The sequence below is a fragment of the Dipodomys merriami genome, unplaced genomic scaffold (assembly GCF_024711535.1).
Source record: "Dipodomys merriami isolate MVZ:Mamm:240054 unplaced genomic scaffold, mDipMer1.0.p SCAF_78, whole genome shotgun sequence".
In the NCBI taxonomy this organism is placed as follows: Eukaryota; Metazoa; Chordata; class Mammalia; order Rodentia; family Heteromyidae; genus Dipodomys; species Dipodomys merriami.
Window position 1 is genome coordinate 128356 of NW_027206379.1, and position 138330 is coordinate 266685.

Sequence of the window (138330 nt, forward strand, 5' to 3'; positions counted from 1 at the left end):
TGTCTTGCTAATTAAGAAAAGCAGGTCAGGAGCCCGGCACAAGACCTGACATACATCAGCCCTCTGCAAACGTGAACTGTCACAGAACACTCTTCCTCTGGCCTGGGACATGGCATTCCTAGCAGTCCAGCCATCTGGAGCTGGCTCTGATGCCAGCTTCCATCAAGACTTCCTGAACCCCAAGTCAAGGTTTCCCCAGAATCAGCCTCTTTGTGCCCCCCTCCCCAGCTATCACCCAGGAGTGAGAGTGACCACGGCTCCACGGTTGCCAGCGCAGGTGGGGCCATGCGGCATGTGCTCAGTTGGGTTTGTTGGGTCACCCAGGGCACATGCGCTGCTACCTCAGGCTTGTCCCCTCAACCTCCCAAGTCACTTTTACCTCAAAGCCAAACACCAGCTGCACAGAGGCCCCCCGGGTCAGGATGCTATGATAGGCATGGCTGACGAAGAGGAAGTCCAGGATACCCAGGAGGAACATAAGGGCTGTGGGGAACCCCGAGTTGGGGGAGTGGAGTCAGCCAAGGCCTGACAGCCACTTCCTGCCCTACAACAGCCAACCTCAAATCCACCATGGCCCTGGCGCCACCATCGAGTCAGGTGGGCACACTCCACTAGATTCAGCCCTCTGGGAACTCTAGTTTTACCCAGGGTAGGACATCAGGGCAGCCCCAGGAGGCATAGAAGTGAGGGTCCAGAGAGCTGAGTGGAACAAGTAAGAGACTATGCAAATTAACCCCTAAATTATCTTTCCTGTACAGCTGTGGGCTGAGGGGCAGCGCGGGCCCTGGGGTAAAGGCCTGTACACTGCTGACATTCCATGGCTTCTCTCCTCCCTCCAGCTATGACCCCCGCCCTCCAAGAGCCTCACTCACAGACGATGCGGCAGTGAAAGAGCCAGGAGATATTGGGGCTTCGTTCCATCTGAGGCAGAGGGGGGGGGTATTAGGAAGACAAGGCTCACCTTGCCTCCCCAACCCAGCCACAGGGATCCCAAGCCTGCCACTCCCAACTCACAAAGTCCACCCGGTCCTCTGCCAGCCAGTGGAAACATTTGAGAAAGAGGAGGAGAGTGAACAGTGCGACAAAGCGGGGACTGAAGTCATCCCGAAAGACAGTGAAGGCCAGACAAGTCTCCGTGACGGCATACCAGGAACGCTCCAAAAGGTGCTGGGGGTTGGACAGGGGATAATGATGAAGAATCGAGACATTGTTTGCTCAGTCCCCAGCCCCTCGCCTTTGCTGCCAGCCACTGACACCTTACCTCCATCTCTGCTGCCCTCAGCTGCCCAAAGAACACTTTGCCCATCACCTTGCCCAACAGGAAGACAAGGACAAAGGCCTGTATATACAGGACCTAGGAGTGGAGAAAGGCTATGGTTTGAGGTCACTTTCTGTTTTCTGCTCCCCAAATCCTCATCAGTTCATTCAAAAGTTAGACAGCTAGTGGCTACTACTCCACCTACTTACCGGATATGTAGCCCCACCTCTGCCCCAGGCAGACTCCTCCTTCCCTCCCAGGGCGATCCTCCCTCCCAGAGCCCTGAACTCACTGCCATGCTGGGGCTGGACTTGGTCAAGTATACCACAGTGGGGTAGAACTGGTGTTTGAGGTAGTAGGCATGTGCCACCACGGCTCCGGTCAGTGCCAGGCTGGCCGCCATCATCACTGCGGTGCGGAACATTGCCCTGGCCCGGAGACCTGCATTGGGTGGGAAAGATGTAGAAGAAAATGTATGTAATGATCGCAAACCGAATACAGTGCCTGGCACAGCGTCAATAGGAGAAAAGGAGATTGAATCTTGCAATCATCGGATCCGGGACACCATATGCCAAGAAACTGAGGCTCAGAGGGGTCAAGGGATCTCATTGCTACAAGGCCTGGAACCTGGATCAGTCCTGTTTTAAATCTAGGACTCTTTTCACGCTGCCCTGCCAAGATGATCCTCTAGGGAGGCGAAAACAAAAAGCAATTGGGGGGGGGGCGCGGGTGGACTGCCACCGCTGACCACCGAGTAAAAGAGCTGGGGCGAGAGGCAAAAGCAAAAATGCGCTGTAGAGGCGGGAACGCTTGGCCTGGGCCGGGAGAAGCCGAGGCGCAAAGGGGCGCAGCTTCATCTGTGACAGCTGTGCGGGGGGGTGGGGGGGGTCGGCGCGGACGCGCGCCCCTCGGGAGCGGGTGGGGGTACGTCAGCCTGGAACCCTGACGTCCCCCCCCAAGCCCCGAGGCAGTGTCAACTTGGGGCACCGTAGAAACGGCCAATCGACGGGGTGCAGTGGCGGGGCTGAAGGACCCGGGCGGTCCTCGCAACCGCGCACCTGTGAGCGCCCGGAGTTGCGAGAGTCGCAGGCGGGGCTGGGCCTCCGGGAGGGCGGCCGCGCTGGCGCTGGCGATCTGCGGCCATCTGACAGGCCGAGCGCAGGCGGGGGACGAAGGGGGTGACCCGATCCCGGTGACCTCAAAGGGAAGGTCTTGGTCCCGACCCCAACCCCAACCAGGGCCGGACTTGGACTCACTCACCAGGAGCCCAGCGCGGCGAGCCCGCTCAATCCCCGCGACTGCGGCAGCCGCTCCGGTTAACAACACTCCCCACCCCCTGCGAACCGGAAGCTAGGGGGTAAGACACCTCACTTCCGGCGGCGCGGGGCGCGGCGTGGGCCGTACCAAGTGCAGCCGTCTTCTGTTGCTGGCCCAGCGCGCCCTAGGTGGGGCCGGGAACAGCCGCCTTCGTGCCGCTTTAGGGGTCCGTGTCCACCGAGAGGGGCTGAGCAAGAGATGCGACCAGAGACTGGGGCGGCAGAGGACGGCGAGGGAGCGCCGGCGGCCCCGTCGGAGTGCCCCACAGTTGGTACGGTCCCCGCCGCGAGTGGCCGCAGCCCAGCCGCACTCCAGCGCCGGGAAGGTGGAGTGTCCTGGGGGCCGTGCCACTCGGAGGGGAGCGCGTGCACGGGACAGACTTCACTGAGGGCTAGAAGGAAATAAGTTTCAGAGTCTCGCTTCAGAGATGGTCACAGTAGTATGATAAACGCGGTGCTCTCTGGGAGACACTGGAAGCAAAACCCAGAAATGTGTCTCCTTCGTGCTTCCTTCACCCCGCCCCGTTGTGTGGGAGTGAGGCCCGTGGCTGCCACGGATTGGCTGCAATAAAGTTACGCGGACCAATAAGAAAAAGAAAGTAAATTTTCTGGCCAATAGAAAGGGAAAAGCAGGTGAGTGGTTGCTAGGGGCGGTACGCTACGTTGCTTAGGACCAGGTCCTGTCCCAGCTGTGAAAGCGCCAGCCGTGGGCTGGTGATCCCTAGCTGGCCTCCGGGAACATTGGCCCAGCCCTGAGAGGGAGGGGCAGGCAGAAGTGCCAGGACTGGGAAGAGGGCAAAGCTTTAATTCCTCCTAATCATGTTTTGTTTAAAATGGATTGATTTTTCAGTGGCTACAGGCCCACATTCCATTCTGCTTACTATTTTGCTGTGGCGCCTTGTTTATTTCTTGGCCACAATCCCGGCAGCAGTGGTCCCGGGATTACAGGCTATTTCATTGTGTGTGTGTGTGTGTGTGTGTGTGTGTGTGTGTGTGTGTGTGTGTGTGTGTTTGCCATTCCCAGGGCTTTACAGGCTATTTCATTTTGTGTGTGTGTGTGTGTGTGTGTGTGTGTGTTTGCCATTCCCAGGGCTTGAACTCAGGACCTGCACACTGTCCCAGAGCTTCTTTTTTTTTTTTTTTTTTTTTGTCGGTCGTGGGGCTTGAACTCTGGGCCTGGGCGCTGTCCCTCAGCTCTTCAGCTCAAGGCGAAAGCTCCACCACTTGAGCTACAGCGCCACTTCCGGTTTTCTGGTGGTTTATTGGAGATAGGAGTCTCACGGTCTCACCTGCCCGGGCTGGCTTTGAACCGCGATCCTCAGATCTCAGCCTCCTGAGTAGCTAGGATTACAGGAGTGAGCCACCAGCGCCCGGCGCCAGAGCTTCTTTTGCTCAAGGCTAGCTCTCTACTACTTGAGCCACAGCACCACGCACTTCTGGCTTTTTCTGTTTATGTGGTATCCAGGAAATCGAACCGAGGGCTTCATGCATGCTAGGCAAACACTCTACCACTAAACCACAATCTCAGCCCGACTATTTTATTCTGAATCTGGGTTGCCATTGTAAGGTCCATTCCTGGATGGCAAGCAGACCCCGCAGTACCTGTGTTACCTAGGCAACTGGGGCACCTGGAAGAGGTCACATACGAATCCACTGAGGTCACATCTGGATCTGATGTGGCCACACCTTTCTCCCACCTGGTCCCACCTCCTCTTACCTGGTCCCACTTCCCTTTACCTGGACACATCTTTCCCTGCCCCTACCCTAGATAAAGCCTAACCCAGGGCCAGACCCCCTTTTTGCCAGCTGCGTGGAGTCTCAACCTGGCCTGGTCCCAGCAGGTCTACTGAATAAACCTACCCCTTACCTGAATACCACATGCATGGTGCTGTTATTACTCAGCTACCTCTTTTTAAAAACCAAACAGCCACCAGATCAGTCCTTCTACAGTGTGGAGTTTCAGGATGCATCCACGTGCCTTGCATTTTTCTTCATCTTATTGAAATAAGGATTCTGGATTTAATAAATGCCATCTTGGCATCTTGATAGAAGTTAATAGTAAATAGGGATTTTCTGAGAACTCTAGGGGTGATAGAGGACACTCTGGATTGCAAATATGTCATGAGTTGTAGGACTCCAGAAAGCTCGTGTTTCCTCTAGATAGTTGGGGCCCTGGCTTTCCCTTATTGTTCCCCTGCATAGTTTGTTCTGCCTGTGTATAAGACTTTTGTTAGAATTAAGTATCCCATTTAGTTGCTTTGCTTATGTATAACCCCTTTATAGGAATAAATATCTTCATCTAGCTCACTTTGTTTTATGTAAAAGGCTTTTGTTAAGGCTGTTAAGGCTTGGTCTCCACCCCAACATGTGGTTTTTGTCTTTAAAAGTTATGTGCTAGACTGGGAAATGTGGTTTGGTGGTAGCATGCTTGCCTAGCATGCATAAAACTATGGGTTCACTTCCTCAGTACCACATAAACAGAAAAAGCCAAAAGTGGTACCGTGGCTCAAGTGGTAAAGTGCTAGTCTTGAGCAAAAGAAGCTCAGGGACAGACAGTGCTCAAGCCCTAGGACTGAAGCCATAGGACTGGCAAAAAAAAAAAAAAAAAAAGTTATGTGCTGGTAGGAAGGGACGGGGGGGAAGGGAATGTGAGAGAAAAATGAGGGAGAGGGTAATAAGTTCAACAAGAAATGTACTCACGGGGCTGGGAAGGTGGCTCAGTGGTAGAGCGCTTGCCTTGCATGCCTGAGGCCCTGGGTTCGATTCCTCAGCACCACATAAGCAAACAGAAAAAAGCCGGAAGTGGCGCTGTGGCTCAAGTGGTAGAGCACTAGCCTTGAGCTGAAGAGCTGAGGGACAGTGCCCAGGCCCAGAGTTCAGGCCCCACGACTGGACCCCCCCCCAAAAAAAAAAAAAAAAGAAATTACTGACTACCTTACTTACGTAAATGTAACCCCTCTGTATATCACCTTGACAGCAAAAAAAAAAAAAAGATTGTCGGTCATGGGGCTTGAACTCTGGGCTGGGCGCTGTCCCTGTGCTCTTCAGCTCAAGGCAAGCGCACTACCACTTGAGCCACAGCGCCACTTCTAGTTTTCTAGTGGTTTATTGGTGATAATAGTCTCATGGAGCTGGGAAGGTGGCTCAGTGGTAGAGCGCTTGCCTTACATGCCTGAGGCCCTGGGTTCGATTCCCCAGCACCACATATGCAAAAAGAAAAAAGCCGGAAGTGGCGCTGTGGCTCCAGTGTTAGAGCGCTAGCCTTGAGCTGAAGAGCTGAGGGACAGTGCCCAGGCCCAGAGTTCAGGCCCCACAACTGGACCCAAAAAAAAAAAAAAAAAAAAAAAAAAAAGAGTCTCATGGATTTTTCTGCCTGGGCTGGCTTTGAACCATGATCCCCATATCTCAGCCTCCTGAGTAGCTAGGATTATAGGCATGAGTCACTGGTGCCCGACCAAAAAAAAAAAAAAAATGTTTTCATTAAAAAAAAAAAAAAAAGGTTATGTGCTAGCTCTGTTCTGGGCTGCAGGTCTTTGAGACAGGAGTCTATCTGGCAGTCTTTGGTCTTTAATAAACACTACTCCGAGCAAGACACCTGTGGTTGTTTACACCTGTAATCCTAGCTACTAAGGAGGCTGAGATCTGAGGCTCAAGATTCAAAGTCAGCCCAGGTAGGAAAGTCCTTGAGATTTTTTTTTTTTTTTTGGGGGGGTGGTCCAGTCACGGGGCCTGAACTCTGGGCCTGGGCACTGTCTCTCAGCTCTTCAGCTCAAGGCTAACGCTCTACCACTTGAGCCACAGAGCCACTTCCAGCTTTTTTCTTTTTGCTTATGAGATGCTGAGGAATGGAACCCAGGGCCTCATGCATGCAAGACAAGCGCTCCACCACTGAGCCACCTTCCCAGCCCTGCTTGAGACTTTATCTCCAATAAACCAGTCAGAAAACTGGAAGTGGCACTGTGGCTCAAGTGGTGAGCGCTCTCCTTGAGCTGAAGAGCTTAGGGATGGCATCCAGGCCCAGAGTTCAAGCCCCACAACAGACCAAAAACAAACAAACAAACAAACAAAAAAACCTCCAGATTCAATTTCTCAAAATGTGGCTTCACTGATTTCTTGCTGTACATTATTTAACCACCAGTCACCAAAACTGTCCCCTAGGTGGTGCTCTTTCCTTTCCTTTCTTTCTTTCTTTTTTTTTTTTTTTTTTTTTTTTTTTTTTTTTTTTTTTGATCATCCTCTACCTGAACTTTGGGAGCTGTCTCTCAGCTCTTCAGCTCAAGGCTAGCGCTCTACCATTTGAGCCACAGCGCCACAAACCCAGGGCCTCATGCATGCAAGGCAAGCACTCTACCACTGAGCCACCTTTGCAGCCCTTTCCTTTCTAAGGCTGGGGCTGGAACTTAACAGGGCCTAGGATGCCATCACTAGCTGCCTCAAAATCCTGCAGGCCAGGCTCCAGGAGCTTACATCTGTAATCCTAGCTACTCAGGAAGCTGATCTGAGGATCCCAGTTTGAAGCCAACTAGGGCCGGAGAATCCTTGGGACTTTTTTTTTTTTTTTTTTTTTGCCAGTTCTGGGGCTTGCACTCAGAGCCTAGGCACTGTCCCTGAGCTTCTGTTGCTCAAGGCTAGCACTCTACCATTTTAAGCCACAGTACCACTTCTGGCTTTTTCTGTTTATGTGGTACTGAGGAACTGAACCCAGGGCCTCATGCATAGTAGGCAAGCACTCTACCACTAAGCCACATTCTCAGCCCCTCCTTGAGACCCTTTTATTCAATTAACCACCAAAAAGCCAGAAGTGGAGCTGTGAAACAAGTGGTAGAGCATCAACTTTGAGTGAAAAAGTTCAGGGACAGCATCCAGGTCTGAGTTTGTTATATGGGAATTTGATCAGTGAGATATAGAGAAACATCACACTTGGAGAGGTCAAATCAGAAGTCTTTATTCCAAAGCTGGTGACTGTGGACGGACCTGTGCCGCAAAGAAATTCATAGCCTCAATTGCAGTTAATGCAAAGCTTATAAAGGGATAAACCTCATGAGCGGTATGAGGAACTAAACCTAGCAAGAGCATGTTTGCAGGAGCAAAGCAAGCTAGGGGAAACAATTGGGCAATCAAGGGCAAGAATTCCCTGGAACAAGACTTTCTGGAGCTTAACAACCCATAACACCTGCAACTCAAGGAATGATCTGTATCACCTTTTGAGTTCTTGGAATGGCATATAGCACATCTGTAGTTCTTGGAACAGCGTGAGAAGTCTCCATCTATTAATATGCCAAGATGACAGTAGGACAAGATGGTGTTACTTAGTATCCATATTTCAAATTGAAGCTCAGGACCTGCACTAAATAAATGAAAAGGGTCCCTGGACTCCCAGGCGACATTCCAGCTCTAGAAACCTGGGCATCACGCTCACTGTATCCCCTCTATGTTCCTCCACAGCCAAACTGGTTTGAAGCAAGCCTGAACAGGAAAGTCTGCGAGACACTTATTTCCAATGAATACAAAAAGCCAGAAGTGGAACTGTAGCTCACATGGTAGAGCACCAGCCTTGAGTGAGAAAGCCAAGAAAATATTCCAAAGTAGATTATGAGGATGGTTGCAAACGTGGTAAATTTATTAAAACTCTGTATTGTATGCTTGAATTGGGAAATATGCATTAAATACGCCTCAATAAAGTCATATTATTTTAAGAATGTAAAAGATGCTGGGCACCGGTAGCTCACACCTGTAATCCTAGCTACTCAGGAGGCTGAGATCTGAGGATCATGGTTCAAAGCCAGCCCAGGCAGGTTATCTCCAATTAACCACCAAGTGGCAGAGCACTCACTGTGAGCTGAAGAGCTGAGAGACAGTGCCCAGGTCCAGAATTCAAGCCCCATGACTGACCAAAAAAAAAAAGAATGTAGCTGTGCGCCTAGCTACTCAGGAGGCTGAGATCTGAGGATCATGGTTCAAAGCCAGCCCGAGCAGGAAAGTCTTTGAGACTCTGTCTCCAATAAGCCACCAGAAACCTCGAAGTGGGGCTGTGGCTCAAGTGGTAGGGCACTTGCCTTGAGTTGAAGAGCTGAGGGACAACGCCCAGGCCCAGAGTTCAAGCCCCATGACTGACAAAAAAAAAAAAAAAAAAAAAGATTCCATAAACAACGACACATCGGCTGGGAAGGTGGCTCAGAGGTAGAGTGCTTGCCTTGCATGCATGAGGCCCTGGGTTCGATTCCTCAGCACCACATAAGCAGAGAAAGCCAGAAGTGGGGCTGAGGCTCAAATGGTAGAGCACTAGTCTTGAGCTGAAAAGCTGAGGGACAGCGCCCAGGCCCAGAGTTCAGGCCCCTCGACCGACCAAAACAAAAAACCAAAAAAACCATAAACAACGACACACACAAAAAAGGATTGGAAAGATCTAGATCACACACTCCAGATCATGCACTTTATTTTGGGGTCCAACTCAGTTACCCTTATTTCCCTGAACTTCACTCGCCTCTTCGGGCTAGTCTCTTCCTACCCAAAAGGCAGTCACATGCTTTCCCTCTATTGTTTGCCACCCTCAGTGGACAGCCAAAGACATTTCTAGCATCAGCCATGAACTCTCCCTCCTCTTGATGCCTATGGCATTTGACCCATTAGCAACCCAGCCCTGAATTACCATATAGTATAATCACTTCCGTCACTGTGACTGCCATTAGGGTATGGTTCAGGACAGTACACATACTTGCCATTTATGCTGTATGTAAATACTTGGGATGTTAGTGAGACCCAGGGCTATTGAGATTGGACTGTGTGCCTGGCACAGAATTCATCCTCATGATAATCTTATATGCCTATATTTGAACAGCTAATAGGGGAAAACAAGGAAAGGATTTCTTTGTGCCAGTACTGGAGCATTAGCTCTTGCCAGGCTTTTTTTTTTTTTTTTTTTGGGGGGGGGGGTCCGGTCGTGGGGCCTGAACTCTGGGCCTGGGCGCTGTCCCTCAACTCTTCAGCTCAAGGCTAGCCAAGGCTAGCACTCTACCACTTGAGCCACAGTGCCACTTCCGGCTTTTTTCTTTTTGCTTATGTGGTGCCGAGGAATGGAATCCAGGGCCTCAGGCATGCAAGGCAAGCGCTCTACCACTGAGCCAACTTCCCAGCCCCTTGCCAGGCTTTTTTGCTCAAGGTTGAGCTCTACCATTTGAGCCATCCCTCCTCTTCCAAGTTTACTTTTTTTTTTCCAGGTGGATTGTCGGGCTTGAACTCAAGGCCTGGGCACTGTCCCTGAGTTTTTTCACTCAAGGCTAATGCTCTACCACTTTGAGCCACAGCACCACTTTCAGTTTTCTGGTGGTTAATTGGAGATAAGAGCTTCATAAACTTTCCTACCTAGGCTGGCTTCAAACTGCAATCTTCAGATCTCAACCTCCTGAATAGTTAGGATTGTAGTAGAAGCTTAAGCCACTGGCAACCAGCTAAGAGTACATTTCCTTTTGGACAATGTCGCCTCTTCCTGGTTCTCTCCTGAGTTTTCCCTCCCTTCCCCACCCACAAGTTGTAGAGCTCATTTCAACATAGTGTCCAGCTGCACTTGTTCACCTTTTGTCCTTCCATTTCTGTGTCCCACCCTGGAGGTGGTTTTTTTATGCAACAGAAGAAATCATACATGAATTGCCTTTGCTAAAGAAAGACACAACCAGAGGTCAGGTTTCCAGCTGGTAATTTAGGGACTCAGGTTTCTTTGATCTTAGGGCTTTGCCATCCTCTAGGGAACTGGAGGTTTGATGGAGATCCGCATTCAGTTGGAAGACAGGAAATAGAGAATGAACTGGGGTGTGGCTCAAGTGTTAAAGCACCTGCTTAGCAAGGCTGGGTTCTTGAGTTCAAGCTCCAGTACTGAAAACAAAAATAGAAGATAGGAAATAAGGAAGGAATGTGGGAGTGAGGGAAGCAGGGAAGGAAGGGAAAGAGGGAGGGAGGGAGGGAAGGAGGGAGAGAAGGAAGGTATATAGAATAAGACAGGGCCAAGTCTGGTAATGAACAAGAAAATGTAATAAAAATGAAACAACAGCCAGGTGCTGGTGGACTGTTCTAAGAATGAGGTTTGAAGCTAGTCTGAGCAGGAAAGTCTGGGAGACTCATTTCCAATTTAAAAAGCTAGAAATGGAGGTGTAGCTCAAATGGTAGAGTACTAGTCTTGAAAGAAAAGCTCGGGGATAGTGCCCAGGCCGAGGTCAAGGCCTGTGATAGGTGCACACACACAAAGCAATATGAATTAGTTGGTTTTCTGTCATCGTGACAAAATACTTAAAAGGTGAGACTTATTTTAGCTCATGGTTTGGGAGGTTTCAGTGCATGGTTGCTGGCCCTGTCACCTTGGGCTTGTGGCAAGGAAGAACACAGAGGTGGGGAGCACATGAAGAAGCAACGCTGCTCAGAAGGTGGCCAGGAAGCAAGGAGAGAGAGGGAGGGGCCAGGGTCTTTATATCCCTTGAAGGACACCCCCCCCTCCCCAGTAGCCTAACTTCCTTCCACTGGGTTCCACCCCTTAAAAGTCCCATACTTCCTCATAGCACCATCAGCTGGCCACCAGACCTTCTACACATGACCTTAGGAGAATATTTAAAAGCCAAATTGTAGCAGAAAGTTACACTTAAAACCAAACCCAAGCTAGGCACCAGTGGCTCATGCCTGTAATCCTGTAATCCTAGCTACTAAGGAGGCTGAGATCTGAGGATCTCAGTTCAAAGCCAGCCCGGGCAGGAAACTCCATGAGACTCTTATCTCCAATAAACCACTAGAAAACCGGAGTAGTGCTGTGGCTCAAGGGGTAGAGCGCTTGCCTTGAGCTGAAGAGCATAAGGACAGTGCCCAGGCCCAGAGTTCAAACCCCACGACCAACAAAACAAAAACAAGGGGCTGGGAAGGTGGCTCAGTGGTAGAGCGCTTGCCTTGCATGCCTGAGGCCCTGGGTTCGATTCCTCAGCACCACATAAGCAAAAAGAAAAAGCTGGAAGTGGAGCTGTGGCTCAAGTGGTAGAGTGCTAGCCTTGAGCTGAAGAGCTGAGGGACAGAGCCCAGGCCCAGAGTTCAAGGCCCATGACTGGATCCAAAAAAAAACCCCACAAAACAAAAACAAAAACCCAAACCCAAAAGCAGAGTACCCATGGCTCACACTTGTAATCCTAGCTACTCAAGAGGCTGAGATGTGAGGATCGCGGTTCAAAGCCAGTCCAGGCAGGAAAGTCCATGAGATTCTTTTTTTTTTTTTTTTTTTTTGTCAGTCGTGGGGCTTGAACTCTGGGCCTGGGCGCTGTCCCTCAGCTCTTCAGCTCAAGGCTAGCACTCTACCACTTGAGCCACAGCGCCACTTCTGGTTTTCTGAGTAGTTTATTGGAGATGAGTCTCACGGTCTTTCCTGCCCGGGCTGGCTTTGAACCTCGATCCTCAGATCTCAGCTTCCTGAGTAGCTAGGATTACAGGCGTGAGCCACCAGCGCCCGGCTGTCCATGAGATTCTTATCTCCAGAAAACCTGAAATGGCACTGTGACTCAAATGGTAGAGTGCTAGCCTTAAGTTGAAGAGCTCAGCTGGGAGCTGGTGGCTCACGCCTGTAATCCTAGCTACTCAGGAGGCTGAGATCTGAGGATCGAGGTTCAAAGCGGGAAGGAGAGACTGTGAGACTCCTATCTCCAATAAACCACCAGAAAACCGGGAGTGGCGCTGTAGCTCAAGTGGTAGAGCACTCGCCTTGAGCTGAAGAGCTGAGGGACAGGGCCCAGGCCCAGAGTTCAAGCCCCACGACCGACAAAAAAAAAAATCTGAGGACACATCAAGGTAAAGATCAACATGTTTATTAGTAAAGCAAAGCCAAGGAAAGAGATAATACATTACTCAGACATGGGTGCAGGCATACTTGATTGTTAGGAAATCGTACCTCATGGGTATGTATGTATGGCATACATGGTGGTTTAGCTCCAATTCACTTTGGTTAGGATGAGAGTGTCCCTTGGTTTGGATACTTGGTACATCCACCATTTTTGCTGTGACACTGTCTTATCAGTTGGGCCCAGAGACTTCAGAGTTGATCCTCTCACTACCTTTGGGTCATTGTGATGTAACTGCTTGAACATCCCTTTAAGCAATGTTTATTTTGCAAACATTTGTGTGTGTGTGTGTGTGTGTGTGTGTGTGTGTGTGTGTCTGTGTGTGTGCCCAGAGGAGTCATTTCCCAACCGTCCCCTGCAACCAGGATAAATGTCTATAAGATATCCTTGCTCCGTTTCCCAAATTATTTAGACAGCAGAGAAGGTCAAAATGAAAGAGCTCTTTCCCCCGCCCCCCCCCCCCCACCTGTTGAGTGACTGTTGCAGCTTTTCAGGGATTGGAAAGCTAAAGGCAAAAATAAATAATAAATGTAATCGCCTCAGTGCTTTTACAGTGTTAATCTCTTGAATTTTTGACTACTGTTTCTGGTGCCTCCTTTTCCTGATCTATCTGTTTCAGGTGTGAGGGCCCGGATGCCCACCTGACTGGGGGTTTCCTAATCTGGAGAGTACTGGAGACAGCAGGCTTAGGGGCAGTATGTTGAGTTTGTGTGTGTGTGTGTATATATGTATGCCAGTCCTAGAACTTGAACTCAAGGCCTGGGCACTGTCCCTGACCTTTCTCACTCAAGGCTAGCACTCTACCACTGGAGCCACTTGGCTTTTTACTAGTTTATCGGAGATAAGGTTCTCATGGACTTTCCTGCCCGGGCTAGCTTTGAACTGCAGTCCTCAATTCTTTGCCTCGTGAGTAGCCAGGATGACATTTATGGGCCACAGACACCAGGCATCTTACAAGATTTTGTTTTCCGAATGTAAAACTGTATATTTTAGAGAATACACTGTAGCCGCTCTAGCTTCTGATTTCTTAGGAATCAGTGCAGTTGTTATTTGCTTGGTTGTTTGTTTGAATTAACTATGCAAAATCTATTTTCCTTGTAGCAAGTAGTTTAGAATAGGTATGCTTAGTTTTTTTATTCCTTTATTTATTATTATATTATTTACATATTTATTATATATATAATTATACTATTTATTATTATTTTTTATATTTTTAGCTTGTCTTTCTGGCTAGTTTTTAAGCTCATACCTGTAATCCCAGTCTCTCCAGAGGTGGAAATCTGAAGGATATTGCTTCAAGTCCAGTTTGGGAAAAAAACCATTATGAAACTTCACTTATCCTGATCAGTAAAAGTTGGGTGGGGTGGTATAAGCCTGTCACCCCAGCTGTGTGCAAAGCATAGATAGGATTAAAGTTCAAGCTTGTCCAGCCATGAATACAAAGACTTTATCTGAAAAATAACTTTGAAGCCAGTGCCAGTGGCTCACATCTGAAATCCTAGTTACTGTGGAGGCTGAGATCTGAGAATCATAGTTCAAAGCCAGCTTGGGCAGAAAATTCTCTGTGAGAAGCCAATTAAACACTCAAAAACCAGAAGTAGAGCTGTGGCTTACGGTGGTAAAGTGCTAGTTTTGAGCAAAAAGAACTCAGAACAGCTCCCAGGCCCTGAGTTCAAGCCCTACAACTGACAAAAAAAAAAAAAAAAAAGAAAGGAAAAAAGGAAGGAAGGAAGCAAGCAAGGAAGGAAGGAAGGAAAAAAGGAAGGAAGGGAGGGAGGGAGGAAGGGAGGAAGAGAGAGAGGTCCGGGAATATGGCTTAGTGGTAGAGTGCTTGCCTAGCAAGCATGAAGCCTGGGGTTTGATTCTTCAGTACCACATACACAGAAAAAGCTGGAAGTGGTGCTGTGGCTCAAGTGGTGGAATGCTAGCAGCCTTGAGCACAGAAAGGCTCAGGGACAGTGCTCAGGCCCTGAGTTCAAGCCCCAGGACTGGGAAAGAAAGAAAGAAAGAAAGAGAGAAAGAGAGAAAGAGAGAAAGAAAGAAAGAAAGAAAGAAAGAAAGAAAGAAAGAAAGAAAGAAAGAAAGAAAGAAAAGAAAGAAAAGAAAACCTTGAGTTAGCATAAGTCAGTTATTGTTTGGTTTGTGCTTAAGTCTCATCAGCCAGTAGACCTTCCTCTCTCTTACTGGGCTAGTGTGTGGCTGCAATTGTGCTGAGGAGTTCAGCAGAGCCAATCAGTTTACAGTTTCCCTCGCTGCCTACTCCTGAGAGAGCGCAGTCTCACCCTGGCTAGAGTCTCCAGCTGCCAGAGATGTCTGGATTTTCTTTTGAAGCAGGACTTCTGAGGAGCTGGCTCTGGGTCCCAGCAACCTATTGTCTATTGGAGGTCCAGGCGGGTGGGGGGCACTACTTCCTGGGTCAATGGGTCTGTGTGGGCCTTGAGGAAGGTTTCAAACCTGCCGTAGGTCCTGTTCATCGCTCCTGCAAGGGTGCAGCCCAGCGCCTGCGCACAGCTTCATCTTGGAGTGGGCTGTGATCCCATGCTTGTCCTGACATCTTCTCTGGCTCTCTGTTAAATTTCTTGCAGTTCTGCCTTTTAAAATTTAATTAAGGGGCTGGGAAGGTGGCTCAGTGGTAGAGCACTTGCCTTGCATGCTCAAGGTCCTGGGTTCGATTCCTCAGCACCACATAAGAAAAAAGCCGGAAGTGGCGCTGTGGCTCAAGTGGTAGAGTGCTAGCCTTGAGCTGAAGAGCTGAGGGACAGCGCCCAGGCCCAGAGTTCAGGCCCCACGACCGGACCCCCCAAAAAAATAAATAAATAAAATAAAATAAAATTTAATTAAGGGGCTGAGAAGGTGGCTCAATGGTAGAGTGCTTGCCTACCATGCATAAGGCTCTGGCTTCAACTCCTAGCACCACATAAGAAAAAAGCCAGAAGTGGTGTTGTGGCTTAAGTGGTAGAGTGCTAGCCTTGAGCTGAAAGAGCTGATGGACAGTGCCCAGGCCCAGAGTTCAGGCCCCATGACTGGACCCCCAAAAAAAATTTCTTGCAGTTCTGCCTTTTAAAATTTAATTAAGGGGACTGGGAAGTTGGCTCAGTGGTAGAGCGTTTGCCTTGCATGCCTGAGGCCCTAGGTTCGATTCCTCAGCATCACATAAGCAAAAAGAAAAAAGCTGGAAGTGGCGCTGTGGCTCAAGTGGTAGAGTGCTAGCCTTGAGCTGAAGAGCTGAGGGATAGCGCTCAGGCACAGAGTTCAGGCCCCACGACGGGAACCAAAATAAATAAATAAATAAAATTTAATTAAGGTGGGGCTGGGAAGGTGGCTCAGTGGTAAAGCGCTTGCCTTGCATGCCTGAGGCCCTGGGTTCGATTCCTCAGCACCACATAAGCAAAAAGAAAAAAAGCCAGAAGTGGTGCTGTGGCTCAAGTGGTAGAGTGCTAGCCTTGAGCTGAAGAGCTGAGGGACAGCGCCCAGGCCCAGAGTTCAGGCCCCACTACTGGACCCCCCCAAAAAATTTTTAATTAAGGTGCTGAGAAGGTGGCTCAATGGTAGAGCACTTGCCTAGCATGCATGAGGCTCTGGGTTCAACTCCTCAGCATCACATAAGCAGAAAAAGCTGTAAGTGGCGCTGTGGTTCAAATGGTAGAGCGCTAGCCTTGAGCTGAAGAGCTGAGGAACAGCGCCCAGGCCCAGAGTTCAGGCCCCACACACACACACAAAAAGGTAATTAATTCAAGGTCATTAGTCATTAAAAAATGCAAATTGAAGCCACTATGACTATTACAATGACTAAGAGGAAAAAAAAAAAAAAAACACCTGATAATACCCAAAGAACCACTCTGCAAAGCAGTTTGACAGGTTCTGAACACACAGACCAACGACCCAGCCCCTCCTATGGATCCACTAGGTATTTACCCAGAGAAAAACTTTCCCGGCATGAATGTTCATAGCAGCCTTGTTTGAAATGATCTCAAACTGGACACAACCTATCTCATCCCATAAAATATTATTTGTGCTGGTGGTGGGCCTCCATTCGCCCTTTTGCTCAAGGCTGGTGGTGCTCTACAATTTGAACTATACCCTAAGTCTGGCATTTTGCTGGTTAACTGGAGATGAGTATCTTACAGACTTTTCTGCCTAGACTAGCTTCAAACCTCCATCTTCAGATCTGAGCCTCTTCAGTGGCCAAGATTAAAGGCGTGAGCCACCAGCGCAAGGCTCCATGGACTAATATTTGGTGAACAGGAACTGGCTGCAGGAAATGGGAACGTGGATTTTTTTTTGCCAGTTCTGGGACTTGAACTTAGGGCCTGGGCACTATCCCTGACCTTCTTTTGCTCGAAGCTAGCATTCTACCACTTGAGCCACAGCATCACTTCCAGCTTTTTCTGTTTATGTGGTGCTGAGGAATTGAACCCAGGGCTTCATGCTTGTGAGGCAAGCGCTCTACCACTAAGCCACCTTCCAGTCCTGGTATTTGTTTTTATTTTCTGATTTTTTTCTTTTTAGGGGGATAAGGGGAGGTGTAGAAAGGGAGAGAGGAAGGGTAAACAAAACAATCATGCCATTCAACATATACTAACGTGGAAAATGAACTATAACTAAGAGCAGGGATAGGAGGGGAAAAGCAGGGGAAAGTGAAGAAAGGGGTGACATTGTCCAAAAAAAAAAAAGTACTCATTACCTGGCTTATGAAATGGCAATTCTCAGGGCTAGGAAGGTGGCTCAGTGGTAGAGTGTGTGCCTTGCATGCATGAGGCCCTGGGTTCAATTCCTCAGCACCACATAAGCAGTGGCTCAAGTGGTAGAGCGCTAGCCTTGAGCTGAAGAGCTGAGGGGTAGCGCCCAGGCCCAGCGTTCAGGCCCCACGACCGACAAAAAAAGAAAAAAGAAAAAAAAAGAAATTGTAATTCTCCTGTACAGCACCTTAATAATAACTAAATTAGGCTGGCACCAGTGGCTCAAGCCTGTAATCGTAGTTACACAGGAGGCTGAGATCTGAGGATCGTGGTTCAAAGCCAGCCCAGGCAGGAACATCCATGAGACTCTTATCTCCAGTAAACCACCAGAAAAGCGGAAGTAGCGCTGTGGCTCAAGTGGTAGGGCACTTGCCTTGAGCTGAAGAGCTGAGGGACAGCACCCAGGCCCAGCGTTCAACCCCAGGACCGACAAAAAGAAAAAGAAAAAAAGAATACTATTTCCTGCTTTTTATGTGTACTATAGTTGCCTAAGATGCTACACCAGGGGAATTGGACATTTTATTACTTTGGACATTTATTACCTTACATTGGACCTTCATTACTTTACATTTTATTACATTGGACATTTATTACTTTATTACAATTACTTTAATTGTAATAATACTATTTCCTGCTTTTAATTGTACTATAGTTGTGTAAGATGCTACACAAGGGGAATTGGACATTTTTTTTTTTTGTCAGTCGTGGGGCTTGAACTCTGGGCCTGGGCGCTGTCCCTCAGCTCTTCAGCTCAAGGCGAGCACTCTACCACTTGAGCTACAGCGCCACTTCCGGTTTTCTGGTGATTTATTGGAGATAGGAGTCTCACGGTCTCTCCTGCCCGGGCTGGCTTTGAACCGCGATCCTCAGATCTCAGCCTCCTGAGTAGCTAGGATTACAGGCGTGAGCCACCAGTGCCCGGCTTGGAATTGGACATTTTATTTATTTTTTGCCAGTCCTGGGGCTTGAACAAGGCCAAGGTGCTGTCCCTGAACTTCTTTTGCTCAAGGCTAATACTCTACCACTTGGATCCACAGCTCTACTTCTGGCTTTTTGGAGGTTAGTTGGAGGTAAGTGTTTCAAGGACTTTCCTGCCCAGGTGGGCTTCAAACCACAATTTTCAGACCTCAGCCTCCTGAGTAGCTAGGATTACAGGTGTGAGCTACCACACTCTGTCTCTTCCACTGAGATGGCATCTCCTAGAATTTTCTTCCCCAGTTGCTCTGATACCATGATCCTCCCAATTCAGTCTCCTAAGTAGTTAGTATTATAAGCATAAGCCACCAGCACCTAGCACCCAGCACCCAGCAAGAACTGCCACCATCTTTATCAAGCAACTGTGCATCTACGACAATACTTCTTTCAGGTGGCAGCCATGGCCAGTGAGTACCCCTGCATGCCTCTATTCTAAACCAGGCCTGTTCCTACACTCAGGTTTCTTACTGTGGTTAGGAGAGTCTCAAAGATACAACCTTCTCTACCTTAACCCATTTCCCGTTGCTATAAACCACAGACGGGGTAATTCACACAGAACACAGGTTGTTTGGCTTCCAGTTCTAGAGGCTGGGAGGTCCAAAGCACAGCACCAGCCTCTGAAGAGATGCTTCATTTTCATCATAACAGGACAGAGGGCAGTTCACACTTAGTCACTTCCTCTTTTTTTGTTGTTGTTGTTGGTCTTGGTGCCTGAACTCTGGGCCTGGGTGCTGTCCCTTAGCTCTTCAGCTCAAGGCTAGTGCTCTACTACTTGAGCCACAGCGCCACTTCTGGCTTTTTCTGCTTATGTGGTGCTGAGGAATTGAACCCAGGGCTTCATGCATGCAAGGCAAGCGCTCTACCACTGAGCCACCTTCCACCCCAGTCACTTCCTCTTATAAACACCATCAGAGTGCCCACCTCACAGCTCATCAACAGGAATTCAGGGATTATGTTTCTAACATGGGAAATTTTGGGGAGCCAGGCATCTGTGGCTTACATCTGCCTGTAATCCTATCGACTCAGGAGGCTGAGAGCTGAGGATTGAGGTTTAAAGACAACCCTGGCAGGAAAGTCTGCGAGACTCTTATTAACTAAAGAGCTCAGGCACAGTGTTCAGGCCCTGAGTTCAAGCCCCACGTTCCATCCTCCCCCCCCCCACACACACACAAAAAGTCTCACAGACTTTCCAGCCTGGGCTGGCTTTAAAGATTTTAATTTTTATCATTTATTTATTTGGGTCGGGTAGTGGGGCCTGAACTCTGGGCCTGGGCACGGTCCCTCAGCTCTTCAGCTCAAGGCTAGCGCTCTATCACTTGAGCCATAGCACCACTTCTGTCTTTTTCTGCTTATGTGGTGTTGAGGAATCGAACCCAGGGCCTCATGCATGCAAGGCAAGCACTCTACCACTGAGCCACCTTCCCAGCCCTGGCTTTAAATATTTTTTAAATGCTGCCGAGTGCCAGTGGCTCATGCCTGTAATCCTAGCTACTCTGGAGGCTAAGATCTGAGGATCACAGTTCAAAGCCAGCCCATGCAGGAGATCTCGGCCTCGGGAGTAGCTTGGATTACAGGCGGGAGCCACCAGTGCTCTCAGAAATCAGATCGCTTCCCACCTCAAACAGAAGGAAATCTAAGGCTCTGGGCACTGCCACTCTCTTAAAACCTAGCACTAGCACGCAGGGTCTGCCCCCCCAAACCTCACCTCTGTGTCCTCAACACCCGCACTAGGCCAGGCTCCCTTAGACCTTCCTCGGCACCAGCTCTTCCTCCCATTGCCCGCGCCCGGCCAGTGCCCCGCGCGGAGAGGAGGTGATCGGTGCCGCACGGGGGAGGGGGAGCGGGGAGCCTAGAGCCCCAGGAAGGCCATGCTGATCCCGCCTAGAACCCCAGGAAGGCCATGCTGATCCCAGGCAGGGCTGGGGCCTCCCACGTGGGTGACGAGCCCAGGGCTGGGGAATCGGATCCCCGCTTCCAGGCTCTCCAACCTCTGCCGGGCAGACTCCGGTGGGCCTGTCGTCCTTCCCGCGGCCTCCGCCGCCCTCACCTGGGTTCGGGGCGGGGCGGGGGGGCGGCTCAGGAACGGGGAGCGGACGGTGTTCCCGGTTCCCGAAGGCCAGAGGAGGATGACGGGGAGACGAGGGCCGGCCAGGGCAGCGACTGCCTCAAGGTCACGCGGCCCAGGCGGCAGGGCGGGGTCCCGCAGCCCGGGAAGGGGCGGTGGTTCCCGGGCCTCCCGGCAGGGGTCGGCTCCCGGCCCGGCCCCTCCCGCCAGCAGCTGCGGCCGCCCGGGGAAATCTCGGCGCCGCGCCGGGAGCGGTGCGAACAGCTGCGGCCCCGGGAGCCCCGCGCGGGGTGCGGCCGCCCGCCCTGCAACTCGAGCTGCCCCCCTCCCCGGTTAAAAATACCCCCTGGCCGGCCCCCGTCCCAGCCCTGGCCTCCCCCGGCCCCCGCCCCGGCCCCGCGCCCCGCCCCGCGGCGCCCGTGTCCCGGCCGAGCCCTCGCCGTCCCGGCCCCCGCCCCCGCCCCGGCCCTGGCCGGCCCCCGGCCCCGCGCCCCGCCCCGCCCCGCCCCGCCCCGCGGCGCCCGTGTCCCGGCCGAGCCCTCGCCGCCCCGGCGCGCGCCCGCCCCTCCCCGGGGACCCCGCGCGTTGCTGGCCCCACGCCCGCGGAGGGAGGGACGGGGAGACACCGCGAGTCAGAGACAGTCCAAGACGGCGCCCGCGATAAGGCCGGCGGGGAAGCGGGGAGGCGGCGGGAGGAGGGGCGCAGGGCGCGGGCGGGGCGGGGCGGCCGGAGCCCTCTTCCTGCTTGGGCCCTGCCCGGAGCAGCCACCCGGGAAGCCGGCCTCGGGGACCGCAGCTCCCCCCGCCCGTCCCCTCCCCTAGGTAAGGACTTTTTTGGGGGTGAGGGGGCCCGTGAGGCTCCGACCCCACCACTGCCCAGCCTCCCGGACCGAGGGGCATCTGCCCCCTTCCTCGGGGTCCCTCGCGTGCGCGGGTCGGGAGCCCGCAGAGCCCGGGGCGCCCACCCGCACCTGCGCTGGCCGCCGCCGGCCACTCACCACGGTCCCCCCGCCCCTCCCCCGACACGAGGCCGGAGCCCAGCGCCGGTCTCCCCGCCGGGCCCGGCCGGGCCCTGCCTGCCCGAGTCCTAGCCCGAGCTAGGGGCTTGGCTAGTTTGGGGGTGGGGTCACAGGCAGGCGAACGGGACGAAAGAGACCTTCCTTGGGGTCCCCCCGCACATCTGCCCAGCGTCCTGTGTTTGGGCAGAGCCCCGCCCGCCCCCTCTCCCCCTGCCCTGGGATCGACCCCCCAGCCCGGACCCTGGCAGTGGGCAGGGACCGCGTCCCAGGGACCTGCTGGCTGCGAGTCCCGGGAAGGCCCCGGCTCCCAGCACGCTCGCCTGTCCCCCAGGATGGCCGAGGAGATCATCACGCCCGTGTACTGCACAGGGGTGTCTGCCCAAGTGCAGAAGCAGCGGGCCAAGGAGCTGGGCCTGGGCCGCCATGAGAACGCCATCAAGTACCTGGGCCAGGATTATGAGCAGCTGCGAGCAAGATGTCTGCAGAGCGGGGCTCTGTTCCGAGATGAGGCCTTCCCCCCAGTGCCCCAGAGCCTGGGCTTCAAGGAACTGGGTCCTAACTCCTCCAAGACCTATGGCATCAAGTGGAAGCGTCCCATGGTGAGCGGGGCACCCCCTCCCCCGCCCCAGAGGCGGGCCTCAGCTGACCCTCAATGATGGGATCCCAGTCCCTTGGTGGCCAAGTGGGGTCTGGGGTGGCTAGGCGCCCATTTCTAGAAAGGACTGGGCTAGGGAAGGTCTCTGGGTCTTGTAGGAGCTGCTGTCAAACCCCCAGTTTATAGTGGATGGAGCCACTCGCACGGACATCTGCCAGGGCGCGCTGGGTAGGACCCCCTCCCCTCCCCGCGGGGCTCTGGGTGTATGTTCCACAGTAGTTCCCCATTCTCCGTTTCTTGGGCACTGCCCCAACCCCTCCCTTCTGCAAGCCTAGGCAGGCTTCGGCCATCAGCGCTGGTGCTGGTTTGCCCAGATTCCTGGGTCTTTTCTGCCAGCGGAGGGGAGCTGGGGAAGGGGGTACCCCACCCCAGGGAGACCCGGGTTCTCCCCAGCAAGATGACTCGCCTGAACAAGGCCTCCTTCCCTGAGCCCTGGCCAGATCCATAGAGCAGTCCTGACCCGGGCCCCTCCTGTCTCAGGGGACTGCTGGCTCCTGGCCGCCATCGCCTCCCTCACGCTGAACGACACCCTCTTGCACCGAGTGGTCCCCCACGGCCAGAGCTTCCAAGATGGCTACGCGGGCATCTTCCATTTCCAGGTGAAGGGCCTGCACCCCCCCCCCGCCCCTGGGGAAGAGGGGGAGCAGAACTCTGAAGTTACAGTGGCCAAAGGCCACACCCTGTGGGGACAGCCCTACCCCCCCCATCCCCAGGTATTTGACCTCAGTGCCACCTCTGGGCTGTCATGTGTGAATGGCTAGGCAGGTCTTTCAGCTGGCTGTTTTCCTGGATGGTAACCTCATCTAGGAGAAGGAGCTTGAAAGAGTAAAAAACCCCCAAACGTCTGTGTTATTCTGAAGGCCAAATCCCCTTTCTACCGAGGCCTCAGTTTCCCCATTGGGGAAAGCAGTGTTCTGCAGGGAAAGGGGAGGCTGGGGGCAAACCTGTAGCTTATTCTTTCCATTTGCCCCCCTCCCTCCCATTCCAACTGCTGCCTTTGGCAACCTCGGACACAGAGACTCCAGGTTCTGTCTGAGCCAGCGTTTCTTGACTTTGGTGACAGCCCATTTTTTTGGTCACACTAATGCATTCTCGATGAGCTGGTGTTGAGAGAGACGCAGCGCAGCAGCTTCGGTGGAGGCTCTCCCGCCGTGGGAGTCCCCGCCACGCCCACAGGGATCTCCTTCATGCTCCCCCACCCCACGCGGGGGAACTGACCTGACTGTAACCGCGCTGCCCAGCCCCGGGGCGGAGCCCCCAGCTACCCCGCTTTGGTCCGCAGGGGCGGGGCTACGCTGCTCCTCTCCCCGCCCTCTTCTCTCATTCCTCCAATCCAATCCTCTCCGGCCTCTGATTGGCGACTGGAGCTCCTTGGGCCCTCCTTCATTCCCCATTGTCTGAGACAATACTTGGAACGGAGAAGCTTGGGGCCTGAACCCCCTCCTACTTCCCCACCCCCTGGGAAACCTGCCCCTGGCCTGGCTGAAACAAATCCCGCAATTGCCAGAATCGGACCCGCCCATCTAGGGGTGGGGTTGCCACATTTTCGTTCCACATTTAGTAACTCCCACTGACCCCCCACATCCAGGGGGGTTGGTTTGGGGGTGAGCCCAGGCCCCGGGGCTTTCCATCTTCTTACTGATGGAGGCAATTAGGTCTGTTTCCCTGGTGAGCTCAAGGTTGGCTTTCCGTCTGTGACCTTGTTTGACTTTCCATGAGGAAAGCGCTGCTTCCTTTAATGGGTAGGGAAACTGAGGCTCGGGGGAAAACCGGCCCAGGGCTGTGTATCACGCAGTCTCCCCTCTCTGTATCTGAAGGGTTAGGGATATCCACCAGGCCTATGCAGCTACCAACACACACTGATGCCCAATAGAAAAATATCCTAAGCCGGGCGCTGGTGGCTCATGCCTGTAATCCTAGCTACTCAGGAGGCTGAGATCTGAGGATCGCGGTTCAAAGCCAGCCCGGGCAGGAGAGACCATGAGACTCCTATCTCCAATAAACCACCAGAAAACCGGAAGTGGCGCTGTAGCTCAAGTGGTAGAGCGCTCGCCTTGAGCTGAAGAGCTGAGGGACAGCGCCCAGGCCCAGAGTTCAAGCCCCAGGACGGACAAAAAAAAAAAGAAAAAAAAAAAAGAAAAATATCCTAGTATTATCATATAACCTACTCACATCCTCCTTATCCTGTATACTTTAGTTTATTGTTTATTATTTTTGTGCCAGTACTAGGGCTTGAAGGCAGAGCCTACTGCTTTTGCTTAGCTTTTTCACCTAAGGCTACTACTTGAGCCACAGCTCCTCCACTTTTGGCTTTTTGCTGATCAGTTGGAGATAAGAGTCTCACAGCCCGGCACCAGTGGCTCATACCTGTAATCCTAGCTACTCAGCAGGCTGAGATCTGAGGATCACAGTTCAAAGCCAGCCTGGGCAGAAAAGACATCAACACTCTTATCTCCAGTACACCACCAGAAAACTGGAAGTGGTGCTGTGGTTCAAGTGGTAGAGTGCTAGCCTTGAGCTGAAGAGCTGAGGGACAGCGCCCAGGCCCAGAGTTCAAGCCCCATGACGGACAAAAAAAACCCAAGTCTCCCAGACTTTCCTGTCCAGGGTGGCTTCCAACCTTGATCTCAGCCTCCTGAGCAGCTAGGTTGATAGTTTTGGGCTACCAGTGCCCAGATGCAGTACACTTTAATGCATCACTAGTTGGCTCTATCATACTTACTGCACATTGAGTACAGATGCCATTTTCTTTTCAAATGTTTGAACCCCTTTAGGGGTCAGAAGCAGGAGCTCAGAGCCTGCGGATACCGAGGGCTGACTGTGTGATGTCTACTTTGAGTATAAGTGATCTAGAATGATACAGGGCTGAGTGGTCACCGCACCCCTCTCCCGCAGCTGTGGCAATTCGGGGAGTGGGTCGACGTGGTCGTGGATGACCTGCTGCCCACCAAGGATGGGAAGCTGGTGTTCGTGCACTCTGCCCAAGGCAACGAGTTCTGGAGTGCCCTGCTTGAGAAGGCCTACGCCAAGTGAGTAGGGCCTGGGGGACAGCTCCCCCTCCCCTCCCCTCCCTACTGAGGGCAGGGGCCCCTGGCTCTCTTACCCAGTCCTGCTTGATGCCACAGCCCTGACCCGGAGCTGCCCACAGGGTGAACGGCAGCTACGAGGCCCTGTCGGGCGGCAGCACCTCGGAGGGCTTTGAGGACTTCACAGGCGGGGTCACCGAGTGGTACGAGCTGCGGAAGGCGCCCAGCGACCTCTACCAGATCATCCTCAAGGCGCTTGAGCGAGGCTCCCTCTTGGGGTGCTCCATCGACGTGAGTGTTCGCACCCTGGCCCTGCCCCAGTGTTCCTGGGTTCCCAAGCCTCGCCCTCACCCTTCATCTCAGCACCATCTTTGGATGTGGATGTGTCTCCAGCCTTGTCCTTCTCTTCCACCCATTGTCCCATTGCCTTCCATGCCCAGTGACATTCCTATTCCCCTTATTATTATTTTTATTTGGGGGGAGTCAGTCGTGGGGCTTGAACTCTGGGCCTGGGCCACTGTCCCTGAGCTCTTCAGCTCAAGACGAGCGCTCTACCACTTGAGCCACAGCACCACTTCCAGTTTTCCAGTGGTTTATTGGAGATTAGAGTCTCATGAACTTTCCTGCCCGGGCTGACTTTGAACTGCGATCCTCAGATCTCAGCCTGCTGAATAGCTAGGATTACAGGCGTGAGGCACCTGCGCCCAGCTGTTCCCCTTCTTTCCTCCTCCTTTCCCCACACCTCAGGCCTCAGCTTGATCCTGGCCTTAGGTTCCTGACCATCCACTGAGCTCCCTTCTCCTCTCCTTCCCCTGCCTCCCTTATCCATCCTGCTTTCTCTCGCCCTCTCCTAGCTCCTTCTCCATATTCCAGGCCCACCCTTGTCTGTCCCTCTGTTTCTACCATCTCCAGGCCTCCATAGGCACCCCCAAACCACTGAGATCCTTGGCCCTTGCCCTCCCTCCTTCCCCCTTCCCTATTGGTCCGCGCTGACCCTGGGGAAGTGCGTAGCTGTAGGTGTGTGTGTGCATATATATGCACCCTCCTCACTAGTAGTAGTGTTGGTGGGGTGTCTGGGCTTCCCCCCCCCACCAGTGATAGCATTGGTAGCCCCACTTGCAGGATTGTGTCCACAAGTGGGAATGGAGACATGGGATTAGGTCTTGTCTGTCATTTCCAACAGCTGCTGGATGAGCAGGGGGTGGGGGATGGGAGAAGGGCTTTTCCAGGCCTTTCCTTCAGGCAGAGTGAGGAGCCCAGCCCCCTCCCCCCTTCCCCAGTCCTCCCCCACCACAGTGCACATGTGTGTCTGCAGATCTCCAGTGTCCTGGACATGGAAGCCGTCACATTTAAGAAGCTGGTGAAGGGCCATGCGTATTCAGTGACTGGGGCCAAACAGGTACTGCCCTGGGTGGGGCCTGCTCCGCTCCCGGGGGGGCGGTTCCTACCTCCTGGCCTGGCCTGGCCTCGCTGGCATCCCACAGGGCTATGGGAGGTGTCTGTGACCGGGTCCCCACACCTTATCTGTCCCCGGGGACACCCATCCTGATGCTTATCCATCCACGCTAACCCTGATTGACTGGTGTTCCAGAGCACAGCTGCCTCCCAGGGCCTCTGGGTCGCGCTGGCGGGGAAGCTTCTGACAGCACGCATGTCAGAAGCTAGCGTGGTTGGGTGCTTTGGGGACAGGTGAACTACCAGGGCCAGATGGTGAGCCTGATGCGGATACGGAACCCCTGGGGCGAGGTGGAGTGGACGGGAGCCTGGAGTGATGGGTGAGGGACGCGCTGGGCACTGTCTGGGAGGGGGGCTGAGGAGCCCGTCGGTGCACCTGGGAGGACTCAGGATGAACCAGGGGAGCATACTAGGTTTGGGGGGCACCACCCTGGTGGAGCACAGGTTGTGGGGGTCTGTAGCAGCCTGTGGGTCCCTCCGGTATCTCACCTGGACAGGGAAAGCCTAGGTCTGGGATCTGGGAGTGGGCTTGAAGGAGCCTCCTGATCTGGGCTGAGGGAAGTCGAGGCAGAGTGGATGGGTCCCAGGCAGCTCAGTGCCGTCCAGCCCTGGCAGTGCCCTGCTCCCACAGCTCCTCAGAGTGGAATAACGTGGACCCCTATGAACGGGAACGACTGAGGATCAAGATGGAAGATGGGGAGTTCTGGTGAGCAGCCCTTTCCTCCATGTGGCTCCTCCTCCTCCTCCTCTTCCTCCTCTTCCTCCTCCTTCTCCTCCTTTCTTCCTGTTGCTTCTTCCTGTTGTACTGGGGTTTGAACCTAGGGACTGGTCCATTCAAGCCTTTCAGTCTCTTCCTTCCTCCCTCCCTCCCTTCTTCCCTTTTTCTCTCCCTCCTTCCCTCCCTCCCTCCTTGTCTTGGGGCTTGAACTCAGGGTCTGAGTAATATTCCCAAAGTTTTTTGTTCAAGGCTAATGCTCTACCACCTGAGCCACAGCTCTACTTCTGGCTTTTTTAGTGGTTCATTGGAGATAAGAGTCTCACAGGGCTGGGAAGGTGGCTCAGTGGTAGAGCGCTTGCCTTGCATGCTTAAGGCCCTGGGTTCGATTCCTCAGCACCACATAAGAAAAAAGAAAAAAGCCGGAAGTGGCGCTGTGGCTCAAGTGGTAGAGCGCTAACCTTGAGCTGAAGAGCTGAGGGACAGCGCCCAGGCCCAGAGTTCAGGCCCCACGACCGGACCCCCCCTCCCAAAAAAAAAAAAAAAAAAAAAAAAGCAAAAAAGAGTCTCACAGACTTTCCTGCCCAGGATGGCTTTGAACTGTGATCCTCAGATCTCAGTCTCCTGAGTAGTTAGGATTATAAGTGTGAGCCCACTGTGGCGTCTGGCTTTGGAGATCAGTTTTTTTTTCTTTAAATTTTGATTTTAGAGTTAATCTCACTAACTTACTTGTTTTTAAAAAGTGATGTTTATGGGGCTGGGAAGGTGGCTCAGTGGTAGCGCGCTTGCCTTGCATGCATGAGGCCCTGGGTTAGATTCCTCAGCACCACATAAGCAGAAAGAAAAAAGCTGGAAGTGGCACTGGGGCTCAAGTGGTAGAGTGCTAGCCTTGAGCTGAAGAGCTGAGGGACAGCGCCCAGGCCCAGAGTTCAGGCCCACGACCGAACCCCTCCCCCCCCAAAAAAAGTGATGTTTATTAGCATGCACTGGCTATATGCTGGAGACTTTCATTGTGACTTTCCCATACATGTATATAATCTCTTCCAACCAGCCACTCCCCACCTCCCTGTCCTCCTTCCTCCTCTTCTGAATACAGTTTCAAGAAGTTTTGTTGTTCTATGTTTATACTTGCTGATAACCTGTTTAAATAATATCCTTCCTTTTTCACCCTAGTTTGCCCAACTAGCACCTCCCTCCACCCCCAAAAAAAGAGCCTCTCTTCACCAACTTTCTATTGATAATGGCTTTCATTGATCTGAACTTGAACTCATGACCCTCCTGCCTCTGCATCCCAAATAGCTGGGATTACAGATGTCTATCACCAGACCTAGACCTTCTTTTTTTTCTTTTTCTTTTTTGGTCAGTGCTGGGGTTTGAACTGAGGGCCTGGGCACTGTCCCTGACCTTCTTTTGCTCAAGGCTAGCACTCTAGCACTTGAGCCACAGCGCCACTTCCGGCTTTTTCTGTGTATGTGGTACTGAGGAATGGAACCCAGGGCTTCATGCATGCTAGGCAAGCACTCTACCACTGAGCCACCTTCCCAGCCCCTTCTTAGTGCTATTCTACCTCTCTCCTGCCTGCCCCAGACCCATTCCATGGCTGGGAACCGGGGTCCAGCTGTGTGCTTTGACCCTCCCCTTCCCCCCCCCAGGATGTCTTTCCGAGATTTCATGCGAGAGTTCACCCGCTTGGAGATCTGCAACCTGACGCCAGACGCACTCAAGAGCCGGACGATCAGGAACTGGAACACCACGCTGTATGAGGGTACCTGGCGTCGGGGGAGCACCGCAGGTGGCTGCCGGAACTACCCAGGTGACCGGAGCCCCTGGGCTCAGGACTACACCCGGGGCGTGAGGAGAGGGGGGGGGTGGTCAGGACCCTGGCCACCTCGCTGCTTCCTCTCCTGTGCGATGCGAACTACACTGGCTGGTGACTTTACTTTGTGTGTGTGTCAGTACTGGGACTTGAACTCAGAGCCTTGAGCTCTCAGCTTGGCTTATTTGCTCTAGGCTGGTGTTCTATCACTTGAGCCATATTTCTACTTGTGGAGTTGTTGAGGTTTTTTTGTTGTTGTTGTTTTGTTTTTTGGTTTGATTTTGGCTCCTCCAGAGTTAACTGGGATTACAGGTGTAAAGCGCCAGCACCTGGCTCATAGCTGAAGTCTCAGATTCACTTTGGGGAGTAAATGTGCAGTGTTCGTGTCAGTGCTGAACTGTCATTCTGCGGCCTGAGCCCAGGTGGTAATCAGGGAGTGATCTTGCTGTCTTCTAACCCCTGGTAACTCCACATTCCCTGAACTCTTCCCTCTGGTCGCCGCACTTCCTCCCTGTCCTTCTCTTCCCTTTCCCTGGGCCTCTGAGTGCCTAGGAGCCACTGTCCACAGCTGGCCTCTCCATTCCCTACAACAACCTTTCCCTCTAATTAGTTCCGCCCCGCCCCGCCCCGCCCCGCCCCATCCAGTGGCCTCCCAACCACTGCACACCTGGCCTCCTCACCTCATCGTGGAATCTGCCCCTGCCAGCCTCTGGCCCTCTCCTCTGCCCTCTACTTCCAGCTGTTTCAGCTCCCCTCAATCCAGGCATTGGCCTCCTGGAACTGTCTCGTGTGTGTGTGTGTGTGTGTGTGTGTCTGTGTGTGTGTCTGTGTGTCTGTGTGTGTCTGTGTGTCTGTGTGTGTATGTGTCTGTGTCTGTGTCTGTGTGTGTGTCTGTGTGTGTGTGTGTCTGTGTGTGTGTGTGTGTGTCTGTGTCTGTGTGTGTGTCTGTGTGTGTGTGTGTGTGTGTGTGTGTGTGTGTGTGTGTGTGTGTGTGTGTGTGTGTGCATGCTTTCATATATGCCAATCAGACTATGGCTCAAACGCAGGGCCTGGGCTCCATCCCTGAACTGTTTTGCTCAAAGGGAGCACTCTACCCCTTTGAGCCAAGGTGCCCCTTCCAGTTTTCTGGTGGTTAATTGGAGATAAGAATCGCCTGGACTTCTTTTTGGCCCAGCTGGCTTCAAAGCAGAATCCTCAGATTTCAGCCTCTTTAGTAGCTAGGATTACAGGCATGAGCCACTAGCGCCTGGCTCGGTTCCCTTCACTTCTTTTGCTCAAGGCTGGTGTTCTGTGACTTGAATCACAGCATTCCTTCAGGCTTTTTGGTGTTTAATTGAAGATAAGAGTCTCATGGAGCCGGGCGCTGGTGGCTCACGCCTGTAATCCTAGCTACTCAGGAGGCTGAGATCTGAGGATCGAGGTTCAAAGCCAGCCTGGGCAGGAGAGACCGTGAGACTCCTATCTCCAATAAACCACCAGAAAACCGGAAGTGGCGCTGTAGCTCAAGTGGTAGAGCCCTCGCCTTGAGCTGAAGAGCTGAGGGACAGCGCCCAGGCCCAGAGTTCAAGCCCCACGACCGACAAAAAAAAAAAAAAAAAAAGAGTCTCATGGACTTTCTTGCCTGAGCTGGCTTTGAGTTATGATCCTCTGATCTCAGCCTCCTGAGTAGAATTACAGGTGTGAGCCACAGCACCTGCCCTGCCATCTGTTAAACCTCAGCACACTGGTGCTCTTCATCATCTCCCCTAGTGCCTCCTCCTTCTTCCCCTCTTAAGGTACTTTGTTTTTTAGCTTGTCTCTATAAACGCAGTTTCCCGGCCCTTCCCTCTCCCTGGGTCGGTCAGTCAGCATGACCACCACAATCCAGTCTCTGCTGGCTCAGAACCGTTGAATGCAGTTGGAGAGAAATCACACAACTGAGGCCATGTTTTTCCTGTAACCTGGCAGCCACACACCTCTAATGAGCCTGTCTCCTCTGTCACTGCCCTATGGGTTCCTAGCCCTGTTACTCCATAGGAAGTAGAGACTTCAACCCACATGACAGACGCCTCAGATGCCCACCTCCCCATCCGCTGGGAGTCTCCAGTCCACCTGTGCCAGCCTCTGTGCCGGCCTTATTGGGGACTCCTACCAGTTCTGAGTCTCACTCTCCCCTTTGTTTTGGTGCTGGTACTGGGGCTTGAACTCAGGACTTAGGTGCTGCCCCTGAACTTTTCAAGGCTAGCATTCTGCCACAGCTCCACCTCTGGCTTTTTGCCGGTAATTGAAGATAAGTGTCTTTAGTATTTGTCTGTCTGGCCTGACTTCAAACCATGATCCTCTGATCTCAGCCTCCTGAGTAGCTAGGATTGCAGGCGTGAGCCAGCAGCACTTAGCAATGTCTCTCTGCTGCTGCAGCATTTTGTTCCCTTGTCCTTCACTTCTCACTCCTGTGTTGTAATGGAAAAACCCTGTCTTAAAGTGACCCTCTCTTCACCCCACTTCTCCACCCCTGATCCCCTTCAAAGCAGAGTTCTCAGGAATTGCCGCATGGCCCGTTTCCTTCCTGCCAGCTTTGACTTGGCCAGATCCGCTGCTGCTGTGTCCCTCATGCAGCTCCCTGCCCTGTGCTCTGCCCTCTGTGTGGAAAGCATTCGCACCTGGACAGAGCCCACTCTGCTCTGCTCCAGTGTCCAGTGAGCACTGTTCCTGTGTCCCCTGACTACCAAGACTGAGCTGCCAGCCTTCTTCCCGCAGCACCGGCTCTGCTCTACGCTGCTTATGGATTTGCATGTGGGTGTGGACGGCCATTCTGCCTCTGGGTCTCTTGTGACAGTGACACATTAATCCTCACTACGGGGGAGGCTGAGATGGTGAGGATCAAAGTTCATATCCGTCCTGGGCAGACAAATCTGAGAGAATCATCTCCAATTAACCAGCAAAAAGCCAGAACTGGTGTGGTGGCTTAAGTGATAGACAGCTAACTGGCTGTGGGTGGAAAAGAATCAAGCAAGATACCCCGAGTTTAAGTTCTAGTATCAGTACAAAAAAATCTTACATGGCTGTAATCCTAGCTACTCAGGCTGAGATCTGAGGATCTCAGTTCAAAGCCAGCCCAGGCACGAAAGTCCGTGAGACTCTTATCTCCAATAAACCGCCAGAAAACTGGAAGTGGCACTGTGTCTCAATTGGTAGAGCACTTGCCTTAAACTGAAGAGCTGAGGGACAGCGCCCAGGCCCATAGTTCCAGCCCCACTACTGACAAAAACAACAAAACAACAACAACAACAACAAAAACCAGCTTTTCTTGTCCTTGGTTTAGAATCAAGTCCAATTAAAAAAAAAAAAAAATCAAAAGCCCAAAAACCAAACAGGCTGGGAAGATGGCTTAGTAGTAGAGTAGAGTGCTTGCCTAACATGCATGAAGCCCTGGGTTCAATTCCTCAGTACCACATACACAGAAAAGACTGGAAGTGGCGCTGTGGTTCAACTGGTAGAATACTAGGCCTGAGTTCAAGCCCCAGGACCAGCAAAAAAATTATATAATTTAAATGTATATATACATATATCTTCTTTTTTTTTTTTTTGCCAGTCATGGGGCCTGAACTCGGGGCCTGAACTCTGGGCCTGGGCGCTGTCCCTCAGCTCTTCAGCTCAAGGTTAGCGCTCTACCACTGGAGCCACAGCGCCACTTCCGGCTTTTTCTGTTTATGTGGTGCTGAGGAATCGAACCCAGGGTCTCATGCTTGCAAGGCAAGCACTCTACCACTGAGCTACCTTCCCAGCCCTACATATATCTTCTAATAGTATATTAGCTTTTTTTTTTTTTTTTTTTTTTTTTTTGTCAGTTCTGGGGCTTGAACTCTGGGCCTGGGCACTGTCCCTCAGCTCTTCAGCTCAAGGCAAGCATTCATTGTACCACTTGAGCCACAGTGTCATTTCTGGTTTTCTGGTGGTTAATTGGAGTCTCATGGGCTTTCCTGCCCATTCTGGCTTTGAACCACGATCTTCAGATCTCAGCCTCCTGAGTAGCTAGGATTACAGGTGTGAGCCACCCACACGCAGCTAGTAGTTCAAATTTTCACACACACACACACACACACACACACACACACACATATAAATGAGATCTTTTTTGGGGATGGGACCTGAGTTTAAACATGAAACTCACTTATGTTTTGTGTAAACTTACAGAAATAGCCAAAAGGAAATTTTTTACAGTATTTTCAGTGAACCTGTCATATGTGCTCACATGTGAAATTTTCCATTTGTGACATCATTAAAAAGTTTCAGATACTGGGGCTGGGAATGTGGCTTAGTGGTAGAGTGCTTGCCTAGCGTGCATGAAGCCCTGAGTTTGATTCTTCAGTACCACATAAACAGAAAAAGCTGGAAGTGGTGCTATGGCTCAAGTGGTAGAGTGCTAGCCTTGAGCAAAAGCTTAGACAGTGCTCAGGCCCTGAGGTCAAGCCCCAGGCCTGGCAAAAAAGAAAAAAGAAAAAAAAATCAGATATTGCCTCCTAAATTCCTAGCTACTCGGAGACTGAGATCTGAGGATTGTGGTTTGAAGCTAGCCCAGCAGAAAAATCTGAGAATTACTTATCTCCAGTTAATTAGCAAAAAGATGGAAGTGGAGCTCTGTCTCAGTAGTAGAGTGCTAGCCTTGGGCAAAAACCTAAAGGACAGTGCCAGGACCCTGGGTTCAAGCCCCATTACGAGCACACACACACTCGGACACACACTCAGGTTTGCTTTTTTCTGCCATCGTCAGGCTTGAACTCAGGGCCTGAGCACTGTCTCTGAGCTGCTTTTGCTCAAGGCTAGCACTCTATCACTTGAGCCATAGGACCATTTCCGGCTTTTTCTATGTATGTGGTACTGAGGAATAGAATCCAGGGCTTCATGCATTCTAGGCAAGCACTGTATCACTAAGCCCCATTCCCATGTCCCACACTCAGGTTTTGTTGCATCTTGGATTACAGATTTTTAGAGTAAAAGTACTGCAGCCTTCAGTATCTCCCTGCATACTTCAGAGTCATACTAGTTACTATTGTAGCTAGCAATTGGCGTGTGTGTGTGTGTGTGTGTGTGTGTATGTGTGTGTGTGTGTGTGTGTGTCCGTCCTGGGACTAAACATTGTCTCTGAGCTTTTTTGCTCAGTTCTCTTATCACTTGAGCCACACCTCCACTTCTGGCTTTTTTGGTAGTTTATTAGAGGTAAGAGTCTCACAGACTTTTCTCCCTGGGTTGGCTTGGAAAGTGATTCTCAGATCTCAGCCTCCTGTGCCTACCTGCAATTGATCTTCTCAATGTAATTTTGTATCCAGCAAATTTGTTACACTATGCTTAGGTTTACTGATTTATTTACATTCTTTTTAGTTCACTGATTCTATAGGATCTGTAAATAAGGGCAGATTTGTTGATTCTTTTTTTTGGGGGGGTTGTTATTGTTGTTTTCTTTTTGTTTTTTCGTGGGTTGTGGGGCTTGAACTCTGGTCCTGGGCACTGTCCCTTGACACTGTCCCTCGAGCTCTTCAGCTCAAGACTAGCGCTCTACCACTTGAGCCACAGCACCACTTCTGGCTTTTTCTGCTTATGTGGTGCTTGAGGAATGGAACCCAGGGCCTCATGCATGCAAGGCAAGCACTCTACCACTAAGCCACCTTCCCCAGCCCGATTTGTTGATTCTTTTCCTTTTTCCCCCCCTTCCTCCTCCTCCTCCTCCTCCTCCTCCTCCTCCTCCACCTCCTCCTCCTCCTCCTCTTCTTCTTCTTCTTCTTCTCCTTCTCCTTCTTCTTCTTCCTCCTCCCCTTTCCCCTCCTCCTCCCCCCCCTTCCCCTCCCACCCCTTCTTCCAATTCTCTGGACTTGGATTCCTGTTCCTATTAATGTGCTCTCTAGAACTGAGAACAAACCCCACAAGCCATTCAGAACTTCTTTGACTCTTGCATCTGATTTACTGCAAGTTTCACTACTGTATACATTTTTTCTCCAAGGTTTTTGTTTCTTTTAGATTTTTGGTGGTACTGGGGTTTGAACTCAGGGCCTTGTGCTTGCCAAGCAGGTGATTTACCACTTAAGCCACAGATCTGTCATTTATGTCCCTACTGCCTGGATCATGATCCTCCTATTTATCCTTCACTTGTGGCTGGGATGGCAGGTATAAACAATCATACCTAGCATGTTATTAATTAAGATGGAGTCTCATGAATTATTGGCCCTAGCTAGCCTTAAACCTTGATCCTGTTGATCTTTATTTCCTAAGTTAGCTAAGATTATAGGAATGAGCTACCACATTTGGTCTATATTGATATGCTTTTAAACACATTTATTATGATGATAATAGCTTTTTTGGCTATTTATTTGTTAAAGTGGTAGATTATATTTATTGTTTTCCCAATATGGGGCCAACCTATATTCCTGAGATGAAAACAATATAACACAGTCATGGCATAAATTTTGGGATGGATTTGTTTGTGTCTTTGTAGAATACAAGGCCTTGTTTATGCATGCCCAGAAAGGACCTAACCACTGAGCTACCTTCCAGCCCTACATACCTTTTTGTTTGTTTCTGCCATTCCTGGGACTTGAACTCAGGGCCTGGGAGCTGTCCCTGACCTTTATTGCTTAAGGCTTGTGTGCTACCACGTGGGCCACAGCTTCACCTCCTGCTTTTTGGAAACCAATTGGAAATATGAGTTTTATTGACTTTCCTGCCTGGGCTGGCTTTAAACCACAATCCTCAGATCTCAGCCTCCTGAATAGCTAGGATTCCAGGTGAGCCACTAGCACCCAGCCTAACTTAGTTTTTTCTATTTACTTTATTGTTGCTTTAGAGGTGATATACCGTTACCTTTACGTACATCAGGTAGTAAGTACATTTCCTTTCTCATAGTGTCATCTGTTGCCACATTCTCTCCCATTCCCTCCCTCCCATCTCTACCCACCACTTACATAGTTCACTTTCATCAATGTCCATTGTGCTACAAAGCTGAACTTTTTCAGCTTTTTCCTCAGATTCTGTGCCTCCCCCAACCTCCCACAGATGTGCATGTGAGTACACTGTACATAAGGTAAAACATACAGAGTCATCAGAAACAGAAAAAAAAGAAAAAAAAAGGTCCTGCCAGGAGCCCGTGGCTCACGCCTGTCATCCTAGCTACTCAGGAGGCTGAGATCCGAGGATCACGGTTCAAAGCCAGCCCAGGCAGGAAAGTCTTTGAGACTCTTATCTTCAATGAACCTCCAGAAGACTGGAAGTGGCGCTGTGGCTCAAGTGGTAGAGCAATCGCCTTGAGCTGAAGAGCTGAGGGACAACACCCAGGCCCAGAGTTCAAGCCCCATGACCAACAACAACAAAAAGTCCTTTGTTTCTACATCTAACACCCAAGCTCATGAGTAAGATTTGCCTGTTACATTCTTTTCCATACTGATCAAACCGGTATGGTGCACTGTCTTGTACACTTAATTGGAAACATCTGCTCTCTCTTTGTTTATTGAGTTTACACACAGTGAAAACAGTTCCTTGCTTGCAAGTTTCGTAAACTTGTCTGTCCAACCATCAAGCCCGCTTGTTCCTTTATGTGAAGATGACCTTTTGATACTGATTATCATTAACGGTTATAAAATTGTATGCGTTTTTCTTTCTCTTTCTTTTCTAAGCCTAGTTCTTCTCCCTTCCCCTCTCCTCCCTCTTCCACCCCTCCTCCCCCTCCCTTTTCTTTTTGTTTCAATGTTAGGGCTTGAACTAAGGGCCTAAGTGCTGTCTCTGACCTCTTTCACTCCAAAGCTGGCTCTCTAATACTTGAGCCACATCTCCACTCTGGCATTTTGATGGTGAGAGATAAGAGTCTCATAGACTTTCCTGCCCAGGCCGGCTTCAAATAGCAATCCTCAGACCTCAGCCTCCTGAGTAGCTAGGATGACAGGCGTGAGCCACTGGTGTCTGGCAAGAGATTACTTTTGATCTTGATCATCTTTTTTTTTTTTTTTTTTTCCAGATCTAGGCTTGAACTCTGAGCTGGGCTCTGCCCTGATCTTTTGTGCTCAAGGCTAGCATTCTAGCACTGGAGCCACAGCGCCACTTCCAGCTTTTTTTTGTTAATTGGCAATGGTTCCCACGGACTTTCCTTCCTGGGCTGGCTTCAAACCATCATCCTCAGATCTCAACCTCTAGAATTTTGTTTGTTTTTAGACAGCTCTCAAGATTTAATTCGTATGCCACATGATTTACCCATTAAAATTGTACAGGTAGCAAGGCAATGGTGGCTCACACCTGTAATCCTAGCTGCTCAGGAAGCTGAGATCCGAAAATCATGGTTCAAAGCCAGCACAGGCAAGAATGTCCGTGAGACTCTTCAATTAACTACGAGAAGACTGGAAGTGGTGCTGTGGCTCAAGTGGTAGAACACTAGCCTTGAGCTTCAGGCCTGAGGGACAGTGCCCAGGCCCAGAGTTCAAGCCACACGACTGACAAAAATAAATAAAGGGCTGGGAAGGTGGCTCAGTGGTAGAGTGCTTGCCTTGCATGCATGAGGCCCTGGGTTCGATTCCTCAGCACCACATAAGCAAAAAAAAAAAAAAGCCGGAAAAATAAATAAATAAAATTGTACAGGTCAGTGATTTTTATATTAGAAAATTGTGTGGCCCTCACCACATCCATCTGAGAACATCTCATTATATCCCTCCCCCCAAAAAACACCATGTACCCCTTCATCCTCACACCCTCAGCCCCTGGAAGCCACTAATCTACTTCCTGACTCTGAATTTGCCTATTCATGATAATTCATGTAAATGGAATTATGCAATGGTAACTGGCTTCTTTTCTTTCCTGTAACATTTTTGAGGTTTAGCCATGCCATAACCGTGTAGTACTTTGTTCCTTTTGTGTGTGTGTGTGTGCTGGTTCTGGGGCTAGGATTTGGGGCCATACTTCTCACTTGACTTTTTCCCTCAAGGCTGGTGTTCTACCACTCAAGCCACACCTTCAGTTCCAGCTTTTTGCTGGTGAGTGGGAGATAAGAGTCTCTCTTTTTTGCCTGGACTGGCTTCAAACTGCAAGGGTCAGATCTGAGCAGTTAAGATTAGATGTGATTCCTGCAGTGCCCAGTGGCTTGTCTGTATACTTCCCCTTTCGCTTTGGAATGCAGGCCCTGGAGGTTCGGGACCTGTCTGTCCCAGATGTTTTCCTGTCACACACGAGATGACTTAGTGTTTTTTTTTAAGTAAATGAGTGACTAAGTGAGTGAACACATGAGACTGTTCTTCCAGCCTCTAATACGCGCCTCTCTTTCCTGCAGCCACCTTCTGGGTGAACCCCCAGTTCAAGATCCGGCTGGATGAGGTGGATGACGAAGATGACTATGGGAGTCGCGAGTCCGGCTGCAGCTTCGTGCTGGCGCTCATGCAAAAGCACCGCCGTCGCGAGCGCCGCTATGGCCGGGACATGGAGACCATTGGCTTTGCTGTGTACGAGGTGAGCCCTGGGGATGGCGGCCAGGCCCACGACCTCCACGACCATCCACCAGGGGGCGCCCAAGGCCTCCACCCAAGCAGCGCATCCTGAGTGCCCCCGAGGGTCACACCTGAGCAGGAGGCTCCCTCAGCGCCTCCTGCCTCTGACAGAGACCTGAAATTCATTGTGAGGCAGGAGGAAGAAAGAAAGTGGTTGGCCCCAGGAAAGGAAGGTTCTAGAATTCACCTTTGCCTCTGGGGAAGCAGAAGCTGGCTTGGCTGATGTCTAGGTGGCAGGCTTGGGCCAGATTTTAATGGAGCTTCAGAAAGAAGTGAGTGTGGGGAGCAGGGAGCCCCACCCAGGAAGTGTGTGGTAATAAACAGCTCTGAGTCCTGCCCTGCTGGGGACAGAAACTTATCAACGGTCCCTAGCTGGGGTCAAGGAAGGCCATTGCCTTGGCCGCATCCAAACCCACTGGCAGCAGAAGGGTAGAAAGGGAAGGTCTGGGGCATCCTTAGCCCAAGGTTCTGCTTCCTGGCTGCTTCTCCCCTTCTCTAGTCTTAAGGAGTCAGGGCCAGGCTCAGCAGTGGCTCATGCCGGTAATCCTAGCTACTAGGCTGAGAGCTGAGGATCACAGTTCAAAGCCAGCCCGGGCAAGAAAGTTCAGGAGACTCTTCAATTAAATACTGAAAGCTGGAAGCGGGAGCTGTACATCACGTGGTAGGAATGCTAGCTTTAGGCACAAAAGCTCAAGGACAGTGCCCGGGTCCTGAGTGGAAGCCCCATGACCTACATGAAACAGAAAGAACTCCGAACCTTGGCCCAGCATTCACCCCGCCCCGCCCCGCTGGATGAGCCTACATCTGCGCCTTTCCCCTCTCACAGGTTCCCCCGGAGGTAGGTGTGGTTCCTGGCTCACCTGGTTCACCTGCCCTGAACAAACACAGCCGACAGAACAGAGGGGTGGAGCCCTGGAGGGCGCGGAGACATCCACTTGTTTTACTGCCTGAAAAGTGCTCTTAGCAGGACTGGGGTTTGAACTCAGGGCCTTGTGCTTGCTATAGACAGGCTCTGTACCCCTTGAGCCATGTCCCCCCATCCTCTGACGTGGATCTAGCGGGTGGAGCGGGTAGTAGGAGGGTTCTAGCGGAACTGTGGCCAGCTGTCTAGCCCCTCAGCGTGGAGTTGGCATCGGGGCCCGGGTCTGGGGCGGCTGTCCGGGGGTGGGCCCTGCAGCCCTCCGCCTGTCTCCCCCTGCCAGCTGGTGGGCCAGCCGGCCGTGCACTTGAAGCGAGACTTCTTCCTGGCCAACTCCTCCCGGGCGCGCTCCGAGCAGTTCATCAACCTGCGGGAGGTCAGCACCCGCTTCCGCCTGCCCCCCGGAGAGTACGTGGTGGTGCCCTCCACCTTCGAGCCCAACAAGGAGGGCGACTTCGTGCTGCGCTTCTTCTCAGAGAAGAGTGCCGGGACCCAGTGAGTCATGGACTAGACCCTCCCCCTCCCCCCGTTCCTATCTCCTCCCTGCAGCCCCCCCACCCCCCCACCCCCGTCTCCAGCTCCCCCTGAACAGCCTCTTTCTTCCCACTCTACAGGGAGCTGGATGACCAGATCCAGGCCAACCTTCCTGATGAGGTGTGTGGTCTTCCCTCCCTTTTCTCCTTCCCTCCCTCCTCCCTCTCTCCCAGGGACCTGGGTGTCCCATCCTCTGGGCAGTTTCCTTCCTGATAAGCACCATGGAAATAAGTCGCCTGGCCTTACAGCTTGCAGAGATCGTGATGATGATGATGATGATGATGATGATGGTGATGGTGGTGGTGGTGATGATGATGATGGTGGTGGTGGTGATGATGATGATGATGGTGGTGGTGGTGATGATGATGATGGTGGTGGTGGTGATGATGATGATGGTGATGGTGGTGATGATGATGATAGTGATGGTGATGATGATGATGATGGTTGGTGATGATGATAGTAATGGTAGTGATGATGGTGATAATGGTGGTGATGGTGATGGTAGTGATGGTAGTGATGATGGTGATGATGGTGGTGATGGTGATGGTAGTGATGGTAGTGATGATGGCTATGATGGTGGTGATGGTGATGGTAGTGATGATGGTGATGATGGTGATGGTAGTGGTAATGGTGATGGTGATGGTAGTGATGATGGTGATGGTGGTGGTGGTGATGATGATGATGGTGGTGATGATGATGATGGTGATGGTGGTGATGATGATAGTGATGGTGATGATGATGATGATGGTGGTGATGGTGATGGTAGTGATGATGGTGATGATGGTGATGGTAGTGATGATGGTGGTGATGGTGATGGTAGTGATGATGGTGATGGTGATGGTAGTGGTAATGGTGATGGTGATGGTAGTGATGATGGTGATGATGGTGGTGATGGTGATAGTAGTGATGATGGTGATGGTGATGGTAGTGATGATGGTGATGGTGGTGATGGTGGTGATGAAGGTGATGATGGTGGGCCGTCTCTGAGCCAGCTCTGTGCTGGGCCCTGCAGCAGGGTTCCTCCCCAGGAACCACCATAGAGTCCTGTCATCCCTCTCTCCCTCAGTGGGAAACAAGTTCAGAGAGATTGAGGACTTTTCCCAAGGTCCCCCCAGTGATCCAAGCCCTCCCCCCTCCATCACCGAGCTAAACCCCACCCCTGTCCTCTGCCCAATAGGAGGGGGATCTCCACTTTACAGGTGACAACAGGGAGGCTCCAGCTGGGGGCCGGTGGCTCCCGCCTGTCATCCTAGCTACTTAAGAGGCTGAGATCTAGGCTGGTAGTTCGAAGCTAGCCTGGGTAGGAAAGTCCCTAGGACTCTGTATCTCCAATTAACCACCAAAAAGCCCGAAGTAGAGCTGTGGCTCAAAGGGTAGAGCACCTGCCTTGAGTGGAGAAAGCTAAGCAATGAGTCCCTGAGTTCAAGCCCCAGTATAGGCACAAAAAGAAAGAAGAGTGAGGCTCAGAGGTGAAGAGCACGTAGCCCATGGATTTGCCCCCACGGACAAGGCCCGGTGCCCCTCACCTGCCCCTTCCTCTGTGCAGCAAGTGCTCTCTGAAGAGGAGATTGACGAGAACTTCAAGGCCCTGTTCCGGCAGCTGGCGGGGGAGGTAGGCCGGGGCCTGGCAGGGGCGGGCCTGGCAGGGGCCGGGGGCAGCCGGGCAGGTGCCATCCTCCATCTTCTCCCCAGGACCTGGAGATCAGCGTCAAGGAGCTGCAGACCATCCTCAACAGAATCATTAGCAAACGTGAGGGTCCCCCAATGGCAGTGCTGTATCCCAGCTACGGCCGCCCCTCCCCCCTCCCATTTCCTCCAACCTAGGCATTTTCCATGGCTCAGAGCTCAGCCCTACAGGCTGAGCCAGCTGCCAGCATCTTAGTGCCAAGGAAAAGTTTCCTCTTCTTTCCCAAGATGCACCCCCTGGCCAGGCCACCCCCTTAGGTACACAGCTGAAGGCAGCCCCCTCACCCCCGACCTTGGCTGTGGGGAGGAACTTGCACGACCCAACCCAACCCTAATGCACCTGTTTCCTTCATCCCCGAACTTCCCTCCTGCCCAGCTCTGCAGACGCAGGTCTTTCTATTCCCTCAGCCTGTCACCCAGCCAGGCCTGCCCTCTTCCCACCTCATTCCTGGCACTCTGGCTCGGTCCTCCCTTCATCTCTGCTTTGGGTCATGGTTGGGTAGGACCCCGTCTGGACCACTGAAATACTTTGTTTTCTGACAATGGGTGGCCAGTGGCTCACACCTGTAATCCTAGCTGCTCAGGAGGCTGAGATCATCTGAGGTTTGCAATTTGAAGCCAGCTTGGGAAGACAAATCTGGGAGATTCTTATTTCCAATTAACCAGCAAAAAGCTGCTAGTGGAGATGTGACCCAAGGGGTGCATTGCCAACCTTGAGTGAACATGCCACACACACACACACACACGCGCGCGCGCTCCTAAGCAAAGTCTGCTTTGCTGGACTTCACCCCTAGCCAGGGCTCGGCCTCCCCCACTGTCCCCCTGCCAGGGCTCCCAGTCTAAGGCAGGGCCACGAAGCCCAGTGGGCTGAGGTCCCAGACCCACTCTTTCTTACAGACAAAGACCTGCGGACTAAAGGCTTCAGCCTGGAGTCATGCCGCAGTATGGTGAACCTCATGGACGTATCCTTTCCTCTGCTGGTGTCTCCCGGCGGGGCTGGGAATGGCGTCTTTCACGGGTGAAAGATCCTAGGGAACAAAGCAGGGGTGGGTTATAAATGCACCTGGGCCTTGTGTTCAAATGCATGTACCTGGAGCTCAAGTGCATGAAACATCTTTTGGTTGATTAGGAGGGGAAACTGAGGCCCTGTGTCTTGTGGAAGGTGGAGCCAGACTCTTAAGGCTGGAATTGTTTCTGGCCTCTCCTATCCCTGCCTCCCTCACCCCGCCTCCTGCCTCCCATTCGTCCCTTCTCACATGCCACCTCTAAGCTGTGGTGTTGCTTTTTTCTTCTGTCAGTTGTGGGGCTTGAGCTCGGCCTGGGCACTGTCCCTCAGCTCTTCAGCTCAAGGCAAGCACTCTACCACTTGAGCCACAGTGCCATTTCCAGCTTTTTCTGTGTATGTGGTGCTGAGGAGTCCAACCCAGGGCCTCATGCATGGGAGGCAAGCGCTCTACCACTGAGCCACCTTCCTAGCCCCTGGTGTTGCCTTCTTAACCTCCTCTACCCAGCGTGATGGCAACGGGAAGCTGGGCCTGGTCGAGTTCAACATCCTGTGGAACCGCATCCGGAATTACCTGGTGGGTGGAGCCACCGCAGGCCCCTCCCCTGCCAGGTGGTGGGCCCCAGATCACCACCCCTAGCTCTGCCTTTTTGCATGTAACCCCTTTCCCACCTTTCCCAGCAAATGTTCCCCCTTTTGGGCTGTCCCCCTCTGGCTGAGTTGGCCAGGCCCTCACCCTCTGCTCCTCACACCAGTCCATCTTCCGGAAGTTCGACCTGGACAAGTCGGGAAGCATGAGTGCCTACGAGATGCGCATGGCCATCGAGTCCGCAGGTGAGGCTCTGAGGCTGATAGGCTCGAGGGAAGATGGCACCCTGCTCCTGTGCCCGGGCAGTGACTACTGGCTGGTATAAAGGCCATCTCTGGCCTTTTTCCATAGTTCCAAAGCTAAGGTTTGGTTTTGTTGTGCAGGTCCTAGGACTTGAACTCAGGGCTTGAGTACATCCCTAGGCCTCTTTGCTCAAGGCTGATGCTCTACTTGAGCCACAGCTTCACTTCTGGGTTTTTGCTGGTTAACTGGAGATGAAAGTCTCATGGACTTTCCTGCCTGGGCTGGCTTCAAACCATGATTCCCAGATTTCAGCCTCCTGAGTAGCTGGGATAACAGGTATGAGTCACCAGTGTCAGGCAGATGGAGTCTTATTAGCGCTTACTGCACATAAGGGAAAGTTGAGGCTCAGAGAACACTGAGTGACCTCAGGCCACACAGCAGGGGTGTGTCAAGCCAGGCTTCACACATAACACCTGGACTCCTTGGCCCTCTGCTGCCAGCTTCTGATTCCTGGGCTAAACCCGTTAGACTTGCTGTAGGACTGGCCCTCACTTGCCCAGCCACTCCTGGCCCTGCCCAGGAGGCCTTGATGCCCTTCTCTCTGGAGAATGCCCTTAGTATCCTGCATGGCCTTCTGTACTCCTGTCCTCTGCCCCTGCCTGACACTCGCTGGCTTTTCCATGCAGGCTTCAAGCTCAACAAGAAGCTGTACGAGCTCATCATCACCCGCTACTCTGAGCCTGACCTGGCCGTTGACTTCGACAACTTTGTGTGCTGCCTCGTGCGGCTGGAGACCATGTTCCGTGAGTGTCTGCCCACCCAGGGTCCTCCAGGCGAAGGGGAGACCTCTGGGGATGGCTGGGGTTCAGTTCTGGCCATACATGAACGTCACACTGAGTTCTCAGCCCATGTCATCTTTTCTTGAACACACAGGGTTTTTCAAATCGCTGGACACAGATCTGGATGGAGTTGTGACCTTTGACCTGTTTAAGGTGAGGCTTTCCCTTTCTCTTTCTCTCTCTCTCTCCTTCCTCCCTTCCTTCCTCCCCCTCCCCCTCTCTCTTTTTTTTTTAATTTTTTAATTTTTTATTTATTTTTATTTTTGGGTCCAATTGTGGGGCCTGAACTCTGGGCCTGGGCGCTGTCCCTCAGCTCTTCAGCTCAAGGCTAGCGCTCTACCATTTGAGCCATAGCACCACTTCCGGCTTTTTTTCTTTTTGCTTATGTGGTGCTGGGGAATCGAACCCAGGGCCTCAGGCATGCAAGGCAAGCGCTCTACCACTGAGCCACCTTCCCAGCCCTCCCTCTCTCTTTCTTAGTGTTGGTCCTAGGGCTTGAATTCAGTGTCTGGGCGCTGTCCCTGAGCTTTTTCAGTCAAGGCTAACTCGCTACCACTTTGAGCCGTAGCACCACATCCATTGTTTTTTGTTTTTGTTTTTGTTTTGTTTTTTTTACCAGTCTTGGGCTTGAACTCAGGGCCTGGACACTGTCCCTGAGCTTCTTTTGCTCAGGGCTAGCACTCTACCACTTGAGCCACAGCACCACTTCTGGCTTTTTCTGTGTAAGTGGTACTGAGGAATGGAACCCAGGGCTCCATGTATGCAAGGCAAACACTCTACCATGAAGCCACATTCCCAGATAAGAGTCTCACAGACTTTCCTGCCCAGGCTGGTTTCATACCATGATCCTCAGATCTCAGCCTCTTGAGTAGCTAGGATTACAGGTGTGAGCTACTGGTGCTCAACCTGTTCTTTATTTTCTTTATTATTATTATTTTATTTTATTTTTTTGTCGTCGTGGGGCTTGAACTCTGGACCTGGGCGCTGTCCCTGAGCTCTTCCGCTCAAGGCGAGTGTTCTACCACTTGAGCCACAGCGCCACTTCCAGTTTTCTAAGTGGTTTATTGGAGATAAGAGTCTCACGGACTTTTCCTGCTTGGGCTGGCTTTTGACTGTGATCCTCAGATCTCAGCCTCCTAAGTAGCTAGGATTACAGATGGGAGCCACCAGCGCCCAGCTTTATTTATTTTATTTTTTTGTGGGTCATGGGGCTTGAACTCTTGAACCCTCAGCTCTTCAGCTCAAGGCTAGCACTCTACCTCTTGAGCCACAGTGATTTTCTAGTGGTTTGTTGGAGATAAGAGTCTCATGGACTTTTCTGCCCAAGCTGGCTTTGAATGTGATCCTCAGATCTCAGCCTCCTGAGTAGCTAGGATCACAGGCATGAGCCACTGGCGCCAGGCTTCTGTTCTTTTCTTTTTGTTCACATACGTGCACGTATGTGTGTATGAGAGAGAGAGAGAACCAGGGGACCTTGTGCTCTCATTCAGGTTTTCTTCTATGCATTTTTTTGGTGGTTAATTGAAGAGAAGAGTCTCACAGACTTTTCTGCCAAGGCTGGCTTCAAACCATGATCCGCAGATCTCAACCTCCTAAGCATCTGGGATTACAGGCAGGAGCCACTGACTCCTGGCTCTTTGACCCAAGTCTTCCATCCTTTCCTGACCAGGAGCCTGAGGCTGGGGCCTGGAGGGCCAAGTGAGGGGAAGTGGGCTGGGTTTGGGGAGAGACAAGGGAGGCCAGACCTTGGAGTGCTCTGTAGGAGCTCGGTCTCCTGGCTCAGAGAAGTTAAGACAGCAGTCCACCTGCCAGGGTTCCTCAACCTGTGGGAATCAATGGTGGCATTTGAGCTGTGCGTCAGACTCTAGACTCCGGGGTCTGGGTGGAGAAGGAGACTGGGACTGCAGTGGCCATTTCTGCTGTCTCCAGCTGACCTGTTTCTCTTCCCCCTGCAGTGGTTACAGCTGACCATGTTTGCATGAGGCGGGACTTGCCCCCCCCACTTTGCTGCGCCCCTCCTTTCTTCATCTGCCAAGCCACACCTGCCAGGCCTCACCAGCTGCAAGTGCCTTCCTTGGAGCAAGAAGGTGTCCTTCTCCAGCCTCCTGTCCCCTGCGCTGCCATATTCACGTGCTCTGGGCCGAGCTCCAAGGTCTTCACTTCCTCTCCGGCCATGGGCTCAGGACGGACCCGTGGCAGGCCAAACCTGGAAGGCAGATGGCCGCTTACTCCTGCTTCAGGCCTCCTTGGGGGAGGGGGGCTGGCAGCCCCCTCTCCAACATCTTGATGCACCCCTTCTCACTCTATAGGTTCCCCCCCCCCATACCCTCTCCTGGCTTCACCTGCAGACTTTATAACCACTAGCTCTGCACATTCTGCTCCAGATGTGTGAGCCCCCTCCCTGTTCTGGGGGAGCCTCCCTTTCCCCCCTCTGGGTGGGGAGGGCTGAGATCGCCTGTGCCTTCCTGTGCAGAAGCCAAGGTCCTCCCGCTCTGCAGCCCCCCCCCCCCCCCCCCCCCGGGAGCTGCCCAGCCCCAGGGTGCTAAGGCGTTCGCTCCTCTTCTCCTTTTTTATATATATATATAGGTGATTTTAAAGGGGACTCTTCAGGGACTGGCTATGGGGGGCCAGAGGAACTAGGGATGGGGGAAGGAGGTCCCATGTTTCCATGCAGAGGAGTCCCAAATAATAATAAAGGAAAAAGGCCTCACATCTCTCTCTGGAGTGTGATTCTCCTAAGCCAAGCCTTGTACCAATGGAAGGCTCGTGGCCCTCGGGTCCATACCTGCTGGAGGCTGGCCACTTGAGCAGCACCGGCTCTGGGCGCAGGGACAGAGCCACTCAGGGGGGCTCCGGGCAGCCTACCCAACTGGAGGCCTTGGAGCCCAACCTCTGCCTCCTCCACTCCTCTGCCAGCGACGGCGCCAGCTGAAACCCAACCCCTTCTCAGCACCGACCTGACCCCCCGGGGAGCTCCCGCCACACACACAGAGCTCCCTTCAGCTCCTCTGGAGGTGTGGGGTGTCCTATGGCCCACACACCTGCTCCTTATATAAACGGCGCCAGTCCCTGTGATCTTGGCTGTTCGTACCTGAGATAAGGGTGGGCTGAACTGGGACGAGGAGTAAAGCTGCCAAGACAGTAGATGCGGGGCACAGGCGGCACCTGGCAGAGCCAGAGGAGGGGCGTGCCTGGCTGCTCCAATGTGGAGAGGGAACCCAGGACCCCTAGCCTGAGGCCTCTGGGCTGTCCCATTTAGTGTGTGTCTGTGTGTCTGTGTCTTTCTGTCTGTCTATCTGTGTGTACTGGGACTTGAACTCAGGGCCTGGGCACTGTCCCTTAGTTTTTTCATTCAAGGCTGGCACTCTACCACTTGAGCCATGCTCCACTTCTGCCTTTGTTATGTTGGGGGTTTTGGGTGGTTGATTGGAGATAAGAATCTCTTGGGGGTCTGGGAAGGTGGCTCAGTGGTAGAGTGCTTGCCTAGCACGCATGAGGTCCTGGGTTTGATTCCTCAGTGCCACATACACAGGGAAAAAACAAACAGCCAGAAGTAGTGCTATGGCTCACTCACATGGTAGAGTGCTAGACTTGAGCACAAAGAGATTCAGGGACAGTGCCCAGGCTCTGAGTTCAAGCCCCAGGATTGGCAAAACAACAACAACACAACAAAAACAAAATCCCTTGGGCTTTCCTGCCCAGGCTGATTTTGAACTGCTATCCTTAGGTCTCAGCCTCCTGAGGATCAGGGATTATAGATGTGTGCCACCAATACTAAGCTCATGGGTGCATTTTTTTTTTTTGGTCCTGGGGCCTGATCTCTGGGCCTGGGCGCTGTCCCTCAGCTCTTCAGCTCAAGGCTAGCGCTCTACCACTTGAGCCACAACGCCACTTCTGGTTTTTTCTGTTTATGTGGTGAATGGGCCCCAGGCCTCGTTCACCCTTGGGTCCTGTGGGGAGGGCTGGAAGCAGGGCCGCTGAGCCTGTCGGTTTGGGTGGTGGGCTGCAAGGTGAGCCTCTAGGGTGGAGAGAGACCTGAAGAAGAGGTCTGGGGAGGGAGCCACGCAGATGTGGGGATAATCGCGGCCTCCTGTGAGGTGTAACTGGACCCTTCTGAGCTGCTGGACCCAGGGCATTTGTGGTCCTAACCCCTGGCCTGATCCTCCCCCTCCCCGCCTCACCTCTCCCCTGCCCCCTCCCTGGCCCCTTTACATAAGGTCAGTGCCGGCTGAGCCTTGGCTAGGAGCTGTGGCCATGGCCTTCACAGACCTGCTGGATGCCCTGGGCGGCGTGGGGTGCTTCCAGCTGGTCTACACCACCCTGCTGCTGCTGCCCTGTGCCCTGCTGGCCTGCCACACCTTCCTACAGAACTTCACAGCTGCCGTGCCCCCCCACTACTGTCGGCACCCCACCAACCACACGGGGGCCACCACCAATGACTCAGCGGCCTGGCTGAGGGCCGTGGTCCCCCTGGACCAGCATGGGGTCCCTGAGCCATGCCAGCGCTTCATGGAGCCTCAGTGGGCCCTCCTGAGCCCCAACACCACCTCCATCCACCAGGCAGCCACGGAGACATGCAAGGAAGGCTGGGTCTACGATCGCAGCGTCTTCCCATCTACCATCGCGATGGAGGTCAGAGGGGGCTGGAAGGCATGGCGGCTGCTTCCCATGGCCAAGGCTGAGGGTCCCCTCTTCACTTGCAGTGGGATCTCGTGTGCGAGGCCCGCAGCCTCCCCGACCTGGCGCAGTCTGTCTACATGGCTGGAGTGCTAGTGGGAGCCGCTGTGTTTGGCGGCCTGGCGGACAGGTGAGCCCTGGGGATTGAGGGGGCCCCAGACTCAAAGCAAGAGCCAGAAAGCCCTAGGCCACAGCCTTCATTTGGTGTTTAAATTTCTTTTGGCTGTCATGGGACTTGAACTCAGGGCCTGGGCTCTGTCTCTGAACTTTTTTTTTTGGTCAATTGTGGGGCTTGAACTCTTGGCTTGGGCGCTGTCCCTCAGCTTGGACTTCAGCTCAAGGCAAGCACTCTACCACTTGAACCATAGCTCCACTTTTGGATTTCTGGTGGTTCATTGGAGATAAGAGTCTCATGGAGGGGCTGGGAAGGTGGCTCAGTGGTAGAGCGCTTGCCTTGCATGCCTGAGGCCCTGGGTTCGATTGCTCAGCACCACATAAGCAAAAAGAAAAAAGCCGGAAGTGGCGCTGTGGCTCAAGTGGTAGAGCGCTAGCCTTGAGCTGAAGAGCTGAGGGACAGCGCCCAGGCCCAGAGTTCAGGCCCCATGACCGGACCCCCCCCCCCCCCAAAAAAAAAAAAAAAGAGTCTCATGGACTTTCCTGCCCAGGCTAGCTTTGAACCACAATTCTCAGATCTGAACCTTCTGAGTAGCTAGGATTATAGGTGTGAGCCACTGGCACCCGGCTTTTCTTTTTTTTCTTTTTTTTTTTTTTTGTCGGTCGTGGGGCTTGAACTCTGGGCCTGGGCGCTGTCCCTCAGCTCTTCAGCTCAAGGCGAGCGCTCTACCACGTGAGCTACAGCACCACTTCCGGTTTTCTGGTGGTTTATTTGAGATAGGAGTCTCACGGTCTCTCCTGCCTGGGCTGGCTTTGAACCGCGATCCTCAGATCTCAGCCTCCTGAGTAGCTAGGATTACAGGCGTGAGCCACCAGCGCCCGGCTTCTTTTTTTTTTTTTTTTTAATGTCAGTATTATAGCTTGAATTAAGGGTCAGAACTCACTCCCTTACTTAGCTGGCACTCTACCACTTAAGCCACATCTCTACTTCTAGCTTTTTGGTAGACAATTAGAGATAAGAATCTAGGGCTGGGATGGGGGCTGGTGGCTCACGCCTGTAATCCTAGCTACTCAGGAGGCTGAGATCTGAGGATCACGGTTCAAAGCCAGCCCGGGCAGGAGAGACCGTGAGACTCCTATCTCCAATAAACCACCAGAAAACCGGAAGTGGCGCTGTAGCTCAAGTGGTAGAGCGCTCGCCTTGAGCTGAAGAGCTGAGGGACAGTGCCCAGGCCCAGAGTTCAAGCCCCACGACCGACAAAAAAAAAAGAATCTAGGGCTGGGAAGGTGGCTCAGTGGTAGAGTGCTTGCCTTGTATGCTTGCCCTGGTTTTGATTCCTCAGCACCACAAAAGCAGAAAAAGCCACAAGTGGTGCTGTGGCTCAAGTGGTAGAGCGCTTGCCTTAAGCTGAAGAACTGAGGAACAGTGCCCAGGCCCAGAGTTCAAGCCTCACGACTGACCCCCCTCCCCCCCCCCAAAAAAAAGAATCTCACAGACTTTCCTGACCAGGCTGTCCTTAACTGTGATCTTCAAATCTCAGCTTTCTCAGTAGCTAGGATTACAGGTATGGCCTACCAGCCCCCAGCCCCCCAACTTTTTTTTTTGCCAGTCCTGGAGCTTGAACTCAGGACCTGGGCGCTGTCCCTGAGCCTTTCTGTGCTCAAGGCTAGCACTCTACTACCTGAGCCACAGTGCCACTTCCAGCTTCTTCTGTTTATGTGGTATTGAGGAATTGAACCCAGGGCTTCATGCATGCTAGGCAAACACTCTACTACTAAGCCACATTCCCAGCCTTGCCCCCATTTTTATTATACAAGTCCTAGTACATCCACACATGGTCCAGCCCCTGACTTTGTCTCCACTTTGGAGACCCTTGGATTTGTGTGTGTGTGTGTGTGTGTGTGTGTGTGTGTGTGTGTGTGTGTGTGTGTGCCTGCACACCTGCACAGCAGTTCTAGGGCTTGAACTCAGGGCCAGGACGCTGTCTCTGAGCTTCTCTTGCTCAAGGCTAGCACTCTACCATTTCAGCCATAGCTCCATTTCTGGCATTTTTTGTAATTCATTTGAAATAAGAACCTCATGGAGGGCTGGGAAGGTGGCTCAGTGGTAGAGTGCTTGCCTTGCCTGCATGAAGCTCTGGGTTTGATTCCTCAGCACCACATAAGCAGGAGAAGCTGGAAATGGCGCTGTGGCTCAAGTGGTAGAGTGCTAGCCTTGAGCTGAAGAGCTGAATGACAGCACCCAGGCCCCGAGTTCAGGCCTCAGGACAAAAAGAAGGAGGAGGAGGAGGAGGAGGAGGAGGAGGAGGAGGAGGAGGAGGAGGAGGAGGAGGAGGAGGAGAAAGAGGAGGAGGAGGAGGAGGAGGAGGAGGAGGAGGAGGAGGAGGAGGAGGAGGAGGAAGAGGAAGAGGAAGAAGAAGAAGAAGAAGAAGAAGAAGAAGAAGAAGAAGAAGAAGAAGAAGAAGAGGAAGAAGAGGAGGAGGAGGAAGAAGAAGAAGAAATAATCTCATGGATTTTCCTGCCCAGGCTAGCTTCAAACTGCAATCCTCAGATCTCACTGCCTGCATAGCTAGGATCTAGGATTACAGAGGCCAGCCTCCGGCCTCCGATGACCTCCTGGATTCTTAGTGTCCCCATTGCATCTGATGTGTGGATGGGCTACCCCTCCATAGCCACACCCCACCCTCGGACCATGCAGCCTGGCAAAGGCTCTGATGAAGTCCGCTCCTCCACCTCCACCCCTGCCTTCCCTAGTCTTCCTCCTCTCTTCTGTCTTCTGCCCTCTTCCCTCCCCCTCTGTTCAGGTGAGAGGGCTGCTGGACTCCAGACCCCACTCCCCAGAGTGTAGAAAGCCCTGTGCTTCCCACCTCAGACCCTTCATAGCGAGGCTGACATGGCCCTTGTCCCATGTGACGCATCTTCCTCCCCAAGAAAGGAAGGTAGGAATGAGTATGTCTTAGGATATGTGGTAAGGAAACACTGGCACCCCCTTCTTGGCCTCTGTCCTCTCCCCCTGAACCCACCTTTGCAAGGGAGCAATGCCGCAGCCAGAGTGTAGTTAACCCCGCGTCCTTGGTCTTGGACTCTTCTCACCCACTGTTTAATGATCAATTCCTTGGTAGACCAGATCCTGGGTCCTGCTTCTGCAGCCTGGGGGACCTCTCCCCCACACCTCTCCCCCTGCTATTTCTAGGCTGAGGCGCCCTTCTACCCAGAACATGCTCAGGTTATCCCCTCTCTACCTGCTACCCCTACCTCTGGTCTTTGTAGAATCGCTGGCTTTATGTGACCTGGAGCCAATCTCTCTCTCCCTCTGTCTGTCTCTGCCTCTCTATCTCTCTCAATTTTTTTTTTTGGGGGGGAGCTAGTTGTCACTACTGGATCTTAAACTCAGGACTTGGAGGCTGTTCCTTAGCTTTTTTGCTCCAAGCTGGTGGTCTACCATTTGACCCACAGTTCCACTTCTGGCTCTTTGATGGTTAATGAGAGATAAGAGTCTCAGGGGCTTTCCTACCAGGCTGGCTTCGAACCACGATCCTGAGCTCAGTCTCCTGAGTAGCTAAGATTACAGGTGTGTGCTACCAGTATCCAGGGTAAATCTCTCCAATTTCCTTCCCCACTATTTCCTCCCCTCTCTGACCAGCCTCGGAACCAGTGCCTTGAACCTGGAAATGATGGGTCCTGTTTTGAGGGCTGGCTTTTACCAGGCACCCCAGCTTTCCCTTCCCGGCCTTGATGCCCCCATATGAGAGAGAATGGCTGGAGGCAGGCTGCCACTTTGTGGCAGCTTGCTCCCAGAACCCTAATGCTCTGCTTGTTCCCTGGGCTCAGGCTGGGCCGCAAGGCCCCCCTAATCTGGTCATACCTGCAGCTGGCGGTTTCGGGGGCTGCCACGGCGTTGGTGGACTCCTTCAGCGCGTACTGCGTCTCCCGGTTCCTGATGGGCATGACCTTCTCCGGCATCATCCTCAACTCCCTCTCCCTAGGTGAGTGCACCCCAGCGGGGCTCTGAGGGCCTGGGGGGGCTGGAGTCAGGGGAGTGGCGGCCCCATGTGGCCCATCCTATTTCGTGTTGTTGGGATTCTCATCTAGGATCTCAGTTGACCATCTGGGGTCCAGACCCAGGAGACTCCCCATTCTCAGATCATGGCCCTGCCAGCAGCTAGCTAGTGATAGGCCCTGGTGGCCTTTCCCTCTTGTGGGTTTTAGTTTCCTAATCTGTAAGCTGAGGAGCTGTGGGTTATTTAATCTGTGCGTTAGTCAACACTGATCATGTACTAAGTGCCTGCTGGGTGCCAGGTGTAGGGGAATCACAGAGGTGAGCTATGACAGTTCCCAGGGCTGCAGGCAGCTCCGAAGTCTCTGGGCTCTAAGCAGGGTGGGCTTGCTAGGGTTGCAAGGCTGCTGGTTTCTTTGGGTAGAGACAAAGCCTTTAGCACACCAGGCTCAGCCCTCTTTCTAGCTAGCAGGTCCCAGGAGGTCCTGGCAGAAAGCATTGTGGGGTAGCAGAAAATCCACCCTGGACACAGACCTACCCACGCCTGTGCTTTACCTAAGCTACTTAGCTTGCTCCTGGGACCAGCACTGAGAAACAGCCACCACCCTCAGTTATCCAAAATGGAAAAACAGCTAGGCACCAGTGGCTCATGCCTGTAATCCTAGCTGCTCAGGAAGCTGAGATGTGAGGTTCATCTTTGAAGTCAGCCCAGGTAGTAAAGTATATGAGACTCTTACCTCTATTTAACCACCAAAAACCTGTGACTCAAATGGTAGAACACTAGCCTTGAGCAAAAAAGCCCAACGAGAGTAAAAGGCTCTGAGTTCAAGTCACAGTACCAGCACACGCGCACACGGGCGTGCGGGCACACACACACACACACACACACACACACACACACACACACACACACACACACACACACACAGAAGGTGATCAGTGCCACATGGGAACCTGAGCCCCTACCAAATGGGTAAAAATGGCAATGGCTTGGTACAAGGGAGCCGTCCATAACTATTTGTATTTGTTTGTTGTTTGTTGCGCTGATACTGGAGCTTGAACTCAAGGGCCTGGACACTATCCCCGAGTTTTTTGCTCAAGGCTAGAACTTTACCACTTGAGCCACAGCTCCACTTCTGCCTTTTTTGGATATAAATGTCTCATGGACCTTTCTTCCTTGGTCTAGCTTTAAACCTTATTACCCAGATCTCAGTCTCCTGAGTAGCTAGGATTATAGGTGTAAGCTAGTCTACAGACTTTTTTTCCAGTCCTGGGGTTTGAACTCAGGGCCTGAGCACTGTCCCTGAGCTTTTGCTCAAGGCTAGTACTCTACCACTTAAGCCACAGCACCACTTCTGGCTTTTTCTGTTTATGTGGTACTAAGGAATCAAATCCAGGTCTTCGAGCATGCTAGGCAAGCACTCTACCACTAAGCCACATTGCCCACCCAAGTCTGCAGTTTATTTATTTATTATTTATTTTTCTGGGTCCGGTTGTGGGCCTGAACTCTGGGTCTGGGCATTGTCCCTCAGCTCTTCAGCTCAAGGCTAGAGCTCTACCACTTGAGCCACAGTGCCACTTCCAGCTTTTTTTTTTCCTGCTTATGTTGTGCTGAGGAATCAAACCCAGGGCCTTATGCATACAAGGCAAATGCTCTACCACTGAGCCACCTTCCCAGCCCCAAAGTCTGCAGTTTAAATTGCAGTTCTCAGAGTGAGTGAGCCCTGCCGAGGCATGAGGGAAGGAATTCCAGGCAGAGGGAAAGGCAAGTCCCTCCTACAGGAGCAGCATGTGCCCAGGCTCAAGAGCAAAGGGGTCCCTGTGGCTAAAGCAGAGTTGAGTGTATTTATGACAGATGAGGTCAGAGGTGGGGGAGGAGTGGGGAGGGGAAATCCTAGGGACCAGGAGGACGATGGGAGATACTTGGCCACTTTTTTGTGTGTACCAGTACTAGGGCTTGAATTGAGGGCCATGTACTCTTTTTAGCTCAAGACTAGCACTCTACCACTTGAGCTATACCTCTACCACTGACTTTTTACAGGTTAATTGGAGATAAGAGTCCTGTGGACTTTCCTGCCCAAGCTGGCTTCCAACTAAGATTCTCATATCTCAGCTTCCTGAGCAGCTAGGATTACAGGCGTGGGCCACTTTATTTATTTATTTTTTTGATCCAGTTGTGGGGCCTGAACTCTGGGTCTGGGCGCTGTCCCCTCAGCTCTTCAGCTCAAGGCTAGCGCTCTACCACTTGAGCCACAGTGCCACTTTTGGCTTTTTTTCTTTTTGCTTATGTGGTGCTAAGGAATCGAACCCAGGGCCTCAGGCATGCAAAGCAAGTGCTCTACCACTGAGCCACCTTCCCAGCCCGCGTGGGCCACTTTAAAGAGTGTGGTTTTTTAACTCTGAATGAGACAGGAAGTGCTAGAGGATTCTGAGCTGAGTAAAGACCTGATTTAGGATCTGAAACCTGACCTTGGTCACTGTTAGATGATATCAAACCAGAAGCAGGAAGGCCAGGTAAGAGGCCACTGCTGTCTCAGGAAGAGCAGAGGCGAAACCAGACCAGGAGGTGGCAGCAGAGCAGACACAGATGGGGCGAAATTGTGAAGGCAGAAATAACAGGACTTGTTGGCAGATGGCACATGCATGCTCGTTGCCACTAGAAAGAAATGTCCCTGCTAATTTGTTGTGGCTTGCTTGCTTGCTTGCTTTCCTTCCTTCCTGCCTTTTTTCTTTCTTTCTTTCTTTCTTTCTTTCTTTCTTTCTTTTTCTTTGGTCGGTCAGGGGGTTTGAACTCTGGGCCTGGGCACTGTCCCTCAGCTCTTTAGATCAAGGCTAGCGCTCTCAGTTTTCTGGTGATTTACTGGAGATAAGAGACTTTCCTGCCTGGGCTAGCTTGAACCATGATTCTCAGATCTCAGCCTCCCGAGTAGCTGAGATTGCATGTGTGAGCCACCAGCACCAGCTGTTGTGGCTTTCTTGTACAAGTATGTCCTAACTTACTTAACCAGTCCCCCATGAGTGGATGTTTAAGGTGTTCCAGACTGTGCTATTGTTAAAGATTTGCATTTTTGTCTTTGCATGAGGTCGAGAATGTTTTCTTTTTTTTCTTTTTTTTTTTTTGTCGGTCATGGGGCTTGAACTCCAGGCCTGGGCGCTGTCCCTCAGCTCTTCAGCTCAAGGCGAGCGCTCTACCACTTGAGCTACAGCGCCACTTCCGGTTTTCTGGTGGTTTATTGGAGATAGGAGTCTCATGGTCTCTCCTGCCCGGGCTGGCTTTGAACCGCGATCCTCAGATCTCAGCCTCCTGAGTAGCTAGGATTACAGGCGTGAGCCACCAGCGCCCGGCAAGAATGTTTTCTTACAGTTAAGAACTATTTTATTTCCTTCTCTACTGATCCTTCGCATCTTTTGACTTTTTTCCCCCTGTCCTAGAGTTTGAACTCTGGGCCTCGCTGCTGTTGTTGAGCTTTTGTGTTCAAGGCTAGTGCTCTACCATTTGAGACACAGCTCCATTTCTGGCTTTTTGTGGTTAATTGGAGATAAGAGTCTCATGGACTTCCCTGACTGGGCTGGCTTCAAACTGTGATCCTCAGATCTCAGCCTCCTGGGTAAACTGGATTGCAGGCATTAGCCATTGGCAACCATTTTTCTTTTGGCTTTTGGTCATTTTCCTATTGGTTTGTAAGAACTCTTCCAATGCAATGGTATCTTATTAAGTTACAACATTTTTCCTTTTTCTTTTATCTTTTCTCCTCCTTCTCCTCTTCTTCCTCCTCGTCCTCCTCCTTCTTCTCTGTCTCTTTAGCTCTCTGTCCCTGTCCCTGTCTCTCTGGCTCTCTCTTCCTCTCCTGACTTTATGGCTTCATGTTTCTCTCTCTCTCTCTCTCTCTCTCTCTCTCTCTCTCTCTCTCTCTCTTTGTTGGTCATGGGGCTTGAACCCTGCCTGGGCCTGGGCGCTGTCCCTCAGCTCTTCAGCTCAAGGCTAGCACTCTACCACTTGAGCCACAGCGCCACTTCTGGTTTTCTGAGTGGTTTATTGGAGATAAGAGTCTCACGGACTTTTCCTGCCCAGGCTGGCTTTGAACCTTGGTCCTGAGTAGCTAGGATTACAGGCGCAAGCCACCAGTGCCCGGATCATATTTCTCATTTTTATGAGTTAAATTTGTTAAACCTTCATTTGATTACTTCTAGCTTTTCATTTTATTACTTCTAGTGTAGCATTTTTCTACACTAAGATTCAGGTCCCATGAATTTAAGCTTCTGTCATGTCAGTGGTTCTGGTGAGTTCTTTGGCCCTCCCCCTGGGTATATGAAGTGAGGTAGGGATGCTTATTCTAAATGAATCTTGGGATGAGTTTAAGGGGCCACTGTGGTGAAAAGGGCTGGGGTGATTAAACAACCACCTGATAGACAAGTCCGGCTGAGCATGCTTGTGTTTCCTCTACAGTTGTGGAGTGGATGCCCACCCGGGGCCGCACTGTGGCGGGCATCTTGCTGGGCTACTCCTTCACCATGGGCCAGCTCATCCTGGCAGGAGTGGCGTACCTGATCCGCCCTTGGCGGTGGCTGCAGTTTGCTGTCTCTGCTCCTTTCCTGATCTTTTTCCTCTACTCTTGGTACGTTCAGCAAAGTGGAATGCTGAAGGGTGCGTCCCTTGTGTGGACCCCATGGAGAGGGGAGGTGTGTAGTGGCTGGGACTTTCTGGACTTGGTGGGGTCACACAGGGTCCCCAGAACTGGTGAATGGAGTCAAGGAAGCTTTGGTAAAACCTGTCCCATAAGCAAGGGGTTCTAGAACATGCGTGATATATATATATATATATATATATATATATATATATATATATATATATATATATATATATATATATATATATATATATCAGTCCTGAGGCTTGAACTCAGGGCCTGGGTACTTCCCTGAGCTTCTCTTGCTCAAGGCTAGCACTCTACCACTCGAACCACAGCGACACTTCCAGCTTTTTCTGTGTATGTGGTACTGAAGAATTGAACCCAGGGCTTAAGCCACATTCCCAGCCTCTTGCTGAGTGACTTTGCCTTCATCAAATCCTTTGTGCCTCACAATGACCCCATGATGCTTAGTTTAAGGCAACTGAGGTACAGCTGAGAGTGAGTCTATGATTCATTCAAGACCAACAGCCACTGTCAGAGCCAGATACAATGCTGGGCATGCTGTTGTCTCTGTATGATCTGCTACAAAAATAAATAAATGAAAAAGAAAGAAAAAGAAAGGAAGCAAGGAAGGAAGGAAGGAAGAAAGGGAAGGAGGGAAGGTGTCTTCCTAATTCAAAAACAGTGGAGCACTTCATCTTTGTGTGTGTGTGCTGGTACTGGAGCTTAAGCCCATGGCCTCATGCTCTCATTTGGATCTTTTGCACAAGGCAGGAGCTCTACCACAGCTCCAGTTCTGGCTTTTTGCTGCATAGAGATAAGAATCTTGGTGATTTTTCTGGCTGTCTTTGAACTATGATCCTCAGAATTGGGTTTGGAGAGGGAAATGAGCCCCACTCAGCCCTGGGCCTTCTTTGTCCTCTTTCTTTCTTTCTTTCTTTCTTGTCAGTTGTGGGGCCTGAACCCTGGGCCTGGGCTCTGTCCTCAGCAATTCAGCTCAAGGCTAGCGCTCTACCACTTGAGCCACAGCGCCACTTCCAGCTTTTTCTGCTTATGTAGTGCTGAGGAATGGAACCCTCATGCATGCAAGGCAAGCAGTCTACCACTAAGCCACCTTCCCAGATCTTCTTTTTCCTCTTCCTGTCCCAGGTGGCTTCCAGAGTCATCCCGATGGCTCCTTCTACATGGCAGGTCGCAGCAGGCTGTGCAGAACTTGCAGAAGGTAGCAGCGATGAATGGAAGACGGGAAGAAGGGGACAGGCTGACCTCAGAGGCAAGTGGTGGGTGAGGAAGGAAGCAACGAATGAGCTTCTGTCTTCCTGGCAGCCCCCAGTCCTACTGGGATCTGGTTAGTTTCTCAAGACTCACCTGCCATCCAGGAAGTGAGGCTGGGAATGCACAGGGCAGAGAAGGCTCCAGGCAGATGCCCAATCAGCCTGAATGGCTGTGTGACCTGGGGCATTCATTCATTTACTCATCGGTGTCATTAGGAAATAATCTCATCTACATTGACATCCTGTCAAAATATGAATAAAAATGAAAAATTTTAAATAGTAAGCACAAAGTAAAAATACTGGAAAACCAATGACAAAGTATCATTCTAAATACTAATTATTAATGGCTGGGCGCCAGTGGCTCACGCCTGTAATCCTAGCTACTCAGGAGGCTGAGATCTGAGGATTGCGGTTCAAAGCCAGCCCAGGCAAGGAAAGTCCATGAAACTCTTATCTCCAATAAACCACCAGAAGACGAGCAGTGGCACAGTAGCTCAAGTGGTAGAACGCTAGCCTTGAGCTGAAGAGCTGAGGGACACTGGTCAGGCCCAGAGTTCAAGCCCCATGACCAACAATAAAAAGAAAGAAAAAAAAATAAATGCCAGTTATTATCAGATAACTATTTTTTACTGTGGATATGTGAGACAGAAGAGAGGGACCCCTCTCCCTGGGCACTGGGCAGGAATCATACAGTATCAAGCATTGTTAAATACTACTAAGTACTGCTTAATGCTATTAAGGTTGTTAATTCTGTGCTGCATTTTCATGAAACCTTTATTGTAAAGAACCTTTTAATGCTCAGGGTTTTTTTGTTTTGTTTTGGTTGTGGGGCTTGAACTCTGGGCCTGGGCGCTGTCCCTTAGCTCTTCAGCTCAAGGCTAGTGCTCTACCACTTGAGCCACAGCGCCACTTCCAGCTTCTCCTGCTTATATGGTGCTGAGGAATCGAACCCAGGGCCTCATGCATGCAAGGCAAGCAGTCTACCAGTGGAGGTGGCAGTGACAATGATAGAGTGGTAATGAGGAAACCTGACAGGGGACAAGAGCTGTGGTATACAAAATGACAGGTGAGGGGACAGCAGAGAGCTCAGACTCCTGAGCTGTAAGGTTGTAAGGAGCCAAAGTCAGGAGTCTGTGGGTCCTGGTTGCTGGAGGAGTTCTAGAGGGCTAAGCACTTAGAGCCAATAGTCTGCTATTGTCAAGGCTTAAGAGCTGTTAACAGGGCCAGTGGTCCTGACACTCGAGGCCTGAAGAGCTGTAACACTAACAACTTTTAAAACTAGGATCCTAATACTTAAGACCGAATCGGGAACTGAACACTAGCAGGTGCTACCTGCTGTACTCTTAAGTCACTGCTGCTGGAAGCTGCTATGTGCTGCTCAGCTTGCTGGTGGTTAAAGCACAGAGCAGCTCCCACTGTGTGCCTAGAGCTCTAAATCACTGGCTTCTGAAGGCCAGTGCAACAGGCTTGTAGCCCTCGGCTCAAGGCATCTGAGTCTGCAAGTCCAGCCCCAAGGCCTCCTGTGCCCAAGGGCCCAGCACTGCACCCATTAGAAGGGCTAATTCTCACCTATTCACATTTTCTGTCCAGGCCCAGCAAAAGAAGCCAGCCAGCTGATTAGTAATGCAATACTATTTATTTAGCTCCACACAAGGCACGGTACTAATGCCTTGACATATAAATAGAATCTCACTAAATGTCTCATTTTTTTTTTTCTTTTTGGTCAGTTGTGGGGCCTGAACTCTGGGCCTGGGTGCTGTCCTTCAGCTCTTCAGCTCAAGGCTAGCGCTCTACCACTTGAGCCACAGCACCACTCCCGGCTTTTTCTGTTTATATGGTGCTGAGGAATCAAACCCAGGGCCTCATGCATGCAAGGCAAGCACTCTACCACTGAGCCACCTTCCCAGCCCCAAATGTCTCATTTCTGCCAGTGAGGAGTTAAAATGCAAATGGATCAGGAAATTTGCCTATGAACATACAATGGGGTAATGACAAGTTCACTCAGAAGCATGTGTGTGTGTGTGTGTGTGTGTGTGTGTGTGTGTGATGACAAGTTCACTCAGAAGCGTGTGTGTGTGTGTGTGTGTGTGTGTGTGTGTGTGTGTGTGTGTATACTGATCCTAGGACTTGAACTCAGCGCCTGAATGCTGGTGTTCCTGAGTTTTTGTTTTTTGTCTTTAATATATTTTTGTTTTGTTGTTGCTTTGCTCAAGGCTAGCACTCTACCACTTGGCTTTTGGCTTTTTTGGGTAGTTAACTGGAGAAAAGAGTCTCCTAAGCTTTTCTGCCCAGGCTGGCTTCAAACTATGATCCTCAGATCTCAGCCTCTGTGCCACTTACGGTTTTCTGGTCGTTAATTGGAAATAAGAGTCTTATGGACTTTCCTGCCCAGGCTGGCTTCAAATCATGATCCTTAGTTCTCAGCCTCCTGAGCAACCAGGATTACAGGCATGAGCCACTGGTCTGGCTTTCAGATCCATTTTTAACCACTGTCTGACATTATCTCAGTCTATATGAGGAATGGGATGAGGGTCCCTACACAACCACAGAATCTCAGGAGTATAAGAGCAGGCCTAGGAGCCCATGGGGCATCTCAAAGCCCTGAAAGCAGATTAGCTGGAGCCATCTGTCCACAGGAGACTAGAGCTGGCCATATTACTAGAAGGTACAAATTGTGGCCCTCCTTTCCTCAGATGGAGGTACTCCTACGGTAATGTGGGCCCCAGGTCCTTTGCTCTCCCTGATCAGATATTTTGCACCCAGGTGGTGAGCTCCTACATCCACAGCGAGTTTGCAAATGTGCGCACCTCCAGCTCCATCTTGGATCTCTTTCGAACCCCAGCCATCCGTAAGGTCACGTGCTGTCTCATGATGGTATGGTAAGTGATGGGCCGTGCTTTTGGGTAGGTGTTGGTGCTGGAGTGCAAAGTCAGGGCCTTACACTCTCCCTTGGCTTTTGTGCTCAAGGCTGGTTCTCTACCACTTGAGCCACAGCCCTACTTCATCTGAGATAAGACTGTCATAGACTTTTTTCTCTCTCTCTCCTTTTTTTTTTTTTTTTTTTGGTCGTGGGACTTGAACTCTGGGCCTGGGTGCTGTCCCTGAGCCCTTCAGCTCAAGGTGAGCGCTCTACCACTTAAGCCACAGTACCAATTCCGGTTTTCTGGTGATTAATTGGAGATGAATCTCATGGACTTTCCTACCTGGGCTAGTTTTTGAGCCGTTATCCTCAAATCTCAACCTCCTAAGTTGCTAGGATTACAGGCATGAGCCAACATTTTTCAAAAATTGTTCTAATTAGGGTTTTTTTTTGCTGGTCATGGGGACTGAACTCTGGGCCTGGGTGCTGTCCTTGTGCTCTGCAGATCAAGACTAGCACTCTACCACTTGAGCCACAGTGCTACTTCTGGTTTTTCTGCTTATGTGGTGCTGAGGAATTGGACCCAGGGCCTCATGCATGCAAGGCAAGCGCTCTACCACTGAGCCACCTTCCCAGCCCCTATAATTAGGGTGTTATTCAAAGGGGTTCCTCTTCCTCCTCCCCCTCCCCCTCCTCCCCCTCCTCCTCCTCCTCCTTCTTCTTCTTCTTCTTCTTCTTCTTCTCCTTCTGTCATGGGGCTTGAACTCAGGGCCTGGACATTGTCCCTGAGCTGTTTTGCTCAAGGTTAGTACTCTAGCACTTTGAACCAAAGCTTCACTTCTGCTTTTGTGATAGTTAACTGGAGGTAAAAGTCTCACAGCTGGATGCAGATGGCTCATGCCTATAATCCTAGCTACTCTGGAGGCTGAGATCTGAGCATCAAGATTCAAAACCAGCCCAGGCAGGAAAGTCCAGGAGACTCTTATTTCCAATAAACCACCAGAAAACCGGAAGTGGCACTATAGCTTAAGTAGTAGAGTATTCGCCTTGAGCTGAAGAGCTGAGGGACAGTGCCCAGGCCCAGAGTTCAAGCCCCACGACCCACAAAAAAAAAAAAAAAAAAAAAAAAAAAAAAAAAAAGATCTCACAGACTTTCCTGCCTGGACTGGTTTTGAACTGCAATCCTCAGATCTCAGCCTCCTGAGTAGCTAGGATTACAGGCCTGAGCCACGATCATCCTGAACATTACTTTTTTTTTTTTTTTTCGGGGGGGGGGGAATCCAGTTGTGGGGCCTGAACTCTGGGCCTGGGCGCTGTCCCTCAGCTCTTCAGCTCAAGGCTAGCACTCTACCACTTCCGGCTTTTTTCTTTTTGCTTATATGGTGCTGAAGAATCGAAACCAGGGCCTCAGGCATACAAGGCAAGCTCTCTACCACTGAGCCACCTTCCCAGCCCCTGCACATTATTTTTTTTGGACAATCACCCCCTTCCTTCACCTTCTTCCAGTTACCTCCTCCTGTCCTTGTCCACAATTGCATAGTTCATTTTCCACATAGTGTCTTCTGAGCGGGGAAAGTTCTTAGTCTTTGCTGTCTGGTGGTGGAAAGTTCTTAGTCTTTGCTGTCTGGTGGTTTGGGGGCACCCAGAATAAGGGGTTACTACACCCTGGAGGTGGAGAAGCCTTCTGCAGGTTAGCCTGACCCTGGGCAGTGGGAGAGCCCAAGAGACCTCAGTTCAGGAAAAGGAAGATTCGTGGCGCTCTCCCTCCAGCCTGGTCAGACAAGCCCTTCCTCCTCTACTTCCTCACCTTCCTTTGCCTGCTGAGAAGAAGCAGGCCATGAATGCCAACTCCAAGACTTGAAATCCTTTTCTTTGTACAAGCAGTGGAGCTTGAACTCAGGGCCTGTGTTCAAGATGTAGAAGGAGAAGTCTGGATTTCAAAACAAAAGTCAGACACGCGGGAGATCAGGAGGGGATGTCGTGGACAATAAGGAGCGTTGAACTCCCTGAGCAAAGAAGTCCCCTGCCCTGGACAGGTCAGTGAGCCATGGGTGAAATATGACCGTTCTGCCACCTTTTCCAGGTTTTCTAACTCCGTGGCTTACTACGGTGTGGCCATGGACCTACAGAAGTTCGGGCTGAACATCTACCTGGTGCAGGCTCTGTTTGGCCTAATCGACATCCCTGCCATGCTGGTGGCCACCACCACCATGATTTATGTTGGCCGCCGGGCCACAGTGGCTTCCTTCCTCTTTCTGGCTGGGCTCATGGTCATTGCCAACATGTTTGTGCCAGAAGGTGAGCTGTTGCTTTTTTTTTTTTTTTCTGGTCAGTCATGGGGCTTGAACTCTGGACCTGGGCACTGTCTTTCAGCTCTTCAGCTCAAGGATAGCGCTCTACCTCTTGAGCCACAGCACCACTTCTAGTTTTCTGGTGCTTAATTGGAGTTAAGAGTCTCATGGACTTCCTGCCTGGGCTGGCTTTGACTCATGATCCTCAGATCTCAGCCTCCTGAGTAACTAAGATTACAGCTGTGAGCTACTGGCACACAAATGCCAGCTTCCAATGGCTCATACCTGTAATCCTAGCTACTCAGGAGGCTGAAATCTGGTTCAAAGCCAGTCTAGGCAGGAAAGTCCATAAGACTCTTTTTTTTTTTTTTTTTGCCAGTCCTGGAGCTTGAACTCAGGGCCTGGGCACTGTCCTTGAGCCTCTCTGTGCTGAAGGCTAGCACTCTACCACTTGAGCCACAGAGCCACTTCTGGCTTTTTCTGTTTATGTGGTACTGAGGAATGGAACCCAGGGCTTCCTGCATGCTAGGCAAGCACTCTACCACTAAGCCACATTCCTAGCCCTCTGTGAGACTCTTATCTCCAATTAACCACCAGAAAACCAGAAGTAGAGCTGTGGCTCAAAGTGGTTGAGTGCTAGCCTTGAGCAGAAAAGCTCAGGGACAGAGCCCAGGTCCTCAGTTCAATCCCCACCCCCCAACAACAAAAAGTGGTAGAGAAAAAAAAAAAAAAAAACCCTAACCAAGAGTAGCCCTGAATTCAAGTCCCAGTACTGGCATGCATGATCAGACAACAACAACAATAATAACAATAATAATAATAGCCATTTCTATGGCATAGGGCAGGGTAGGGCCCAGGTCTGGGTATGGTAGGAAATCTCCCACCAGAGCCCAGCTTCTTCCTCCTTCTGACCCCTGGTTTTATCTTCTACATCCTCTCCTACCATCCTCCTCCTGAGGTTCCCCCAATCTTCCCCTCTCCCCACCCCATTCCCCACAGCTCAACCTCCCTCCTTCTTCTCCTCTAGACATGCAGACCCTGCGCACCGCCCAGGCGGCCCTGGGCAAAGGCTGCCTGGCCAGCTCCTTCATCTGCATTTACCTGTTCACAGGAGAGCTGTACCCCACAGAGATCAGGTGGGAGCACTGGGGTTTGGGGCACCTGGGAAGAGAGCTGCCCGGCCCTCTGACACCAGGGCCTGCTCCTGACCCTTCCACACCTCCCACAGGCAGATGGGGATGGGCTTCGCCTCTGTCAACGCCCGCATCGGGGGTCTGGCAGCACCCTTGATCACCACTCTGGGGGAGTTCAACCCAGTCCTGCCACCTGTGGCCTTCGGTGCCACCTCAATGCTGGCGGGGCTGGCTGTCACCTGCTTCCTAATGGAGACCCGCAATGTGCCCCTGGTGGAGACTATCGCTGCCATGGAGAGACGGTGAGGGTGGGGTCTGTCAGGCTGAGACTAAAGGGAAGTAGCTCAGGCCTGGGTGGGAGCTTTGAAGGATGAGCCAGAAAATAAGAGCAAGCAATGCCTCCCAGGTTGCCTTTCTAACAAGAATAGGCCCAGGAAGTGGAGCTGTGGCTCAAGTGATGGAATGTCAGTCTTGTGCAGAAAAAGCAAAGGGCCAGCACCCAGGCTCTACGGAGGCCCGAAGTTCAAGGCCCATTACTGACAAAGTAAATTTAAAAAAGTTTTTTTTCCATCATTGATTTAAAAGAGCATGAGTCACATGGGAATAGGGAATTGAATGGAAGATTCCAGTCCCCTTTCTTATCAGGGTCTCCTTATCTCAAATGCTTTCCCACTGACAAAATTGTTGCAACTTTGAAAAAAAAAATCCCCAAAATGGAGCCAGCTAAGAGTAAACAGGATGCATGGGCAAGATAGACAAATGATGAAAATAAGCAGATAGCTGATATTTTCCATTCCCATTCGAACAGAGTCAAAGAGGGTCCTTCCAAGAAAGATACAGAAGAAAAGAGAGAAGAAATGTCTCTTCAGCAGCTGGGCACGTCTCACCTCAAGGAAACCATCTAAGCTGCCAAGAGGAACCTGGCATAAGCTGGCAGCAGCTTAGCCAGTGCCCAGCCCTCCCCATCCCTGAGTTTCTCCCGGGGATACTGGGCGAAGCTGGCACTGAACTCCAAGCAAGGTCAGCCAAAGGACATGGCGGTGGGGCAGAAGCCACTGCTGAGACTTCTCAGAGGAATGCCCAATAATCTGCATCACAAAGAGATAAAAGACCAGGGAAACCATCTCTAGGGGGCCAAAGCACAGATTGTGCTTCATGATAATAAAAATACTGTTGACTGTTCCTATCTCCAAACCTGCCGTGTGTGTGTGTGTGTGTGTGTGTGTGTGTGTGTGTGTGTGTGTGTGTATGTGTGTGTGTGCGCGCGCACAGGCACATATGTGTGTGTCTTACCTCCTGGGGTTTTGGGGAACAGCATCTCTACAGCAGGCCTTTCCTGCCTTTGTAGCCCCTAAGTGGACCTTGCAGAAAGCCCAATACATAGTTGCATGAGTGGTGAATCCAGACTTGGGCAATGGATGTTTCCACCACTGGTTCTTCAGCAGTCTCCTAGGATGACCTAGTGCCATCTGAACCATGGAAGTCCAGCCCACACCTTGGATACATGCTCACACCCCTCACCTTTACTTTCACTGCCAGTGACACTAGATTCATGGGCATTCCAATCTTGGCCCAAAGTTGAGTTTTCTTCTATTTTGCTTTTTTCTGTTGTTATTGTTGGTTGTGGGGCTTGAACTCTGGGTCTGGGCGCTGTCCCTCAGCTCTTCAGCTCAAGGCTAGCACTCTACCACTTGAACCACTTCCAGTTTTCTGGTTGCTAATTGAAGATAAGAATCTCACAGACTTTCCTACCCAGGCTGGCTTTGAATCATGATCCTCAGATCTCAGTATCCTGAGTAGCTAGGATTACAGGCATAAGCCATCAGCGTCTGGCTTTGTCCCTGTACTTTTTTGCTCTACCATCTGACCCATAACTCAACATCTGGCTTTTTGGTGGTTAACTGGAGATAAGAATCACTGACTTTCTTGCCCAGGATGGCTGTGAACTGCAATCCTCAGATCTCAGCTTCCTCAGTTGCTAGGATAAGAGGCATGAGTTACCAGGGCTCAGTTATTTCTCTTGTAGTTGCCCTGGAATCAAATGATATCACAGCTCAACCCCTACAGCCCAAGAGTAACACAACAGAGGTAGTAGAAATGTCACACTCTGGGCCGGAGCCTTTGTCCCTAACATTCCTCTGAGACCAGCCTTCTAGCAGTGTGGTCCCAAGAACAGGGCCTGGGAGGTGACTCCCCAGGGAGTTGTATTAGGCCCTGGCACTGGCTGGGGTGGGACTCAGGGGCAGAGCAGGTGCAATGCCCTGGTTCTGTTCCCAATACTAGCCAGAGACCCAACACTCAGCAAATCCTCAGTCCCTCCATGGAATCATGGGCTTCATCTTCTTTCCAATTTTAGTATATGTGCTGCCGAAGCGAACACATGGGCTTCACCTTCTGTTGAACACATCCAGGAACATTTGTCAGTAATGCATTCTGAGCTTTCTGGGCGATTTTGTTTTTTGTTTTGGAGATAGGTCTTACTCTGTAACACAGGCTGGCCAAGAATTTTTGGTCCTCTTGCCTCTCAGCCTCCCAAGTCTGGCTGGGATCACAGCTGTCCACTACCATACTCAGATATGTGAGCTTTCTCATTTGAGTTGTTGTCACACCTCCACAAATGAGTAAATTAAAAAGGCAGGGGGAAGCCAAGCACAACAGTTCACACCTATAATCCTAGCTAATCAGCAGGCTAAGATTTGAGGATCACAGTCTGAAGCTAGCCCAAGCAGAAAAGTCCAAAGACTCCTCCAATCAATCAATCAAAAGCCAGGTGAAAGGCACGACTCAAGTGGTAGAGTGTTAGACATGAGCAAGAAAACTGCAACAGGCTGGGAAGGTGGCTCAGTGGTAGAGCGCTTGCCTTGCATACATGAGGCTCTGGGTTTGATTCCTCAGCACCACATAAGCAGAAAAAGGCCGGAAGTGACACTGTGGCTCAAGTGGTAGGGCGTTAGGCTTGAGCTGAAGAGCTGAGGGACAGTGCCCAGGCCCAGAGTTCAAGCCCCACAACCGGCAAAAAAAAAAAAAAAAAAAAAAAGAAAACTGCAACAGTGGGCTGGGCATGTAACTCAGGGAGTAAAAGCACACTTGTCTAGTACTATGTAAAACCAACAAAAAAGGACAGTGACAACCTTGCCTTAATAGCAGGCAGTTGTCAGCCCAGCCAGGGACATCATGGGAATTGTAATTTCAGTGTAATGTTTAAAATGTGTCTAGGTGAGGGCTGGGAGGGTGGCTCAGTGGCTCTACGCTTGCCTTGCATGCCTGAGGCCCTGGGTTCAATTCCTCAGCACCACATAAGCAAAAAGAAGTGGCGCTGTGGCTCAAGTGGTAGAGCGCTAGCCTTGAGCTGAAGAACTGAGGGACAGCACCCAGGCCCAGAGTTCAAGCCCCATGACCGGACCCCCCCCCCAAAAAAAAATGTGTCTAGGTGGGAGCCACCAGCCCAGGCTTGCTTTTTTTTTTTTTCATGTGTTGTAATCCAGGGTTCCCTGGAGAGGAAGGATGTATGGTCCCCACAGGACCACACCATTGGCCCTCTGTCCTTTTTTGGTTGGTTAATTGGAGGTAAGAGTGTCACATACTTTCAGTCCCTGGGCTGACTCTGAACTATGATTCTCAGATCTGAGTCTCCTGAAGAACGGGGATTACAGGTGTGAGCCACCGGCACCCAGCTGGCAATAAAGAATGTTGGCAAGCAGGATCCCAAAAGTCACTTGGAAGAACATGTGGATGTACTTATGACTTCAACTATTGTCCAACATGTAGCAGCTATTTGGATACTGTTGTATTTAAATAAAACTGCACGAAATACTGTTAGTGATTATTTCAGTGTATATTCTTCTGTTGTTCTTTTTCTTTGTGTGTGTGTGTGGGTCATGGGGCTTGAACTCTGGGCCTGGGCGCTGTCCCTCAGCTCTTCAGCTCAAGGCTAGCACTCTACCATTTGAGCCACTGCACCACTTCTGGTTTTCTGAGTAGTTTATTGGAGATGAGTCTCACAGTCTTTCCTGTCTGGGCTGGCTTTGAACCACGATCCTCAAACCTCAGCTTCCTTCGCAGCTACAATGACAGGTAGGAGCCACCAGCCCACCCCGCCACACCCTTACACTACGCGGAAAGCCTTAATTTCCGGTGACACACACGGTGCGTGGAACTGGGCCAAGAAGTCACTCAGGCGAGAACGCGAGGCCGCTACAGCGCGCCCCCCGGCGGCCACGCGCGGGCGGCGCCTCCGGGTACCGTGCTTACAACGAGCCGGGCGCCGCCGGCTCTCGCCTGCAAGCCCCGGGACTCAGAGCTGGGATCCGAGGATCGCGGTTCGAAGACACCGCGGGCAGGAACGCCGTGAGACTATTTACCTCCAACGAACCTTCCAACAGCGGGCGGAGACGCCGGTAACCTGGTGCTGTGGGGACCTCACGGCCGTCCCTCCCGCTTAGGGCAATCGAAGACAAGGACGCGACAGCGCCTGCGCCCCAGGCAGAGGGGGAATAAACGAGCACTTCGGGGCTCCGGCCGGAAAGGCGAGGCCTGGGAAACGGGGATGCGCGGGCGGTCGCTCCCCGCGCGGACAGAGCGGGGGCGGGAGCGAAGTGCGCAGCCGCAGAGGGGCGGGCGCGCGGGGAGGGCGGGGCTGACCCGAGCCTTGCGCGTGCGCGCGGTGCACAAACTTTGGCGGGTTTTTTTCCGCCCTCCCGGACGCTGGATGTGCAGCAGGTTTTCGGGAGAGCTTTTCTCCGGGGAGGGTGCCCTCTCGAAGTTACTGTGCCTCTCCGTTGAAAAGGGCATTTGGAGCCCGAGTGTGGAGCTCCCACATTAAAAAAGATTGAGGTTCTTCGAGGCCGGCGGCGGGGCGGCCTGACGGCCCGAGGGGCGGGGGGCCCGTGCGCCCCACGTCCGCCGGCTTCTTGGGGCTCAGGTCCGAGCCGGGGGACCCGGGCTCCGTGTCTGGGTCACCATGTTGGTGTCCACCAAGCAGCTGGTGGAGGAACTGCAGATCTTCGGCCTGGACTGCGAGGACGCCCTGTCTGAGAAATGTGAGTCCCTCACCCAGCTGGGGTGCCCGGCCCCCCACGCCCGCGTCCCCCGCCCAGGACCCGGGGGGCTCCGAGACCCTCTGAGGAGTTCGCTGGGGGCGTGAGAGGCACTAAATTGAACCTTGAGGTTTGGGGTTCGGAGGGGTTTATAAGTGCCCATGAGGGTACAGCTCAGATCCTAAAAACATTGTCCAAGAAGTGCTCTAAGTAAGTTCAGGCTGGGGGCAGCTGTTGGAACCCTAGTAACCCTAGATGTGGGTGGTTTTTGTGTTTTTACAACATAGCTTTTTATTCTCGGCGTCTCCATTTCCAACCTAAACTTAAGTCCATCCATCATTTTTCTCATCGGAGCTGTAAGTGACCAAGCAAATAGGAATGCCATAGCCTGGCGTCCTAAAGTTTGAGCCCTGCAAGTAACTTTAGGGAGCTTCTTACCTCCCTCTATTATAGAATGGAAGAACTGAGCAAAAATGCCTAAGCTGTGTGAACTCCGGTCTCCTGCCTCTAAGTTCAGTTCTCCATCATAATGGTTCTTAGGGTCTAATGGTAGGATGCAATTAGAAGTCAATACTCTTTTTTTTTGGTCTGTTGTGGGGCTTGAACTCTGGGCCTGGGCGCTGTCCTTCAGCTTAAGGCGAGCACTCTACCGCTTGAGCCACAGCACCACTTCCGGTTTTCTACTGGTTTATTGGAGATAAGAGTCTCACGGACTTTTCCTGCCCAGGCTAGCTTTGAACCTCGATCCCCAGATCTCAGCCTCCTCAGTAGCTAGGATTACAGGCGTAAGCCACCGGTACCCGGCAAAGTCAATACTCTTGAGACGGGCTGAATGTTCACCTGTCTCAATCACACTTACTAACATATTGAACTTCTTAGCTTAGATATAAAATCAGAGTGAAGCCAGGTGTCAGTGGTTTGCAGTTATAATAAATTCTAGTAAGCTACTCAGGAGGCTGATAACTGAGGATAGAAGTTCCAAGCCAACACCAGGACAAAAAGAGACTTACCTCCAGCTAACCAGCAAAAAGCTGGAAGTGAGGGTGTGGCTCAAGTGATGAGTACCAGCCTTGAATCTAAAAAGCCAATCAAGAATGTGAGGCCTTGGGCTGGGAAGGTGGCTCAGTGGTAGAGCGCTTGCCTTGCATGCATGAGGCCCTGGGTTCGATTCCTCAGCACCACATAAGCAAAAAGAAAAAAGCCGGAAGTGGTGCTGTGGCTCCAGTGGTAGAGCGCTAGCCTTGAGCTGAAGAGCTGAGGGACAGCGCCCAGGCCCAGAGTTCAGGCCCCACGACCAGACCCCAAAAAAAAAAAAAAAAAAAAGAGTGTGAGGCCCTGAGTTCAAGCCCTAGTACTGGCACAAAAATAAAATAAATGAATGGATGAGTATATGAAATAGAACATTTCTCTTGTCAGTGTCTCTGCCACTTCTAGTTTTCTTCAGCCTTGTTTCTCACCACATCTTAGGCTCTGAAAATTCATCTTTATTTAAACATCTGAGTGTCTGAGGTTCAGGTCTGGTATTCCTGCTTGATACTATCATTCCTCCTGTAGTCTTGTAGATTTCTGTTCCATGTGATTGCCCAATGGTTCCCAAATATATTTCAGCTGAGACCTCTTATCTCCCTGCAGGCTGGTCTGTCCAGCTGCCTACAGAATGATTCTAGTTGAATGTCTAAATGGCATCTCAAATTACATGTCTAAAACTAAGTTCTTGGAATCTTCTCCCTCTGGGAGTAGTTTTTCTGCTGTCTTGCCTGGCTCCTGGGGCTTGAACTCAGGGCCTGGGCACTGTCTCTGAGCTGCTTTTGCTCAAGGCTAGCAATCTACCACTTGAGCCACAACTCCACTTCTGGCTTTTTCTGTTGATGTGGTACTGAGGAATTGAACCCAGGGCTTCGTGCATGCTAGGCAAGCACTCTACCACTAAGCCACATTTCCAGCCCCCTTGGTTTTTTTTTCCCCCGGTCGTGGGCCCTGAACTCTGGGCCTGGGCGCTGTCCCTCAACTCTCCAGCTCAAGACTAGCGCTCTACCACTTGAGCCTCACCCCCACTTCCGGCTTTTTCTGCTTATGTGGTGCCGAAGAATCAAACCCAGGGCCTCATGCATGCAAGGCAAGCACTCTACCACTGAGCCACCTTCTCAGCTCCTGGTTTTGTTTTTCTACATAGTATATTTACCCATCTGATATGTTACATATTTTAATTATTTTTTGGGGGGCTGGGAAAGTGGCTCAGTGGTAGAGCGCTTGCCTTGCATGCCTGAAGCTCTGGGTTCGATTCCTTAGCACCACATAAGCAAAAAGAAAAAAAGCCGGAAATGGCGCTGTGGCTCAAGTGGTAGAGCGCTAGCCTTGAGCTGAAGAGCTGAGGGACAGCGCCCAGGCCCAGCGTTCAGGCCCCACGACCAGACCCCCCCAAAAAAAAAGATTTAATTTTTTTTTTTCTGTCCTACCCAGTAGTAAGCTTCAGGAGAACAAGGATGCTTTTATTTTGTTCACTGTGTTCCCAGTGCCTAGAAGAGTGCTTAGCACTGAATACGTACAACATTATTATTATTAATTGCTTTTCATGATCAAAGCTGCAATGAATTAAGTCCTTACCTGTCCAACTTCCCTTCCTGCAGTGGCAGACCTTTGTGTTCAATATGGACAGAATGAGGAGGGAATGGTGGGTGAGCTGGTGGCCTTCTGTACCAGCACAGGTAAAGCTTGCCTTACAGCTGACATCTTGAACTCTTTTGAGCATGAGGTAAGAACAGTATATAAGCAAACTACTCATGGTCTTTGGTGTTAAAGGGATGTGTATGATGTATTGAGAAGAGTATAGGCTTTGGAATCAAACCTGAATTCTGATCTCCATGTCAGATTGGGCTAAATATTTAAAAGCCCTGAGCCCAGTCTTCTGTTTTGTTTGTTTTGTTTTGTTTTGTTTTGCTTTGGTGTGTGTGTGTGTGTGTGTGTGTGTGTGTGTGTGTGTGTGTGTGTGTCGCTTGTGTGCTGTACTGGGGCTCATTCAAGGCTGGTACTCTGCCACTTGAACCATAGCGCCACTCTGGGTATTTGGTGGTTATAGATAAGAGTCTCATGAGCTTGTTTTTGTCAGGTGTTAGCTTCTAACTATAATCCACACATCTCAGCCTCCTGAGTAACATGTTGAATGTATTATTTTAAGGCTGTGAAAAAATGCTATCTTTATTATAAGACTATGGAATAATGTGTTGACTACATTTTATTCCTCAGGTTCTGAGCAAAAAATTATCCAAAGCCTGGCACAATGTCTCCAAGAACACTGGCCATGCGGGAACTAGAGACATTGTTTCTATACAGGAGCTGTATCCTTTGCTGCTGCAGGACTTCCCACCAAGCCACATGTCTGGATTTGCTCATTTGTCTGAATTTGCATGTGTAATTTGGGTACAGCGAAAATTACCTGAATTAGCCAGGCACTGGTGGCTCACACCTGTAATCCTAGCTACCCAGGGGGCTGAGAACTGAGAATCACAGTTTGAAGCCAGCCCAGGCAGGAAAGTCCATGGGACTCTTATCTTCAATTAACTTCTCTCATTCAGAAAACGAGAAGTGATGTTATGGCTCAAAGTGGTAAGAGTGCTAACCTTGGGCAAAAGAGCTCAGGAACAGTGCCCAGGCCCTGAGTTCAAGCCTAATAACTGACCAAAAAAAAAAAAAAAAAAACTACCAAAAACTCTGAAATTGAGTCAAGTACCGGTAGCTCGCTCCTTTAATCTTAGCTATTGGGAGTCTGAGATCTGAGGATCATGGTTCAAAGCCAGCCTGGACAGGATAGTCTATGAGACTCTAATCTTCAATAAACTACTCAGAAAAAGCCAAAAGTGGAACTGTGGCTCAAGTGGTTTAGCACTATTCTTGAGCAAAAGCTCAGGGACGGTACTCAGGCTCCTGAGTTCAAACCTCAGGAGCAGCAACAACAACAAAAAATACTTGAAATTCATATTTCTTATTTAATCAGCCCTTGCTTGTTACTTTCCTTAACCAATGTGTTTAGAATTGAAGTGGAAGAAGAAGAAGAATCTCTACTGAACTCTTACACCACACCCTCCAAGGTGAGTATAAAGTGTTTAGAAATTGAATAAATAGCTTTTTTTTTTTTTGTCAGTCGTGGGGCCTGAACTCGGCCTGGGCACTGTCCTTCAGCTCTTCAGCTCAAGGCTAACGCTCTACCACTTGAGCCATAGCGCTACTTCTGGCTTTTTCTGCTTATGTGGTACTGAGGAATCAAACCCAGGGCTTCATGCATTCAAGGCAAGCACTCTACCACTGAGCCACCTTCTCAGCCCTATAAGTAGCATTTTAAAAATAGTAACAAAAACAGCCAGGTACTAATGGCTCATGCCTGTAATCCTATCTGTTCTGAAGGCTAAGATCTGAGGATCACAGTTTGAAGCCTGCTGGAGCTGGAGTCTATGAGAATCTTATCTCTCAATTAAGCAGCAAAAAGCTGGAGGTAAGGCTGTGGATGAAATAGTTGAGTTCCAGCCTTGAGAGGAAAAGCCAAATGAGAGCTTGAGGCCCTGAGTTCAAGTCCCAGTACTGGCACGTACACCCATAAAATTACCATAACATTTAAAGATCTGATGGGAAATAATATCAGAATTCTCCTGTATTTCCTACTATATTTCCACTTATTCATCAGATACATAAATATTTTTATGTAAGAACAGCCCTTTGAACATCGTTACCCTTTGTTATTCAGTTAGCAAATTGGAAACATTGCTGAATAAACAATTTCTTCCCTTTTTGTGGGGAGTGGGGAAGGTGCTATTATGGCTTTTTTATTCAAGGCTGGTGCTCTACTACTGACATTTTGCAGGTTAATTGGAGATCAGAAACTCTCAAATTGTTCTGCTCAGGCTGCCTTCAAACCAGGATCCCCAGGTTCAGCCTCCTGAGTAGCTAGGATTACAAGTGTGAGTCACTGGTACCAGTATCAGGCCAAGTTTTTCTTTTTCTTTTGTTGGTCGTGGGCTTGAACTCTAGGCCTGGGTCCCTCAGCAATTTGGCTCAAGGCAAGTGCTCTACCACTTGAGCCACAGCTCTACTTCCAGTCTTCTGGTGGTTAATTGGAGATTAAGAGTCTGATGGACTTTCTTGCCTAGGCTGGCTTTGAACCGCAATCCTCAGATCTCAGCTTCCTGAGTAGCTAGGATTACAGGTGTGAGCTACTGGTGCCCAGCTAGGTCAGTTTTTTCTTGCTCCCAGCTCCCTATGACTTAGTTTTTCCCTACTCACATTCAGTCTGAACCAATCTATGTGAGGATCTGTCTGAGCCCGTACTTACTCTGCCTTCTTCCCCCTCCTTCTGTTCCTGCCATATTAGTTTCCTTTCTGGTCTTCAGACATGCCAAACATGTCCACCTCATAGGTCCTCTTGACAGGGAACTGTGTCTGAAGAGCAAGCCTCTTCCCCTCCTGTGTCTTACTGTACTGCTTCATTTTTCATCTAAGTTTGTTTCCAGTAGGCATTTGATGGATTCTTTGTTTCAGTTTATCTTCTTCTAGTGGAATGGAAGCTCTTGGAATATGGAATCTGTGCTTCACTCACAGCCCTTTCCCTTAATGCCTGGTCATCGCAGGTGTTGAAATACTGTGTACTAGGAGAAACTTTTGGGGAAAATAGTTTGAGAAAGTGGATCAAAACCATAAAGTCTTGCTTGATCCTTTGTCTCAGTAATTCCTCCTAGCCAGGCATAGAGGCTCATGCCTCTAATCCTAGTTGTTCAAGAGGCTTAGATATGAGGGTCGTGGTTCAAAGTCACCCTGGGTAGGAAAGCTGATGAGACTTTTTTTGGCGGTCATGGGGCTTGACCTCTGGGCCTGAACACACAGCTCTTCAGCTCAAGGCTAGCACTCTACCACTTGAGCCACTGCGCCACTTTCAGTTTTCTGAGTGGTTTATTGGAGATAAGAGTCTCATAGACTTTCCTGCCCAGGCTGAACTGCAATCCTCAGATCTCAGCCTCCTGAGTAACTCATATCTTATAACTCTTATCTCCAGTTAACCATCAAAAAAGCCAGAAATGGAGCTGTGGTAGGGTGCTAGCCTTGAGCACAACAACTCAGGAACAGCATCCAGGCCCTGAGTTTATGCCCCAGGATTGTCACAATAATAATAATAGTAATAATAATTCTTCCTAATAAAAGTCTCAAAAGGCCAACCAGTGTGGCTCAGTGGTAGAGTGCATGCTTAGCATACGTGAAAGGCCCTGGGTTCCATCTCCAGTTCCCTCCCCTGCCAAAATTAAATAAATAATAATACTTTCTTGAGGAAGTAATGCAAATGGTAGGAAATGCTATGTGCATGAAGATGTGTATTCTAGAAAATTTTTGTGCCAGGGCTTGAACTCAGGACCTTGGACTGTTACCTTGTTTGCTTGCTGTGCTGGTACTTATCATTTGAGCCATGTTTCCTGCCTGGCTTTTTACGTGTGTGTGTGTGTGTGTGTGTGTGTGTGTGTGTGTGTGTGTGTATACAGCTTGATCTCAAAGCCTCTAGCCGTCTCTTAGCTTTTGCACTCATTCACTTATGGCTGGTGTTCTGCCACTCAAGTCATACCTCCACTTCTGGCTTTTTGCTAATTGATTGGAAATGGAATTTGGCAGAATTTTCTTTCTTATCTGTGTTCAAACTATAATCTGGATCTCAACCTCCTGAATAGTTGTGGTTAGGCATAAAACATGGACTCCCAGCATTCTTTGTAAGAAATTAAAAACAATCCATAGTCCAGCAGTGGAGAAGTAGCTATATGAATTCTGGTCCATCCACTCAACCAGTTAAGAACTACTGAATAAGATAAAGAATTAAATAGAGTAGAACTATTAGCACATAAAATCCTTCAGCTGAAGTTTATATTTAAAATTACAAGTATTGCAATTTACATTAACTGGAATAACATTAAAATATTATTAAGGAATTTCAACGATAGTTACTATATGTGAAACATAGCATAACATTGTTTTTAAATTTACCTTCCATTACAGCTTTTTTTTTTTTTTTTTTTTTTTTTGGGTCCGGTTGTGGGGCCTGAACTCTGGGCCTAGGCGCTGTCCCTCAGCTCTTCAGTTCAAAGATAGCGCTCTACCACTTGAGCCACAGCACCACTTTCGGTTTTTTTCTTTTTGCTTATGTGGTGCTGAGGAATCGAACCCAGGGCCTCAGGCATGCAAGGCAAGCGCTCTACCACTAAGCCACCTTCCCAGCCCCGCATTACAGCTTTTGTGTATGTGTGTATGTGCACGCCAATATTGGGCTTGAACTCGGGACCTCAAGCTCAAAGTCAGTGTTCTACTGCTTGAGCCACAGCTCCACTTCTAGCTTAATGGTGGTTAGTGGGGGTGAGAGGGGAGGACTTACAAACTTTCCTGCCTGAGTCTTGAACTGTCATCCTCAGATCCCAGCTTTCTGAGTAAATAGGATTACAGGCCTGGGCCACCACTGCCCAGCTGTTAAGTATTTAATGGTTCTAGGTCAGTTCTCACATTCTGTCTCCACAGGATCCAAGAGTCCAAAGCTGATGATCCAAACTTAAGCTCTCCACCAGGTGGAGCCTTCAAGTAGGAAAGGCTTCTGCAGCTTAGGCCCTTGGTTATGGGCTGGGCAGGAATTTTTGTCTTTCCTCTGTTACATTCAGTTATCTTAGACTGTAGGGAGCAGTGGGACCTCTGAGGGGATTCATTCTCCCATTTGGGGCTTATCTCTGGATTCTCGTTGATGTGCCAAAAAGAAAAAAAGTGACTATCAGTGAGGTGTTTTCTAGCTGTTCTCCAAGTATGAGCTCAGTCATGTTATCGGCGTCGAGTCATGCCTGACTTTAATTTGGAAAATATGTGCTAGACCTAGCCAAAAGATGTGTAACACACTCCCATCCCGTCTCAGGAAAATGTGCGCCTGCAGGTCACAGCCATATGCACTGCAGATCCCAGATCCATGTAAAGCATGGATAGTGAGCACAGTAAAAGTTCCACAGGACATCCACTTGGCCATCCTTTTCAGAAAATGTTTGCATTTTGTTCACAATCGCCTTCAAAATGGGGAGAGCTTCCTGGCAAATACTGAGTTGAAGATTTGTTTCTAGAATTAAACCTGAAAGATGCCACCTTGAGAACTTGCCCAACTGGTGTCCTTCACTTGTGCACCACTACCCCTCTCCTAAGGAACTGTACAGAACTCTATACTGCTGGGCACCCCTGCAATCCTAGCTATTCAGGAGATAGATCTAAGGGTTGAGGTTCAAAGCCAGCCTGGGCAGGAAAGTCCATGATTTAGCCAGAAGTGGAGCTATAGCTCAAGCAGTAGAGCATCAACCTTGAGCACTGAAGCTCAGACGCAGAGCCTAAGCCCTGAGTTCAAGCCCTAGGATTGGGCGCGCGTGCACGCACACACGCACGCGCGCACACACACACACACACACACACACAGGATATATACACTGAGTTTGCAACTTGGAGTCACAGTGACTGGAATTTTTTCATCTCGTTTCTAGGGGCCTCAGAAGCGACCCATCACCACTCCGGAGACGCCCCTAACAAAAAGGAATGTGTCATTACGTAGCCCACATCAGATCCTCTCACCATCCAGCTTCTCCCCAAGGTAAGCGCCATAATGAAATCCTCTCTCCTCACACTGCAGCCTGACATAAGTGAAATTACACAGTCATTTATTAACTGTGGACCCAGGTGGAGGTCTGCAGTGAATTAACTCCAAAGCCTATTGCTTTCCTCCCTTCCCTCCCTCCCTCCCCTTCTCTTCCTTTGTGGAAAATTACTGTTCCTTGCAGTCGTTAAGGAAACTCACTTTCCACCCACTTCACTGGGGCTCATTTCCTAGATCAGGAACTGATATCTTCTATTGAAAACAACCTGTCCTTTCAGAGCCTGAGAGTCTAGCCAGTTTGCCAGGAAAGGCAAATAGGCTCTCACCTACCATTAGCTTGTGTTTTGTTAGGTTTCTTTTTTCTTTTTAATCTAAAGTATTTCTTTAAAAAAAAGGAAAAGTACACATCTTTGTTCGTCATGTTGCATAACCTGTTTATTGTCCCTCCCTCAGGTTCCAACTCATTTCTGGCAGTTGGCTTGTCACTGTGAGTCTCCACTGACTTAATTAGTATTTTGATCCCTGCTGCCACCAAACTATAGAAATCCACAAAGATCCTATTAGGTTGTTTGAAATCCTTAAATGACACGTCTTGTGTTAGAGGACTTGCTGAGTAGCAGTGTTTTATGGGTGCTGTCTCGCCAGGATGCTGCCATGTTAACCATTGACTGTCTGGAGTCACAGCTTCCCCACTGGGTGCCTCTGGACTAGCCAGAGCTCAAGGTGTTGAAGTTGTTTCCTTTAGACAGGCAGAAGCTGTGTGGTTGTTTTACATGAATATTCATTGGACTCGTGTGTGTGTGTGTGTGTGTGTGTGTGTGTGTGTGTGTGTGTGTGTGTGTGTGTGTGTGTGTGTGTGTACACATGCGCACAAGTGCTATGGTTGAACTCAGAGCATTATACTTTGGCTTGTTTTTTTTAACTCAAGGCTAGTGCTCTACCAGAGTTCCACTTCTAGCTTTTTTGTTGGTTAATTGGAGATAAGAGTCATGGGCTTTTCCTGCCTGGGCTGGCTTTAAACTGTGATCTGCAGATCACAGTGGCCTCCTCAGTAGCTAGGATTACAGGCCTGTGCTGCTAACACCCGGCCTCTCTTTGGATTTTGAAGGATGCTTTGGCTTCACTGCAGTCCACTGTTACTTTGAGGACATCTCACCTTCCTTTCCAAGCAAGCTTTGTAGACTTACAAGGGTCCTCTTGAAACATGGCAGATAGTGATGGTTTCCTGCATGCTCCCAGGACCATTAGCGTTCTGGGGACGTCCTCCCTTTGAAACCTGTAGGCATGTCTTGAAGTGGCCTGGTAGAAGCCTGTGGTTGTGTTAAAGAGCCTGGCTATATTGTAATCCCATGGAGCTTTCCAGGAGCTCAGAGAAGCCAGTAGCCTCTGCCTACTCTGTTGTTTTGAGGTTTTGTTTGTTTGGTTAGTCATGGTTCTTGAACTCAGGGCCTTGGCACTACATCTGAGATTTATGTTTAAGACTAGTATTCTACCACTTTGAGCCACAGCTCCATTTCTAGTTTTGGGATGGTTAATTGGAGATAAGTGTCTCACTGACTTTCCTACCCAGGCTAGCTTTTGAACTGAGATTCTCAGATCTCAGCCTCCTGAGTAGCTAGGATTATAAGAGTGAGCCATCAGTGTCCAACCTAGTCTTTTTTTTTTTTTTTTAAGTATACACTAATAAAGCTGACATCAGAAAAACTGGCTTTGTAGTTTATGACAGGAGCTTGTAAACTAGTCAGGCAGAGGCAGCACTGAAGGTAAAGATAATTAGTTGAGCTCATTAGTCATGTAGCTTGTGTCTGGAAAGAAGGCAGGGTGGTAATCCTAGCTACTTAGTAGGCTGAGATCTGAGTATCACGGTTCAAAGCCAGCCCAGGGAGGAAAGTCTGTGAAACTCTGATCACCAATTAACTACCAGAAAATCGGAAGTGGCACTGTAGCTCAAGTGGTAAAGTGCTAGCCTTGAGCTGAAGAACTCGGGGACAGCGCCCAGGCCCAGAGTTCAATGCCCACAACCAACTGGGGAAAAAGGAAAAGCCCATTTAGAGATCTCTGTACAGGTGATATTTAACAACCCAAGGATTAGAAGTAACTAAGAGGATCAGCTACCTCTGGTGTTCTTGGAGGTGACATTTACCAGTGTGAGAGTGAACTCCACCTCCACAGGTGCTGGCGGAAGCTGACTGATTTTGTTTAACTTCTCTTTATTGTTGCTTCACCCTTGAACTGTATTGTGAGTTTCTGTAAATGCTCAGCAGTGTTGGGCGCATCTACAGTTCCTGGCTCAGACAATATCCTAGTAAATGCTGATGATTCATAAGAAAGGAAAAAGCCAGGCACTTGTGCCTCATGCCTGCACCTAGCTACTCAGGAGGCTGAGATGTGAGGATCATAGTTTGAAGTCAGCCTGGGCAGAAAGTCCATGAGGCTCTTATTAACCACCAAAACACCAGAAGTGGAGGTATGGCTCAAGTGGTAGAGCACCAGCCTTGAGCAAAAAAGCCAAACAAGAGTGCAAAGCCTTGAGTTTAAGCGCCAGTACCCATGAAAGAAAGAGAGAAGGAAGGAAAGAAAAGGAACAAAGGAAGGAAGGAAGGGAGAGGGAGGGAGGGAGGAAGGAAGGAAGGAAGGAAGGGAGGGAGAAGAAAATACTTAAAATTCACTTTCACTCAGAATTTTGTATGACTTTTTTATTTTATTTTTTATTTTGCCAGTCCTGGAGCTTGAATTCAGGGCCTGAGCACTCTCCTGAGCTTCTTTTGCCCAAGGCTAGCACTCTACCATTTCAGCCACAGTGCCCCTTTAGCCTTTTTCTGTTTATGTGGTACTGAGGAATCGAACCCAGGGCTTCATGAATGCTAAGCAAGCACTCTACATTCCCAGCCCTTGTGTGACTTTTCTATTATTTATTTATTTATTTTGTGCTGGTCCTGGGACTTGAATTCAGGGTCCGGGCTCTTCTCTGAGCTGCTTTTGCTCAAGACTAGTGCTCTACCACTTGAGTTACAGCTCCACTTCTGGCTTTTCTGGAGGTAAGAGTCTCGTGGACTTTCCTTCTTGAGTTGGCTTCAAACCTTGATTTTTCACATCTCAGCTAATCTTAACTAAGATTATAGGCATGAGCCACTGGTACCTGGCTACTTTGTTTAATTTTAATGTCAGAAGACAACACAACCTTTTCAAATAACGTCCCTGGCTTTTAAACATCTCTAAACATTTTCGGTATTCCTTCTCGGTATTCTTCAGCCCCTCATTCCTGAAATTCCTGAAAGGTCTGTGTATGTCCAACCCCATTACACCAATTGGATTTATAAAGCTAACTTGGACTTCCCTCCAGTTCCCATTTCCAAAAAGTAAGCTCATTTCCCTCCCCGCTCCCCCTAGCCATGAATGTAATACTATTTTTCTGTTTTCCTTTCCATCAGTGCCACTCCCTCCCCGAAATACAACTCAAGAAATAACCGAGGCGAAGTGGTTAATACATTTGGCTGGTCCCAGGGTGTGTGTTGGTCCGGAAGAGGGGGAGCCGGAAACCCCAGCCTGAAGGTCATCGGGTATCCAGAACCACTCACTGGGAGCTACAAATTCATGTTCCAGAAGCTCCCAGATATTCGAGAAGGTGATTGTTTTTCTGGTGGTTGTAAAACCACCTGGAAAGGCTTAGAGAGCTATCACACCCCTAGCTAGGCGGGTAGAACAAGTTCTAAGGTTGGGAGCTGGAGGCATGGCTCAGGTGGTAGAACATCAGCCTGTAAGCAAATACTAGGCCCTGAGTTCAAGTCCTGGTCCCTGGGTGGGGGGAGGGGAGTTGGGAGGTTGCCTCAGAGGTCCTCTGTTAATGTTGTGACATTGAGTGTCATTGAGTGTCACTGTCCCATTGCTTTCCTGAAGAAAAGACCTGTAACTGTCCACAGGAAAGAAATCCTGAACTATGCAATGAATTCAACTTCTAAGGACATTTATGACTTTGCCTGGAAGAAGCCTTCTCCACTGTAGCCTTGGCTTGCCCGGAATGGCTCTGATGTCCCGAGGGACTTTATTCCTCCAGGGGTGGTTGAAGGGACTCACTGACTCCTGCATGGTCTCCAAGTGACCTTGTGGCTGGCCAGATTTAGCAACCAGACACAAGAAAATTGGCTAGAGTTTTAGATGTCCAGGCACCTCCCTGCGCCTATAAAATGACTGTAATATTTTACGGCATGCTGTGTTTTCTTGCCAAGTGAAATGTTTTAAACACAACACTTTCTTTCACATCTGGGATTGCAGTTCTGACCTGTAAGATAGAAGAGCTTGGCGGCGAACTCAAGGAACATTACAAGATTGAGTCTTTTACGCCTCTGCTAGTCCCGGTGCAAGTAAGAGTTGTCTTTCATTAAGAGTTCTCATGGCGGGGTGGAGGCATGGCTCAGTTGTTAGAGCGCTAGCCAGGGAGCGAAAGTGTCAGGGACTGAGTTTGAGTCCCGTTCTCATGATTTAATATTATCTTTTTAAGGCAATGGTAAAGAGATAGCCTTTTCCATTTACTTGTGCATCTGTCTTGGTTGAATTCACTAAAAAGTCCTTCTGCAGGAAGTTGCATAAAGGCTCCCTGGTTTTGTGACCAGGGCTCTTGTCACTTAGCTTAGGGTTTGTCACATCAGCAAAGATTGAAGACATTCTCCTTAGTGTTAGCTAAGGCAGGTAGCTCCTGGAGAGCTCCACAGACAGCAGCAGGGATGGGGTACCCAGTTCTCTAGCATAGGAAGCAACTCTCCTAGTTGAATCTCTAATTATAGATCAGTAGCCACTAATTATATCTACACCATGCTTTAAATCTGCTCATATTTCTTTATAAAACGTGTGTGCACTCATGCTTGCATGTGTGCAGCAGTATTGGGGCTTAAACTCAGGGTCTCAAGCTCTCGTATCTGGCACTCTACCACTTGAACCATGCTTCTACTTGCAGCTTTTTGCTGGTTATTTGGAGATAAGTGTCTCAAATTTGTCTGGCCCTGCTGGCTTTGAACTGGGATCTTCAGATCTCATCCTCCTGAGTAGCTAGGATTAAAGGCATGAGCCAGCAGCGCCTGGCACTTGACCTTCTTTTGATCTAAGGGGGATGTATTCTACAAAATTCCTTAAGGTACCTTTGCTGTATGTTTGCATTTGGGGAAAGAGATGTGAAATTGTGTCCTCTGAGGAAGTTTTAGAGATTATTGGGAGGAAGTGCTGGGTGGGCAGGGATACACAGGCATGTGGGAAAGATTAGATTCCTGTTTGCTCCTAAGAATGGGAACAGGATCGAGGAAAAAGAGTTCAGGTTAATCTAATGAGGAACCACTATGCCAATATGGTACTGGGCATAGTGGTGCACACCTATAAGCCCAGGACTAAGCTTGGGGCAGAAAGATCACAAATCCAAGGTCAGCCTGATTACATACCAAGATCCTGTCTCAAAAAAATTTTTTTGAGGAATATGTAACTAATAAAGGATTCATATCCATGGTATGTAAAGGTCACCTACAAATCAGTATTAAGATTTGAATATTAAAACTCAACCTTTAAAAATTGGACGACATGAGTGGGCATGGTAGCACACACCTGTATTCCCTACACTAGAGGCTGAAGCAGGAAGACAGAAACCTATGGCATGCAGATTCTAAACTAACTGTCATTTGCTCATAGATAGCCAGGGTAGATTCCCATTCTAGAGACAGACTTGATAAATAGGCTTAAAAAAGCACCAGTTTCACCGGGCACCAGTGACTCATGCCTATAATCCTAGCTACTCAGGAGGTTGAGACCTGAGGATTCCGGTTTGAAGGTAGGCCAGGCAGGAAAGTCCACGAGACTTACCTCCAATTAACCACCAGAAAACAGGAAGTGGCACTGTGGCTCAAAGTGGTAGAGTGCTAGCCTTGAGTGAAAAAGCTCAGATACAGTGCTCAGGCCCTGAGTTCAAGCCCCAGGACTGGCCAAAACAAAAAATTAAAAAAAAAAAACAAAAAATTAAAAAAAAAAAACAAACACCAATTTTATCAGGCATCACTGGCTCAGGACTGTCTTCTTAGCTACTCAGAAGGCCGGGGTCTGAGATTCTAGGTTTGAAACCAATCCATGTGGGAAGATCTAGAGATGCTTTAGCTAATTAACCAGCCAAAACCTGGAGGTAGAGCTGTAGTTCAAGTAGTAAAGATGCATACTTGGAACAGTGCCTGGTATTTCGTCGGTTCCGTAAATGTGAAGTATTTTCAGCTATAGGTCTGGAAAAGTGCCGTGGGGGCGGGGCACGTCCTCCCTTGCTGAAGATGCTTAATCCCAGGCAGCCTCCGAGCGTGGTGAGCCTGTCACAGCTCCTCCATCTCTGCCGTCTGTGGAGATGTGATGCTCGATCGCATCCATACAACACGCATGTCTCTTGGGGGTTGCTCACTGTTCACCCCAGTGACTTCCAAAACTGCTTCTTAAACTGCCCCTTTCCTTCCGTAGGAGCCTGTCACCCTGCTGGGTCAGATCTGCTGTGACAGCAATGGGAAGCTGAACAGCAAGTCGGTCATCCTCGAGGGAGATCGAGAACATTCCTCAGGTGCTCAGATTCCAGTGGATCTGTCTGAGCTCAGAGAATATTCTCTGTTTCCTGGACAGGTAAGATTGCAGATGCTGCACCAAGATGTAGAGGTATCATTTACACTTGCCAGCATTGTGCCAGGGATAGGTTTTTCTCAGTTTGTTCCTCTGACGTGTGGCATGTGCCTACATGAGCCAGAGGACAGCATCGTAGAGGTTCTTACCATTCTCTTGTTTCTCTGGTCTTCCCTTTTATGCTTGCTTTTGCGTCTGACGGCCCAGTTCAAATCCTAGCTCTAGCTCACAAGGTATGTGGCTTCAGGCAAGATATTTAAACCTTCTAAGCCACTGGGTCTCCAGAGAATAAATAATGATTCTTACCTCATGGGATAGTTGTGAGAATTACATCATTTGTATACAGTGTAATGATTGTTACTAACGCAGTCCCTTTAATTTGTTTGCAAGAAAACTGCTCTGAGTTTACACTTATAAAATACTCGTAACTGCGTCAAAATAATTGATGCCAGACCTTTCATTTCCCCCCGTTGTTTAGCAAGCCTGTTGTTTCTCGTCTTTCAGGTTGTAATCATGGAAGGAATCAACACCACTGGTAGAAGACTTGTGGCCACCAAACTCTATGAGGTACAGAGGGGCCCCTCCTCCCTTCCTTGTTTGTTCTGGGCACTGTGTGTGCTTCTGGGCCCTAGAAACTGGTTCAGTCTATAGAGTGGGAATTTACTCCAGGTTGTAAGTCAGGAAACTTCTTCTCTTTTCTTTTCTCTCTCTCTTTTTTTTTTTCTTCTTTTTTTTTGGAGCAAGTCCCAGATTTGGGTCCAGACCTGGGATCCTTGAGAGTTCTTGCTCAAGGCTAGTGCTCTTCCACTTGAGCCTCAGCTCCACTTCTGGCTTTTTTTGGGTGGTTAACTAGAGATAAGAGTCCCATGAAGCCGGGCACTGGTGGCTCACACCTATACTTAGAGCTACTCACAAGGCTGATCACGGCTTGAGGTCAACCCTGGGCAAAAACATCCGGAAAGATTCCCCCCTCCACTGCTCCCTATGATAAAACTCTTCAATTAGCCACTCAAAACCTAGAAATGGAGCTGTGGCTCAAAGTCGTAAAGCTCAGGGACAGCACCCAGGCCCTGAGTTCAGGCCCCACAATAGCAAAAACAAAACAAAAACAGAAGAGCTGGGCGCTGGCCGGGTGCTGGTGGCTCACCCCTGTAATCCTACCTGAGATCTGAGGATCACTATTTCCAAGACAGCCGGGGCAGGAAAGGCCGTGAGACTCTCCAATTAACCTCCAGAAAATTGGAAGTGGCGCTATGGTTCAAGTGATAGAGCGCTCACCTTGAGCTGAAGAGCTGAGGGACAGCGCCCAGGCCGAGTTCAGGCCCCACAAGTGACCAAAAAAAAAAGTCTCATGGACTTCCCTGCCCTGGCTGGCTTCAAACCCCAATCCTTAGATCTCAACCTCCTAAGTGGCTTGAATTACAAGCCTGAGCCACCTGCACCTAACCCAGTAAAACTTTATTTGCAACCCAATTTGACCTCAGGCTGGAGTTTTCCTATGCCTGATCTAGCTAACAGGAAAAGCAGTAAGATGGCTTCTTCCACCCCCTGCCTAGGAGCATTCTGGTGTTTTCAGCACCTCATTGCTCCCACTTGTTGCTGGGGGTTCTGTGAGGGTTTTATTGGTGAATCCCCATTACCTGGGCTGTTTTGATTGGTCCTCTCAGCTCTGGGCTGTGAAGAGCAGGACAGGTACATCCTCCCCTCTCTCCCACCTATCCCTGGGGCCCTTGCACCCCCCCCCCCTCACCCCACCCCTGTCCTTACCAAAGTAACCCCAGCAGTGAGACCTTACCTGAGCTTTTCCTCTGTTCTAAGGGCGTGCCGCTTCCGTTCTATCAGCCCACCGAAGAGGAAAGAGGTGAGTTTTGGTTCAGAAGTTGTTTTGTGAACAGTGAGGATGATGGACAAGGTTCCTGAAATGAGGATCCACAGGCTCAGGACACTACAAATGGTCTTTAAGAACAAAATAGGCCGGGCGCTGGTGACTCACGCCTGTAATCCTAGCTACTCAGGAAGATGAGATCTGAAGGTCATGGTTCGAAGCCAGCCCATGCAAAAAAGTCTGTGAGACCCTTACCTCCAATTAACTTATCAAGAAACCTGAAGTGGAGCTGTGGCTCAGATGGTAGAGCACAAGCCTTGAGATAAAAAGATCAGGAACAGCACCTAGGCCCTGAGTTCAAGCCCCAAGACCAGAAAAAAAAAAAAGACAGGTGATAGGTGGGTTTACAGGCCTTTTGCCCAAGAGCCAGTGGGTCTGAGCCTCCTGACCATTGTTAGTGTTGCCACCTATCCTGAGAGACTAGCCTTTAATAGTAGTTCCAGGGCTGGAAAGGTCGTTCAGTGGTAGAGTGCTTGCCTTGCATGCATGAGGCCCTGGGTTCGATTCCTTAGAACCACATAAATAGAAAAAGCCAGAAGTGGCACTGAGGCTCAAGTGGTAGAGGCTAGCCTTGAGCTGAAGAGCTGAGGGACAGTGCCCAAGCTCAGAGTTCAAGCTCCACAACCAACCTCCTTCCCCCCCCCCCCAAAAAAAATAGTTTCAGGCCATTTTGAAAAGGAACAGTATGTGCATGTTACAAAGAACTATCTGAGCCTGGCGCTGGTGGCTCATCTCAGGAGGCTGAGATCTGAGGATCACAGTTCAAAACCAGCCTAGGCAGGAAAGTCCATGAGACTTTTATTTCCAGTTAAACACCAGAAAACCTTGAGTGGCACTGTGGCTCAAGTGGTAGAGCCCTAGCCTTAAGCTGAAGAGGTCAGGGACAGGCCCAGAGTTCAAGCCCCATGACTGACAAAGAAAGAAAGAACGTTCTGGTATTGTAGATTGACCTTAGAAGAGAAAATGTGAATAAAGCCAGGAGTTTAGTTAACAGTAACACCTACATTAATTCTAACAGATCTACGTAGTTAGGTAAGTTGTTAATGTTAGGGGACTCTGGATAAAAGACATAGAGGAACTCTGTGCTTTCTTTTACACCTTTTTTTTAAAATGTAAAGTTATTCCAGAATATACAAATTAAGTGAAACTGGGCGCTGGTAGCTCACTGCTATAATCCCAGCTATTCAGGAGGCAGAGGTCTGAGGATAATGGTTCAAAGCCAGCCCAGGCAGGAAAATCCATGAGATTCTGATCCCCAATTAACCACTAAAAAACCGGATGTAGAGGGGCTGGGAAGGTGGCTCAGAGGTAGAGCGCTTGCCTTGCATGCATGAGGCCCTGGGTTCGATTCCTCAGCACCACATAAGCAAAAAGAAAAAGGCCAGAAGTGGCGCTGTAGCTCAAGTGGTAGAGCGCTAGCCTAGAGCTGAAGAGCTGAGGGACAGCGCCCAGGCCCAGAGTTCAGGCCCCACGACCGGACCCAAAAAAAAAAAAAACCGGATGTAGAGCTATGGTTCAAAGTGATAAAGCACTAGTCTTGAGCAGAAAAGCTCAGGGACAGTGCCCTGAGTTCATGCCTCAGTCTTGGTACCAAAGAAACCCACAAAACCCCATTTCTAAGAATTTTGGTAAGCATAGTATGATGCCATTCAAGATTATCAGTAAATGCCAATCCTGGCATTTTGCCCACACCCTGTTTGGGTATTGGGAACAATCTTGACTCCAGAATGAAATTTAGATGTTATGGCATTGTATAATGTAGGTGTTTCCGTAGTTTAGTCGTTAACACATTCACCTGACATTGTATAATATATTGGAAAATATTTATGTGAGAATTGGAGTGGGCATAGTGCTATTAGATCAACTTAAAATAATAAGTGAAAAGGAGTTAACATGCTAAGTAAGGTACTAAGAGCCAGAGCTGTGGGCCAGGGATGCTGCTGGAACCAGTTGAATGGACTATTAAGCAAACTTTTTTTTTTTTTTTTTGCCAGTCCTGGGGCCTGGGCACTGTCCCTGAGCTTCTTTTGCTCAAGGCCAGCTCTCTATCATTTGAGCCAAGCGCCACTTCCGTCTTTTTCTGTTTATGTGGTACTGAGGAATCGTACCCAGTGCTTCATGAATGTTAGGCAAGCACTCTACCACTAAGCCACATTCCCAGCCCGCAAATTTTTTATTTATTTATTTATTTTGGGGGGGGGGTCTGGTCATGGGGCCTGAACTCTGGGCCTGGGCGCTGTACCTCAGCTCTTCAGCTCAAGGCTAGCGCTCTACCTCTTGAGCCATAGCGCCACTTCCGGCTTTTTTCTTTTTGCTTATGTGGTGCTAAGGAATCGAACCCAGGGCCTCATGCATGCAAGGCAAGTACTCTGCCACTGAGCCACCATCCCAGCCCCCACAAATATTTTTTTGTACAAGGAATTGAGCTAAGCACTCGTGGATAAATAAGAAGTGGACCTTGCTCCCTGGGCAGTTCCGGTGTCCTCTGGGGTTTAGATCACTTCCTTGCACCTCAAAAAACAAACTTAACTTTGTACCTGCTCCACACCACATGACATTCACCTTTCCTCCTGAATACTATCACAGTGTTCAAGATATAATGTCTCTTCCCTCATCTCTGGAACCTCTGAACGCATGGCCATATATGGTTAAAAGAACTTTGCACTAGCATGGGTGGCTCACACCCGTAATTCTAACTACTCAGGAGGCTGAGATCTGAAGATTGGGGTTCAAAGCTAGCCCAGGCAGAAAAATTCCTGTAAGACTTATCTCCAATTAACCACTTAAAAACTGGAAGTAGACCTGTGGCTCAAAATGGTAGAACTCTAATCTTGAGCAAAAGAGCTCAGTTGTAGCACCTAGTCCCTGAGTTCAAGCCCATCAAGCTCATGACCAAACCATCCCCTCCCCCCCCCCCAAAAAAAAGGACTTCACCTGCTGACTAAGTTAAAGATTTTGAGATAAGAGATTATCCTGGATTATCCAGGCTTGATTATCATGGACTCAAATGAAGGCTTAGGAAAAAGCATGTCAGGACCAGAGTAAGAGTAGAAATATTAGGCTGCTGGCTCAGAGGAAGGATGACAGCTCTGGTGCCGGTGGCTCACTCCTGTAATCCTAAAAACTCGAGACTGAGATCTGAGCAGTGCTTTGAAATCAACCCAGACAGGAAAGTCCAGAAAACTCTTCTCTCCAATTAACCACAAAAAAAGATCCAGAAATGGAGCTGTGGCTCAAGTGGTAGAGTGCCAGCCTTGAGTTAAAAGACTAAGGGACAGGCTGGGAAGGTGGATCAGTGGTAGAGCACTTGCCTTGCATGCATGAGGCCCTGGGTTTGATTCCTCAGCACCACATAAATAGAAAAAGCCGGAAGTGGTACTGTGGCTCAAGTGGTAGAGTACTAGCTTTGAGCTGAAGAGCTGAGGGACATTGCAGGCCCAGAGTTCAAGCCCCAGGACCAAAAAACAAAACAAAAAAAGACAAAAAGCTAAGGGATAGTGCCCAGGCTCTGAGTTCCAGCCCCAGTACAGGCAAAAAAAAAAAGATGGAAAATGGGTCATGAGCCAGGTGAGCTACAAAGGCAAAGAAATAGGTACTCCCCTAGAACCTCTAGAGAGAGCATAGCCCTCCCAATGACTGAATTTTACAACTTATGATCTCCAGAGCTGTAAGATAAGACGTTTAAGCTAGGACTGGTAAGGCAGCCTCGTGGTAAAATGCTTGCCTAACATGCATGAAGCCCTAGGTTTGATTCCTCAGTACCACATAAACAGAAAAAGAAGTGGCACTGTGGCTCAAGTAGTAAAGTGCTAGCCTTGAGCAAAAGAAGCTCAGGGGCAATGCCCAGGCTCTGAGTTCAAGCCCCAATGTCTGGCCAAAAAAAAAGAAGGGGGCTGGGAAAATGGCTCAGTGGTAGAGGGCTTGCCTTGCATGCCTGAGACCCTGGGTTCAATTCCTCAGCACCACATAAGCAAAAAGAAAAAAGCCGGAAGTGGCGCTGTGGCTCAAGTGGTAGAGCGCTAGCCTTGAGCTGAAGAGCTGAGGGACAGCGCCCAGGCCCAGAGTTCAGGCCCTATGACTGGACCCAAAAGCAAAACAAAAAAGAAGAAGAAGAAGAAAAGCCATTAAATTAAAAATAATTTGTTTGTAGCAATATTAGAAAACTAGTTTAACTGTTAGGAAGTCAAGGATCTCTAGACATCCTTATTGAAACTGGCTCACATTAACGAAAGAAAAAAAGCTTGTTCATGGAAATTCAAATTATTCACAGACTGGACAGGGCCCTAGACCCATGTGTGGGATCAAGACATGGGCCTGGCAGCTTTAGTGTCCAGCTAGCAGATTCCCAGCTGAATCACCCAGGCACGTTAATCTGCTTCAACCCTCTGACCTGGACAGTTCACCTCCAGATTCCAGAATCCAGGGGGAAAGTATAAATGGCAGCAGTAGAGCACCTAATTTAAAATCCAAGCTAAATACTAAAAGGGAAACAGCACAAACCCCACACCTGACACCCAGTCCCCCATCTCCTCAGCCTGCCTTTCTGGGCTTCAGTGCCCCACATTTGCTAGCCACACTGGACCACCAGATGGTCCCTGAATATACACAGGTATATTCAAGTCTCAGCATTCTCTTACAGCTTATCCTTACTTCCAGAAACTTCTCTAAAGTGTGAGCACCTCTCACCCTAATAAATACTCCTGACTGCTATATATATGTACATACCTGTCCTGGGGCTTGAAATCGGCCTGAGCACTATCCCTGAGCTTGTTTTGCCCAATGCCAGCACTCTACCACTTGAGCCACAGCTCTACTTCCAGGTTTTTGGGTGGTTAATTGGAGATAAGAGTCTCACAGTCAGCTGGGCACCATTGGCTCATGCCTGTAATCCTAGCTACTCAGGAGGCTGAGATCCGAGGATCACGGTTCAAAGCCAGCCCACACAGGAAAGTCTGAGGTTTTTTTGGTTTTTGTTTTTTTGTTGGTCGTGGGGCTTGAACTCTGGGCCTGAGCCCTGTCCCTCAACTCTTCAGCTCAAGGCTTAGCGTTCTACCACTTGAGCCACAGCGCCACTTCTGGTTTTCTAGTGGTTTATTGGAGATAAGACTTTTACAAGCCGGGCACCAGTGGCTCTCGCCTGTAATCCTAGTGACTCAGGAGGCTGAGATCTGAGGATCATGGTTCAAAGCCAGCCCGGGCAGGAAAGTCTGTGAGACTCTTACCTCCAATAAACCACTCGAAAATTGGAAGTGGCACTGTGGCTCAAGCGGTAGAGCACTCGCCTTGAGCTGAAGAGTGCAGGGACAACACCAAAGCCCAGAGTTCAAACCCCACGACCGACAAAAGGGGGGAAAAAAAAAAGTTTCACGGACTTTCCTGCCTGGCTGGCTTGAACCGTGATCCTCAGATCTCAGCCTTCTGAATAGCTAGGATTATAGGCTTGAATCACCGGCTAATCTGAGATTCTTGTTTCAAGTTAACCACCAGAAAATCGCAAGTAGCGCTGTGGCTCAAGCCATAGAGTACTTGCCTTGAGCTGAAGAGCTCAGGGACAGTGCCCAGACCCTGAGGTCAAATCCCAGGACCAACAACAGAAAGAAAAAAAGAGTCTCACAGTCTTATCTGCCCAGGCTGGCTTTGAACTTGGATCCTCAAATCTCCTGAGTAGCTGGGATCATAGGTCTGAGGCACTGGCTCCTGAGGGCCATTTTTCTTCGATCACTTGGGCACACTTGCAGGGACAGTGAATGTGTCATGTGGCATTTTCATCTAATGTCCCTTCTCCCACTGTCCTAGGATCAGTCCTTCTGATCCATTCTTTTTTTTTTTTTTTTTTTGGGGGGGGGTGTCCAGTCGTGAGGCCTGAACTCTGGGCCTGGGCGCTGTCCCTCAGTTCTTCAGCTCAAGGATAGCGCTCTACCACTTAAGCCACAGCGCCACTTCTGGCTTTTTTCTTTTGCTTATGTGGTACTGAGGAATTGAACCCAGGGCCTCAGGCATTCAAGGCAAGTGCTCTACCACTGAGCCACCTTCCCAGCCCCCTGATCTGTTCTTTGCAATCCTTTCTGTCTTAGATTTCGAGCAAACAGTGGTCTTCCTGGCCTGTGGGCCATACACCACGTCAGACAGCATCACTTATGACCCCCTGCTTGACCTGATCACCATCATCAACCAGGACCGGCCAGACGTCTGTGTCCTGGTAGGAGGTCTCCTGGGACAGCTATGTACAAAGGAACAACAGTGGGAAAACAGGAGTCAGCCTTAGAAAAGAGTCTTAATGCTGTTCCAAATTTTTAGAAGTCAACCTGTCCTTTTTAGAATGCTTGGTAGGGAATTTGTTTGCATTTGCTTGGTTTTGTGCCTATACAGGAGCTTGAAGTCAGGATCTGGGCACTGTCCCTTTGCTTTTTTGCTCAAGGCTGGTGCTCTACCACTTGGGCCACATGTCCACTTCTAGCTGATTAATTAGAGATGAGAGTTGCATGGACTGCAAACCACAATCCTTAGATCTCAGTTTTCTGAATAGCTAGGATTCTAGGCATGAGCCACCGGTGCCCAACTTGTTTTGTAGTTCTCAGTCTTCCTCTCGAAAGACTCACGATCCATAGACCCTCAACTCCCAGTACCTCTTGGTCCCCTTCATTGATTTCAGTGTTCTTGTCTCTTGTTTCTCCCACCTTTATGCTCAAAGTGCTCCTGCAGGCATGGTGCTCGACCACTCCTGCCAGTTGTGGGGGGCCAGGAAAAAGCAGTGTGTGGAGGCAGTGGTACGGGTTCTAGGGCCCTCAGTGCCACCGTCAAAGATCAGGTGGTTCTGCCTGTGAAGCTGGCTAGGTGCCCCCTGCCCATCTGCTAACTGTCCCAAGGCAGCCATGGACGGACAGATGGACCCTGGGTGGAGAGCAGTTAGAAGACAGTATCTGAAAGTATTTTCAGACATGTGATTCTGATTTGTTGCTTTGATGCTCTGTCTCTCCCCCTTGGGCTTGTTTGCAGTTCGGTCCTTTCCTGGATGCTAAGCATGAACAGGTGGAGGTAAGTCCTGGGGGCGGGGTCCCTAGACAACTGCATCAGACCAGCCCTTGCTTTTCTTTTTATAGCATTATCTGCATTTGTAGCAGGCCTAAGTGAACCCTGTGGCTAATTAGAAAGCCATTGTAACTGGATATGTTTAGTAAATATCTCAAGTTTGCTGGCTTGGTTTCGCTAGAATACAAGATGAGCTGGAAGGTGGAGAAGGAACTGGAAAGATACCACTTCTCCGTAGCACTTAGTGCTAGGGTATAAAGTGTAGAAATAAATGGGGGCGGGGAAGATGGCTTAGTGGTAGAGTGCTTGCCTAGCATTCATAAAGCCCTGGGTTCGATTCCTCAGTAGCACATACACAGAAAAAGCTTGAAGTGGCCCTATGGCTCAAGTGCTAGCCTTGAGCAAGAAAAGCTCAGGGACAGTGCCCAGGCTCTGAGTTCAAGTCTCAGGACCTGAGTTCAAGTCCCAGGACTGGCAAAAGGAAAAAGAAATGCATTGCAGGCAGTACCTGCATCACAGAGGTAGACTCTGAAAGTCCTTCTGAGGCCACTACCTTGAACTGGCAATTTGTCCTGTTCTTTGATGTAACACAAATGGCTCTCAGCTGTATTCCTAGCTACTCAGGAAGCGGAGATCTGAAGATGGCTGTTCAAAGTCAATTGGGGCAGGAAAGTCTACAAGACTTTTCAGTCAACCACCAAAAAAGCTGAAAGTGAAGCTGTGGCTCAAGTGGTACAGTGCTATCGTTGAACAAAAAAAACTCAGGCCCTGGCACTGTCCCTGAGCTTTTCTGCTCAAGGCACGCACTCTACCACTCTGAGCCACAGTTCCATTTCCAGTTTACTGGAGGTTAATTAGAGATAAGAGTCCCACTGGCAGTTAATTAGAGGTAAGAGTCCCACAGCCTTTTCTACTCAGGCTGGCTTTGAACTGTGATCCTCTGAGCTCAGCCTCCTGAGTAGCTAGGATTACAGCTGTAAGCCTCTAGCTCCCAGATTAGTGGAAGAGATTTTAAAGCATTCTTCCTTTTTCACTTCAGCTTGCACTCCAGAGGACTAGTTCTCATCTGCCTCCTCTCCTGTCCTAGATGTACTCAGCTCCCCACATCACAGGCAGTCTCCATAGGCCAGCCTGACAGCAGCACCTAAGGGTGAATGAAGCCATGTGTTGCCCTCTGAGTCCACCTGCCTTCCTTTCTTACAGAAGTGTCTGCTGACAAGTCCCTTCGAAGATGTTTTCAAGCAATGTCTGCGAACAATAATCGAAAGCACAAGAAGGTCAGAATCCCAAACACTAGACAGAGCCAGAAGTTTCCTAGGTTCTTCCGATGTATCCCAGAAAAAAAACTGCAACAGTTTAAAAGGAATGGAAGTTTCCTCCCTCTTCATCCTTTTGATCAGTTAGAACCCTTGAACTGCAAGTGTTTCACACTGAGTAAAGCAGAGAGAAACAGTCTCCCAAGAGGTTCCAAACCTCCGCGTGTGAGTGTTTTAGGGTGAGTCAGTGCTACTCAGGGTTAGGAAGTGCGGTGGGTGCTCTAGTGAGAGGGGAAGTTTTTGGCGTGTATGCAGTACTGAGGCTTGAACTCAGGACCTCACTCTGATTTGGCCTTTTCTCTCAACCACTTAAGCCACAGCTCTACTTTGAACTTTTTGGTTGGATGATTGGACATAAGTGTCTCATGTACTTTCCTGCCCTGGGTTGACTTCAAACCATGATCCTCAGCTTCCCCTCCCCCCCCCCCCCAAGTAGCCAGAATTACAGGCATGAGTGACCAGCGCCTAGCTGAAGGTGAGGTTCTTGATTCCTTGCCATGGCCCAGGGAAGGGACAGGACAAGGTCAGGGCACAGTGATGTCAGAGCCATGTGCTGTGGTAACGTGCGGGAAATTGCCCTTCCAGGAAGAGTCTAAAGCGAGAAGCAGAGAGTTAGCAGGAAGCTGACAGACACCTCAGTTCCTGTCCCTCTCCTCCAGTGTCAGAAGTCTGAAAAAAGCGGAATAGTGGACGATCTCCCGGGATCTGCCTGCTTATAGCTGAGCTCATAAAAATCACATCTCTATGGCTGAGCCTTTAAAACAAGTCCACAACAAAGGAAGTTTCCAAAACACAATGTATAATCTTCCACATTTTGGCCATGAGAACTGAGCGTAGTGGATTTGTTGTAACACGCCAGCGTGGGAGGCACCGCAGCCCTGTAATGAGGACCCACCTCTCCACAGGGCTGGGAAACGGAGTGTGTGCCAGTGACGGCCCTCAGCTGCTTCTGTCCTCTCCCTCCCGCCAGTGAAGGGGCTCCGAGTGCTTCCCAGGGTATGTCGTGACCCTGATGGAGTTCATCTGGAGAGTGCTTAAAGCCCTAAAGCAGGGCGGGGAGGGGGGGTATTTAAGGGTGTCTTTGGTCAGCCCTCTGCAGTGGGCAGAGGCTGCAGCAGCGCTGGCTGGGCTGGTGCCCTCAGCTTGAGATTGGGTTCTGATTTGGGTTCCTCACCCGGTGCAATAGTGACGTAGTGAGTGATAGAAAACAAAGAACAGCCCGGGCTTTGTGAACCCCGGGGGCGGGCACCCAGCACCACCAGGCACTTTCATCTGGGGCCAGTGTGTGCCATGGGGCAAGGCGCTGCCCCACCCTTCTCGAACCCGGACAGAAATGATCCTCGGTGGGGGTTTTCTTGTATTCCCCGGAGGTCAGAAGTGCAGAGACTTATTAAGCTCATTTATCAGCAGAAGCTGAGACAGATCTGCCGGCTCCCTGTGGCTGCAGTGAGGAGCCTGAGACCCTCCCACGAGAATGTATGAAGTTGGGCAATGCTGAGCATGAGCATAGTTGGAATTTTCTTCCTCCCTCCCCAGAACCATGAGCGGAAAGGCTGCTTCCTCCTTAACCATTGCTCTTCCAGAGCAGACGCTTCCGTCCCCTGACAGCAGCCAGCTGCATCTCAGGCCTTTGTGTCATTACAGGCTTTGGGCCTTTGGGACCTGGAACACAGATTGTCCTGTTCAGGTTACCCTCTCCCCTAGCCCCATCCCACCCCACTCCCACTCCTGGCTTCAGTGTGTGTGTGGCAGGGGTGGAGGGTGGGGATGTACAAAGGCTTGAGTTCAGGGCCTTTCACAGACTTTCTTGAACCTCAGATCTCAGCCTCCTGAGTAGCTAGGATTATGGGTGTGAGGCACTAGTGCCTTGCTATTGGCTTTTATGGTAGTTAATTGGAGTTACTGGTAGTAATTGGAGTGGACTTTCCTGCCCAGGCTAGCTTTAAACTTTGATCCTCAGATCTCAGCCTCCTGAGCAGGATTACAGGTGTGAGCCACTAACGCCAAGAGGCTTCCCTCTGTTTTTTGTTTGCTTTTTGTTTTTGTCTTGATGAAGCTCAAACCTCCAGACAGTGGCTTAGGCAATTACAGTGAACCTCTCAGTGGCTAACGTGCAGAGTACACTCGGCCTCACAGTTCTCATCTGCTATTGCAGTCAGTCTTGGGTCTCACTGAGTAGGTGCGATAATTAAGTAACAAAGTCCCCAACAGCCCACATGTCAAAGACAGTGCTACGACCAGGCTTTAAGCAAGAGAGAGGAGGAAGCAGCTAGAAGCAAGAGCTGTTGGCAACCCCAAATTGCCCCTCTACTAGGACAAGGCTAGGGAACCGAAGAAATGAGGCTTTCCCTGGGAAAATAAACAGTTGTCCTCCCCCAGAGGCACAACTTGTTTCTTCATTGATGTTGTAACCCTAGAGATTGTCCTCTGGCTGCAGTCCTCCCTGCCTCTGTCTTGCTGCTGAGTATCTGTTACTTTGGTGTACTGGAAAGTAGAAATGAGGCATCACTTTCCAACCTAAGCAGGAAGGGTTCAAGGATGCAGAGAAGCCAGGCATGTGTCGCTCTGAAAGCGTCTTGTCTTTGCTGTCCAGTTACTTATAGCCCAGCCCTTGGCTGGTGGAGAGGTTTGGGGTGGATCTTGGGAATGCAGGGGCAGTCAGCCTCAGGATCTGACCAGTGGCACTCATGTCACTACAGCCACTTTGGAGTCATTGTAATGCTCCAAGGGACCTCTGTCCTGCCGAGGGGAGTCCACGCCAGCTCCAGGTCTGAGGCTGATTCTTTCTCTACATTTTCTGTCTCAGTTTCTTCTCACATTTTCTATTTTGTTTTTGTTTTTTGCCAGTCCTGGGGCTTGAACTGGGTCTGGATGCTATCCTTGAGCCTATTTGTGTTCAAGGCTAGAGCTCTGCCACTTGAGCCACAGTGCCACTTCTGTTTCACAAACTTTCCTGCCCAGGCTGGCTTTGAACTTAGATCTCAGCCTCCTGAGATGCTAGGATTATAGGTGTGATCACTGGCACCCGGCTGTCTTCTCCCGTTTTCCTGTCACCGTAGTCACCCTGGAGCCCCAGTGGGACAGGACAGAGGAAGGGGAAAGGGGGCCCATGTGCCTGGCAGCATGCTGCCTTCCCTTGGCAGCATCCGGGAACCACATCTCCTTGAAGGGCAGCTATGCCATGCAGCTCCCAGGACTTAAACCTCATTCTGCCACTCTGCGCTCACTTTCTTCCTCTTCTGCAGCTCCGGTTCCCACCTTATCTTCGTCCCCTCCCTGAGGGACGTGCACCATGAGCCCGTGTACCCACAGCCACCTTTCAGCTACTCGGATCTGTCTCGAGAAGACAAAAAGGTACCTGTGACCCCTCTGCCCAGCAGGCAGCCCAGAATGTGGCCAGCCTGGCCCCGAGGGGAGGATGGGGGGTAACGACAGCCTTTTCAGGCACACAGCCTGATTCCTAAGCTGCATGTGGGAAAGATGGCTGTGAGTCTGCTGGGCACAGGTTCATCTCCCTAGCCAGTAGAGACCCCTGACTTCTATAAGGAAGTTTCCAGCAGCTGTGTGTGTGTGTAAATGTTTGTGTCAACCCAAATACCTCCTTTTAGCGAGTGCAGTTCGTGTCGGAGCCCTGCACTCTCAGCATAAATGGGGTGATCTTTGGCCTGACGTCCACAGACCTGCTGTTCCACATGGGGGCCGAGGAGATCAGCTGGTAAGAAGTGCATTCCCGGCAGCTGGGTAGGGTCGCTGTCTCCCCACATTCTGGGCCTGTCATCGCCAAGTTTCTCCAGTAATGGGATTTGAACTCCGAGCCTTGCACTTGCTGGGCAGCCACTCTTCTACAACCCTTTTCTGCTTTGGAAAAAAAAAAAAATTGTCGGGGGGCTTGAACTCTGGGCCTGGACATTGTCTCTGATCTCTTTTGCTCAAAGCTGGTGCACAGTACCACTTTCGCCTTGAGCTGAGAACGCAGGGACAGCGCCCAAGCCCAGAGTTCAAGCCCCACCACCACCACCACCACCAACAACAACAAAAATCAAAGTGGCTGGGAAAATAGCTTAGTGGTAGAGTGCTTACCAAGCATGCATGAAGCCCTGGGTTCAATTCCTCAGTACCACATAAACAGAAAAGGCTAGAAGTGGAGCTGTGGCTCCAGTGGTAGAGTGTTAGCTTTGAGCAAAAGAAAGTCAGGGACAGTGCCCAGGCTGAGCTCAAGCCCCAGGACTGGCAAATAAAAAAAAAAACAGGGGCTGGGAAGGTGGCTCAGTGGTAGAGTGCTTGCCTTGCATGCTCAAGGCCCTGGGTTCGATTCCTCAGCACCACTTAAGCAAAAAGAAAAGGCCGGAAGTGGCGCTGTGGCTCAAGTGGTAGAGCGCTAGCCTTGAGCTGAAGAACTCAGGGACAGCGCCCAGGCCCAGAGTTCAAGGCCCCACGACCGGACCCAAAAAAAAAAATAAAAATAAAAAAAACCAAAGCAAGCCAGGCGCTCATGGCTCACGCCTGTAGTCCTAGAGACCTAGGAGGCTAAGATCTGAGGATCCCAATTCAAAACCAGCTCCTACAGGAAAGTCCGTGAGATTCTTATCTGATTAACCACCAGAAAACTCAAAGCGAGCACTCTACCACTTGAGCCACAGTACCACTTCCAGTTTTCTAGTGGTTTATTGGAGATAGGAGTCTCACGGACTTTGCTGCCCGGACTGGCTGAACCTCGATCCTCAGATCTCAGCCTCCTGAGTAGCTAGGATTACAGACATGAGCCCACCGGCACCCGACTCGCTTTGATTATTTTTGAGATTGGGTCTTGCGAGCCTAGCCTGCTGTCCTCCTGTTTAGACTTACTTATAGCTGAGATGGCAGGTATACACCAGTGAGTGGAGCTTTCTTGGTGGCTGAGGTGGGAATCTCACAAAGAGTCTCATGGACTTTATTTCCTGGTCAGGAAACTATACCAGGAGGGGCAGTCAGATACATTTGTTTCTGTCATTTGTTTATAGTGTTTGAGACCCCAAAGAATCGTCTTTTCTGTCTGTACATGTTTATTCCAGGCACAGAAATGTATCTGCATTTTCCACTCTACTCTCTTTCCTCACTTCCCCAGACTGACGTGAGCACGGGGGGTGTTTCTCGGTGTGGGCTGTGGTCCACAGAGGGTCAGGTCCAGCCACATCTGTGGCATTTCAGCTAGACAGTCAGTTCTCCCTCTCTGCTGGGCAGAGAGCGGAGCAAGTCAGGAGTTCAGCACTATGGATGTGTGCCTTTGACTCAGGTACATAGAATCGGCTGGCTACCTGTTACCTGCTAATGGAGCACATGTGACGTTTTCGTACAGGAAATGGTACCAGCCGAGGTCTTTCTTGTTTTGTTTATTGAGCATGCTACCGAGGCATGAACTGAGGGCCTGGGCACTGTCCCTTAGCTTTGTCCGCTCAAGGCTGGCACTCTACTACTTTTTTTTTTTTTTTTTGGGTCCGGTCGTGGGGCCTGAAGTCTGGGCCTGGGCGCTGTCCCTCAGCTCTTCAGCTCAAGGCTAGCGCTCTACCACCTGAGCCACAGCGCCACTTCCAGCTTTTTTCTTTTTGAGGAATCGAACCCAGGACCTCAGGCATGCAAGGCAAGCGCTCTACCACTGAGCCACCTTCCCAGCCCTGGCACTCTACTCCTTGAGCCACACCTCCACTTCTGGCTTTTTGCCAATTAATTGGCGATAAGAGTCTCATGGATTTTCTTAGCCAGGACTGGCTTTGAACCTCAGTCCCTAGATCTCAACTTGGACAGCTTCATGAGTACCTAAGATTGCAGACATGAGCCACCAATCATTGGGGGGTTTTTTTGGTTCATTTTTAGGGTTTTGTTTTGTTCTTAATCATGCCTGTCAGGACTCTGATCTAGGGCTCTGCTTCCCTGTAGCGGGGAAACACCAGCTGGGCAGGGGGCGGGAGGGGGGTCTCAGCTCCTCCCTGGAGAGAAAACAAGGTGTGTACCCCATCTCTTTCTGTCCTTCCTTTCCTAGCTCTGCTGGAGCGTCAGACAGATTCAGCCGAATCCTCAAGCACATCCTGACACAGAGGAGGTGAGCACGCTGGTCGCTCAGCTGGCCAGGAAGACAGTGACGTGGGCTCACAAACCTGTGGTGGATATGACGGAGCTGCCCCCAGACCACCCACAGGGAACTTTGCCCTGTGGTCACCCACCTTACATTCTGTCCCCCAAACACATGGCCCATGAACAACCCAGAGGCCTGAGGCTGGGAGGCTGGCAGGAGGGCAGGAGGTCTTGAATGGGCATCCACTGACTGCTTTTCTCTGGTCCCTGCAGCTACTACCCCCTCTACCCGCCTCCCGAGGACATGCCTATCGACTATGAGCATCTCTATGCCTATGCCCAGCTGCCAGTCACCCCAGATGTCCTCGTGGTTCCATCGGAGCTGAGGTACTTTGTGAAGGTAGGTTTGAACTGGCATCTTCCAGAACCACCCTGACACCCTTTGAGACCAACAATATTCACCCTTCCTGGGTCTGTTGCTGAGAACAGTGGCCCCTGGGTCCCAGCACAGAGCGCCATTGCTTTTGGAGGAGCAGTGGGATGGGACGGATCTGTGGATGAAGCACAGCTCATCATCAGTGTCCCCCTGACACCAGGAAGCCGCTAGGAATTTCATCGGTGACTTGTCAGGCATGGGCCAGGTCAGGTGATGTGGGGCCACTTCCCATATGTCCTTGCCCACCCTCCCGGATTCTCATGTGACCATCCATTCCCAGACTCAGCTCTGGAGTCATTCTGGTATTCACTGCCATGAAGCTTTGCTTGCCTGGTCAAGTGGTAACTACTTCTTTATGTGAGAAAACAAGAAACAGCTGGGTCAGGTTTGACTGTGTGAGAGCTGACGGCCATCTTGCCAGCTCTAGCCATCAGAGTCTTCCAATAAAAAGTTCACATACGCCAAGTGGCTCATGCCTGTAACCCTAGCTACCCAGGAGGCTGAGATCTGAGGATTATGGTTCAAAGCCAGCTGGGGGTAGAAAAGGCCACGTGAGTCCAATTAACCACCAAAAAGCCAGAACTGGTGCTGTTGCTCAGAGTGGTACAGTGCGAGCCTTGAGCAAAAGAGCTCAGGTACAGCACTCAGACCCTGAGTTCAAGCCCCATGATTGACCAAAAAAAAAAAAAAAAATTGACGTACTACACTGCATATAGGTTTGGTTGCCTTTTTTTTTTTTTTTTTTTTAAATCAGTCCTGGGGCTTGAACTCAGGGCACTGTCCCTGAGCTGCTTTTGCTCAAGGCTAGCACTCTACCACTTGAGCCACAGCACTACTCCTGGCTTTTTCTGTTTATGTGACACTAAGGAGTCAAACCCAGGGCTTCGCGCATGCTAGGCAAGCATTCTACCACCAAGCCACATTCCCAGCCTGGTCATCTATTTTATACAAATCCTCTGGGGCCTAAGTATCTGATGATTCCTATCTGTGTGGGGTCAGACCCCAGTGAGTTGTGGCCTCCACACCCCGTCTTCTGATTTCCTCCCCAGGACATCCTTGGCTGCGTGTGTGTGAATCCCGGACGCCTCACCAAAGGGCAGGTGGGTGGCACCTTCGGCCGCCTGTACCTCAGGAGAAAGCCGATGGACTGGGAGAAGCGGCGGGGTCTGAGCATTGCTGCGCAGGTGGTGAGGATCTGAGTCCTCAGGCTTTTCTGTCCCCTGGCGTGCTGCCCTTGCAGATGCCAGGCCAGGCACAGCCCTCTAGTGAGCCCAGACTTGCAGGGGACCAGAAGAGGAGCAGCCATGAGGACAGAGCTGCAGAGATGGGCCTGGCTGCGGGGAGGGCTGCCTTAGCAGGGCTGGAGCTGTGCAGCTGGCTCTACTCCAGAAGGAAGTTTTTGCTTCAGAGGGGATATGGGCATCTGGAAGAGAACTGGCTAAGAGAACATGCCCACCACAGGAGGGAAGGCTTTGTAATTTGTCTACATGAATCAAATGTACAAACAACTTTGGGAGAAGTAAAAATAAATTGAGTGTAACTGTGTGTGTGCATGTGCCTGTGTGCGTGCGTGCCTGCCATGCGTGTGTCGGTACTGGGGCTTGCACTCAGGCCAAAGTGCTCTCTGTTTTTTCCATTCAAGGCTGATCTACCATTTGAGCCACAGCCCCATTTCTGCCTTTTTGCCAGTTAACTAGAAATAATAGTGTCAGACTTTTCTTCCCAGGCTGACTTTGAACTTTAATCCTCAAATCTCAGCTTCCTTAGCCCAGGCAGGAAAGTCCGTGGGACACTTTACCTCCAGTTAACCACCAGAAAACCAGAAGTGGCGCTGTGGCTCAAAGTGGTAGACTGCTACCCTTGAGCAAAAAAGCCTAAGGACAGTGCCCAGGCCTAAAGTTCAAGCCCCTGACCAACCAAAAAATAAAAATCTCAGCCTCCCGAGGTAATTAAGATTGCAGATACGAGCCACCAACATCCAGTTTGAGTGTAACTTCTGCATTTCATCTTTCTTCCACTTTCTCCTTCCTGGTACTCGCCAAAGAATGTTAGACTATTTGTCCTGTGTCCAGAGAAGGCAGAGGGCCCGCCGCTCGGGTTCCATCCAGCCCCACCTCTCATCCTCCCCAGGCCTCCCAGGCTGCTAAGCTGGGGAGGGGTGCAGGGCTGCAGAGTGAGCATCTGGCAGCCAGCCTGGCCCTCCCCTCGCAGTGATCGCATTCGTGCTGTGCTCCCAGCCTGACCTCCATCTGGAGGAGGCAGCGGCCTCCCAAGGCTGGAGTCCTGGTGGTGTGCACTGCCAAGCCACATGGTGATCCAGGCTCACCCGTGGCCCAGGGCTCTCCTCGGGCCAGGCTTTCGGGCTCCTGGCACATCTCCGTGCTGTGCGTGTGGCACCTGGAAGGGTAATTGTGGTTTCTGCCCTAAGCCAACTAGCAGGCTGTCCTGCCTTGCAGGTCAGAGCCCCGGAAACCCCAGCCATGAGAACCTGGGAAGTAGGTGAGGAGCTGAGTGGCTCATGCCTGTGCACTGACTCAGAGATAAATAGGTAACTTAAAAGCAGCCTCTCCCCACCTGCTCTCCCAGGAGGAAATGGCAGCTAGCCCCAGCCCTGCAGGGCCTGCCTGGTCAAATGCTCCCTGCAGCTCAGGCTCTATGGCCTCATTGCATTCAATAGGTATTCTCTTGGAGAAAAGAAATGAGAGCTGGGCACCAGTGGCTCACGCCTGTAATCAGGCGTAAGGAGGCTGAGATCTTCAAAGCCAGCTCCTGCAGGAAAGTCCATGAGACTCATCTCCAATGAACTACTCAGGAAAAGCTGGAAGTAGCAATGTGGCTCAAGTGGTAGAGTGCTTGCCTTGAGCTGAAGAGCTGAGGGACAGCACCCAGGCCCAGAGTTCAAGCCCCAGGACTGACAAAAAAAAAAAAAAAGAAAAATTAGAGCTGAGTGCCAGTGGCTCACGCTGAGATCGAAGGCTGAGATCAGAGGATCAGGGTTGGAAGACAAATCTGGGAGACTCCCTTAATCATCAAAAAGCTACAAGTAGAGCTGTGGTTCAAGTGGTAGAGTGCCAGCCTTGAGTGAGGAAGCTGAGGGCAAGGTCTTGAGATCAAGTTCTGGTTACCAGTACAGGAAGAAAATAAAAACGCTGCAACTCCCGTTTCCCTTCCGGGGAGGCATGCTCTGGCCAGGCCCCTCTCCTTCATCCCGGCCGAATCTCATCAGCCAGCACCCCACTCCTCCCCGCTATGAAAACCAGGCCTGGGAAGATTAAGCACCAGGCATCTATAAACAAGGCCCAAGGGCTGAGCCTCAGCCAGCAGCCCTTATCTCAGGAGCCCATTGCAGCGCTGGGCTCTATGTTGCTTTTCAACAAGGCTCTTGGGGAAGGGCAATAATGTCTTGCCAAATCAGGTCTGGGTGGGATTGGAGGGTTGGTCGAAGAGGGGAGGGAAGAGAAAGATGTCCCTGTCACTAGGCCTGAATGGGAATGGCCATTGCCTAGTTGTCAGTTGTGTGACAGCTGGAAATGATCCGGGCAGGTCGAGCTGGGGGTTCAGACAAAAAGAAGTCAGGATGCGAACCCAGAGAGCAGACGGGGCTGGCAGACGTGATTCTCCGCCACCAGATGGTTCTTTTTTGTTCTGATGAGGACATCAGGATAACAGCCAGCTGACTCCCGAGGCCCTCTTCATCTGTGTCAAGTTTCCTGCCGTGTCTGTCATCCACAGGGCCCCAGGCTTGGAATGGAGCCTCTGAGAGGGAATCTGGTGGGAGGGGGGTGGGGAGAGCATCTGCTTCACCCACCTCCTTTTAGTGGCATCTCCCCAAGCTGTAGTCATGCTTGTGCCCTTGACTGTGAGGTCGAGGAAAGCCACGTCCTGCATCTTACCCAGGGTTTTTCTCACACACCCCACCCCTGAAGGATCCTGCACCCCCCTGTCTCCCTCCTAGCCTTGGAGGCTACCCTGGCGTCCAGGCCCCGATGCCAAGGGGAACAAAAGCCCCTCATAGTTGTTGCTGTGAGAACTAAGTGGGTGTCAGGAGCAAAGCTGAGAGAGCTCTTGGGGGGCACCCAAGGGTGAGAAGCCCGGATGAGGCTGTGCCATTGACCCTCAGACCCCTCCATCCTGCCCAGCCCCCAGCAGCCTCTGAGCTTGGCATTTCCCTTCCCTTGTCCCCTGCTTGCCCAGCCCTGCCCTGCCCTGCCCTGCCCTGCCCTGCTGCTTCCCCTGGTGCTGGTATTGCCACTTGGGCTGATTCACTTTGTTCTGCACACATTTCCTTCCACCTGATCCTGGGCCTGGCTCCAGGCTCAGACACCTGAGAGCCACCTGACCCCGCACGTACAGCTCCAGGCTCAGACACCTGAGCGCCACCAGCCCCCACACATGCGGCCTCTCCCTCCAGGCTGGAGCCTCTAATGTGGCCTCGGAGATTTTTTAACTGACTGGAGCAAGGGGAGACTTTTTTTTTTTGGGGGGGGGTCCGGTCATAGGGCCTGAACTCTGGGCCTGGGCGCTGTCCCTCAGCTCTTCAGCTCAAGGCTAGTGCTCTACCACTGGAGCCACAGCGCCACTTCTGGCTTTTTCTGTTTATGTGGTGCTGAGGAATCGAACCCAGGGCCTCATGCTTGCAAGGCAAGCACTATACCACTGAGCTACCTTCCCAGCCCCCGAGACTTTTTTTTTTTTTTTTTTTTTTGGGTCCGGTTGTGGGGCCTAAACTCTGGGCCTGGCCGCTGTCCCTCAGCTCTTCAGCTCAAGGCTAGTGCTCTACCACTTGAGCCACAGCACCACTTCCCGCTTTTTTCTTTTTGCTTATGTGGTGCTGAGGAATTGAACCCAGGGCCTCAGGCATGCAAGGCAAGCGCTCTACCACTGAGCCAACTTCCCAGCCCAAAGGGGAGACATTTTTAACAAGGCCATCCCATGCAAAAAGTTAGCCAGATTCACCCCCACTCCCATAGTGGCAAACATTGGGGCTGTAAATTGAAGGATCTCTCTCTGAGGCTGGTCCTGGGCAAAGATACCTGAAAAAATAAAGCAATAAAAGGGCTAAAGGCAGGGCTCCAGCCATAGCACCTGCTTATAAAGTATGAGACCCTTAGTCTAAACCCCAAGACAAAAAAAGAAAAAAGTTATTGAGGCCCAGCATAGTTATACATGCCTATAATCTTAGCTGCTGGGAAAATGTAGGCACAAAAATCATGCTTCTGGGGCTGGGAAGGTGGCTCAGTGGTAGAGTGCTTGCCTTGTATCCATGAGGCCCTGGGTTTGATTCCTCAGCACCACATAAACAGAAAAAGCTGGAAGTGGCGTTGTGGCTCAACTGGTAGAGTGCTCACCTTGAGCTGAAGAGCTGAGAGACAGCGCCCAGGCCCAGAGTTCAGGTCCCATGACTGACCAAAAAAAAAATTATGGTTCTGGCTAGGCGCTGAAGGCTCACACCTGTAATCCTAGCTACTAAGGAGGCTGAGATCTGAGGATCACAATTCAAAGCCAGCCCGAGCAGGAACATACATGAAGAGCTCAGGGACAGTGTCCAGGCCCCAGAGTTTAAGCCTCATGACCAACAAAAAAATAAACAAAAAAACTGGTTGAGACTGACCCCAGCAAAAGCATGAGCACCCTATCTGGGGGGCAGGGGTGGGGAGAAGCTGAAAGCACAAAGGACTATAAATATAACTGAAATGTAGAACTTGCCCTAAGTGCAACCACAAATGATCACAAAAACAACCCCCAAAAAAGCCCAATGGTGTGAGCTAGTGGTTCACACCTGTAGTCCTAGCTAGTCAAGAGGCTGAGATCCTGCAGGAAAGATCCCAGCAGCAGGAAAGTCTGTGAGACTCTCTCTCCAGTTAACTACCAAAAAGCTGAAAGTGGAGGTGTCAAATAGTAGAGCACCAGCATGGAGCAAAAAAGCCAACCAAGATCACAAGGCCTTGAGTTCAAGCCCCAGTACCAGCGCCTAAATAAATAAATACCAAAAGGAAGAAGGGGAGGGAAGGAGAGAAAAGGGTGCTGGTGGCTCACACTTGTAATCTTAGCTACTCAGGGGGTTGAGACTAAGAATCGAGATTTGAATTCAACCCAAGGCAGAAAAGTCCCTGAAACTTTTCTCTCCCTTGCCTACACCACACAGCCCATAGCATCTCCTGGCTTCAGTACTAGGTCAGGGACGGGTGTGACATTTGGAACACAATGACTCCAAGGCATCTGCTAGAGCTGATAGAAAAGACACAGCTGTGAGGGTGGAGCTGGTGCAATAATTTTATCACCATGAGGTAACCTGGTCCCAAATGAGCCAAACCAGAGGGGTCAGCATCAGATTCTAGAGTGTAAACTCCACTGAGGCTCATCTCCTTCACCCTCAAACGGAGACCAGAAGTGTTTGTGCCCATGCACGCGCGTGTGCGTGTGTGCACACACACACAGTGTCATTTCTTATCGAGACAAGGTCTTCCTATTAGCTTGCCTCAAACTTTTGCTCCTCCTACCTCAGACTCCTGAGAGCTAGAATTACAGCTTGTTTTGTTTTTCTTAAAATAGTTTGAGTTTGATTTTCTGTCCCTTGGATGTCAGGATGAGGACAGCAGGATCAGGGTGACTGGCAGACAACAGCTTAGAGAGGAATACAAGGACCTGCACAGTACTTTGGCCTGGGAACGCATCTCATCTGCCCAAAGTCCCTCTAGTAGGTTCTCAGAGGTTCAAAGTCTCAGGTCTAAGTAAGTCCTGGGGTTGGTTTTTTTTTTGTTGTTGTTGTTTTGTTTTTCCAGTCATGGGGCTTTGTTGCTGTCCCTCAGCTCCTCAGCTCAAAGCTAGCGCTCTACCACCTAAGCCACAGTGCCACTTCGTTTTCAGGGGGAGATAAGAGTCTCACAGACTTTCCTGCCCAGGCTGGCTTTGAACCGCGATCCTCAGATCTCAGCCTCCTTAGTAGCTAGGATGACAGGCGTGAGCCACAGGTGCCTGGCCTGGGGTTGGGTTTAAACTCCACTCCTCTTTCTTCCTGCCCTGCCAGGCTAATGAACTCAGCTACCCAATAGGGCCAGACTAAGAGGAGACCTGGACTAAGGCCAGCCCCCAACCTGGGGTTTCATGGGAGAAGAGGGGTGACAGGGAGAGTGTAAGGGGGGTGGAGGGCATCTGGTCTGTTGAAACCAGTGAGGATGAAAAGCAGCACCCAGCCAGATACTGGTGGCTCACGCCTGCAATCCTAGCTACTCAGTGGGCTGAGATCTGAGGCTCAGGGCTTGAAGCCAGCCTGAACAGGGAAAGTCCATGAGATTCTTTTCTCCAATTCACCACCTTAAAACTGGAAGTGGCGCTGTGGCTCCAAGTAGTAGAGCCTTGAGCAAAAAAAAAAAAAAAAAAAAAAAAAAAAAAAAAAAGGCTCAGGGCAGCGCCCAGGCCCTGAGTTCAAGACCCACAACTGACAACAGAAAGAAAAAAACAAGAAAGAAGGAGAAAGTGGGGGGGAGGAAGGGAGGAAGGAAGGGAGGAAGGGAGGGGGGAGGGAGCAGCTCCCATGGGCAGAAGCTGCAGATCTGGGAACTTGGCCAAGAGAGGGAGGGAGGGGCAGGCAAGCTGCCTTCCTGGAGGGAACTTTGACAACACTTATGCTGAAGGTCAGCAAGGCAAAGTGTGGGCCTGGCCTGGGGAGAGGCGGAGGAAAAGGGGGTGACAGTGGGGTGCAGTGAGCCTTGGCCAGGAGAGGAGAGGCTGCCCCGGCCGTCCATGGTGGGCATTCAGATGCTCACTTCTCTGCCCTCACGCATTCTGATTTTCTGCCAGCGTGGGCCAGGCTATGGCAGTTCTTCTGTGGCACCCTGGGAAGGCCCAGGGCCCTGGGACTGGGCTGCACGGCACGCCAGGCCAACACCACCATTTCCTAATCCCCAGCCTGGGTCCACTCCTCACACGTGGACTTCACAAACTCTAGGCTTCTCCCCGCCCAGAGCTGGGCTGACAGCTGGGGCCCTGCAGCTGCCTGTGCCCAGGGGCCTCTGAAGGACAGCTGCTGCCTTCGACCTAGCTGACCCTGGTCACTGATTGCTGCTCCTGATAGCCAGGCCCCGCCTGGACTCCCTGACCCCCTGCCATGCCTCCCCATCCGCCCCAGGTCTGAAGTACTTTGTTCTGAAAAAGAACCAGAGCTGCCAGCCTCGGCCAAGGGGAGCCCCCAGGGTGGCAGTCCTCCAGAATGGGGCTTTCCCACCCCCACCCCCCAGGAAGGCAGGGAGAACCATGGGCCTGCTTGCTCACCTCCCCCTCCCCACACGGAGCAGGGCTAGCCTTGGGGCTCCTCATTCCTGGTTGGCTCTTTGCAAGGCCCACTGTTCCCTTGGGGCTCACGGTCCCTTAGAATGTTTCTAGTAACTGAAGTTGCCTCTGGGGATGGGTGTTAGAAGGCTCACCGTCAGGACTGGGAGGGTTCAGAGAGCGACCAGTCACGTCACGTCCACCCTTGTGTTCTGTGCAAACCCTTTTACCCCGTGCATGAATTGCTAGAAAAGAAAGGGGGAGGGGTGGCACCCTTGGCTCCCAGCTGAAATCCTAACTACTCAGGAGGCTGAGATCTGAGGATCAAAGTTCAAAGCCTGGGCAGCAAAGTCTGTGAAATGCTTATCTCCAGGTAACCACCAAAACGCCACCCAGAAGTGGAGCTGTGGCCCAAGTGGTAGAGCAAAAAAGCTCAGGGACAGCACCCAGGCTCTGAGTTAAAGCCCCAATGCGCATACGTGTACACACACACACACACACACACACACACACACACACATTACTGTATGCAAAAAGTATGCATATATATATGCATACACTCTTATAATTCTATAATTCTAATGAACACAGATTCTTGATATTTTTCCTAATGCACATGAGCTATTGCCTGCCTTAATTATTCAGTAATGAGTCGAATTCTTAGTGACAAGGAACAGAAACCCAACCCTCAAGTAAATTAAGCCAAGAGCTGGGCATCAGATACTCACGCTTGTAATCCTAGCTAATCTGGAAGCTAAGATCCAGAGGATCATGATTCAAAGCCATCCTAGGCAGAAAAATCCATGGGACTCTATCTCCAAACTAACCAGCAAAAAAGCAGGGCAGGAAGCATGCTCAAGTAGAGTGCCAGCTAAGCAAGCTGCCATCCCTAAGTTCAAGCTAGTACTGCCTGAATAAATTAGTTAAAGCCGAGTGCCAGTGGCCTGCCCCTGTCATCCTAGCTACTCAGGAAGCTGAGATCTGAGGACTGCAGTTCAAAGCTAGCCTGGGCAGGAAAGTCCATGAGACTCTTATCTCCAATGAAAACCTGAAGTGGCGCAGTGGCTCAAGTGTAGAGCACTAGCCTTGAGCTGAAGAGCTGAGGGACAGCGCTCAGGTCCAGAGTTCAAGCCCCACAACCAAAAAAAAAAAAAAAAAAAAGATTTAAGCCAAAGTAGGAATTTGTTGGCTCATAGAGTAGACACTGTTTCAGGCATGGTGAACCCAAAACTATGCACAGTGTCATTGAGATTCATTCTTTTGGCTCTCTTCTGTCCTTGCAGTCCTTATTCCTACGTAGGATCCTCCCTCAGGGGGAACACTGACTGGAATTTGGAATTTGTAAGCCCCAGGCTCATGTCTGTGATCCTCTGATGTCTATGGTCCTCCCGCCATCCTTATGGGTCAGATTAGCCAAGTGCAGGCCTCCATGCCATCTTTAGAGTTTTGGGGTGAAATCACACTGGAGACACTGGAAATTGAGGGGAGGTCTATAGAACAAGAAGGGTGGATGTTGAGGAAGGAGCACCAGCTGGTCCTCTGCTCTGTTGGACTGACCCCATCCTGGGCCTGGTCTATTGAACATCTCATTCTGATCACATCATGCATTTGTTCACAGTATTCCTGGCCTTTGTCTGCTCCTCCTGGAATAGCCTTCCCCTTCTCTGCCTGGCAAACTCCTACTCACCCTTTACTACCCTGTTCATTTTCCTCTTGAGATCCTTCTAATGCTCCTATTCACTTTCTTACCCACGACAGTGCAAATCCTTTTGTTTTCTGGTCTCCTCTTCTTAGTTTAATTCCAAGACACTGATTGGCCCTCACTTCTGGGGAGGTGACTGGGACCTTGCTTCTGTGCTGGCCGGGGGACCCCCATGATGGCATGCTGAGCTTGGAATTGGTTGTTAATGTCACTGGAATTACCTGCTGGACCCAGGTTGGCTCCCTGCTTCTTTTTCTTCTCTCTCTCTGGGCTTGGGTGCTGTCCCAGCGCTCTTCAGCTCAAGACTAGTGCTCTACCACTTGAGCCACATCGCCACTTCAGTTTTCTGGAGGTTAATTGTAGATAAGAAGTTCACGGACTTTCCTGCCTGGGCTGGCTTTGATCCTCAGCCTTCTGAGTAGCTAGGATTACAGGTGTGAGCCACCAATGCCCTGCTTGCTTGCTTGTTTTTCTTTCTTTCTCTTTCTTTCTTTCTTTCTTTCTTTCTTTCTTTCTTTCTTTCTTTCTTTCTTTCTTTCTTTCTTTCTTTCTTTCTCTTTCTTTCTTTCTTCTCCCCCCCCCTCTCTTGCCAGTCATGGGGCCTGAACTCTGGGCCTGGGTGCTGTCCCTTAGCATTTCAGCTCAAAGCTAGCACTTTACCATTTGAGCCACAGCACCACTTCTGGCTTTTTCTGTTTATGTGGTGCTGAGGAGTCAAACCCAGGCCTCATGCATGCAAGGCAAGCACTCTACCACTGAGCCACCTTCCCAACCCTTCCTCCCTCCCTCCCCTCCCTTCCTCCCTCCCTCCCTTCCTTCCTTCCTTTCTCTTTCTTTCTTTCTCTCTCTCATTTCTTCCTTTCTCTTTCTTTCTTTCTTTCTCTCATTACTTTCTTTTTTTCTCTTTTTCTTCTTTTTTGTTTTTTGTTTTTTGCTAGTTCTGGGGTTTAAACTCAGATTCTGGGCATTGCCCTGGGCTTCTTTTGCTCAAGGCTAGCTAGCACTCTATCATTTTGAGCCATAGCTCCTCTTCTGACTTTTCTGGTAGTTTGTTGGATATTAGAGTCTCACAGACTGTCCTGCCCAGGCTGGGTTTGAACTGTGATCCTCAGATCTCAGCCTCCTGAGTAGTTCGGGTGACAGGCGTGAGCCACCTATGCGGGGCTCTCGCTGTGTCTTTTTCTAGTCCAGCACAGCTAGAGGTCGGGAGCAAGGCAGAAAGCACAAGACACAGAGAAGATGCAAATCAGCTTTTCAGAAGAATGCCAAGGTGCCTCCGAGGCGTGGGAAGTCCTCGAGGCGGCCTCTGCTGACCCCACCGTTCATTCTGCTGACCCTGTGATAGCCAGGGGCCGGGACACGCCCAGTGGCCTCTGGGAGGAAGTTCCTGGGCTGTCCCAGCGAGGACCGTGCTGTCTCCACTTTGGAAACCCCCATGGCACTGGGCTGAAGGCCAACATTCAGACTGAAAGGAAAGTCCCCCAGCCAGCAAGGCCCTGTCACCCATCCCTCAAGGAGGGGGTCCAAGGCAGAGGCTGGGGACTGGGGGCAGATCCAAGAGTAACTGCTCAGTTCAGATCCTAGCCCTGCGCCAAGCGCTCTGAAGGAGGATGGAGCGGGAGGAGGGCAGGGTTGAATTGGCAGGAGTCCCGGGGAGGAAGGAAACAAGCAACACTCAAGGAAAAGTCCAGGCCAGGCCAGGCCAGGCCAGGGGTGGGCCCAGGCCATGGACCCTGCAGGCTGAATATGGGGCTGGAATGTCCAAGGCTTCCCACGGGTGGACAGAGCGCCTTGCTCTGCCTCCAGTACTGGGCACGTATGCTGGAGATGTCTTTCTTCTCCATGCCTCCCTTCCATCCAGGCGCTCTACACTCACAGCCTCATCGCCCTTCCTGTGTCACTCTCTTCCTAAATCTCTGCCAACCCTTAAACTGGGCACTAGTGGTTCGTGCCTGTAATTCCACTCAGGAGGCTGCGATCTGAGGGTTTCACCATCCAAAGCCAGCCTGGAGTCCGGCATTGATGGCTCATGCCTGGAATCCTAGCTACTCAAGAGGCTGAGATCTGAGGATCAGGGTTCCAAGCCAGCCCAGGCAGGAAAGTCCATGAGACACTTATGTTCAATTAACCACCCAAAAAGCCACAAGTGGAGCTGTGGCTCAAGTGGTAGAGTGCTAGTCTTGAGCTCAGGGACAGTGTCCAGGCCCTGAATTCAAGCCCAGTACTGCCTCTCCGCCCCCAAAAGAATCCCTGTTATTCCACACATCTCCCAGGACCCTAGACCCCTGGGAGATGAAGAGATGGCTCTGGATTGGTGGGAAGAAGACTTCCCTTTGGCCTCTCCCTTTTCATTTGCCTTGGGGGAGGGGGCTTCCGGCGCCGTCCTCTGGGACCTCTAGATCATCAGCTGTGACCACTGATGAGGGAGATTTCCAGGAAGAAGCAGCCAGGAGGGGAAGGAAGGGTTGAGTCAGTCCCTGCCTGGCCATCACAGTGGGGGAAGTGGTTGTGGGGCTGGCGGGAGGTGGGGACCTCCTGAGCAGATCCTGGAGCTAGGGAGTCTCTGGTGTAATAATGCATGTGTGCACATGCGCATGTGCATGTGAGTGAGTGAATGAGAGAGAGAAAGAGAGAGAGAGAGAGAGAGAGAGAGAGAGAGAGAGAGAGAGAGAGAGAGAGAGAGAGAGAGTTTGCATGTGTATATATACTGGGGCTTAAAACGCATGGCCTAGCCGGGCGCTGGTGGCTCATGCCTGTAATCCTAGCTACTCAGGAGGCTGAGATCTGAGGATCGCGGTTCAAAGCCAGCCCGGGCAGGAGAGACCTTGAGACTCCTATCTCCAATAAACCACCAGAAAACCGGAAGTGGCGCTGTAGCTCAAGTGGTAGAGTGCTCGTCTTGAGTGAGCTGAAGAGCTGAGGGACAGCGCCCAGGCCCAGAGTTCAAGCCCCACGACCGACAAAAAAACAAAAAAAAAAACAAAACAAAAAAACGCATGGCCTTATGCTTTTGCTTGGCTTTTTTTTTTTTTTTTTTTTTTTGCCAGTCCTGGGGCTTGAACTCAGAGCCTGGCCACTGACCCTGATCTTCTTTTTCTTTTCTTTTCTTTTTTGTCGGTTGTGGGGCTTGAACTCTGGGCCTGGGCACTGTCCCTCAGCTCTTCAGCTCAAGGCTAGCGTTCTACCACTTGAGCCACAGTGCCACTTCCGGCTTTTTCTGCTTATGTGGTGCTGAGGAATCGAACCCAAGGTCTCATGCATGCAAGGCAAGCACTCTACCACTGAGCCACCTTTCCAGCCCCTACCTGAGCTTCTTTTGCTCAAGGTTAGCACTCTATCACTTGAGCCACAACACCATGTCTGGCTTTTTCTGCATATGTGGGACTGAGGAATTGAACCCAGGGCTTCATGCAGGCTAGGCAAGCACTCTGCCATGGAGCCACCTTCCCAGCCCTTGCTTGGCTTTTTGACTGAAAACTAGTGCTCTACCATTTGAGGCACCTCCACTTTCAGCTTCTTGCTGGTTAACTGGAGATAAGTGCTTCATCCATTTATCTGCGCAGGCTGGCTCCAAACTGCGATCCTCACATCTCAGCTTCCTGAGTAAGTAGGATTCCAGGTGTGAACCCCAGCCACCAGTTTGGTGTGAGAAGTTAAACACCTTCATGATGGCCTTGCTTACCCCTCCCAAGTGCTTTCCTAGGTCCTCCTTCCTCAGCTACCACGATGTCCAGAAGCCGTCCCAGAGAGGACAGCCCAGGCCGGGGCTGAAGCATCAGACTTGCACACAGATGGAGGAGGGGGCAGGGCACTCACCAGTGTCTGGCATCACAGGCTACCAGCCAGGCACTGGTGGCTTCAGCCCGGGCAGGAAAGTCCATGAAACTCTTATCTCCAATGAACCACCAGAAAGCCAGAAGTGGCACTGTGGCTCAAGTGATAGAGTGCTCACCTTGAGCTGAAGAGCTGAGGGACAGCGCTCAGGCCCAGAGTTCAAGCCCATGACTGACAAAACAAAAAAGAAAATACAGACCACGCTGATTATTCACAAGACTCAGCCTATCCCAGCCTTACCTGTACACATATACACCCACGTCCTCACACACCGCCTGAGATGTTGTCCCTGAAACAAGCTAGCTTTAGCAACTGAAATCCTGCTTTATCATTGCTTCATTGCAGGACTCACAGTCATCCATCAGCAGCTCCCGGGGGCTCTGCAGCCCAGCCAGGGGACAGCCTTGCCTGTGATCTGGGGAGAAGAAAGTGCCCCTCCCTGAGCAACCTGCCAGGGCCTATGCCCCCCTCCTCAAGGTGGGCATGGTCAGCGAGAGCTGTCCCCAGCTCACACTGGCCAGGACCCTGTCACCTCCAAGGGGCTGAAAAAAACAACAACATTCTCCCAAGTGGCTGCAATCAGATGGTTTGGAGAAGATGGAGGAGGGGGAGAGCAGGAACTGGGGTGAGGCAGGGGGGGGGCTCTGTGATTCTCTGTCCCCACCCCCACCCCATCCACTCAATCTAGAACCTCTGCAAAGAGCTCTGGGTCGTCCTTCATGTGGTCTTTGCGTGAATGCCTGTGGCTCTGCAGCCTTCCACACCTGGAACCTTCTGCTTTTTCACCAGCTCTGAATGGAGCCAATGCCCACTCCCCACCACAATCCTGAAGGAGAGAAGCCTCAGCAGGTGGGGGGAGGGGTCCCCTGCAGCTTCTCCTGCAGGGTCAGGTGGCTCCACCAGCTCAGACGGGCTCCTTGGCTTGTTTGGGACCTGAAGCTATTCCCAGCCACACCTTCCTCTTTGTACTCACCCCCATCCCCGCACTCACCCCCACCCCCACTTTAAAAAGCAAGGAGTCTCAGAAAGGGCAAAATTTAGCCAGGCTACAAAACCAGGCAGTGGCAGGACTGGCTCAGAGCCGCGGATGGCTTAGAGCTGCCTGCCGCTCCCGGCCAGTGCTCTGGTGTTGGGTTGGGGGGCAGGGAGGCAGCCCGGAGAAGCCTGAGGAGAGGGGTGCTCAGGAGCCCTCTCTCCTGCTGCCTTCAGCTGAACAAATCATCATCAGCACCCCTGAGTTCCACATCTGTCTCTGGAAAAACGGAGGTACTGAAACAGACTCTGACCACTTCGCCAGGCCCCTGGAAGGATTTGTGGGGTTCAAAGAGAAAAGGCAAATGATAAAGCTATGGGCAGACTCAGGGGAAATCCTTGGAAAAGCCTAGGTGACATGAAGAAGGAGAGGTACACCTCTTAACCCCTGACCTTTGTCTGCTGCTACTATAACATGATGCCAACAAGCAGGGAAATTTCTAAACTTATTTATAAATTTCCCAACAGACTGGGAAATTTATAATGAACAGAAAGTTATTTGACTTATGATCTGAAGGCTAAGGTGTCCAAGAACATGTTGATGGCATTGAATGAGATTCTTTTTTTTTTTTTTTTTAGGTCCGGTCGTGGGGCCTGAACTCTGGGCCTGGGCGCTGTCCCTCAGCTCTTCAGCTCAAGGCTAGCGCTCTACCACTTGAGCCACAGCTCCACTTCCAGCTTTTTCTTTTTGCTTATGAGGAATCGAACCCAGGGCCTCAGGCATGCAAGACAAACGCTCTACCACTGAGCCACCTTCCCAACCCCTGAATGAGATTCTCCATCCTGTTTTATTTCATGGCTGGCAGGTGTGTGTGTGTGTGTGTGTGTGTGTGTGTGTGTGAGAGAGAGAGAGAGAGAGACAGACAGACAGACAGACAGACAGACAGACAGACAGACAGAGAATATATAATCCATTCCTAAAGACAGTCTTCATTACTCCTCACCTTTTTAAAACATTCAAACCACAGCAACGATCATACCACACCTGGGCCCAGGACTGGCAATCTCCTCTTCCTGGACTGTCCAGGCTTCAGTTTTTCTCCAAGCCATCAGGCCGGTCTGATGACAGAAGCCACCTGACCTGTGCCTAGGCAGCTGAGATAGGAGTGGAATAGGCTCGATATTAAAACCAGAAACTTCCCTGTATTAATTTTCCACTGCTGCTGGAACAAATTAGCACAAATTTAGTGGCAGATTCATTATTTTGCATTCTGAAGGTCAGAAGTCTAGCAGAAGCCACACTGGCTTATGATCAATTTATCAGCAAGGCTGTGTTCCTCCTGGAGGTCCCAGGGTCTATTTTCTTTTATTTTCCTGTTTCTAGTGATCAAAAATCTCCATGGCTTGTGGCCTCCTTCCTCCACCTTTCAAAACAGCAACTCAGCACAGTTTCATAACCCTTTCTCTTTCTTTGATTCTCTCCTTCTGTCTTCTATTCTAGAGCCCTTGTGATTAAACTGGGCCACCTAGATGATTCAAGATAATCCCTCTAATGTCAACTGAGTACTGTGTAGTGGTATATGCCTGTAGCCCCAGCTATTTGGGAGGCTGAGAAGGGTAGGTTGGGACCTGGGAGTTCAAGTCCAGCCTGACAGCATAGCAAAGCTTTATCTCAAAAGGAAAAAAAAAAAAGTTAATTCATTAGCAACTGTAGTACCACTAGCAATTGACTTTCCCTCTTTCCACTGGGTCAGGTAGTTTCTGTCTGCAATCCCAGCTGTGGAGAGGCCAGCCTCAGGCAAAAACTTGAGACCTTATCTGAAAACTAACTCTAACAAAAAAAAAGCTGGAGGCATAACATGGCTCCAGGATAGTAGCGCACCTGACGAGTGTGAGACTCTGAGTTCAACCTTCAGTAACAGAAAAAAGACACTAAGTTCAAACTCCAGTAATGGTGTGTGTGGTGGTGGGGAACCTATAAATAAAACACTCACAAACCCCCAGCACCCACAGGGTGCTTTCCCACAGGGTTCCGGAGCATTGGGAATTGAGCTGGCTGTCACCCTCGGACACTTCCTACCTTTCTTTGCCTCACTCTGCTTCACACCTGGAAAGATATCAAGGTGACCTGAACCTTGGGGTTTTTATTTTACTGTTTTTCCCCCTTCTTCGCATTTTCCTCACCAACAAAGAACAGCTTTTCGAACTTAGTAGATGCTCAACATTTGTTGAATCGAGTGAATTGCAACAGTCTATCTCAGTGGATCGCCAGCAACCCTTCTACAAGGCTTTCCCATTGGGCACGCCAAATCGTCTGAATGAATGAGCGTGCGGAGGAACCCACCCAGGAAGTCACCTCGCTGGACAGTAAATACAGGCGTGTCCAGGCAAAAGGTTCTCTCTCTCCCAAGCCTTCAAAGCCAACCTAAGTTTGTAAGACTTAATTTAACCGAGGCGCCTTCAAGGCGGGGTTCGTTACCGTGGTAGTCACGGAACATGCTTGTTCCCCGCCCGCAGGGCCAGGAGCCCGGCCAAGGGCGCCCAGCGGATTCTGAAGAATTCGGTCTTCGCCCGCCTCTCCTCCGGCACGTCTAGAGCCCAGTGTTTTGACTCCCGCGATCACAGCTGGAATCTGCACGGTCCTCACCGACGGCCCCCGGACGACTCCGGGCCCGCACCTGGGAGAGAGGATGGGGGGAGCAGGATGGAGCTCCGGGAGCTCGCATCCGCCAGACCCTGGCGTCGCGCATCTGCAGCCTGGGCGGTGCCCGGGTGGGCGGGGCGGTGGGCGGGGACGTATGTAGGAGCCCTGCCATTGGCTCAGCCTTCCGGGGGCGGGGCCTCGGGGCCTGGGTCCGCACGGTAAGTGCACTGGCCGGGTCAGGACCCGTCGCCGCGCAGTCCAGCTCTGCAGCTTCTGCCACCCGCGGATTCGCCGCCACCTGAGCGTCTCACGGTGAGTCTGCGGCGCCGCGGGGACCTCTGAGAGGCCCATCCTGGTAGCGCCCTGTTCCAGCTCGTGCCGCCCCCCATCCCGCCCGGCCTCGCCTCCTCGCCGGTCCTTTCCCGCGCGCCTCGGCCCCCGTGGTGTCTCCCGCCCGGGTTTCCCGGTCCCGGCAGCCCCGCTTGTGACCCCCCCCACGTTCCTCGGGGCGCTGCGCTTCCCGACCCCGGGCTTCTCCGTGCCCCCTCTATTATGTGCGGGAGCCCGTGCTGCGCCCCTGGGAGCGGGGGGCGTCCTCCGGCCGCCTAGGGTCCCACCGGGGCCGAGGGCCGTATTTTTAGCCGCCGGTGAGGTGTCCTCCTATCTTTAGCTGCGGCCGCCGTGTCCTGAAAGGGATCTGGACGGGGCTGGGCTGCTCCGGGGCCGGGGGCGGGGAGCGGTCAGCGCCGGAACCCGAGCCGGGGCCGAGGCGGACCCGCGGGAGGGGCGGGACCCGCACGCCTCAGCCCTGGCGCGGCGCCGAGCGGACGCTCGGACATCGCCCAGGCCGGGGAGCTCGGGGGACGGGGCGGGGGACGGGGGGGCGCAGGCTCCCCGATGACCCTGCTCCTCCTCCGATCGTCTGATTGTGAGACAAAGAGAAAAAGATCCCGTGGACAGCCCGCGTGTAGCTCTGGAACACGCCGCGCCGCGGAGGGCTTCAGCCTGGAGCCGGAGACGCGCCGGGGCCCGGGGGGAGCGCGGGACGCGGGGGGCACAGCGGGGACGCGCGCGGCACCTAGCGGCTGCAGAGCCGGGCGCAGGGCTGCACCCGGGCCGGCCGGGGGGATGGCTGTGTCCGGGCAGGCAAGGGAAGCGGACACCTGGAGCGGTGTGTGTGTGTGTGTGTGTGTGTGTGTGTGTGTGTGTGTGTGTGTGTGTGTGTGTGTGTGTGTGTGTGTGTGTGTGTGTGTGTGTGTGTGTGTGTGTGTGTGTGTGACTTGAGGATGATTTTTTTGAGTATCCATCTAACTAGATTGTGATTTCTGACCCCACCTGGTGTGCATTGACCTCTCACTGGCAATAAACCTGGGTGTTTCATTGTCAACCCATCTTACAGATTGAGAAGGTGAGGTCCAGAGACCAGAGGTGTTTCACCCAAGGTCACAGCCTCAGATAGTGCAGGATTCAAAGCTTGGCTCTTATTTTTGTATGCATGTATGTATGTGTGGGTACTGGAATTTGAACTCAGGACCTTGCCCTCGCTGGGCTTTTTCCCTTTCAGCTGAAGATCTACCACTTAAATCACACCCACAGTTCTGGCTTGTTGCTGGTTGGTTGGAGATAAGAGTTTCTTGAGCTTGTCCACCAGGGCTGACTTCCATCTGGGATCCTCAGATCCCAGTCTCCTGAGTAGCCAGGATTATAGGCTTGAGCCACTGGTGCCAGGCACAGCCTGTTTGCAAACTCAGGGGGCTTCTCTTTGGCTGTCCTTAGTGAGGGGTGGCCTAGTTTTCCAGGTGATGGGAAGGGCTCTCCTCTAAAAAGTTATCTCTCAAAGGAAGGCCCAGGGCTCTGTCCAGAGCGCCTAAGAAGCTCCGCCCACTACTTCCCACACTCCTCAGCCTTGTCCTAACTAGAGCTCATTCTCTTATCTCTGGACACTTGCAAGTTGAGGGGAGGAGCAACAAAGGGGTTCAACTAAAAGGATGAGGATAGTTTCTCTCCCATTTCCCAACCAGATCACACATTGTGTGGCCCCCGTGCCCTGGAGGTACATGGACCAGGCTGCATGATCACACAGCCCTTGCTAGCTCCATGAACTTGGCAATATTCCCGAACATCTCTGAGGTCCAGGGCAGTTATGACACGCTCTGCAATGTGGCTGTGAGCATTAGCATGAGAAAATGCAGCGTCCCACGGCTGCCAAATCGGAATTCTTGGGGCTTGTTGGTTGTAATTCCCAGCTGTCCCCTGGGTGGTTGATGCTGACCCCACCCTTCCCCTTAGCCCCGGCTCTCCCCACATCTGGAATTGGGTGGGTACATCTGGCTCTGAGGGAGACAGCTGTCAGGGACGCCCGGTTTGCTATGGAAACACTCAAGCTGTCTTGGCACTCTAGTCTAGAGAGGCGGGGATGAGTGAGGACCTGGCCCAGACTCTGGGCAAATCCACCCAGGCAGCCTCTGACTCTCCATGAGTGAAAGGAAGCTACCCTAGGGCTTTTTCCCAGCAAGCGACAGATTGGACAGTGTCAGCACGCCTCTGGGGCCTGGCAGGTGGCTACAGGATGAACAAGAAACAGAGTGCCAAGACCTCAGGGTGCTCACAGCCTTCCCTCCCTGAAGCGCCTCCAGGCTCAGCTGGGTCCTCCAGAGAGTCAGTCCTTTGTGTCTTGAGCTGCAGGTGCTGGGGGGAGCAGAGTGTCTGGGCAGTGGCTCAGCATGACTGGCCTGAGGTGGGGTTTCCTGAGCGAAAGCCTGTACTTGGGGGGAGTGGAGGGGAAGTTAGGATTCTGCCACTCCTGTATCTTCCTTCCTCCTTCCTGCCCTGCTCGCTCATGCTCCGCCTGCCTAGGATAGAGATTAAGGCAGAGAAATTGGCGGATGGCTCCTGTGCAGGTCTGGAGAGTCTTGACATGGGGACAGTGGAGGAAGTGGGCTCATCTGGCTTGCATCTTCAACCCAAGCCTTATCTCCCGAGTGCAGCATATAGGTTTCTCTTTGCTTCTCCTGATGCTTCTCCTTCTCTGCTCTCATGTGTCCGTGTGGGGCCAGTTAGGCCTGATATGCATTTCCCCTCCCCAGAGACCAGAGGGCTATTTTCTCTTTCCTTTCTTATTTACAACTATGACATTTTTTTTGTCGGTTGTGGGGCTTGAACTCTGGGCCTGGACACTGTCCCTCAGCTCTTCAGCTCAAGGCCAGCACTCTACCACTTGAGCCACAGCGCCATTTCCAGTTTTCTGAATGGTTTATTGGAGATAAGAGTCTCAAAGACTTTCCTACCTGGGCTGGCTTTGAACCTCGACCCTCAGATCTCAAGCCTCCTGAGTAGTTAGGATTACAGGTATGAACTACCGGCACCCGGCTAGCTTTTTTTTTCTGACTACATAAACATGCACATATAAATATTACATGGTTATCATTAAGAAGTCGATGGCAGAGGACAGTGCTAGAAAGCTTGTCTGGTGTGCAGGGGGTCCTGGGTTCAATCCCTAAGACCTCAAAAACACCCAAAAAGTTGAGGTTATGAACGTCTAAACAAAAGAAAAGATTTGCACTCTTCACTCTACCTTCCCTTTCGATGCTGGGGCAAGGGGGAGGGACAGAGACAGAATTAGACTCAGCTACTGCCCATAAGTTCTTCACCTCTGGGAGGAGAAAAGGGAAAGTCCTAGGAGGTGATCTCACCCCGTGCAAGATGCCACCCATTCAGGCCTATTGGCCGAACACCTTTCTGCACCCTCAGCCTATGCCAGGCTTGGCCTGGGTGGGAGACAGTTTCCTCTGTCCTCAGCTGAGAAGGAAATTGAGATCAGAGGTGAAGACCCCCCCACCCCACCCGACACAATGTAATCATGTCAGAAGCAACCAGTGTGCAGCACAGGTCAGGCTAGGGAGTGAGTATTTGAATGAGGATGATGAGTGGAGCCAGGAACCAAGAGCAAGAGACTTCTGGCCTGTTACTCTGATTCCATGTCTCCATTCCCCTCCTATAAAGTGAAGGGGCTGGGCACTGGTGGCTCACCCCTGTAATCCTAACTACTTAGGAGGCTGAGGATCACCGTTCAAAGCCAACCCGGGCAAGAAAGTCAGTGAGACTCATATCTCCAATAAACCACCAGAAAAAAGGAAGTAGTGCTGTGGCTCAAGTGGTAGAGCGCTAGCCTTGAGCTGAAGAGTTGAGGGACAGTGCCCAGGCTCAGAGTTCAAGCCCCACAAAGGACAAGAGAAAAAAAAAGTGAAGGGCTTGGCACTTGTAGTCTACTCTGTAAGACCTTGCTGATCCATGATGACATGCTTCTGAGTTGGGCATGGTGGTTCACACTTGCAGTCTCAGATATCTAGAGTCAGAGGTAGGTGGATCTCAAGCCCAAGACAAGTCTGGGCAAAGTTAGCAAGACTCTGTCTCAAAAATACACACAAGGAGCCGGGCGCTGGTGGCTCACGCCTGTAATCCTAGCTACTCAGGAGGCTGAGATCTGAGGATCGCGGTTCAAAGCCAGCCCGGGCAGGAGAGACCGTGAGACTCCTATCTCCAATAAACCACCAGAAAACCGGAAGTGGCGCTGTAGCTCAAGTGGTAGAGCGCTCGCCTTGAGCTGAAGAGCTGAGGGATAGCACCCAGGCCCAGAGTTCAAGCCCCACGACCGACAAAAAAAAAAAAAAAAAAAAAAATACACACAAGGACTTGGGGGCATGGTTCAGTGGTTGAGGGCTTGGGTTCAGTCCCTATATTAAATATATGTGTGTGTGTGTGTGTGTGTGTGTGTGTGTGTGTGTGTGTGTGTGTGTGTGTGTGTGTGTGTGTGTGTGTGTGTGTGTGTGTGTGTGTGTGTGTGTACATATATGGAGACAGACTGGACATGCTTCTAGCAATCTCTTCTCAATAACAGTGGCCACAGCTGGGTTTCAGGAGTGATGCATAGGGACCAGAAACAAGATGACAGCTTCTGGCTTTGGTCCTCCTGTCCCTAACTTGTTATGTCCCCTTCGTGTTTCAGCCCCTCAGTTCTGGATCAGGAGAGAATCTTGGAGACAAGACCAAGTGCATCGCTTCAGACAAGATCTCCACGTTCAGGCCTCCTATTTCCAGAGAATTGTCAACCCTTGGGAGGAGAAATTGACTTTTGTCACTCAACCCCTCTCCTCCACCCCGCAACCTCGCTGGCCTTTCATCTTCTTTTTTGTAATTCCTTGGGTCACCTTTGGTGAACATCCCACACCCCAGGCTTTAGCCCTCTGGCCAGTGTTGGTGTCTGAACAACCGTCCTCTGGAGCCATTGCTGGGCCGTGGGCTGCGCAGCCAGGCCTGAGTGCTAAAGTGGCCATGTCCACCAAGGTCCCCATCTATCTGAAGCGCAGCAGTCGCAAGGGCAAGAAGGAGAAGCTGCGGGACCTGCTGTCCTCCGACATGATCAGCCCGCCGCTCGGGGACTTCCGCCACACCATCCATATTGGCAGTGGTGGCGGCGATGACATGTTTGGGGACATCTCCTTCTTGCAAGGCAAGTTCCATCTTCTGCCAGGAACAGCGGTGGAGGAGTCGGAGGAGGATGGCAGCTTCGACCTCCCTTTCCAGTTCACCCGCACGGCCACGCTGTGTGGGAGGGAGCACCCTGACGGGCCATCGCCGCTGCTCAAGAACGCCATCTCCCTCCCGGTCATTGGCGGGCCCCAGGCCCTCACGCTGCCCACAGCCCAGGCACCGCCCAAGCCCCCTCGCCTGCACCTGGAGACGCCTCAGTCTTCCCCACAGGAGGCAGGAAGTGTGGACATCTGGAGGATTCCGGAGGCTAGCTCTCCCCACAATGGGCTCACCCCGGAGTCGGGGGCCGAGGAGCCCTTCCTGTCTCAGGCCAGCTCCCTGCTGTCCTTGCACGTGGACCTGGGGCCCTCTATCTTGGATGATGTCCTTCAGATCATGGATCAGGAACTGGACCATGTGCAGATTCCCACATAGGACAGTAGGCGGAGCAGGCAAGGGTACCCAGGCTGGGATGACATCTGGAGACAGGGGGTAGACCCGGCCCTGGCCTAGCAGTGAGGATCCCAGGTCCCATCTGTGAGCATTGGCCAGTGATTCTCATTTTGAGCAATTTCCCTCCCTTCTTTTCCCCACGGGCACACTGGGTCTCCACACTCTTCCTGATCAATCCACCAAGGACACATGTAAATGTTGGTCCACAGTGCCCTGAGCATCTCGGGCCAGCGGGCCCCGCCCTTCCTACGAGTCCCTGGGGGAAAAGCTCTGCTGAAATGGAACTCTGCCTTGAACCACGCATGGGGCTGATTGAAGGGTAGGCATTTCCCATTCTCTGGCTTTGTTTTCCAGACTGGGAGCATGGCCTCAGCGACACATCTGTCCTGCGTCATGCTCTGCCCCATCCCTTCTTTACATGACCAGGGGATTCTGGTTGCAATAAAACATGGTTGCTGCTGCTGCTGTGGTGGCTGAGGACCCTGTGCCTTTGTCCCAGGTTTCTTTCCCAAAGGTCAGTCAGTCTCCATGAGCCAGAGATACCTGAGAGGGAGACTTTTTCTGTAGGGCTTGGTGAGGGGAAGGCCTTGTTCTCAGCAGGGCTGAACTTGTTTGTCAGCCCATGGTGAGAAATAAAATGTCAATCCTGGATTATTTGGACATGGATTCCGGTGTGCAACAAGAAGTGGCTGAACTAATGTCCCAAATCTGCTCAGGTGACTGGGCTTTATGAGGGGAAATCCAAGAGTAAAAGAGCAACCACAGGCCATGCATAGGGGACCAACAGCGTCTCCGGCTTCAGAGGACCGAGGGAGGGAGCACTCAGGAAGAAAGATGAGTATGGATCAGTGGGCTGCCCCCTGGGTGCTGTTTAGTGAGCATCTACAGTCTCCTCAGTGTGTGGCTCCAGGGGACAGAAGGCATAGGTGGCCTATGCTCCCTTGGAGCTGACAGGGTGGTGGGGTCTTAACTGGGGTATTAACTGGGAACAAGTAAGAGCAATCTCTAACATGACAAATGCTAGGGAGGAAAAGTGACTAGGAACAAATGCCTGAGGCAGAGTTGCCCCCACATGGGCCTGTACTCAATGGGGTGGCAGATGTGAGTCTGAGCCAGACCTGAGCTCACAGGCCTGTGCTCAATGCAGAAGTCAAGGAACTGACTGAATGGCAGAGGAGCCATCACAGGGCAGATGAAATCGACCTCTGAGCTATACCCAGCCATGTGAGACTCACTTGCCCATCGCTAACCTACCTTGCAGGATGATTGAAAAAAAAATTAGGGACAACTTGGATTCATGTCTGCATGGAAGACTGAAAAATGATTATGCTGGGTGCTGGTAGCTTGCGTCTGTAGTCCTAGCTACTCAGGAGGCTGAGATCTGATTATGGTTCAAAACCAGCCCAGGCAGGAAAACTTATGAGAATCTTAACTCCAATAAACTACTCTAAAAAGGCTAGAAGTGGAGCTCTGGCTCGTGGTCGAGCTAACCCTAAGCAAAAGAAATTCAGAGATAGGGCTGGGAAGGTGACTCAGTAGAGTGCTTGCCTGCATGCATGAGGCCCTGGGTTTGATTCCTCAGTATCACATAAGCAGAAAAAGTTGGAAGTGGCGCTGTGGTTCAAGTGATAGAGCGCTAGCCTTGAGCTGAAGAGCTGAGGGACAGCGCCCAGGCCCAGAGTTCAGGCCCCATGACCAACCAAAAAAAAAAAAAAAGAAAGAAATTCAGAGATAGTTCCCATCTCAGTTCAAGTGCAAGGGTCAGAAAACAAACAAAACCCATTGTGATTTGTAACAAAATAACTCAGGCCAGGCCCTGCTGGTATACACCTGTTATTCTAGCTACACAGGAGGATATGATCTGAGGATCACGGTTTAAAACTAGCCTGGGCAGGAAAGTCTGTAAGACTTTTTTTTTTTTTGTCGGTCGTGGGGCTTGAGCTCTAGGCCTGGGCGCTGTCCCTGAGCTCTTCAGCTCAAGGCTAGCGCTCTAGCACTTGAGCCACAGCACCACTTCCAGCTTTTTTTGTTTATGTGGTGCTGAGGAATCGAACCCAGGGCCTCAGGCATGCAAGGCAAGCACTCTATCGCTGAGCCACCTTCCCAGCCCATGTAAGACTCTTATCTTCAGTTAGCCACCAGAAAATCAGAGGTGGAGCTGTGGCTCAAAGTGGCAGAGTGCCAGCCTTGAGCCAAACTGCACAGGGGCCTGGCACTGGTGTCTCACCCCTGTAATCCTAGCTACTCAGGAAGCTGAGATCTAAAGATCATAGCTAAAAGCCAGCCCCGAGAGGAAAGTTTGTGAGGCTCATCTCCAATTAACCACCAGATTAACCAGACATGGCGCTATGGCTTAAAGTGGTAGTGCCCTAGCTAGCCCTAAGCAAAAAGAGCTTAGGGACAGCACCCAGGCCATGAGTTCAAGCCCTACAACTGACCAAAACTAAAACCAAACAAAACAAAAAATTCAGGATTCAGGTGGAACTGTGAGGGTGGAATACAAGCTGGTGTCAGTTAACATCTAACTCCTGCTTACAAGGCTGAAGCTCAAACAATGAGAAGCTGCTGAAGAATTTGGAGCAGAGAGACATGCAGCCACATGCAAATATTTTAGAAAGGTCATTGGCGTTGTAGATCATGAGTAGATTACTTACCTGGTATGTGCAAGACCCTGAGCTTGGACCCCAGCAAAACACACCACACACACACACACACACACACACACACACACACACACACACACACACACACACACACACACACACACACACACACACACACACACACTTCACGCTTTGCAAAGGGAGACAATTCAAAGTCTTAATATCACCTCCATTCCAGGACTTCTATCCATTCTTCCTGTCATTCTCTCACCTGCTCACCTTAATATTTTGCAACCTATGAACTATGTTATAAAATTTCCACCAACAGGGCTGGGAAGATGGCTGAGTGGTAGAGCGCTTGCCTTGCATGCCAGAGGCCCTGGGTTCGATTCCTCAGCACCACATAAGCAAAAAGAAAAAAGCTGGAAGTGGCACTGTGGCTCAAGTGGTAGAGCACTAGCCTTGAGCTGAAGAGCTGAGGGACAGCACCCAGGCCCAGAGTTCAGGCCCACGACTGGACCCAAAAAAAAAAAAAATTTCCACCAACATATACTGTACACAGGAGTAGAGGAAAAGAAGAAGAATTTAAATCAATTTACTACTACTACTCAACTCATATTGTTTCCCTTCCATCCACATCTTGTTTGTTTTTAGTTTTCTAGCTTCTTTGTTTACCTTTTTGCACCAAAAAACCTTGCTGGGTGCTGGTGGTTCATGCCTAAAATCCTAGCTACTCAGGAAGCTGAGATCTGAGAATCATGATTCAAAGCCAGCTTTGTACACAAATCCCAGGACTCTCTTTTTTTTTTTTTGTCGGTTGTGGGGCTTGAACTCTGGGCCTGAGTGCTGTCCCTCAGCTCTTCAGCTCAAGGCGAGCGCTCTACCACTTGAGCTACAACGCCACTTCCAGTTTTCTGGTGGTTTATTGGAGATAGGAGTCTCACGGTCTTTCCTGCCTGGGCTGGCTTTGAACCTCGATCCTCAGATCTCAGCCTCCTGAGTAGCTAGGATTATAGGCGTGAGCCACCAGCGCCCGGCTAGGACTCTCTTATTTCTAATTAGCCTGCAAAAGTAAGAACTGAAATGGTAGATTTCCAGTTGTGAAGGAAACGGCTGAGTGACAGCAAGAGGTCCTGATGTTAAGCCAGTGTTAGCTTTAAAAACAAACAAAAAAGCAGGGCACCGGTGACTATTGCCTGTAATCCTAGCTACTCAGGAGGCTGAGATTTGAGGATCATGATTCAAAGCCAGCCCAGGCAGGAAAGTCCATGAGATTCTTATCTCCAATTAACCACCAGAAAACTGGAAGTGGTGCTGTGGCTCAAGTGGTAGAGCTCTAGCCTTGAGCTGAAGAGCTGAGGGACAGCCCCCAGGCCCAGAGTTTAAGGCAGAGTTTAAGCCCCACGACCAACAGAAAAAACAAACAAAAACAAAAGAAAACACAAAACACCATTTTTTTCTTGATCTTTTGGAAATAAACTATAGATGTCATACTACTGTACACCAAATATTTTAGCATGTATTTCCACTAAGTGTTTTATTTATTTTTCACATAGAAAAATTGTGTATATTTATAGAGTACCACGTTTCAATATGGGTATGAATTCTATGTGTTCAAATCAGGATAAACATCTATTTTCTTAAATATTCAACATATCTTAGTCAGGTGCCTGTGGCCCACGCCTATTATCCCAGTTACTAGGAGGCTGAGATCTGAGGATCACGGTTTGAAGCCAGCCTGAGCAGGAAGGTCTGTGAGACTCTTATGTCCAGTTAACCACTCAAAACCTGGAAATAGAGCTGTGTCTCAGGTGGTACAGTGCTGTGAACAAAAGAGCTCAGGGACAGGGCCTAGGCACTGAGTTCAAGCCCCATGACAATAAATAAATAAATAAATAACATTTCTTCTAGCTTTTTTTTTTTTTTGGTCAGTCATGGGGCTTGAGCTCTGGGCCTGGGCACTGTCCCTCAGCTCTTCAGCTCAAAGCTAGCACTCTACCACTTGAGCCACAGTGCCACTTCCAGTTTTCTGGTGCTTTATTGTAGATAAGTCTCACAGCCTATCCTGTCCGGGCTGGCTTTGAATCATGATCCTCAAATCTCAGCCTCCTGAGTAGCTAGGATTACAGGTATGAGCCACCGGTGCCTGGCTCTTCTAGTTTTTGCGTGTATGTTCTCATACATGCACGTTTGGGTGTGCTTGTCCTGGGATTTGAACTCAGGTACTGAGTTTTTTGCTCAAATCTAATGCTCTACCACTTGAATCACAGCTAGATCTCAGCCTCCTAAGTAGCTAGGATTACATGTGTGAGCCACTGGTGCCTGGTCTTTTTGTGTGTGTGTGTCATTTTTGTTAAGTACATGTTAATTGTTCCAACAGGTTTTACCATGGTATCTCATGCATACCCTCTTTCATACACACACATACATGCATGATCCTGTATGTGTTTATGCATGCTTATATTTTAGGTCTAACATCCACATTATGAGAAAACCTGACCATTTGTCCTTGTGAACCTGGTTTCCTTCATTTAATAGGATGGCTTCCAGACTCATTGATTTTCCTGATGGGTCCACCTTAATCCAACTTTCACATTTGACTTTTCCTGCACAATTCAGATAATAGGATTTTGGGTTTCAAGTCCATAAAAGTTGAGGTCTATATTAAAGTATGCAAGTGCTCAGTGGTGAAGTATCTGATTTCTAATTGTGGGCAAGTCTTGGATTTTAATTTCTGTTCCTCCCCATAAAAACTGACAAACAACAGTTTACTTTCACAGTTACTGTATCTTCCAGATCAACAAATATTCCCAGGATAAAAACTGTATTGAATTCTGGGATTACTCTGGATTTTAGATCCTAAATGTTGGCCTAGTAATTAGTTCTAGCTTTGCAATGATTTTAAGATTATCATTTTCACTTTCTGTTTTAGTTTGTCTTAAAGTGGGAGACTAGAATCAAACGCCTAATCAGTAGTCTTTCTGGCCTAACTACCTGAATGTAATATTAAGTAGGAACATCTCAGAGGATTCACTAACTTTCATTTATAATTCTCCCTGCCCCTAAATGCATGTAGAGCAAAAAATGGACCATAACCAAACCTCATCTCATGATTTATAGAAACCTCTCTTGTGCCCCCTGGTGGAAGAATTTCTCCTTTGGAGTCTAAAGCCAGAGCCCAGAGATGCAGAAACAGAACACATTTTGCAAGAGTCAGTATTTTCATTTTATTTTATTTATTTATTTTTGGGTCTGGTCATAGGGCCTGAACTCTGGGCCTGGGCGCTGTCCCTCAGCTCTTCAGCTCAAGGCTAGCACTCTACCACTTGAGCCACAGCGCCACTTCCGGCTTTTTTCTTATGTGGTGCTGAGGAATCGAACCCAGGGCCTTAAGCATGCAAGGCAAGCGCTCTACCACAGAGCCACCTTCCCAGCCTCTTTTCTTTTATTTTTTAACTGTATTTTTTTTTTGTCTTTTCTTTTTTGGTACTGGGGATCGAACCCAGGACATTGCACTTGCTAGGCAAGCGCTTTGCCACTGAGCTACATCCCAGCCCCCGGCTTTTTTCTTTTTGCTTATGTGGTGCTGAGGAATTGAACCCAGGGCCTCAGGCATGCAAGGCAAGCGCTCTACCACTGAGCCACCTTTCCAGCCCCCAAGAGTCATTATTTTAGATTATAAGAGTGCCCCTCCACTCCTGCTTCTTGGCTCCTGTTTATAAGACACTAGATCCTGGTTGCTATGCTGGCTCAGTGTGTTGAATAGCTATTATTTAGCTATGTTTGTCATTGCTTTTTCTTTCTTTTTTTTTTTTTTTTTTGGTTGGTCATGGGGCTTGAACTCTGGGCCTGGGCACTGTCCCCTCAGCTCTTCAGCTCAAGGCTAGCGCTCTACCATTTGAGCCACTGCTCTACTTCCAGCTTTTTCTGCTTATGTGGTGCTGAGGAATTGAACCCAGGGCCTCATGCATGCAAGGCAAGCACTCTACCACTGAGCAACATTCCCAGTCCTACTTCTGGCTTTTTGATGGTTAACTGGAGAAGAGTCACACTGATTTGTCTACCCTCCCTGACTTTAAACTTTGACCTTCAGATCTCAGCTCCCTAAGTACCTAGGTTTATAGGCCTGAGTATCTGGAGTGTGGCTTACATTTTTAATTTTTTTTTTTTTTTTTTTGTCGGCTGTGAGGCTTGAACTCTGGGCCTGGGCGCTGTCCCTCAGCTCTTCAGCTCAAGGCAAGCACTCTACCACTTGAGCTACAGCGCCACTTCCGGTTTTCTGGTGGTTTATTGGAGATAGGAGTCTCAAGGTCTCTCCTGCCCCAGCTGGTTTTGAACCGTGATCCTCAGATCTCAGCCTCCTGAGTAGCTAGGATTACAGGCGTGAGCCACCAGCGCCCGGCACATTTTTAATTTTTTTAAGGGGGACATTAAACCATATTTGCACACAGATTTGCTTGATTTCATATGGAAAGAAAAATGCAGGGTACAGAAGAGATAAGAAAATTTGCACAGGAGAAATTGTGGCCAGAATGCCCTTACGGATAGGAAGCCAAGAAGAGGAGGATATAGTGAAGTTCAAGGGCTGGACTTAGTGGTACTATGATTTGTTTTTGTGCTGTTCCTAGGACTTGAACTCTAGGCCTGTCCCTGAGCTTTTGTGCTCAAGTCTAGAGCTGTACCACTTGAGCCACAGCCCTACTTCTTTTTGGTGGCTAATTGGGGATAAGAATTTCAGAGACTTTCCTGCCCAGCTAATTCTCAGATCTCAACCTCCTGAGTAGCTAGGATCACAGGTGTGAGTCATGCGTGTCCGGCTAGGTAAGGTACCTTTTGTCAGATCCTGACAGGCTAAGGAACAGCCTAGTTCTGAGTGTTCACTTTCCTCCCTCAGAAATGGGCACCTGTGTGGGTACTGCTCTTACTTTGGGCTACCCACTAGCTCCTCACCTTTGAGGACAAAACTAAAAGCAAGTGAGTCAGGACACCTCTCCCCAGGTCTCCTGGCTTTCCACCAACCTTTGGCCTTCTCATTTCTGCACCAGGACAGGCCCTCGTGCCTCTGCTCTGTAGGGAGCAGGAGGGACTCGCTTGCGCCTCCAGTTGCGCGTTTATCCCAGTTGCGCCTGCGCACACGGGCTCCCCCACCTTCCCCTCGCTTTTCCTTGGAGGCGGCGCACCGAGCTCGTTCTCCCGCGCTCCGCTTCGTGCGCGCGCGCGCGCGCGCTCTCGAGCTGCGCCTGCGCAGAGGGAAGAGGAAGCGGGTGCCCTGGCCAGCCTCTGCGCCTGCGCGCTGCGGGCTCCGGGGCCTCCCGGCCTGAGGGAGAGGAGCCGGGAAGATGGCGGCTGTGGTGGAGAATGTAGTGAAGCTGTGAGTGGTCGTTTCTTTCTCTCCCACGCCGGAAGGTCTTGTTCGGGGGCCCCGGGACTAGGGGACGGTGCGAGAAGAGATAAGTCGGAGACGGCCGAGAAGTTGGTGTTGCGACTCGTCGAGGGCCGGGCAGCCCCGGAGACTCCCGGGAAGACGTTGCGCTTCTTTGGAAACTTGTGGCGGCCCTGAGGGGGGCCCGCGGGGGCCCGGGACGGGCGGCCTCCCTGCGGGGCTCAGCGGCGAGTGCGGGGCCCTGCGACCCGCGGGAGACTCACGATCCGCAGCCCTCTGCCGAGACGCGGGGGTCCCGAGGAGCGCGGGCCGGGGCCCCGGCGACCCCCTGGAGGTGCCCGGGGCGCCGCCCCCTCGGCCGGCCCCCGAGCGCCTCCCTCGGACGGCCCCTGCGGGGTAGCCCTGAAAAACTTCCCCGCGACGCTTGGAGATGGGGGGAGCTTGGGTAGCAGATACCCCAAGACTAAGCGTATCCTTGGGAAGACTTGGAATAACTTCTGGGGATGGGGGGGGTGTCTTTGCGCCATCCCAAGCCGGACCCAAAGTAGTCCCAGACACGACTTACTAGCCTACAGGAGGCGGCCTCGGGAGGTCGGGGGGGGGGGACCCCATTGTGCTGGTCAGATTTCGAGCAAAGTTAAAGTTAACGGTTGTTGAGGACAAGTGGACTGACCTATTGGCTGCTTCCTGTGAGTCAAAGGACACTTGGATGTGTGGGGATTGATGTAGTTCGCCTCCTCCCTCGACACGGAAGCCGTGCGAGGTGTTGGTGTGCTTTTGTTGGTTTTGGTTGCTGGTAACTAGGGTTTGAACTCAGGGCCTCACGCTCTTCTTGCTGGTTTTTTTCCGCGCAAGGCGGGTGCTCTACCGTTTGAGCCACACCTCCACTTTGCCAAGTGAGTTTTGAAAGGGGTTGGCTAATGCCCCGCCGAGGGGGGCGAGCTCCTTTTAATGGCTATGTGGGACTTAATGCAGAGGTTGGAAAACTTGGTGTCTAGCGAACAAGACTTTGACGAGATGCCGAGTGAAAGGTTTGGGAACCGTTCTAAGGAACTGTCACAGCCTAATGTGCCTTTGTTGTGGACTGAGCCCTATTTTTCCCAAGAGCCTTTCTTCTCCTTCTTTCTAAGGTTAAGTTGCTTCTTCCCCCTGCCTGGAGCCTTTTTCTTCAAGAATGCTTTCCCACTTCCATTAAGCTAAGTGCCTGCTTCTCTTGTGGCTTTATTTTTTTTTTTTCCCTCTGCTTGCTATTTGCTGTATCCTGCTGCTGCTTTCAACTACCCCTCCTCCCAACTCTATTATCTTCCTCTCTGATCTGCCCACTCCAGATTCCCCAGCTCTTCAAGCTGACATTTTCCTCAATATAGAAATGACGCTGTTGATCTACCATTTTTATAGTTATCTTTCCTGACTCAGATGTTCCTCCTTTTGTTTTCCTGCCTTTCTCTTTGTTGACTCCCTATCCTATTGTAAGGGGAGATTTGACACAGGTTTCATGGTTGGGGGGTGGGGGGCAGTGTAGAAAAGAAATCTTGTATCCAGGAAATCTAACTGTAGTAACAGTGTCAGAGTTGCCCAGGTTTTGAGAGTTACATGTAATGCGCTTTTTGTTGAAACACTTTCTACCCTTGGATCTCTTTTTGCCTGGAAAGAGATTCATTATCCTGTGTTTCTCTGGAGTCTAATGCCTGAGTCTTCTGACAGTTGAGGTACTGCATTAGGGTCAAGAAGGACTACTATCTCTTTTCTGACTTGGCCATTTCTTGTACTGGAAGAAGGATTTTCCTGTTTGTCAGTTCTTTGCCTCTCCCAAAAGTGATGTCAGAATTGAAACAGTCTTTAAGGGGACTTACTAGGGTAATAAACTACTATAAAATGCTGACTAGTTTGGAAAAGTTTTTGAGTTAGGTGACAAGATGGGGGGGGGGGGTAGGTTAACTTGAAATTTCTTGCTACAGGAGCCTTAACTTCACCAGAGTGATTTCTTGTTCTCTCATCAAATCCTTCTCTCTATAGTTCTAAGTTTTTGTTCTTAGTCCTCTTAACCAACAAAATCCTTATCCTGGCTTCTGAAATCTCACCTAAAAGAGCTCTGACAGGACACCCATCCATCCAGCAAGTCTTTGACAACTGCCTTGCTCTTACTTGGTAGCCTTCAGCCGGCCTGGGCTGGCCCTCCCACATTTGACTCCCAGTGTCAGTATCAATTCCCATCAGCAGAAACAAAGGAGCTGCTGCACTTGTTTATCCAATTTTCCTCTGTGTGGTAAGGTCATGGCTGCCTCCTAAAGGCAAGCAAATGTGAGCCTGATCTCTTCTGCTCTTTGCTCTCCAACACAAGATTCATGCCTACCTCAAATTACAGTCATTACAGCTCATTGAATCAAGCCAGGCTGTACTCCTGTTGCCGACTCTTGTGTATGGTGTGTGCTGGGAACAAAGCTAAGCTATGCAGTGTTCCATTCTGGCTGTGCTGTGAAAGCCCCCATTTCAGCAGAGTTTGTTGGTGTAGCTCATATTGTGGGCATAAGCTACAGAGGCCTACTTTCAAACCCACTGTCAAGCCTGGGCACGTGTACTTGTTCTCCTGTCTCGTTCTCGTTCTCTTGTGTTCTCTGTCTCTCTCATCCTGGCATGTTAGAGCTCATCTCCTCTAGCCTCTAGCCTCCCTAATCTATTGAAAAGGAACAGAGGTTGATTAAAGGTCCATGTTTATGGGGTGACTATGCAGCCAAATCAGTCTTTTTATTCCCAAATCCAGTCTGGTGTATCCCAGACATGTTTATGGGTTATGAGGAGACTATGGGAACTAAATCACTGCTGCTTTCAGTGTGTCCATTTTAAGGCTGATTAAATTTTGAGCTGGAGTGTGGCTCAGTGGTTAAGTATATGCCTAGCATGTGAGAAGTCCTGGGCTCAATCTTCAGAACAACAGTAAGATTGGTTGCATATAAATTTGAGTTGTCCTACCCTCTATTACCCAAGTGCTTGTCAAACTTTGAAGAACAAGGACAGGTTGGCTCTTTGTACATGTTTTGACTTTTGGTCGTTGCAGTTTTTTAGCTTTTTAAAATACATAGAGCTTGGGGCTGGGAAGGTGGCTCAGTGGTAGAGCGCTTGCCTTGCATGCTTGAGGCCCTGGGTTCGATTCCTCAGCACCACATAAGCAAAAAGAAAAAAGCTGGAAGTGGTGCTGTGGCTCAAGTGGTAGAGCACTAGCCTTGAGCTGAAGAGCTGAGGGACAGCGCCCAGGCCCAGAGTTCAGGCCCCACGACCGGACCCCCCCAAAAAAAACCAAATAAAATACATAGAGCCAAGCTGGGTGCTGATGGCTCACACCTATAATCCTAGCTATTCAGAAGGCTGAGATCTGAGGATCGTGGTTTGAAGCTAGCCCAGGCAGGAAGGCTGTGAGTCTCTTATCTCCAATAGAGTACTCAGAAAAAGCTAGAAGTGATGCTGTTTCTCAAGTGGAAGAGGGCCAGCTTGAGCAAAAGAAGCTCAGGGACAGTGCCGAGGACATGAGTTCAAGCCCCAGGAGTGGCAAAACAGAAAAACAAAGCCAGGTGCCAGTGGCTTATGCCTGTAATTCTAGCTACTCAGAAGGCTGATATATGAGGATTGAAGTTCTAAGCCATCCTGCGCAGAAAGGTTTGAGACTCTTCAGTTAACTGGCAAAAAAAGAAAACAGAACTAGAGCAGTGATAGAGCAATAGAGTAATAGCCTTGAGCAAAAAAGTTCAGGGACATCATCCAGGCTCCAGGATTTGCACACGCATGTACATGCCCACACTCAAGCTAGAAATGAGCTGGGTGCCAGTAGCCCAGGTCTGTAATCCTAGCTGCTCAGGAGGCTGAGATCTGAGGATCGTGGTTCAAAGCCAGCCTAGGCAAGAATGTCCATGAGACTCTTATCCCCAATTAATCACCAGAAAACCAGCAGTGGTGCCGTGGCTCAAGTGGTAGAGCTCTAGCCTTGAGCTGAAGAGCTGAGGGACAGTGCCCAGACCTAGAGTTCAAGCCCCACAGCCAACAACAAAAAGTTAGAAATGAAATGTGGCTCAAATGGTAGAATGCCAGCCATGAGCAAAAAAGCCATGCAAAAGCTAGAGGCCTGAAGTTCAAGCCCTACTATAGGCACACACACAATTCCTAAGTGTTTAACCTGACTTTGTATTTCAAATGGAGTCATTAGAGGGTGGGAGTTGAATTTGGAGTTAAATTTTCTGGGCCAATGCTTTACTACTTGAGCGTACATCCCCAGACCTTTTGCTTTTAGTTGTTTTTTTTTTTTTTTAGATTGGGTCCCTGAGTGTGGTTGGTTGGTTTGTTTGGCCTGGTCAGGCCTCAGAATTCAAACCTCCTACCTCCACCTCCCCATTTTTTTGAGATAGAGTCTCATTATGTGACCCAGACTGGCCTCCCCAGTGCTGGGATTAAAGGTGTGGGCCACTATACAAACTGAGTCTTTTGACTAGTTTCTTGTTAATAAGGTGCTTTATAAAAGCCTTGAGGAATTCTAAGGTTCTTTCCCTCAAGGCCAATGTGCTTTTAACCACTTCTTGGTTAAACAATGTTAGCATCTTATGACACCACAACACTGCCCACCTGGCCCCCCCCCCCTTCCCCTCTCCCCCTCTCCTCCCTCTCTCCCCTCTCCCCTCTCCCTCTCTCTCTCTCTCTCTCCCTCTCTCCCTCTCCCTTCCTTTCTGTCCGCTGCTTTTTTTGCTTTCCCTAATTATCTTAGAAATTA

The 138330-nt window shown here is 50.6% G+C and overlaps 6 protein-coding genes and 1 long non-coding RNA gene across 9 annotated transcripts in view; 5 read left to right on the forward strand and 2 right to left on the reverse strand.

Annotated features, from left to right (window-relative positions):
* The window catches only part of LOC138818699 (E3 ubiquitin-protein ligase synoviolin), a 7249-nt gene extending 4633 nt beyond the window's left edge, over positions 1 to 2616 (reverse strand). Inside the window, exons 1-6 of the mRNA XM_070009737.1 lie at positions 2519 to 2616; positions 1551 to 1699; positions 1262 to 1354; positions 1015 to 1167; positions 873 to 921; positions 380 to 483 (exon numbers count right to left, since the gene is read on the reverse strand). Coding sequence (XP_069865838.1) covers positions 380 to 483; positions 873 to 921; positions 1015 to 1167; positions 1262 to 1354; positions 1551 to 1682 — 531 coding nt within the window. The 5' untranslated portion in view covers positions 1683 to 1699; positions 2519 to 2616. The remainder of the gene's footprint in view (positions 1 to 379; positions 484 to 872; positions 922 to 1014; positions 1168 to 1261; positions 1355 to 1550; positions 1700 to 2518) is intronic.
* An 18193-nt stretch (positions 2617 to 20809) lies between these two features.
* LOC138818722 (calpain-1 catalytic subunit) lies at positions 20810 to 46913 on the forward strand. The gene is made up of 22 exons (XM_070009780.1): positions 20810 to 21035; positions 21564 to 21831; positions 21986 to 22055; positions 22368 to 22486; positions 24783 to 24916; positions 25036 to 25204; positions 26229 to 26312; positions 26603 to 26688; positions 27000 to 27074; positions 28736 to 28896; positions 38177 to 38352; positions 39217 to 39228; positions 39593 to 39804; positions 39924 to 39963; positions 41390 to 41455; positions 41536 to 41593; positions 42427 to 42491; positions 43041 to 43109; positions 43288 to 43366; positions 44051 to 44167; positions 44298 to 44356; positions 46159 to 46913. Exons 2-22 carry the CDS (start codon positions 21565 to 21567, stop codon positions 46183 to 46185), a joined length of 2145 nt encoding a protein of 714 aa, XP_069865881.1. The 5' UTR covers positions 20810 to 21035; position 21564; the 3' UTR covers positions 46186 to 46913.
* A 1544-nt stretch (positions 46914 to 48457) lies between these two features.
* Positions 48458 to 66363, forward strand: LOC138818788 (solute carrier family 22 member 20). Its single transcript, XM_070009906.1, has 10 exons — positions 48458 to 48835; positions 48907 to 49010; positions 52826 to 52980; positions 57439 to 57607; positions 58772 to 58895; positions 61660 to 61775; positions 63840 to 64054; positions 65075 to 65183; positions 65276 to 65482; positions 65989 to 66363. The coding sequence occupies exons 1-10, from the start codon at positions 48458 to 48460 to the stop codon at positions 66083 to 66085; spliced, it is 1674 nt and encodes a 557-aa protein (XP_069866007.1). The 3' UTR covers positions 66086 to 66363.
* On the reverse strand, positions 57915 to 69753 carry LOC138818789 (uncharacterized). 2 transcript variants are annotated; one of them, XR_011369215.1, is made up of 4 exons: positions 69542 to 69753; positions 63564 to 63686; positions 58991 to 59138; positions 57915 to 58883 (listed from the first exon to the last, which is right to left on the reverse strand). It is a non-coding gene; the product is annotated as an uncharacterized lncRNA (long non-coding RNA). The 2 variants fall into 2 exon arrangements; XR_011369214.1 differs by having other exon boundaries at positions 57915 to 59138.
* An 82-nt stretch (positions 69754 to 69835) lies between these two features.
* On the forward strand, positions 69836 to 103728 carry LOC138818787 (DNA polymerase alpha subunit B). The gene is made up of 18 exons (XM_070009905.1): positions 69836 to 70219; positions 72844 to 72968; positions 73460 to 73551; positions 74244 to 74301; positions 78739 to 78845; positions 82280 to 82473; positions 83121 to 83209; positions 85323 to 85478; positions 85980 to 86042; positions 87294 to 87336; positions 93435 to 93559; positions 94357 to 94395; positions 95593 to 95666; positions 98951 to 99059; positions 99314 to 99420; positions 101722 to 101781; positions 102027 to 102153; positions 103239 to 103728. Exons 1-18 carry the CDS (start codon positions 70141 to 70143, stop codon positions 103386 to 103388), a joined length of 1797 nt encoding a protein of 598 aa, XP_069866006.1. The 5' UTR covers positions 69836 to 70140; the 3' UTR covers positions 103389 to 103728.
* A 16079-nt stretch (positions 103729 to 119807) lies between these two features.
* Positions 119808 to 126076, forward strand: LOC138818611 (cdc42 effector protein 2). Its single transcript, XM_070009580.1, has 2 exons — positions 119808 to 119921; positions 124615 to 126076. Exon 2 carries the CDS (start codon positions 124941 to 124943, stop codon positions 125571 to 125573), a length of 633 nt encoding a protein of 210 aa, XP_069865681.1. The 5' UTR covers positions 119808 to 119921; positions 124615 to 124940; the 3' UTR covers positions 125574 to 126076.
* A 7399-nt stretch (positions 126077 to 133475) lies between these two features.
* LOC138818743 (zinc finger protein ubi-d4) overlaps positions 133476 to 138330 on the forward strand; it is a 19626-nt gene continuing 14771 nt past the window's right edge. For both annotated transcript variants that reach the window (XM_070009823.1, XM_070009824.1), the window contains exon 1: positions 133476 to 133565. In XM_070009823.1, the coding sequence (XP_069865924.1) occupies positions 133534 to 133565 (32 nt within the window). In that variant the 5' untranslated portion in view covers positions 133476 to 133533. The remainder of the gene's footprint in view (positions 133566 to 138330) is intronic.

Excerpts from the sequence above, each read along its gene's own strand:
- LOC138818722 (XM_070009780.1), top strand. The coding sequence starts at position 21,565 with ATGGCCGAGGAGATCATCACGCCCGTGTACTGCACAGGGGTGTCTGCC. Across the intron at positions 22,056-22,367 it reads CATCTGCCAGGGCGCGCTGG|GGGACTGCTGGCTCCTGGCC; the intron begins GTAGGACCCCCT and ends CTCCTGTCTCAG. Across the intron at positions 27,075-28,735 it reads ATGGAAGATGGGGAGTTCTG|GATGTCTTTCCGAGATTTCA; the intron begins GTGAGCAGCCCT and ends TCCCCCCCCCAG.
- LOC138818611 (XM_070009580.1), top strand. The coding sequence starts at position 124,941 with ATGTCCACCAAGGTCCCCATCTATCTGAAGCGCAGCAGTCGCAAGGGC.
- LOC138818787 (XM_070009905.1), top strand. The coding sequence starts at position 70,141 with ATGTTGGTGTCCACCAAGCAGCTGGTGGAGGAACTGCAGATCTTCGGC. Across the intron at positions 70,220-72,843 it reads GGACGCCCTGTCTGAGAAAT|TGGCAGACCTTTGTGTTCAA; the intron begins GTGAGTCCCTCA and ends CCCTTCCTGCAG. Across the intron at positions 99,060-99,313 it reads TGTCTCGAGAAGACAAAAAG|CGAGTGCAGTTCGTGTCGGA; the intron begins GTACCTGTGACC and ends ACCTCCTTTTAG.
- LOC138818788 (XM_070009906.1), top strand. The coding sequence starts at position 48,458 with ATGGCCTTCACAGACCTGCTGGATGCCCTGGGCGGCGTGGGGTGCTTC. Across the intron at positions 57,608-58,771 it reads ATCTTTTTCCTCTACTCTTG|GTGGCTTCCAGAGTCATCCC; the intron begins GTACGTTCAGCA and ends TTCCTGTCCCAG. Across the intron at positions 65,483-65,988 it reads ATCGCTGCCATGGAGAGACG|AGTCAAAGAGGGTCCTTCCA; the intron begins GTGAGGGTGGGG and ends CCATTCGAACAG.